This window comes from Arvicola amphibius, chromosome 10 (assembly GCF_903992535.2).
Source record: "Arvicola amphibius chromosome 10, mArvAmp1.2, whole genome shotgun sequence".
NCBI lineage: Eukaryota > Metazoa > Chordata > Mammalia > Rodentia > Cricetidae > Arvicola > Arvicola amphibius.
Genome location: NC_052056.1, coordinates 88500031 through 88644209, shown reverse-complemented (window position 1 = coordinate 88644209; position 144179 = coordinate 88500031). Strand labels below are relative to the sequence as shown.

Genomic DNA, 144179 nt, shown 5'->3' with positions numbered 1-144179 from the left:
TCTCCCCTTCCCTTCCATAACCCACTAAATAAATATCCAACCTCACTCTGCATGGTGTGCCTATCCGTCTATCTCTCACCCACCGTGACTGCAGCTCCTCATGGGACTGGCTGCCCTACCAAGGTCTCTCACCCACAATTCGGCTCCCTGCCTGGGCCTCGTTGCCCTTCATGGCAGGCCACTCGGGGAATGGCAGTGCCATTTTGCCTTTACCATTTCATATATATCAAGAGTATATCTCAAAAAATTATAACTAAAGCTGTTGCAGGATATTTGATCACACTGTGAAGATCAAGATTGCATCAATTAAATAAAATTAACCCTAAGTCAGGAGGCAGAGCAAGCAACCAGTGACTGGAATTAACCATAAAGTGTAAGGGGAAGTCTGGGAGGTCAAAGGAGAGGCACAGGAAGTAGAAGGGAAGAACATCCGGTTGGAGGAGTTGTGTTTCCAGACAGAGTAGGAGAGAGTCTCTTTCTGACAGGATGACTGAGGAAGAAGGTCATTTGGATAATTTCTCTGCCTCATGAGCTAGCAGGTTTTTACCCTAGCATCTGGCTCCTGAGTCTTTATTGGTAAAATAAAAAGATACAGACTTAGTTAAAATGACATTTGTCTCCCTACAGGGAGGCAGCTGAAGCAGCCAAGGATTTCTAGGCTGTGGGCATAGCATCGAAGCAGGTAGCGGTGGAAACACAGCAGCTGAGGCAGTGGTAGGATTGAGTGGAGCCACTGAATAGCAGAGATAAAAACAACATAAAGTTGATTCAAAAAACATTTCAGGGGCTGGAGAGATGGCTCAGGGGTTCAGAGAACTTGCTGCTCTCCCATAGGACTCAAAATTGGTTCCCTGTGCCCTTATCAAGCAACTCACAATTTCCTGTAACTCCATCTGCAGAGTATCCAACACCCTTCACAAGCACCTGAACACATGCGCCCCCCCCCCCACACACACACACATACACAAAAATAAAATCTCTTTTAGAAAGTATTTTGGCTGGGTATAGTTGTGCATACCTATAGTCTCAGCACAAAGGATGAGTTGAAGGCCAGCCTGAGCTACATAGAATGGCCCAGTCTTTAAAATAAATAAATAAAAAAACAAGCCAGGCAGTAGGGGCACATGCCTTTAACTCCAGCACTCTGGAGGCAGAAGCAGGTGAATCTCTGAGTTCAAGGCCAGTCTGGTCTACAGAGTGAGTTCCAGGACAGGCTCCAAAGTTACAGAGAGACCCTGTCTTGAAAACACCAAAACAAACAAACAAGCAAACAAACAAACAAAAAACCCTTAGCTACAGAGATTACTCAAGTTAATAAAATGAATGCTGTACATGCTGAGGACCTGAGTCTAACCCCCAGAATTTATATAAAAACAGGGCATTCTGTTGCTCGTCAGCACTGGAAAAGAAGAAAATGGAGGGACCCTGGAGCTCCCCGGCCAGCCAGCCTAGCTGAATCAATGAGCTCCAGGTTCAGTGCAAGACCCTGTGTCAAAAAGGAAGCAATCGAGGAGGACACCTGACATCAACCCTTTGCTCCCCACGCACATGAGCAAACAGAGCACACCACACACATACCCAAACAGCATTTGAAGAATATAGTTCCAAGTTTTTGAGAAGAAGAGGAGGAGGAGGAGGAGGAGGAGGAGGAGGAGGAGGAGGAGGAAGGAGGAGGAGGAGGAGGGAGGACCGGAGGAGAGAAGAAGAAGACGAAGAAGAAGAAGAGGAGGAGAAGAAGAAGAAGAAGAAGAAGAAGAAGAAGAAGAAGAAGAAGAAGAAGAAGAAGAAGAAGAAGAAGAAGAAGAAGAAGAAGAAGAAAGCCGTTAGGCTAAATACTGAGCAAGTTAGTGACCTTATAAGATATTCTAAGGCCATAACAACTGGAGTTATCATTTCTACCAACCAAAAGTTATTCCTATCTCCACCAGGGGAAAAAATATCAGGTTAACATATGAAACTCACAGTGTCTGAACTTTTCATCAGTGACAAGTAGCGAGTCTAAGACAGGTACATTCCTTTATTAGTATCCTTGGCAGGGGGCAAGGCTTCTTAAACAGCATCCATTCCATGTGATGCTAGAGAATGCCTTCCTTTGCCACATTCTTGTAGCTTGGATTTTATTTCCTTTAACTCCGTGAATTGGTTGAGAAGCCAAGAACTACAAAAAATGCCTCTAAGACATGGATCTGCAGTGTTTAACATCCTGAAGCCATACCTCACCACTTCCTGTAGGGATAGTGCCCACCTATGGGGAAAAAGTTTAAATGCTACATAAGGGGTTGGTTGTGTAGACCATCTGGAGGGTGATGGCCGACCATGCAGGAAGCCCTGGGTTCAGTCCCCTCCACTACTAACAGGCGTGCATGGTGGCATCTCAGTGTTCCGGAGACTGAGGCAGGAAGATCAGAATTTCAAAGTCGTCATTGGCTACGTAGTGAGTTCAAGGCCAGTCTGAACTATAGGAGAGCCTGTCTCCAAAGGAAGAGGGTCAGTGAGTTGTTGAGCATCTTTCCAGCCCATCTCCTGACACATCTGCAAATGTGTATGGCATTCTGACCTGAAAAGTTTGATGGTGGCATTTTCTTTCTTCTAATTTTTTTTATTGTTTTTAAATGAGCTATACATTTTCCCTACTCCCCTTCCTTCCTCCCCTCTCCCCTTCCACCCTCCCCACTGTCCCCCACACTCACAATTTACTCAAGAGGTCTTGTCTTTTTCTCCTTCCTGGGCGGATTCATGTTTGTGTCTCTTAGGGTCTTCTTTGTTGTCTAGGTTCTCTGGGGTTGGAAACTGTTATTCTTTGCTTTATGTCTAAAAGTCACTTATGAGTGAGTACATACTATATTTGTCTTTCTGGGTCTGGGTTACCTCTCTCAGTATGACAATTTGTCTGCAAATTTCAAGATGTCATTATTTTTTACTGCCTAGTAATACTCCATTGTGTAAATGTACCACATTTTCTTTATCCATTCTTCATTTGAAGTGCATCTAGATTGTTTCCAGGTTTTGCTATTCTGAATAATGTTACTATGAGCATAGTTGAGCAAATGTCTTCAATGCAATACCCATCGAAATCCCAGCAAAATTCTTCATGGACTTCAAAAGAACAATACTCAACTACATATGGAAAAACAAAAAACCCAGGATAGCCAAAACAATTTTGTACAATAAAGGAACTTCTGAAGGTATCACCATCTCTGACTTTAAACCCTATTATAGAGCTACAGTTATGAAAACAGCTTGGTATTGACATAAAAATAGACAAGAGCAATGAAATTGAGTCAAAGACCGGATATCAATCCATACACCTATGAACACCTGATTTTTGACAAAGAAGCTTAAATTATAAAATGGAAAAAAGAAAGCATCTTCAGCCGGGCGATGGTGGCACACGCCTTTAGTCCCAGCACTCAGGAGGCAGAGGCAGGCGGATCTCTGTGAGTTCGAGACCAGCCTGGTCTACAAGAGCTAGTTCCAGGACAGGCTCCAAAGCTACAGAGAAACCCTGTCTCGAAAAACCAAAAAAAAAAAAAAAAAAAAAAAAAAAGAAAGCATCTTCAACAAATGGTGCTGGCACAACTAAATATTAATATGTAGAAGGATGCAAAAAGATCCATATCTATCGCCATGTACAAAACTCAAATCCAAATGGATCAAAGACTTCAACACAAAACCAACCACACTGAACCTCACAGACGAGAAAGTGGGAAGTACACTTGAATGCATTGGCACAGGAGACCACTTCCTAAATATAACTCCAGTATCTCAGACACTGAGAGCAACAATTAATAAATGAGACCTCCTGAAGCTGAGAAGCCTCTATAAAGTAAAAAAGCACAGTCAATAAGACAAAACAGTAGCCTACCGAATGGGAAAAGATCTTCACCCCACATCTTACAGAGAACTGATCTCTAAAATACACAAAGAACTCAAGAAACTAGACATCAAAAGAACAAATATTCCAATAAAAAATGGGGTACAGACATAAACAGAGAACTCTCAACAGAAGAATCTCAAATGGCCAAAAGACATTTAAGGAAATACTCAACATCCTTAGCCATCAGAAAAATGCAAATCGAACAGTTCTGAGATTCCATCTTACATCTGCCAGAATGGCTAAGATCAAAAACACCAATGATAACTTATGCTGGAGAGGATGTGGAGTAAAGAGAGCACTCCCCCATTGATGGTGGGAGTTCAAATTTGTACAGCGCTTTGGAAATCAACATGGTAATTTCTCAGAAAATTAGGAATCAATCTATCTGAAAACCCAGCGATACTACTCTTGGGCATATACCCAAAGGATGCTCAGTCATACCACAAGGACATTTGATTATGGTACTTTCTTACTGGGTTTTAGAAGTTCTTTATAGAGGGTAGACAGATGACCCACTAGATAAAGACAGTTGCTGCTTTTGCAAAGGGCCCAAGTTCAGTTCTTAGGACCCAATGGTTCACGACTGTTATTTCAACTCCAAGGGATCTGATGCCTCCTTCTGGTCTCCATGGGTCCCTGCATACACACATGTAAAAATTCACACATGTACTTGTACCTTCAAAACTCTTAAAATTCCTTTATATTCTGAATGAGAAGGCTTTGTTACTGTTATTTGTTTTGTTGACAGTCTTATGTAGCCCAGCTTGGCTTTTAAGTTTGCTGTGTAGCCAAGAATGACCTTGAGTTCCTGATTCTCCTACCCCCACCTCCAGAGTGTTGGGGTGTTGGGCGTGTGCCACTGTACCTGACAGAATATAAAAGTTCTATAGCATATGCTTTGTGAATATTTTCTCCGACAAATGACATTCCCATACCTTGGCTTTTTCTGCTCTCGGGTATTTTGTAGCGAGATGAATTTTCATCCGGGTGTATTCTGATTTATTTGTTTACCCTCTATGTTCCTCTACCCTAGAGTGCTTTCTTTTCACGGTGCTCTGCACCAGTTTTGATAGATTCCTTGAGCAAATGCACTTTATGGCACATGCCCCCTTGTCCAAAGTATCCAAGACCCACTGAACTCAGATAAGCCTGCTTCCCATGGCAAGACATCAAGGATGCTGTAACAGAGCAATTATGAGTAGGTGATTGACAGCTTCTAGAAACTCTGGGGTGACTTCGTAAGACAAATCACAGTCTATGGGCCAGGTACAGTGGTGTGAGGCACATCTTTGTTGAGGCCTCTTGTGGTTTTTAGAGACAGTGAATGACCACATCACACCTCAGCCTGAATCTGCTACCATCCCAGGGCCGCACCTGTCCAAACATCCCAGCTCTCAGTTGGTATCCGACTACAGGATCCCACAGCAGCTTCCCAGGCTGCCCTTCTCATTTCTGTTTGTTTTAGTTACTTTGTTTATTACTGTGACAAAGTAACTGAGCAGAGCAACTTAAGGGAGGGTTTATTGAGGCCCAGAGACCCAGAGCACAGTCCACCGTGGTGGGGAAGGCACAGTGGCAGGAATGTCAAGACTCTGGTCACATTGTATCCACAGTCAGGAAGCAGAAAGATGGACGCTGGTGCTCAGCCCGCTTTCTCTTTTTCATCCAATTTTATGCTGACCACATTTATGGTGGATCTTGCCACCTGAATTGCCATAATTTAAAAAAAACTTCAGAAATTTGTCTCCAGGGTGAATCTACATTCTGTCAAGTTGATGATGAACAGGAACCAAACCACTTATTCCACATAAGAGTACTAATAAACTCCTGCCATATGCCAGGAACTGTCTAAGATGCTGGAGGCAGAGGGCTAGCAAAAAAGAAAGTGGCTTCTGGCAATTGTTATACTCTACAGGGGCAAGAGAGCAAACTACAAGTGTGTGCATAACTGTGAGGTTATAGTTGGGAGCTGGAGGAAGGGCTCAGCAGGTAGAAGTGCTTACAGCACAAGCCCAAAGACCCGAGTTCAAGTCCCGGAGATCATAGTGAAAGAAGAGAACCAATTCTACAAAGTCGTCTTCTGACCATCACCATGGCAGACGCCTGACTGCCCACACACATGTTCACACACATGCAGCCACAAATACACACACATGAACACATGCATGCTGAGAGTGAGCAAGAGAAAAGAGTTGGGATAAATGTAATAGGGGAAGTTGATGGTCGGGTGTGGCGGCACACACTTGTAATTACAGTGTAGCTGGCTTTCCTGGACCACCAGCCCCCAAATTATGACACAAAGATTTGTTATTAATAATGAATGCTCAGCCTTGGCTTAGCTTGTTGCTAGCTAGCTTTTTTAAAACTTAAATCAACCCATTCCTATTCTTCTATGTGCTCTCCTGAGGCTCATTTACCTCATCTGCATACTGTCCATCCTGCTTCCCTGCCTCCTCCACGTCTGGTTGACTGGCCCGTGGCTGGCTCACCTCTGGCAGGTTGGCTGACTGGCTCCCCCTTGCCCTCTGCCTGCCAACCCCCACTATCCCTCTTCTGCCTAGCTATTGGCCACTCAGCTTTTTATTAGAACAATCAGGTGCCTTAGGCAGGCAAGGTAAAAGAGCAGCACATCCCTACAGAGTTGAACACATGCAGCATAAGCAAATGCAACACGCCTTTACATAGTTAAACAAATATTCTATTCCACAACATCATAGCACTTGAAGGACGGCAGTCAGAGGACTGGATGGGCAAATCCACCCTGGCTACAGGAGAACCTGTCTCAAAAAACTAAAAGAACAAAAGCATGGGAGGACGTGGCCTGAGAGTGCATGTAAAAAGGTTCTGCTAGCTGGGCTGAGAGTGGTGGAGTTACCACGGGGACAAAGAACACGTCAGGCTGAAGCCACCAGATCGTAGAACAAGGGCGGCCAACTGCTGTCCCCGGAGGTCACAGTTTTCTCCTTCTCATTGTATTTCCCCAACTCTCCTTCCCTACTCTCTTTTTGTTTTGAGACAGAGTCTCACTGCTGCCCGAGTTGGCCTTGAGCTCACATTTGGCTGAAGGTGACCTTGAACTCCTGCCCCTGCCCCTCCAGAGTGAGGGGGTGACAGGGCGCCACACTTGGCCCATACTCTGCCTTTTTATCCCTTTAAATGTTTCTTATGGAAAGATAAAGTTTTTGTTTTGATGACTGTCAATGAAATAGAATAAAAAAAACCAGAAACACGTACCACATTTATATAGACAATTACATTTCAGGGAAGAAAAAAAAAAATCTATGGATGAAAGTGAGGCTGGGCTTTTCAATAAATAACACATTATCTTAATTACCGTAGCTTGATAGTAAGTCTGGGAAGAAATAATTTTCCAACTTCAGTTTTTCATTTCCAATATGGATGTCTTTTATTTCTTTTTATTATCTTATTACATGGACCAGAACTTCGGGTAAAATATTGAACAAGAGGGCTGGAGAGAAGGCTCGGCATTTAAGAGGGCTTGCTGCTCTTGTAGAGGGCTTGAATCCAGTTTTCAGCACCCGTAACTCTAGTTCCAGGGGATCTGGTGCCGCCTTTGACACCCACACACGCGACAGACACACATATATAAGGAACGAATTACACATTCGTGAAAGTAAAATGTAAAACAAAATTTTGAAGTGTACACTTTCTTCTTGTTCTAATTTTTGTTGGACGCATGGATGCATCTCCCAGGTTAAAGACCTTACCTTTGATTCCTAGCTTTTAGAGAGTATTTTTTAGGAATGACAGGAGCAGTGAATGAAAACTTCTGAGATACTTTTATTAAGATTAAGGGCTGGGAAGATGGCTCGGTGTCAGTAGCACCCATGGTAAGCCGGGAGCAGCAACATGTGTCTATAATAACCCTAGTGTCCTACAGCAAGATGGAAGGTAGAGACAAGAGACCCTCCAGATGCCCCTGTGGAGTGGGCAACAATCAGCACAAGAACCCTGTCTCAAACAAGGAGGAAGTCAGGGACCAACACCTGAGGCTGTCCTTGGATCTCCACATCCATACCACAGAGCACACACACATGCAATATATTCACCATGAGCATGTGGACACTCACATTACACACTTAAGAAAGCTTAGTTGGGTCTAGATTCCCTGATTCCCTTTAGCAAGGCAAGAAAGATGCTACTGTATTTCAGATTGAAGCTGGTGTCTTGACCACTTGGTTTTTGATGCTCTTTGCATGTGCACCTGTGTGCATGTGGTAGCCAGAGGTCAGTCTTGGGTGTCGTTCTTCAAGAGCACCCCACCTTGTTTCTGAGACAGGATCTCTTGCTGGCCACGAGCTCGTCGATTAGGCTAAGCTGATTGACCTGTGAGTCCTAGGCATCCACCCATCTCCACCCTCTCAGTAGGACTACAGGTATGCACCACCACATTGGCTTTTACATGAATTTCACAGGGACTGAGTTATTGCCTTAGCCTCATGGTGCTGCTTTGAAAGCTGTAAAGCCCATCAGAGCTGGGACTTCACTGGCAGAAGTGCATCTCTGAAGGTGGGCCACCTGGCTCCTCTCCTCTGCTTCTTAGTCAGCCATGATGGGAATACCTTCTGCCTCATGCTGCCACCACATGGAGGCACTTCCACAGCCATGCCTTTCTGTAATGCATGTATATTGATAAATTGCCATTGTCCCTTTAAGAGACAAGCCCCACCCACTCCCCCAATCCACTGAGGCAAGCAGACTTCCTTTTGCTTCCAGCCTGCAAGTCTTTCCTTTCCATCTTTCTCCCAAAGAGGTAGCTGCTGCTGCTGCTGTGGCTCCTCTCGCCCTCCTCTCTCTCTCTCTCTCTCTCTCTCTCTCTCTCTCTCTCTCTCTCTCTCTCTCTCTCTCTCTCTCTCTCTCTCTCTCTCTCTCTCTCTCTCTCTCTCTCTCTCTCTCTGCTTCTCTGCTCTTCTCCCTTATCCCCTTCCCCTTCCCCCTCCATACCCACCACGTGGCTCTCTGCCCGGGACCAGCTGCCTTCAGAAACCTGCAGCATGATCTCATGGCATGCCTATCCGTCTCAGTCTCTCACCCACCATGCATCTCCCTGCCTAGGCTCCCTGCCTGGGACTGGCTGCCTTCGTGGCCTTCCGTGGTCTCCAGAAACACTGCAGCCACTCAGGGAACAACGTCTTTTTACTTAAACCATTACATTGATGCTCGTGACTTGGACAGGCTCTTTCCACATTCGCTCTGGGGAAACGTGGAACCCTGGGCTCTGGAACCAGGTTTCTTTACAATAGCTCTACATTGTATCTGCCTCACCAGTGACCTCTACACACACCGGAAGCCTTGGTGGTGAGTTTTCCCCTTCCAGCCCCCAACCACAGCCTTCATGGCTACCGTTGAGCCCTTCACTAACAATTCATCTCTGGTTGCTGTCCGTAGCCAAAAACGTGACCAGACGACCCAGGGTCAGTCCTCCTGTGTTAGCACTGCACATGCTGTGCTGAGCATTTGATGTGGGGGCCCAGGGTCCCTCGGATTTTTCTCTCTCCTTGAGGGCTCCCTGCCTGGGACTCGTTACCTTCATGGCCAGCCCTGGTCTTGGGACCTGCTGCCTGCTGCAACCAGTCAGGGCACCTCGCTCTTTTACTTAAACTGTTACAGCCATGTGTTGTTTGAATTCTGAGAAGCTGACCTTGGAAATGGGACTTCACACACACACACACACACACACCACACACATCCTGCCATTCCAGACCCAAGCATGTTTGTCTCAAAGTGTCCTCCAAGGTCTGGGACTAAGCTGGCCTCCCAAATTCCATGACAAGGAAGAGAACAGCAACCCTACGCCCACCCCAAGAGTAAAAACACTGTATCCCTGAGAACAACTGGGATAGAGCCATTTCCAACGGAGGTCACTAGTGTTCACCCCACAACATCTAAAAGTGCCTGCAGTGGGAAAGAGAGAAGTTGGATGCCCAGCCATGGGGAGTCCCACATAGATACACACACACATTCCAGGGTGAATACATGCGTGCACACAAGTAAATAATTTACAATTGAAAAAGCAAGTGTGATCTTGCACACCTGTAATCCCAGCACTCCAGGAAATGACATTAGGAAGATCAGAAGTTCAAGGTCATTCTCAGCTATGTAAAAAATTCAAGCCCTAAACCGGGCAGTGTTGGCACACACCTTCAATCCCAGAACTCAGGAGGCAGAGGCAGGTGGATCTCTATGAGTTCAAGGCCAGCCTGGTTTACAAGAGTTAGTTCCAGGACAGGCTCAGAAAAGAAAGAGAGAGAAAGAAAGAAAGAAAGAAAGAAAGAAAGAAAGAAAGAAAGAAAGAAAGAAAGAAAGAAAGGAAGGAAGGAAGGAAGGAAGGAAGGAAGGAAGGAAGGGGAAGGGGAAGGGAAGGGAAGGGAAGGGAAAGGAAAGAAAAGAAAAAAAGAAAAGAAAGCTCAAGCCCAGCCTGGGCTACATAACACACACACACACACACACACTTAACAAGGAATAAAGCATCCCCCTTCTCTATCAAAAAGTACCATCATAGCATTTCAAATTAAAGATATACTTGCTCAGTGCCTGTAATCAAGGGTGCTATGGAATAATCCCTTTATACACTGTGAAGATTTGTCTCTGTGATGGTTTAATAAAGAATCTGACTGGCCAATAGCTGAATAGGATAAGGTTAGGTAGGAGAGCCAAATAGAGAATGCTGGGAAGAAGAAGAAGGATGGAGTCAGGAGTAGCCAGTAGACAGAGAGAAGCAAGTTGAGCATGCTGTACTGATAAAAGATACCAAGGCATGTGGGCAAGGCATAGATAAAAAATATGGGTTAATTAAAATCTAATAGCTAGTACAAAGCCTGAGCTATTGGTGGAGCATTTATAATTAATATTAAGCCTTTCTGTGTTTATTTGGGAGCTGCTGGTGAGACAGAAACTTCTGCCTACACAGGGGTCTCCTAACACAAATGCAGCTGTAAATACACTCAGAAGTAAGAGAGCAGAGTGCAGAGCTTCCTATTTTTTCTTCATGTCTTCTTTATGAGATTTTTCCCAGAGCTTAAGTCTGATCCCTTTGAGGCATGAGGGATTAGTCCGGGACAGTCAAATCTCTGAGAAGAGTCGACCTTGCTCAAATCCACTGAGCCCCTTGGTGCTGACTCACCTGCTGCTGCAGGTGCAGGACTGACTGCTGCTTCCTAGTCTCCTAAAAAACACCCTTTTCTGATGTATATAAAACTGGAGGGCGCAGGGAATGGTGCATTTGGTAAAGTGCTCACCTTGCAAGTGTGAGTATCTGAGTTCAATCCCCCAAACCCACAAGAATATCCAGAGCATGGACTGGTGGGGTGGCTCAGCAGGTGAGGGTGCTTCCTGCTACGTCTGATGACCTGACATTGTGGAAGGAGAAAACAGACCTCTACAAGCATGCTGTGGCATGCACACACATGCACTCACATACATACACACATTCACACACACATGCATATACACACACTCATGCACACATACATGCATGCATGCACACACGCATGCATGTGTGCTAACTAAGTAAATGTGATTTTTAAAAAGCAGAATACAGTGATGCATATGATTTCAGTGCTGACAAGACAGAGACCGGCAGATACCTGGAGCTCATGGGCAGCCAGCCTATTTAGTGAGTTTCAGGTCCCACTGAGAGGAACTCTGAAAAAAAAATAATAATAATGATAAAATTAAAAGGTGGGCAGCACCTGAAGCTGATCTCTGACTTCTACATGCATATACACATATACCTATAACACATGCAACTGCACACACACAAACATACCACACACACATGCTATGTGTGTGCGCTCACAAAAAAAGGCAAGAAGAAAGGTTGCGAGGGAAGGAAATGTTCAATGCATGTTCCAGAACCAGCCTTCACATGCACAAGAATGGAAAAGAAGGCATTATTATGTTTTGGGGTGCTGGATCCACTGTAACCCCATTCCATAGCCCTATAACATGGCCATAGCTGGTTACATGCAAAATTCTTCACGGTGGAATCTGAACCCAGAGCCTTGTTTAGCGGTCCTCCCTTCAGGGGCTGCTGGCTGTTTAGATGCTAATCTCCTCGAGGTCTGGCGAGTCCACACACAAGGCGACCTAGCTCTCTGCTTACCAATGGACACCGCCCCGATAAGGTTTCCTCTCTTAAGGGAGGATAAAAGAAGGCCACAGATCTAGAGTTGGAGTTACGAGAAGTTATGACAAAAAGCGACGTGAGAGAGGGCGGTTTATTGTGGTTCACAGTCTGTCTACAACACAGCGGCAGGAGCAGGAAGCAGCTGGCCACACTGCGTGCAGTCAAGGACAAAAGAAGAATGCTGGTCCTGAGCTAACTATTTTAATCCAGAGCAGGACTCCAGCCCATGAGATGGTGCTGCCCATATTCAGAATGGGTCTTCCTACCTCAACAAAGCCAATCTAGAAACTTCCTCACAGACATGCCCAGAGATGCATTCCCACGGTGATTCTAAACACAATCAAGTTGACCTGTGGCAGTCTGAATGGGAATGGCCCCCATAGGCTCACGCATTTGAGTGCTTGGCCCATAGGGAGTGGCACTATTAGGAGGTATGGCCGCGTTGGAGTAGGTGCTTGAGGAAGTGTGCCACTGTGAAGGCAAACTTTGAGGTCTCCTATGCTCAAGCTACACTCAGTGTGGCAGTCTCCTGCTGCCTGCAGATCAAGATGCAGAATTCTCAGCTCCTTCTTCAGCACCACGTCTGCCTGCACGACACCATGTCCTGCTGTGATGATAATGGACCAAATTGTAAGGCAACCCCAGCTGAATGTTTTTCATTTATAGGAGTTGCCATGGTCATGGTGTCTATTCACAGCAATAGAAACCCTAAGACATTGGCAATGGAGACTGGTCATCATTTTTGTTTTCTAATATCTTCTTTCTTTCTAGGCAAAGAAGTTGCATACAGAGTAGTAAAGAATTTTGACTTGTGGAGTATGATAGTGGATGCCTACAACCTCAGCACTCTGAAGGCCGAACCAGGAGGATCATGAGTTCAAGGCCTACGCAAGCTACAAGCAAGATCCCATCTCAAATAACCAAGTTAATAATCTCAAATAACCAAATTAATAACAAATAATAATAATAAATAATAATAATAAAAGAAAGAGAGACAAAGGCAGAAGACTGAACAGAGGCCATGCCTTCTCCTAGGAAAATAAAGATCTCTCATACTGAGTTGTTGGGGCAGCTGGCCCAATCCCTGCGTTCAGGGGCGTGGCTGCCCCAGCGGAGTAGGATACCCCTTAAATAGGATCGGGGCGCCGGAAGGAGCCCCGTTTGCTATCCCCCGCGTTACCTTCTACTCCGCTGGACCCTTGGTTCTGTAAGTTCCCTTATTTCCCCTTTTATTAAAACTGATTTATTATAAAAGGACTATCTTGGTTATTTCCTAACCCCTCCGACCGCCGGTACCGCCGGTACACGCCGGTACACTGAGTAAAATGGAATCTTTCAGCAATGGTTTTGTCTATGTGTGGATCCTGCATAAACCACAACAGGAAACCCCGAAGACTTGGGATTCTGATGGGTAGAAGACCTCCAGGAAACAGTCATTGGTACAGTGTGGTCTCTACTAGGAAAGGATGGAACAAGGAGTGGGGAGATGGCTCCACTGGCAAGAGTATTTCCTGGTCTTCTAGACCTGAGTTCAATACCAGCATCCATACTGAGTGATTCAGAACAGCCTGTTACTCCAGCTACCAGGGGACCCAGTGCCTCTGGCCTCCATGGGCACTGCACTTATTCACACACACACACACATACACACACACACACACACACACACTTGCACACAATTTAAAATATAAATAATTTTTTAAAAAATAAAACTATAAATACTTTCAAAGAAAGAATAAAACAATAATGCAGTCAGCCCTGGAAGTGCATATCTGTAATCTTAGCACTTGGAGTTTGATGTCAGCCTGGGCTACACAAAAAGACTATCTCAAAAATAGCAAAGCACTAAAAACAAGGAAGGAAAACAAATAATTAGCTGGGAGAACAACCACAAAGTGCGAACAAATGTTAACCAAAACTGGTCCTGTAGTGCAACATCTCGAGTTGGGGAGATCTGACTTTACCTTTTCTCTGTTGCGTTTCCCTGAACACGTCGTCCAACTTCTCTGAACCTGGAATCCCCTCTGCATTAAGAAATGATGACGTCTAACTTACAGTATTATTCTAAAGGTGATGCCAGAACCTCCGCCCACCTCCAAGAGCTATCTCGTTTAAAACAGAATGGTAAGACGGCTCAGTCAGCAAGCTGTTTGCTACAGGAGCATAAGGTGCTGAGTTGAATACTAGCACCCACGTAAAACACTGGGCATGGTCTTCAGTATGTGTAAGCCCAGTGCTGGGGAAACAGAGGCAGCGTGAAGCCCTGGGCTCAGGGGCCAGCCAGCCAAGCCCACTTGGTGAGTTTCAGGTCAGTGAGAGATTCTGCCTCAAAGCAAAAATGAAGGCAGACGTCCCATGAGGAGGTTGACCTCTGCCCTCTAAATGTACGTGCACACACATGTGCACACAAATGAACAGACCCACCCACCACACACCCTCCCCCACACCAAAAGAATGGGTGTCTTAGAGAACCCAGAGGAATCCTGGAAGCTATGCAGTAACCAAACTGCCAAGGACGGGAGTGAGCTTTCTAAGAATTGTGCCCATGGATTCTGAACTGGGTCCATTAGCGTTTCCAATTATTTTAGTAAACATTAGAATTGTTTTTTAATCACTAACTACTGCTTCTTTGTCAGTACTCAAGACCTTAAGATTTATTTGAGTTCCACACTCGTGAATAATTTAAATTTATTTTTATACTGTGCAATTAGAAGTTGTATAGCCTTAGGATAGGAAGGTCAGAATGTTGTATCTTCTGGGGTGGGTGGGATGGCTCAGCAGTTATAAGTGTTTGCCGCTCCCAAAGAAGACCCAAGTTCCAGTCCCAATGCCCACATTGGGCAATTCACAACCACTTGCACTACAATTCAGGGGGGTCTGAGGCCTTTTTCTGGCCTCCAAGGGCATTATACTCAATGTACACAAATCCACATACATATCTAAATGAAATAAAAATATTATATGTAAACTTATGCAATCACTACATAAATCAGTATGGAGGTTTCTTTTTTTAAAAAAAAAAAAACAACTAAAATTAGAACTACATATATGACCTAGCTACACCACTTCTGGGAACATACTGGAAGGACCCGGAGTCAGCAGACCACAGAGACATCTGCACATTATGTCCACTGCTGCCGTATTCAGGATAGCCAGAGATGGTAGCAGCCTAGACGCCATCAGGAGACAGAAGGTCATTGTGGTGGGTGCGTGTACACAGTGGAGTTTATTCAGCCAGGGAGAACTGAAACCACATTTGCAATGAAGTGGATGGAACTGGAAATGACTATGTCAAGTGAAGTAAGCCAGGCTCAGAGACGAACAGCAAGAGTTCTCTGGGCTGTAGAGCCCAGATTTTATAATGTATGAGGATTTTAGGTTTGCTTTTGGTTTGGGGTTTCTTTTTGGGGGGTCCTCTGTGGCATTGGAGCCCATCCTGGAACTAGCTCTAGTAGACCAGGCTGGCCTCGAACTCACAGAGATCTGCCTGCCTCTGCCTCCTGAGTGCTGGGATTAAAGGTGTGGGCCACTATGCCCAGCTTTACGTGTGTGTGTTTTAAATGAATATTACATTCTCTTTGGTGTACTGTTTACGAGGGTATTTTTTTCACTTACATACAATGTGATTGAAGTGATGGATTTAGAATCTTCGGAAAATCTTAGGACTAAAACCTGGACAGAGGATCGGGAAGACGGCCCGAACTTGATCCCAAGATCCACATGGCAGAAGGAGAGAACTGATTTCCACAAGCTGTCCTATGATCTCCACATGTACATCATGGCATGCTCATGCACACACAAACATATGATATAAACATTTAAATTAATAATATATAATATGATTTATTAAATGACCAGACATTTTGATCGATTTGTTTATTTCTTCTTTTGTAAGTACTGGGGGTAGAACCCAGGAGCCTGTATATGCTAGGCAAGAGCTCTCTCACTGGCCCACGCCTCCAGACAACGCTGTATCTGTTAGACAATGACACACTTCCCAACCCTTCTATGCACACACATATAAACATGCATGCTATATCCACACAGATGCCACACTCTACTGACAATTATGCACATATTTTTTAAATTCAAGATAAAAGTAAGGTGACAATCCAAATCCCTCCCCGCAGGGCTCAGGGCACCCTGTGGAAGATTGTGAGAGCCAGAGCGGATGGAAGGCACCAAGGAAACGCGGCCTTCGAAACACAACAGGACCAATGCACCTACGAATGCACAGAGACTGTGGCCTCATGCACGGGGCCTGCACAGCTCAGCTCCAGGTGGGTCCATGGAAGTGGACACAAGCCCCATCCCCCAACCCAGCAGCTATCTCTGATCGATAACCACTCAGAAAGGAAAAAATTGGTTTTCTCTAACTTCGTCTCACTGAGGATAAGAATCACTCTTCATCACAGACCCAGCGTCCAGCGTAGATGCCAACACAAAATGAACCCGAGGGCATCCTTGGAGGTTCTTTGTCTCAGAAGGCTTTGTTGGGGCCTTTTCCCCCCATATATACTATGCTTCAGGTTGTGTGTTTTTTATGCGATTTCTATGTGTGTGAACATATGTATCTCTGTCTCTTTGTGTTCCTTGTGCTTTTTCTTTGACTCTTTTTCTTCTGTTTGTTTGTTTTGTCCTAGTCCAGTTAGTTTGTTTTTGTTTGTATGTAGAAGGAGCGGTGGGCTGCGTTCCCGCCCAGCGACCCTCCTACATCAGTTTGTAGCTCATTTTATTTAATCTTCTTATTATTTTTAGGTTCCTGTTTGTTTTTTAATGACAGAGCAAAAGAAAGAAGGGGTGTGGACTTGGATAGAAGGGGAGGTGGAGAGAATCTGGGAAGAGTTGGGGGGGAACTGTAATCAGTGAATAGTGTATGAACAATATAATTTCAATAGAAGAAAACTAAGAAAAGGGCAGGGCGATGAGACGGCTCAGCAGGTAAAAGCATTTGTCATGAGCTCCTAGCAACCTGAGCTCAATCCCTGGAATCCACATAAAAAGCAGTAAAAACCCAGATACAGTCGTGGGCTTCTGGAAAGCTGGCTCTCTACGATGAGAGGAAGGTGGAGATGGGAGACTCTCGGGGAAGCTTGAAGTTGCTCCATGGCAGAGGCGAGCAAGACTCTTCCTCAACATGGAAGGAGAGAACCAACTCCAGGGGTTGTCTCTGACCTTCACACATGCGCCTGAACACAAACACTCACTTCACACACACACACGCACACACACACACACACGAACACAACAATAATACATCTTTTAAAACTTTCAAAATAAAATAAGAATAGAAATCTTAAAGTCAATACCCCCACTGCACCGGCTTCTAGCTGTGTGTCAGGTGTTTCTTTTCATACTACACAATGTCATATTTTTTCTTGAGAATGGGCTCCATGTAGCTCAGGATGGCCTCACATTCCTTATGTAGCCAAGGATGGCCCTGAACTCCTGATCCCCCTGCCTCTATCTCCCAAGTGCTAGGATTACTAGCAAGCACCACTATGCCTGATTTATGTGGTACAGGCTTCACGCGTGCTCTGTGAGCACTCTGCTAGCTGAGACCCACACCCAGCCCCACAGTCTGTTTCCTGATGCTTCTGATATTTGTTTCTGATATCAGTTACTGACCTCTTAGGCCATCAAATGACAATTAGCACTCACACTATTTCCTTCATCCTAATTTTATCATTTTTGACTGAAGCAACATTTATTAAGTTCCCATGTCAATATTATTTTGTTTTTGTTTTTGGGTTTTTTTTTGGTTTTGGTTTTTGGAGGCAGGGTTTCGCTGTAGTTTTAGAGCCTGTCCTGGAACTCACTCTGTAGACCAGGCTGGCCTCGAACTCACAGAGATCCGCCTGCCTTTGCCTCCCGAGTGCTGGGATTAAAGGCGTGTGTCACCACCTCCCGGCTTCCGTGTCAATATTATTCACAGATTATTGGTGTTACAGAAATTCCCCTCATTTCTGTCACCTTGGGGTCATAATTGACTCATTATCTCATTTGCCTGTTTTCTATACTTATCCACACTTGTATGTAATTATATAACCTGCTGGGAGCTGTTCTAATGTCAAGTAGAGGTCAGAGACTGGAAAGCAGGGATCTCTCAATTTGTTCACTTTTACCCAAACTTCCTCTTTTCACTAAGGGACCCTGACCCCCAGCTGTATCCAGTGTCCCTAAATTCAGATTCTACTCAGGCCAATCTTTCCAAAAAGGACCCAGTCAGCATTCTGCTCGGGTGGCCCATCCCGGTGACTGTGGGGCTGGAGAAGGAACATGGAAACCCAACTTCTCTTCTTTTTTAAAGATACATTTTATTTTTAACTGTATGTAAACATGGGGGTGGGGACCCAAAGAGAGCATCAGATCCCCTTAGAGCTGGAATTACGCGGAACTGTGAGCCATCCAGTGTGGATGCTGGGAACCAACGCAAACCAGAGGACCTCGGTTCGGTTTTCATCACCCACCACACAGGGTGGCTCACGACCACTTGGCTGCGCATGCCAATCCTCCAAGCCAAACAACCACTACTTGGGGGAGTTCAGAGAAGACCACTTGCAAAAGACCATCCCAGCCGACCTTCTTGACTGTTTATACCCCTCGGAGAAGAGAGGGGAGGGTGACCAGACCCTCACCTGAGCATCCAGCCTCTCCTTACCCCCTGCTGTATGCAACTCTGCCCTATCATGGCCTTGGAGAAGGCAAAGATTAGGGGATCCAAGCTCCATCTAGGTAGCTTCAGGAAGGTCATCATCCCTTTTGGTATACCCTTGATGGGATGCACCTACACTCAGGTAAGTAACCCTTCTATGCTCTATGGAAGCCCAAGAAACTCTTTGGTTCCCCAAAAGGGACTTTGTGGAATCGTGCCTCAGTTTGGGACCTTAGGAGAACATGTAGACATTGCTTACATCAACCCCTGGGAAGGAATCTTAGCAACACTTAAATCTTAGCTTTAACTTCAGCTCCTAGGGATCGGACACCCTCTTCTGGCCTCCTCAAGTACTTGCATGCACCTGCACACCCACCCACAGACACACAAATACACATAACTAAAAATGAATCCTTTTTAGTGCCATAGTGATGTTTAATACTTTGTATACTAATTTAGTAAATTAAAAATATATTCTCACAATATTCAAAGGCAAATCTGGAACTGGGTGCATGTCTATCATCCCAACTATCGAGGAGGCTGGGGAAAGAGGGTGAAAAGTTCAAGACCAGCCCTGGCAACTGAGCAAGATTCTAAAGATGAAAAATAAAGATAGGTCAGGGACTTCAGCCCAGTGGTAGGGCACCTGCCTAGTAAATGCAAGGCCCTGGGTTCTATCCCTGGTATACAAAAAACCTGTGACTTCTCTGCCTGGCTGGATAGGTCATAAATCCCATGCCACTTATCCTTCTTCCTGCTCTCTCTATGCTGAAACTATCATCATAATTGAATATCTCACAGGCCCAAATGGATGATGGATAATTGAATTTATGAGACTAGCTCTTCAAACTGGATTGAAACACAGAGGCTTCAAAACGGATGACATCTAAGACTCTCTTTTCCTTCTCCGCCCCCTCCCCGCCAACAGGGTCTCACTATGTGTAACCTTAGCTGTCCTGTAGATCTTCCCTATGTAGACCAGGCTGGCCTCGAACTCACAGAGATCCACCTGCCTACACCTCATGCGTGCTGGGATTAAAGGTGTGCACCACCACGCCCATCCCTGACTCCCCTTTTAAGCAAGATTGGCAGCCCAATGTCTTTCCATGAGCACAGATTGTCTTTTAATCCTTCATATTCCTTTACCTGTCTGTCTGTAACTCCCTGGGTCCTTCCAGAGCAGCTGACAGCCATCAGCCTTATTCCACCACCCCCCTCTGACACACACAGAGTGTTTGGTGGTTTGAATGAGAACTGTTCTCCACAGGCCCATGCAGCTGAGCACTTGGCTCCCAGTAGGTGGCGCTGTTTGGGAAATTATGGAATCTTCAGTAGCTACAACATTGTAGAAGGAAGTATGTCACTAGGGGCGGACTTTGAAAGTTGATAGCCTGGTTCCATTTCCTGTTCTTCCTCTTTCCCTCTCTCCCTCTCTGCTTCCTGTGTATGGATCAAAATCAGACCAACCAGCTTCCTGCTCCTGTTGCCATGCCATGCCTTCCCAGCCATGATGGACTGACAATAAACCCAAAGAGACCCTTTCTTCCTGAAGCTGCTTTCATCAAGGTATCCTGTCCCAATGATGATAAGTAGCCAACATGGCGGGGGCCAAGCCCCACAGCTCTGAGGTCACGGAAACCGCGACGTGAGGTGATGGTTATTACCAAAAGATACCTGGAGAAAGACAAAGACGGAGATTGTGCAAATGAGAAGTATGTAAGGCCAATGCCTTAGGTCTTTGGTTTTCTCGGGGGGAATTCAAAGTCAGTTTGGGGTGAGGCTGGAGAGCTGGCTCAGCAGATAGGAATGCTTGCTACACACAGTCGTGAGTACTGCGGTTTGGATCTCAGCAGCCATGTAGAGCCAGTGAGATGCCTCAGGCTGTAAGACACTCGCTGGATAAACCCGACCTGAGTTCAGAACCCATGTCAAGGTGGAAGGAGACACTGACTCCCCCAGAACCCACATGCACTCAGACATAAATAAATAAAATATTTGAAGCTAAAGATGTCACTTACTTAGCAGCCATAAGGCCCTGGGTTCCATCTGAGCACCACATCGGGCTTAGGAGTACCCAGCTCTAATCTTAGTGCTTGGGAGCTGGAGGCAAGAGGATGAAAAGTTCAAGATCATCCTGGGATACATAGGGAATTCAAGGTCAGTTTGGGTTTCATGAACCCCTATCTCAAAAACCAGAAACCGGGCTGGGAAGATGGCTCGGTGGATAAAGCTGCTGGGTGAGCCTGGGGGCCCGAATTCAGATCCTGGGAACCCATGCAGTGGCCCGTGCACCTATCATCCCAGCCCTGCTGCAGGGACATGGGAGACTGTGGGAGCTTGTGGACCAGACATCCTGAGGTACACACTGGTGAATGGCAAGAGGGCCTGCTTTATGATGGAAAGTGGGACCAACACCTGAGACTACCCTCACGCCTCCTCACACACACCATGGTGCACACACACACACACACACACACACACACACATCAAATGAAATAGAAGTTTTTATAACTGACTGGCTTGTCGGGACTGTGGAGGGTGAAGAAGTGGGTCACTGGGTATCATCCCCTGAGATCCTCCTCTTGACATCCACTTCCTGGCTGCTCTGAGCTGAGGCACTCTGGTTCACTGTGATGTTCTCCTACACTGCAAGCCCAGAAACATGAAGCCTAAACATGAAGATAGGGGCTCTATCTTGCCCTGGTTCCTTCCCCCGAAGACTCTGCTGTGCTTCCTGGCTGCCAGGAAGCAGAGAGCCTTCCATCCATTTCCCCCTGCTGTGCAGTTCCACCTCACTAGGATTCAGCCACAACCCAGCCAAGGACTGTGAAGTGGCCTCTGAAAGCCTGAGCCAGGTAACATGAACCCACCCTCCCCTTAAGTCGCTTCTCTGTGCATCTGATCTCAGGGATGCAATGCTATGTATCACAGGTGCATTAAAAGGCAGCCCATGAAGCATCTGAAGGCATGGCTCAAAAGCTGAAAAGGCTTTTGTGAGTGTGTGTGTGTGTGTGTGTGTGTGTGTGTGCAGATGCACACTTCCAAGAATTCTCTGGGATATTTATATGAGCTCACATACCATTAGCCACAATGAGCCAAACAGGGAGAGGGACCGGAAGAAGGTGTGCAGGTCCCAATGGGAGAAGCAGGGCGGATGCTCTAGCAATTGGCCAGAGCAGGCGCTGTGGTATTAGAGACCAGTAATATAAAGTACTGACATGATCACGCCAAAGGGGGACTGATCTGCTGACCCCACATATCAGGAGAGAAATATAAAAGTGGGCTGGAGAGACAAGTCAGCAACGTGCTCACCTTGCACTCCTGAGGACCAGAGTTCAATTCCCAGAACCCGTGTGAAGAGAAAAATGAAAGTCCGGCATGGTGGCGTGTGCTTATGACCCCAGTGAAGGAAGGCTGAGATGGGTGGCTCCCGGGGCTCCCTGGGCGGTCAGCTTTGCCTTCTCAGTGAGTTCCAGACTGGTGGGAGAGCGCCTCTCAAAAAATAAAGAAAAAGGAGAAAGTGATGAGTAGGGTCAGTGGGTAAAGGCATCAGCCACCAATCCTGACGATCTGAGTTCAATTCCCAGAAACAGCATGGGAGAAAGAAAGAACTGACTCTTCCCAGTTGTCCTCTAATTATCACATGTGCACCACAGCTCGTGCACAATTCCACACGTGTGAGTGCACATACGCACATGCACACACATACACACACAGAGTAAATCTAGTGCAATATTTTTAAAGATTTGGTTATTTTTTACTTTATGTGCTTGGATATTTTGCCTGCACCACATGTGTGCACTGCCCAAGGAGGCCAGAAGAGGGCGTCATTTCCCCTGGAACTGGAGTTATAGATGCTTGTGAGCTACCAAGGGGGAGCTGGGAACCAAGCCTGGGTCCTCTGTAAGAGCAGCCAGTGTTCTTGACTACTGAGTCACTGCTCTGGCTTGTGTGTGTGTGTGTGTGTGTGTGTGTGTGTGTGCATATATATGTATATAGTTAGATGGAACCTGACAAAAGACACCAAAAGTTGTCCTCTAGACTCTACAAGCACTCATATACATAAACACATGTACCTGTACACACAAACACACCTGCCCACACCCCCACACACCCCTACACACATACACAGAGGGAGGTGTGACCCACTGACCCCACAGAGAGAGGTATGACCCACTGACCTCACAGAGGGAGGTGTGACCCATTGACCCTACAGAGAGAGAGAGAGAGAGGTATGACCCACTGACCTCACAGAGGGAGATGTGACCCACTGACCCCATAGAGGGAGGTGTGACCCACTGACCCACATATCAGAAGAAAAATATCAAAACGCAGAAATGTTTTGAATTGTCTGGAAGCAAACTGTGATGAAGTGTTCTGACTCACTCAGAAATGCTCTCCCTGTAGAATTAATATATCTTAAAAGAATAAATTGGTCTTGATCAAACTCGAAAAACCACTTAGAGCCTTTCAGAACCAAAAGAGATGCCGAGGCATTTTGATAAGGGCCATCAGTAATCGACAAAGCAAGTTACCTCTAACTTATTTTTTAAGGGGTGTTTTTTTATAAATGAATCCATTACCAAGTGCTCATGAAATTATTAGAGCCCTGATAAGTGGTTCCCTGATAAGGGAAAGGAAGCTAATTAAGACAGGAATCTGTTATTTTGTGAGCTTGCCAAAGAACTGATTCCTTCATTCATCCTTCCGTACATAGCTCATAAGGTGTCTGCATGAGACCCACCCTTGATGGGGTCCAAAAGAAGCTGATGAAGATGCCATCCTCGACTCATAATCTCCCATCTGGGGTTGGGAGAGAGGTGCTACAGGCCGGATCTTCAATGCCCTCTGTTAGGTGTGAAAATGAATACCCACATGGGTTCATCGCTTACTCACTCCTTCCCCAGCAGGTGGCGCTATTTCAGGAGGTGGTGGGGCTCAGCTGGGGAAGGGAAGGGGATCTTGGAAGATAATATCAAGTCCCTGTTTCCTGACCCTCTCTCCCCTTCCTGGCCCATTGAGACATGAACAGCTCCCACCACAGGCTGAGTTGCTTTGCCATGCCTTCCCGGCCATTGAGGGACTGATATCCCTGAAACCAACATCCTTCATTTATTTCTGTGTTTCACCCACAACAATTCAAAAATTATACCATGTCCCCCAAATCTTAATCCTTAAAGTGGCACTATGGAAGGTGGTAGAAACTCGAAGAGGTGAGGCCCAGAGAAAAACCTTTAGGTCGTTGGAGATTATATTCTTAAGAGGATAGTGGTGCCCCATCTTCTTTTTTCCTCTTTGCTCCCTGCTCATCTCTAGGGTCTGGTTTTGCTGCATCCCGCCCTTCTGCCATGATGCCCTGCATCCTCACAGATCCTAAACAATGGGGCTAACATTAACTGATCACGGACCAAGACCTCCAAAACTGTGAGCTCACATAAACCTTTCTTCCTTATAAACTAATTGTATTGGGTTATTTGTTACAGTAACAGAACACTGACTAATGCAGGAAGCAAATCTTTTAAGCCAGTAAAATGCAACACCACATGCTATGTCCAGTGTGCAAGGTTCTAGGTTCCAACCATCGTAGCCCCCCCCCCCCAAAAAAAAACAAAGTCAAAAAATGAGTTTCCTTTCTTTAAAAGGGATATTTCCAGTTTTTATGGAAGTTATCTAAGCATGTGGGAAACAGCAATAGGGGTCATGGAGAATCTGCAAGCTTTTTTCCCTGTAGAAGCAGGGTGGTGGAGGAACTGGTGACCCCAGGGATGCAGAGGTTTGCCTCTGTCCCTAGCTGTTGGGCACAAGACTACCTATACCCCCTGCTCTTCCCCATCCCGGAGATCACAAACTGGCTGCTGGGTTTTTATTAGGCTGGGGAAGTGGCCCATTAATGGGATAAAGTGTAAACACATCCTTTATTTTGTGTTTAGATGTGTCTGAGTGATGTGGGAACGGGGAAGGTATTTTCTTATTTTCACCGCTGAATTAAATAAACACATTAGCTCAGGTTAACAGAGCCCAGTGAAATGAGCACCCTGGAAGGTATAAAGACGTTTCAGCTCCTGCAGACAACCTTGGCACCCCAATTTCCAGGGCAATATCAGTAATAGAAGCCATTACGTCAGCATTTCCTGTCCCCTGGGAACAACAGGCTGACTCTATTGGAGGGGATGCCGAGCAGATGGGACAGGATGTGGTGGCCAAAGGGATGGTCAGTTTGTGACTCTGAGTCATGAATTGTCATAATCAGGAGGCAGACAGAGTGTGAGGCTGTAACTGCTGCTCTGCCTCCCTAAAAGGGTTGGAAATTAAAATAATAGGCTTTTACAGGAGCCACCAAGGACTCTGTCTAATGGCCACACTCTGCATTAGCCACAGACAGACCCAGACAGGCCGGTGACAAAAACAAAATGTCACCTGCACCCCCCTCCCCCCAGGAGAAAGAGACCGAGAAATGGGAAACAGGGTTGAGTCACTGGATCAGGTTGAGAAAGGGGTCCCAGGAGCGCTGCTCACAAGATCAGGGAGTGGGGATGATCTGCTGGAAATGTCTTTTTTCCATTACAAATCAAATCACAGAGCTGGGTTGTGGCTCAGTCGGTGGGAGAGCAATTACCCAGAATCCCCCAGTCAGGTCTAGGTGTGGCTCAATGATAGAGGGCTTGCATAGAATCCCCCAGTCAGGTTCTAGGTGTGGCTCAATGATAGAGGGCTTGCATAGAATCCCCCAGTCAGGTCTAGGTGTGGCTCAATGAAACAGCAGCTGAGGTTGTCTCCCTAGTCTCCACACGCTCACACACTCATGTGTCCTCACAGAATTCACTTCCCATGGACAGATGCCCCCGTAGCTGAGCTCCAGTGCCTACAGAGTATGTCCCTCTGACCTTCCCTGGTAACCCCACTTCCTACGGGGCCTGGTACTTCTGCTCTAGTGTTAGACTCTCTGCTTAAGGGAGCTCAGCCTGCCTCTTATTTTTTTAGTATTTATTTTTATTTTATATATGTGTGTGTGTGTGTGTGTGTGTGTGTGTGTGTGTGTGTTTGCGCGCGCGCACGCATCTGAGTGCAGTTACCCATGGAGTCAAGAGGACCTCGGGTTCTTGAACTGGAGTTCCAGGGTGCAATTATCTGTCTTGTCCCTTTAAGAGACAAGCCCCACTAAGCCATTACACAGGGGATTAGGAACTACCAGAAGCGGGTCCTCCCTCTCCAAGAGCAGTTTGGACTCTAAACGCTGAGCCAACTCCCCAGGCCCATTCCCTAGGTTTTGATGGTAACTCCCAACGTGATGACTGGTACATTTCTGTGTCCCCCTAGGTTCTCTCTATACTTGAGTGTCCACTTGACCTTTGCCCTCAAGAGTCCCTACCATCATCCATCCTAGTCTCAGGCCAGGGCATGGTGAGCCAGCACTGACCTTTGAACTCTCTCCCCACCCCATCTGGCCAGTCTGCAGCTGTGTGCATTAAGCATTACCTCACAGACCTCTCTCAAGTCCATCCGCAGCTCTCCAACCCAGCTGTGCAAAACCGTCACCCCAAACACAGACACAAAGGCACACCCCAGGGGCCTTCTAGACTGTTCTATGAAAAATGCTTACCAACAGTGTCTTTCCCTTTTGGCCCCTCCAAGCCATTTGAAAACCAGCAGCTCTGGTGAGCTTATTAAAATGCAAATCAGTTCAAGTTGTTCCTTTGAATAATTGTTCCTAGGGCCCAGGCCTGAGTCATGGACCATTATGGCCTTTAGGCTTGGCTGCCCCCACCCCCAGGGTGTGTGTGTGTGTGTGTGTGTGTGTGTGTGTGTGTTTGTGTGGGGTACCCACACTTGTGTGTGCAGAGGTCAGAGGACTGGGTGTCCCGTTCAATCATCCCCACCTTATTCCCTTGAGACAGTGTCCCTCACTAAACCTTCAGCAAGCATTCAAGTAAGAGATGTCCCCATGGTCTTGGGCCTTTAAACACTTACTCCCCAGTTGGTACAGCTGTTTGGGAAGGTTGGTCTGCTTGTTTGTGCTGTGTAAGGTGGTACCAGTAGTGCAGCCTTGCTGGAGGAAGTTTGCCGCTGGGGACAAGCTCTGTGATGAAAAGCCTCAGGACGTTTCCAGCTCATTCTCTCGACTTTGTTCCTGTGGTTCAGTGTGAGCTCTCAGCTTCCTGCTCCAGCCGCCATGCCTGCTTGATGCCATGCTTATCCGCCATGGCGGACTCTTAGCTCCCCTGAACGGTAAACCTAAATAAACGCTTCCTTTTGTAAGTTGCCTTGGCTGGAGTGTTTTATCAGAGCAATAGACAAGCAATTAATACAGCTAGGCTGACAGTTATCAAGCTCCAACTATCCTCTGGTACTGGCCTCCCATAGTATTGGGGTACACAACCCCAAAGGTGAGTGCACAGCCGTACCCAGCTTTTTTATGTAAGCGTTGGGAACTGAACTCAGGTCTTCTACTTGCAAGGCAAGCTGTCTTACCCACTGAGCCATCTTCCCCGGCCCCCTTTCCTGCCTGTTCTACATCACCTTTCAGCTCCAGGTACTGGGGTGGACTCTCGCCCTTCCCCCCCCACACCCCTCTCTCCTCTAGAGCAGGATTCTTCCCTGAGATGATGGCTATATCACAGCACACGTCTCAACCCACGGGTTGAGAACCACTGGTCTAGGCTACATAGGAAGCAAAAGGCCAGCCTGTACATCTTAACAAGGCCTTGCCTCAACAGGAGGGGAGGGGAGGACAAGGGAGCTGAGGATTATACTCAGGTCCTACTTGGTACTATACTCAGGCACCTCCACCCCAAGCCTTTTCTATACAGACTGCAGCTTTGCTGTAAGCCACTTGAGTGGGTGGTGGGAACTGAACTTGGTCCCCTCCAAGAGCACCAAGCACTCTTGGCTGCTGACGTGTCTCTCCTGTTTCCTTATTAAGTCTACCTTGTGCTTTTATTTTTTAAAGTAGCTTGACTGAATGCAAAGTGTGGTAGCTCATACCAGTATCCCCAGCCCTCAGGAGGCGGAGGCAGAAGGATTGCCGTAGATTAAGGGCCAGCCTGGGCTATACAGCACAGCCTGAACTGCTTGTAAGCCCTTGTATCAACAGAGAAACAACCAAAGATAGGGGTTGGGAAGGTAGCTCGATGGTGAGAGCACTTGCTATGAGGCGTGTGGATATAAGCTTGAACGCCCAGCACCCACGTAAGCTGGGAGTAGACGGTAACCCCAATGCTGGGGATGAGGGTGAAGGCGGGCATCCCCGATGCTTGCTGAACACCAGGCTACCTCAAGGCACAGTCAGGGATCCTGAAAGTGACAAAGCGGTCCTGTCCTCCTCTGGGCTCTGCGCATGTGTGCAGGTGAGCACAAGTGCATACCCATGTGCATATACACTACACTACACATACTCACACACCCCCAAATGGGATGCGTTAGTGAGCGGATGCTGCCTGAGGCTAGCATGCAGATGACAGAGATGCTGCAGACAGCTTGACCCCAGCTGGAGGCATGAGGGAAGTCTGGACGGGATGTGCTGCACACTGAAAATCCTCTGGGCTCTCCCCAGCCACTGAAGAACCATTGACTGACCTTAACGTTTGTCTCTTATCTAATGTTCTCCTGAGGGAAAAACCTTCTCAGAACGTATCCAGGTTAGGGCATGCCTGCCTCCTACCACCCTAACGTGTGAAGTCTGGAGAAGACATCCCACTCTGGTGTCACCAGCCTAACCTGCTGTCCCCTCCGGTGCAATTCCCGTTGAATGCACTGATGTACGTTGCTTTTGTTCCAGCTATAAAATGCACACATGTAACCTGTTCCTGCCCCAGCAGTCAATTATACGTGCCTCTGAATGCACGATCTACTTCCTTCCTTCATTTAGTAACTCAGGCTTTTAAATTTCGTGGTTTATTTGTGTGTTTGTGCATGTGTGTGAGTGTGTGTGCGTGTGTGCTGCACTGGAAGAACGAGGTCGGAAGACAGCTTACAGAAAGCCAGTCCTCTCCTTCCATCATGGAGAGGGTCCAACTCAGGTCATCAAGCTTGAAGCACTTGAAGCAGCAGAGCCATCTTTGTCTGTCCTTAATATTTTAAAGATTTATCTATGTGTACTTGTCTGTGTGTGTGTGTGTGTGTGTGTGTGTGTGTGCCTGCATGAGTTTATACGTACTCCATGCATGTAGGACCTCCAGAGGCCAGAGGGTGGGGTCAGACCCCCCAGAGCTGGAGTGACAAGTGTTTGTGAGTCACTTGATATGGGTTCTAGGCACCAAGCCCAGGTCTTCTGCAAGAGCAGTACACACTCTTAACTACTTAACCATCTTTCCAATACACCTACCTTTTTTCTTTTTAATTTTTGTGAGCAGGTGTACATGTGCATATGTTCATGTGTGTGACTGAAGTTCCTGTGTGTTACCTGTGACACAGTGTGTGAAGGTCGGAGGAAAACCTTGGCTCTAGTCCCCCTCTTCCATCTTGAGACAGGCTTTCTCATCTGTCATATGGAAACCCAGGCTGGCTGGCCCTGGAGCTTCTGAGGAAGGGGTCTCACGGGACTAAAACTCAAAGAGCAAAAGGAGCTTTAATCTGCGGACGTAAAAGAATGCTTGTGCCCTGGGTCTTTAGGAAAGATTATTGTATTTTAGATAAAAGAATTTTAAAGTAACTTCAATTACTTAAGAAAAAAATTGACTACAACTACTTAAGAAAACAAAATGTTTCTGGCTAGAAAAACTTGAAACTGGGCACAGCAATGCACACTTATAATGCCAGCACTCAGGAGGCAGGGGCAGGAAAGTCAGAAGTTCAAGGCCATCCTCAGCTACAATGTGAATTTGGGGACAGCCTGGGATATATGAGATCCTGTCCCAAGACATCTCGGGGAAAAAGGAACAGAAAACTTAGGTCTTAAAGGACAGATTGATTGTGCATAGCAATGAGGGCAGAGGTAGAAACAGAGAAACATGGAGAAGAGACAGAAACGTGCGCGCACACAAGAAGTCTCAACAGTGACTTTGAACAGAAAGACAAGGAGAAACCCTGTCCCCCACGTCGGCTGCACTGATGACAACACACTGAGAGGCAACATTTCTTCCAGAAGGGACTTGGACTCCCATCTAGGCCCATGTCACCTGCCGTGGTAACCTGGCTGGGACAGAATGAAACACAGGCTGGTCTAAGTTTTAAAACATCCCCCAAAAGCTGTGAACATGTAAAAGTTTAAAGTGATTGATTTAATATCTTAAAATATTTGGAAGAATAAATACATTTGGAACTGGAGAGACGGTCTAGTGTTAAGAGCACCGCTGCTCTTCCAGAGGACCTGAGTCTAGTTCCCAGCATCCACATTGGCCATGCAAAGGAGTGCTGTGTTCGTGGAGGCCAGGATAGGGTGTCAGATCCCTGGAGCTGGACTTACAGGTGGCTGTGAGCCGGCCAACATGGATGCTGGGAACACACACACCTTTGAGAATTGGGAACAATCATTTTCAGGAGGTGTGACTCTGTAAGACTGAGAAAAGAAATGGAGCCCTTACCTTGAAAGGGGCAGAAAGATTTGGCTCAGTCACTATAAGCTAAATATATTGGTGCTCATTCCGGAAAGAGCCAATAGCTAAGAGAGCGCAGCCGGTGCCACCACCCAGTAATCCCAGCTCTCAGCAGACTGAGGCAGGAGCATTGCCGTGAGTGGATGCCAGCCTGTGCTACCTAACCAGAACTGATGTAAAGAAAAGAAAGAAGGTCGGGGGAAAAAGCCAATAGCTCGGAAGGAAAAGGCAGAAATATTTATTCCCTGTGTAACACCCAGGAATAGCACTTAGGAAAATTACTAAAATAAAATTCAAAACTATTAAAAATCCAAAGGTGACTGTCGCCTTCACTGTCTCAAAAATCAGCTCGGAGAAGGAGAGAAGGGCCTGCGCTAAGGTGAGAAGCACTGGGCCGAGTGTCCCACCCTGACGTGCAGGTGCTGCGTCTGTAGCCCAGCTGCCCGGTGGTGTCACTCTGGAACACAGCTGCCAAGTTCTGCCCTTGACACGGTGACGAGGACTGAGAATCTTCTGGAGCCGGGCGGCTTTGTCTTTGGAGATCCTTAATTCAGATAAGCTCAGCATCCAGAAATGTCCTTTGCTTTGTTCTTCCTCTGGTATCTCGTGTCCTTGGGATCAAAGCCTCTCTCCCTGGCCCCGAACAGTGCCCACTGTGGGGTTCTGGCCATGTAGTCCCTCGCACTGAATGTCTTTGCGCCTCCGCTCTCCTCATACTGCAGCACGAGCTCTCGGAAGCGGCTGTAGTCGATCCACGTCCACCACTCCCCACTGACCTTAAACTGCAAAGAAAAGTTGTCAGAAGCAAAGCTGTAAGGAAAAGAGTTCCAGTCCCACATGGATCACTGTAGTGGGTAGCTGTGCTGCCTACGCTTATGACAGTCTGACACAAACTTTCACAAACTCTTCATTTTGGAAGAGAGAACCTCAACTGAGAAAAATGCACCCATCAGAGTGGCCTCCGGTGCATTTTCTTAATCGATGAGTGATGTAGATGTCCTAGTTCACCATGGGTGGTAGCATCCCTGGGCAGCTGGTCCTGGGTGCTGTAAGAAAGCAGGCTGAGCAAGCCATGGGGAGCAAGCCAGTAAGCAGCGCCCCTCCATTGTCTCTGCATCAGCTCCTGCCTTCAGGTTCCTGCCCTTACTTCCTACTGACTACAAGCAATACACTGAAACAAACCCTCTCCTCCCCAAGTTGCTTTTGGTCATGGTGCTGATCTAAGCAATAGAAACGCTAACTGAGACAAACAGCGTTAGTTTAAACTGGAAAGATGGCGCAGGCTCAGCGGTCAAGAGTATTGTTCTCCCAGAAGACTAGAGTTTGTGCCAGCACCCATGATGGGCAGCTTACATCTTCCAATAACTCCAGATCCAGGAGATCCAATGCCCTCTTCTGACCTCCATGGCAACCTCCCCCCACCCCATACACACCAGCATACAAAAATAAAAATAAATGTTTTTTTTTAAAAGATCAAAGAAATGTCAAAAAGTTCCAAGTAAGAGAGCCAAGAATGTGTCTCTGTTGGTAGAGTGCTCTCCAAACATGTATGAAGCCTTGGCTTTCATCCCCAGCACTGCACAAGCTGGACATGGTGGTACACGCCAGAAACCCCAGCATTCAGGAGATGGACGAGGATGATCAGAAGTTCAAGGCTAGCCTGAGCTATATGTGACCCTTGCCCAAAACAATGTTTTAAACTGCTAATCGGCCTGGTTCTCCTCTGGTCTCACGGTCTCACATGTTTTCGGGATGCTTGTGTCCCTGAAGCCCACTCCGCCTGAGGCACAGACGGCCCGACTGTTGATAAGGAATACTTCCTGAATGGGGGTACAGTGGCCCAGACCCTGGGAGACTGAGGCAGAAGGACCACAAGACAGAGGCCAGGGCAGGTTGTATTTAGAAATACACATACATGTACATCATATACAGACAGCCATGTAACAACAATTTGTGAAGAGGTCAGAAGTTGAAAGAGTGTAAGGAAGGGCAACGGGGGGGGGGGGTAGAGGAAAAGTGGAGGGGTAGGATGCTAACTGTACTATAATCTCAAAAATAAAAGAAGAAAAAACACAAAGCCTTAAAAAACAGAGAACTTATATAAACGGGGGGAGGTGGTCAGAGACCAACCAGGCCTACAGAGTGAGTTTCCCTGGAGCAGGGTGACTGCAGAGACCACAGAGAGCTAAGCATTGGTGTCACACTGGTTCTGACTCTCCCTGCTGTGGCTGCTTTTATCTGGTATGTTTTCACCCTTCCGTTAGCAGAATGTGTGGAGGGCTTCTTATTGCTAAACTTTGCTTGAGTAAAGCCTTAATCAATGGCTTCTAATTCCTAGCTGCTAAATGACTCAAGCTAGCCTTTGCATCCTAACACGCATACAATATCTCATTAGCAGAAAGCCTCGTTAAGAATTTCAATTCAATAATGGGGAATAATCCAATTTGTACTCTCTTAAGTAAATTGCTTCTCGAAAGTCATTGTGGCATAATGGCTGTGAATGAAGAGAACGGAGAGGCGACAGAGGAGGGGCCAAGGAGACTCCTTCTGTGGTGAAGCCTTTTCATCCAGAGCCTCTGCCTGGCATTCACGTGTCGAGTTACTGCTGACTGGTAACCTGTAAATAGCCAAGTATTTCTGTCCCAGCTAGGAAGACTGAGGCAGGAAGAACAAGTGGGCAAGGGCACCAGGGCCACACAGTGAGAGTCTGTCTCAGAACAGGAGCAGCCTGGAGACGCGGCTCGGTGGTTAAGGGCATGCACTGCTCATGCAGAGGACAGACCCTGCTGCGGTCCCGGCACCCATGTTGGGTGGCTCACAACCACCTGTAACTCCAGGTCTCGGGCACCCAACACCCTCTTCTGGTCTCTGAGGTCACGTGTGTGTGTGTGTGTGTGTATGTACGTGTGCGCACACACAAAAACCCTTTCAAATAAATCTTGGAAAAACGACAATAAAAGCCTAATTAATTCTATGAACCAACTGAAGGAACAGTTTCCAGTTACAGCTGAGAAAAAAGTATTGAAAATGAAAAACAGCTTCTTGGAGTTAGGATACTTATTGAATTTAAATGGTTTGTGGTTTATATCAGTTAAGAGCTTTCTAGTAGACAGGGCCAAATGTATGTAAAAGCTTAATTAGTCTGTTGACGAATTATGAGCCCAGTCTTTGAAATGCCACCCCAAGGCTTCCTACATCCTACAGCCCAAGGCCTGAACTCCCATCTTCACTTTCCCTCCCAAGACACTCGCCACAAGTGCTCTCCAGTCCTGCAACAGAGCTCTCCAGCCAGGCACGTGGTGCACGGTGCACGTGTATAACCCTGCAACTCAGGCGGTAGGGGCAGGAAGAGGAGTTCAAGGTCATCCTCACGGCGCAGTCTCCAAAAAGAAAAAGGAAGGAGGGGTGCGGCTGGGGAGATGGCGCAGTAGTTAAAAGCACTTGCTTCTCTTGCAGAGGACCCATGTTTGGTTGCCAGCACCCACACTGGGCAGCTCATAGCCACTTGTAACTCCAGCTCCGAGGGACCTGATGCCTCGTCTCCACTGGCACCTGCATGCACACACACATACCCTCCACACCCCCACAAATATATTTAAAAATAAATCATTAGCAAAAAAAAAATAAGAACTAAGGGATTCCTTGTCATGGATAGGCTCAGAGAGACTACAGATCTGTTTAGACTGGAGCAGCGATTCTCAGCCCATGGGAACACAACCCCTTTGGCGGTAGAGCGAACTTTTCACAGATATCAGATCCTGCCTATCAGATATTTACACTGCAAAATGACAGTTATGACATAGCAAAGAAAATAATGTTATGGCTGGAGGGGGTCACTACAACATGAGGAACTGCATTAAAGGGTCGCGGCATTAGGGAGGTTGAGAAAAACCGAATTAGAACTACAACCCCATTCTTTTAGCCAGGTGACATTAAATATATATATTAGAGTTGGGTCTCTGCTCTTTCTTTCTCACCAAACACAAGAAGCTATCTGCAATGCATCTCATCTGCAATCCCAGAGGCGGTTTGCAAACGCAGGCACCGGAAGCCATGCTAACCGTCCTCTAGAACTGTGCTCTGGTTCAGACTGAAGAAACCACCTGCACAGAAAGAGTGATTAGAAGCTAAAAGTGACGGGTGACAACTCCAACTCCCAGTCTCTAAGGACACAACCGGAGGACCAAGCTGATGTGACACAGTGTGGATCACCATGACAAGGCACCTCAGACCGGGCAGCTCAGCGACAGAAATGTTTTGGAGGCGGAAGCCCATGGTCAGGTCCCCGTGAGTCCAGTCTCTGGGGAGGGCTGTCTTCCCGGCTGGCAAACGATGCCTTCTCACCGCATCGATACAGGCTTTCTCCCTGTGTGCAGGCCGATCAGTACCCTCTTCTACGACTTCATCCAACCCTTAGAAGCCCCATCTTTAATACCATGTTTAATAACATGGGTGCCGGGACCGCAGCAGGGTCTGTCCTCTGCATGAGCAGTGCATGCCCTTAACCACCGAGCCGCGTCTCCAGGCTGCTCCTGTTCTGAGACAGACTCTCACTGTGTGGCCCTGGTGCCCTTGCCCACTTGTTCTTCCTGCCTCAGTCTTCCTAGCTGGGACAGAAATACTTGACTATTTACAGGTTACCAGTCACACGGGGGGCTTAGAAGCTCAACACAAATGAATTTGGGGAGTAGGAGACATAAAATTCCACCCAGAGTATGGGTGACTCTAGAATAATGCTGAGCCACCAGGCCTCAAGGAGCAAACTGAATCTCCGCACTCCTCAGGACATGCTGAGGGAAAAGGAGCTCAGAAGTTCAACTGTCTCATGCAAAAAAGGCAGCATTTAGCATGATTGACACAAACTGCCGGAAGACAGCTGTGCCAACAGGGGAACAAAGCCCCAACTCTTAGGATGTGAGGGGAAGTGTCCTAAGACATGGGGTCACCCAACTTCAGGGACCCCACAAGCCCCACACTGAAGAGAAGAGGTAAATCTATGCAGGTGATCCCGTGACAGTGTGAGGAGTACGGTCCGGACTGAACAGTCAGGCCGCTTTAGACGAGACCAGCAGGGAGGCTGACGCACGGGCATGAGCACAACCTCATCTAGCTATTACCTGACCCCCACAGAGGGAAAATCCCCTAAATGACACGACAGCGTGAGATCCCTTTCTTATTATAAACACTCCACAGCCATCTACATAAGATGGCCGATCAGCTATAGGCTAAGCCTGGATCCCAACACCTGGGCTGGGAGCATATTTCTCTTATTTTGATTAATGTTAGAGTATTTTAAAATATCTACTACATTTATTTATTGGGGAGAAGGGGTGCTTGTGTGTGGAGGTCAGAGGACAACTTGAAGCAGGCGGTTCTCTCCATCCACCCCGCGGGTCCCAAGAGTCAGGTCATCAAGCCCAGTGACAAGTGCCTTTACCCACTGAGCCATTTCTCGGCCCCAGATTAATTTGTGTTTGATGTCTCTGACCTTGCTGGCTTAAGGTGATGTATCCAGTTGTGAGCCCAGAGGGAGACAAGTATCAAAAGAGACTGCTTCACAGAAAGCGGGCCCCCATTTCTACCTCCTCCACCACACACTGGAGTGCATTGTGGAGAGAGGAGACCAGTGCATAAGACCCGCCCCACCAACCTGGAGTAGGAAACACACCAGGAGATACGGAGCCAGAAATAATATGGCCTGGGATTTAATCCCACTCCGTGTGAGCTTCTAGACTTTTCTTCACAGGCATGGATACCATGTATCAGAAGAGAACTCAGTGGAACACCACAGTAAGCTGTTTTGGAGGGAGGCCCTGGTGTTGGATGTCCGCTGGACTGAGAGCTCACAGTCCTTTTACTTGTATCATAACAGATGGGGCTGTGAGGCTTCCTCCCAGGGCATGGGAATAGCTGTGGGTGGGGTTTCCTCTGCTGTGCATCTAAACACAATCAACCTGTCAATCGCTATCTCTCTACCCTTACCCTGTCCTCCCTCTCTGTTTTTGAGCCGGGGTCTCTCCACACAGCCCTGGCTGGCTGGAACTTGCTATATAGACGAGGCTGGCTTCAAACTCATGGAGATCCTCCTGCCTCTGCCTCCCAAGAGTGCACCACCATGGTCAGCTTCAAGTACAGCCTCTCTGAATGTGCTGCCTGAAGCCTTTCTGGAATTTCTTTCTGGTGTCCAACCAGGTCTTTTCCCATGGGTCCTCCGGCACATAAATAAAGAACAAACACTAAAATAGCCCAGTGAAGGATCCCATCAGCTACTGAGAAGCCCGGAGAGCAGGTAGATGATGCACGCCGGGAGCTGAACCACCTACCCCACGTAAACAGCTCATTCGCTACTGTGCCAGGCCAGCTGCCCACAGCCTGGCTCTTGAACTTCTACCAGCGCTGCACTGTCTCACAACTCAGGACATTCCCATGGTGCTTCTAGAGCACAGGTCTATTCTGCGCGGGATGTACTTGGTGGTATGTGTGCAGGTGTGTGTGTGTGTGTGTGTATGGAGGGAGACAGCAACGTTGAGTGTCCGCGCTCCACCTTATCCTCTGACAGTCTCGTACTGAAAGTACTGAACCTGGAGCTCACAAGCTGGCTAGGCTGGTCGGCCAAGGGGTTTTAGGACCTACCTGCCTCTGCCTCCCCAGCACTGGGATTACACGTACATGCCCACCATGCCCAGCGTTTCCACACGGGCTCTGAGGATGGAACTCGGGGCCTCATCTTTGCACAGCAAGCACCTTCATGACTGAAGCTTCCCCTCAGCCTCCCCATCCCTGCAGGATGAATACTAGGACTGCATTCAAGTCTGTCTCCATCTGGTCCATCTCAGTGCTCCCCCCCCAACCCCACCCCCGTAGTGCCCTCCTGACTTCCAGCCCCCTCCCCCCCAAATCCTGTCTCACAAGTCTCCCCAGGCCTCTGCTCAGACTGTTTGCTGCCTAATTCTTCCTTCCTTGGCCATTTTAGGACCAGTTAGAACAGCAACTCCCCTGCAGCGGCCCCTCTGTGCTCTGTCCTATTCTGTTAGCATGGTCCTTTAACATCTTTAACATTTTCCCCCTTTAATATCTGCCTTGGACTGGGGGCTTGACACACACGGCAGAAAGGAAGAAATGGATCCCCCAAGCTGTCTTCTGAGCGCTGTGATGTGTGCATGCGTGTGCACATGTTCAGTCTCTCTCCCCTCCCCCTTGTCTCTCTCTATCACACACACCTTTTAAAAGCAATGCAATAAATAGCTGTCTTTTTCTGCTGAAGCACCTTGAAGGCAGGGGCCCTCTTTCACCCCCTCCATATTAATTTTGTTGTTTGTAAATGCCCACACGAATGCCTGTACGCTCAGGACAGAATCTGGGGTCTGGTCCCTTGGACTGGAACTACAGGCAGCTGTGATGTGCAGGGATTGACGTGGGGTGCTCTGAAAGAGCGGCGCTCTCGGCCACCAAGTCACTCCATCCCCTCCTTCCTAGTCACACAGCTGTTCCCCCCCCCCCCCACACACACAAAAGCACTTGACAATCAGGAAGGCAGGACAGGCCACCTGAGGCTCTGTCCTCTTAGTCTTTAGGACTGACCTTGGCAATTCCTTGGAGCTAAGGGCAGACTGTTTTTTGTATCTTTGACCCTTTATTCTCCCAGGATACATTCTTTTCTAAATGGCCAAGTCTGTGACAGACCAAGGTCACAGGTTCACAATCTAACTGCAGTCAAAACACAGGGGCCCGTCAATCTCAGGATTGAGACTGGAGTGGGTGAAATTTTTACTGGGGGCTCTATGTGTCATTAAGGGCTGGAAAGATAGCTCGGCAGTTAAGAGCACTGCCTGCTCTTCCAAAGGTCCCGAGTTCAATTCCCTGCAACCACATGGTGGCTCACAACTGTCTTTAATGCGATCTGGTGCCCTCTGAGAGACCTGGTCAGTTGTCCTCATCATCTTAGACCATGAAACCCAATATGGACGAGTTCAACAGAACCGCCATACACGGGCAGCCCACACAGCTTCAGCATTGCCAGGGCATACATTTCATTTCATTTTCATTTGTTTGTGTCATTAAGCTGAGCAGCTGTTCAGAGCCACTGAGGCCAGGGAGCAGGGAATCAATACATAGGGAGCCAGAGAGATGACTCAGAGGTTAAGAACACAGCTGATCTCACAGGAGGCCTGGGTCCTGTTCCCAGCATCCATGTGGTGGCTCACAACCATCTGTAACTCCAGTTCCAGGAACCCAGCTCCCTCTTCTGGCCTCCGAGGGTACCAGGCAGACATGCCACAAACACTCATACACATGAAAAAAAATCTAAACAAATAAATAGAAACCTTGAGAGAATCTATGGGAAAGAGGTATTCTACACTTGGTTGTTACCACTTTTCTGGTAAAAGGCCTGCTCTTATTACATGATAATTTTGTTTTGGTTTTGGTTTTTCAAGACAGGGCTTCTCTGTAGCTCTTGCTGTCCTGGAACCTGCTCTTGTAGACCAGGCTGGTCTCAAACTCACAGAGATCCGCCTGCCTCTGCCTCTTGAGTGCTGGGATTAAAAGCGTGTGCTACCATCGCCCAACATTACATGATGATTTAATCATAGAATTCAGTGGTTTTTAATGCAGTGACAAAGTTGAGTGACCACACAATTCCAGAAAGCTCGCATCACCCCAAAAGAAGCCCCAAAACCTGACCAATCCATTCTTTCTTCAGCCTCTGGCAACCATTTATCCATTTCCTATCTCTGTGGGCTTTGCCTATTCTGTGCATTTCCTGTAAAAGGGACCATACTGTGCTACAAGTGGTCTCGTGTCTGGCGTGGTTCCCTTAGATTTGGTCCCATTCAAGGTTCAGCTACCACCAGAACCAATAAGCTCTACTATGGAGCTACACCCTCAGCTCTACATCCATTTGTTTTTTTAAGTTTAGTTTTTCAGGTTTTTTTTTTTTTTTTTTTTTAATGTAGCCCTACCTGTCCTAGAACTTGCTCTGTAGACCAGGCTGGCCTCAAACTCATAAAAGGTCCACCTGCCTCTGTCTCCCCGAATGCTCGGATTAAAGGTGTGCACTGTCACCACCCAGCCCGTTTTTTTTAAAGGGGGGATATTTTGGGTAGTGAATATAGGTGTGTGTGTGTGTGTGTGTGTGTGTGTGTGTGTGTGTGTGTGTGTACACATATAAGCCAGAGGACAATCTCAAATGGTTTTGTTCAGGCACCATCCATCCTGCTTGTTGAGTTCACTAAGTAGTCAAGCTCGCTGGCTAGCAAGCACCATTCAGCTGGCTCCACCTCCCCAGCAACGGGATTACAAGTGTGTGCCACCACTCTAAGCTGTTTTTACTGGGTGCTGGGATCAAACAGAGGGCCTCAGGCCTTAACCACCTGAGCCATCTCTGAGGTCCAAAACAGGCTTTCTTTAATGAAGAATTTGAACAATGCCTTCGGCAGGGTGGCACCATGGGCCTCCAGATTCACCTCAATCCTCCCACTCACACACCCAGGACTTCACATCACTGAGTTGAATCCCAGATTATTTCTTTGTAAATATTTCAGGAAAGACATAGTCGTCATGACAGTTCCTTACACTGGGGGTTTAAGGAAGACTTTCTTCCAGTGTTAGAAGTGTACCTACCACAAAATGGAATCTTCCATTTGGATAGGATTATATTTTTTATTTAAAAAGACATCAGAGACTGGAGAGGTGGTTCAGCATTTAAGAGCGTGTACTGCTCCTACAGGGAAGCCAAGTTAGGCGGCTCACGAAAGGATCTAGTTCCCAGAACCCATGATGAGGGCAAGAGACTCACAACCACTGGATATGACGCCCTCCTCAGGCCTCCGAGAGCACTACACTCATGTGTACATATCAGACACATACACATACATAATTAAAAATAAAAGTAAACCTTTAAAACAAGAACTTAGGGACTCCCACCATGGAATGGTGCTCTCTGTTTTGTTCAGGGCATTCTTAATGTGTGCATTAGGAAAGACAGCGGACAAGTGAACATCCACTGTGATCAAGGGAGGGCGAGCCAGAAAGAGAACAGAAGGAAGGGGAAGAGCAGTGGGGGCAGACACACACACGCTTGCATCCTCTTACCTTTTTGTGTCCGATCAGGAGGCAATTGGAGTGCTCATGTTCACAAGCAATTTCATAGTCAGGAAGCAGAGCCACCAGCTCCTGGACAAACCGGACCACTTCCTCATGCCAAGGCACGTTGGCCATGGTGAGGCTGCTGGCTGCGCTCTCGCCACAGTAGGTCACACCCTGCGGAAGGACAGCAGTTACCAACCTTTCCACAGTGGCGGCTTGAGGTGGTCACATTTCATTCTCACTGGATACTCTACGAGAACGTCTCCAGGAAAGGTCACTGAGGTGGGACTCACACTGAATGTGGGCAGCACCATTCCCTAGGCTGGGGTCCTGGACCCCATAAAAAGGGGTCAGCATTCATCTCTCTCTGCTTCCTGCCTGCAGACGCCACGTGACCGGTGGTCTCACAGTGCTGCCATCATAACTTCCACACCGTGATGTGATCTTTCCTTTCTTAAATGACTTTTGTAAGGTATTTCCCACAGCTATAAAACAAGTAACTGATACAGATCCCACTGAAATTCTCTAAGGAGATAGCTAATTTTTCTGACAGTCTGCCTATGTGGCCAAGGGTGGCCTAGAATTTGTATAGTAATCCTCCTGCCTCTGAAAAGGTACTGGGATTACAGGTGTGTATCACCATACCAAACTTGTGTTTTGTTTTGAGTATGATTTTTTAAAATGATTTATTTATATCTCATGCATGTATTTGCCTGCATGTATTTATGTACTCCACATGCATGCCTGGTGCTTGTGGAGTCCAGAAAAGGATGCTGGGTTCCCTGGAGCTGGAGCTACAGGCAGCCATGAACCATCAACATAAGTAGTGGGAACTGAATTTAGGTCCTTGGCAAGGGCAACAAGAGCTCTTAACTGCTGAGCCACCTCTCCAGCCCCACTGAGTGTGAATTTATAAAAATAAGGTATAAGTTATATATAGGTTAAATAATATATATAAAACCTACATATATATATATAATGTTTATATATTATATAACCTATATAATAATTACCTATATTATATTATACAGTAATAACCTATATATAATTACATATAGCATGCATTATAAAGAAAAAACAAAAATATAACACAAAAAACATGTATTATATATCTACATAATGATATATATTTACATAATAACCTACATATAGGTTATATTTAAGATATAAAATCTATATCTATATATTTTATATTCATATAACAACAATTAATGAAAAAAGAGGCCATGAATTTGAAAGTGAGCAAGAAAGTATATGTGAGAGCTTATGGGGGAAAAAAGGAAGGGGGAATCACGTAGTTATATTATAACCTCAAAAATAAAAGAATTAAAAATAAAATCACACCAAAGAAGAAGCATTTGTGGATTTACCACAAGCCTTACTTATTTTACCAACATGGAAATTCCTATTAAATACAACTGTAGTAAGGTTCTTGACCCCTCCCTGTGAACCCAGATGTAACCTCCAAGTCTCCTCAGTTCCCTACTTGGCAAACTACGGAGTGGGAAATGATTCTGTCTCTACTAAGAAGGTCTATCCTCAGACAGCTCCAGATCAGACCTCTGTTTTGCTCTTGAGATGCTCGTGTAGCCTCAATTCTGCAGCCTGAGGAGCCTGTGCTCCTGAGTGCTGGGATTCCAGCCATGGCTACCATGCCCAGTTCAGAGCTGGACTTTCTCAAGAGCTAGCTTCCATAGTCTAGACACAAGCAGCAACGGACACAGAAGGGCATGCGCACTACCGACGCCCCCTCCTACCCCTTAGGCCAGCGAAGGCCCAGTCTTTAAACTTTAATCCCAGCACACAGGAGGCAGAGGCCAGCCTGGTCTACAAAGTGGGGTCCAGGACAGTCAGGGCTGTTACACACAGAGAAACCTTGTCTTAAAAAAAAAAAAAACAAAAAACAAAAAACAAAAACCAAAACAAACAAACAAACAAGCCCCTGTCCCTACACACACACACACACACACAGATTCAAACACAGACACATATGCCACACATACACCATGCACACAGAAACAACTATGCACTAATATAGAGACACACATCACATATACACAGGCATCGCAGATATATAGAGACATTGCATAGTAAGACACTGTGTACACACACACACACACATATACTGTGTGAGAGGCACAACTACAACACATTATAAAGAAAAGCTGATCCTACAGATGAGCCTTAGGTAATCCACCCCTACAGATGGCAGAACTGGGACTTGGCCTGAGACAGAGGAGCACTGCAGACCCTCGCTGCAGATGGCGGTTCACAGGTACTGCGGACACTGCACCCAAATGCCCGCCACTGAGTGTTAGCTACACACAGCCCTGCTTCCTTAGACTAAATGGGGAAATGGCCTTTGTTTGCTCAGGGATTTAGAGAACTCATTAGGCTGAGCTTCAGTGATTTTCAAAAGCAGTGGTAAGAGTTCAAGACATCATTAGAAAAATCAAGTTGGGAAAGTGTGCTACTAACCAGAACGCACACAAGGCGGTGAGAGGGCTCACATGCAGGTCATCAGATTCAGCACTGCCTATGAGAGGCGAGGTATGCGATTGTGGGGAAAAGCCATCACAAAGCAACTTTTCGTTAATATTTAAAAGTTCCCCGAAGCACAGAGCTCTCAGACACACTCTTATATTCATAACTATAATCGAGGAAGATATTTTAATATTTTATTATGCAGCAATAACAAATCACGAGCTGCTGGGGGACTCAGTGTGAAGATGGACTGTATGCTGCTGCTCATTGAAACCTTGTGTCTCGTGTAGCCCAGGCTGGCCTACATTCCACTGTAGCCAAAGATGACCCTAAACCCCCACTCCTCCCTCCCACAGGCTTGGCTCACAGGCAGCACCACTGATCCCGGCGCAGGCAGTCCTGGGGACGGACAGGGCTTCGTGTCTGCTAGGCAAGCTCTCCACTGGCAAGTAAACCCTCCGGAGTTAAGCATTTACCTCAACTTGGCTGGACTCACAACCACCTCCAAGACTGACCCCGAGGTGTGTCTGTGAAGGTGCTACCAAAATGTTTAACTGAATGGGAGGGAGTGCCCGTGGGTGTCAATGTAGAGGGTACCTTCCCGTGAGCTGAGAACCCAAACTAAATGAAAAAGAAAAGCGAAGGCCGCCAAGATGGCTCAGGGACAAGTGCTCTGTCACCATGTCCAAAGACGGGAGCTGATCCCCAAGTCACACAGGGCAGGAGCATGCTGACTCCCCCAACAGTCTCTGCTGTCAGAACACAGCCCAAGAATGGAGTCAGGCGAGGGGAGTTGAGTGCTCGTGAGAAAACTCCAAGAAAACAAGACACCTGTCTTGTGACCTCAGTTTCTTCAAAAACTCAGAACTGTTCTTGGAATGGGTTTTTGCGCCCCTCCCAGGTGAAGCTGATAGGCGTGAGTTTACTTCAGGTCACCCGGGACAACTGGCATGGTTGTCTGTTTATATGCCTCTACGGAAGAACATGTTTTGTCATGTACAGCTTGTCCTGGTGATTACATGCAGCTTGAACTCACGTGACTTTCCTTACTCCTCAGAGTATACATAAACTGTCTGATGCTCTGAATAAAGTTGGCTATTGCACGTGACTTCAGTCTGCCTCACTGTTTGGCTCTATTCTCCCAGGTTCTACTGCCTAAACACTCAGGCTTTCAAATGAGTCTCTCTCTTTTTCTCTCTCTCTCCCCCTCCCTCCCTTCTTCCCCTCCCTCCCTTCTTCCCCACCTCTCCCCCCCCTCTCTCTCTCGCACACACACACACACACACACACACACACACACCATAATCTTTTTAATTAAGAAAAAATGGTTGAGAGTGGTAGCCCACACCTTTAATTTCAGACTCCAAAGGCAGAGACGGGCTCTGTGAGTGTAGAACTAGCCCTGTCTACACAGTGCATTCCAAGCCAGCCAGCGCTACACATAAGACCCTTTCTCCAGAAAGGGATGAATAAATGAATGAATAAAGATTAAACTGTGATTAAATTAAAAAGGAACAAAGGAGAACACCATCAGAATGCTAGAGCTCATCTTTCTGCTTACTGATCCAACCAGATGAAAATAGGCTTCCCCTCACACCATTAGCATCCCCCTCCACCGCAAAAAAATCCCTGCCCTCCTGTAAATGGGCTCTTATGGAGGATTTGGATGCAGCAACAAGAAAAACAATGGATACAGCACTGCAGGCACGAGTAACTGGAACCTCCTGACCCTGACCCTGTGTGGACAGTGAGGGAAAGACTCACCCACTTGCTGGGTCTGGGAGCAGTTTTAGTGCTAACAGAAGGTGGCTTTGAAAACATCCCCGGACAACAGTAATTACCATCCCTTCCTGGGCCCCGCAGAGAGCGCAAACTCAGGACTTCCTACAAACGGGCTCTGTAATCCAAGTTTTCAATGCAGCAGATGTTTATACCGTGAAGCACATTTTTACGAACAAGCAGACAGATAATGAGGGCTGAGAATCTCGGGCTCACAAATGAAGGCCCCATTCAAGCCTAATGAGGCTAAAATACACGTTAATTTACAGGGAATATAAAAGAAAAAAATATTTTACCAGACTGGCAATGAAAGGAAAGAGAAAAATCAATATAATGAAGAGACAGCATCTACTGATTTATTTTATATACAGCGCCTAATGGAAGGCAGTTTCAACATTTACTGGATCCTGGCACAGATTATCCCATTGAATTCTCAAACAAACAAACAAACCTCCTGAAGGATTACTACCTTTGGGCAGGTGGCCTGGGGGTGGTGCACACCTACAATCCCAGCACTCCAGGAACTGAGACAAGAGAGCCTGGGCTCCGCGGCCAGACACCTGCCTCAGAGAACAGGTGCCACTGCCACTCTAAGATCAGGACGACAGCCGAGCCTGAAAGGCTACACTGGCTATGCTGACTGTGTGTACGGAAATGCCCGCAGGACGACTCAGCGAGCAAGGGTGCTTCCTGTCAAGCCTGAGCACCTGAGCTGGATCCCTGAAACCCACACAGTGGAAGATGAAAACCGGCTCCTGCCAGTTATGGACTGACCTCTGCATGCACCCGTGGTTAGGATGGGAACACACACACATACATATGTACATTAAAAACAAAACCTGTGACGCATGCCCCACTCAGCATCATAAAGAAGGAAAAGACAGAGGAGGGAGGAAAAGACAGACAAAATATCTCTTAATGTGGTTCAGGCAGCACAACAAGACGTGTACTAAGAAGAAGTTTTGATTAGGAACCATGTTGGCGAGCGGTCGATAGAATTAACCAGGCTAGCTCTATTATAAAATATTCTTTAATAAAGAAAAGAAGGAAAACTTAGAAAAGCCAACGTTCCAGGGAAGAGCACAGGAAAAAACAAAGAGGAAGCGGGAAGCACACCTGCAAGTTTTATAAGAAAATCTTAGCCTCAGGGGAACACACCCCACAAACAAGGTGATTGGCTGAGGTTCCCCTTCAGAACCCTGCTAGAAACACATCTGAAAACACACATGCTTCTACTCTTCGGTATTTGTGTGGTCACTGGATATGCATAGGTAGAGGTCAGAGGACAAGTTGCCAGAGTTGGCTCTCCTTCCACCCAGGATTCAGGCTCAGGTCACCAGGCTTGGTGGCAAGCAATGCTACCTGCTGAGCCATCTTGCTAGCCTCTGTTTTTACTTTTGCTTTTTGTGAGACATGTAGTCTAGTTTTGCCTGGAATCATGGTAGCAGAAGGTGACCCTTACGTGTTGACCCATTTGCCTGCATTTCCCAGATGCTGGGATTCCAGTGTGCACCATCATGCCCAGCTCGCTTCCACCTTAGATTCCTAGAAAGGAATATTAAGAAAACAAGCAGATTGACTGAACTATGGGTGACAGGCAGGGGCAGCAGGGCATAGGCCTTGGGCATGGCAAGGTCTGGCCCCAACTTGGGTGCATGTGCGAAGTCTGATGGACTGTTACACTTGAACCAAACCTCCCCTGGGCTCAAAGGGAGACTTTGCCCTTTTGCAAAGAAAGGGTGGACGTGACTCAAGGCTTCTGGGTGCTAGGCTCAGCCCGTGGAAAAGTGCTCCTTCGGTACACCGCCCTGCGGTGAAAGGCTCTGTCTCCTGTGCTTTAGGATGGGTCCCTCCTGAAGCAATGGAGTATGATGCACGCCTGCTCATCCTCAGGCCCTGAGGGTGCCACTTACAGACCTGACATTAAGGCTTCTCATCTAACAGATGAGGGGGATAAGGGCTATCACAGCCTGTCACACTAGTTCTCAACAAAGGAGTTTTAGAGAGCCTTCTTTCTCCTCCCCCTCCCTTTTCTTAATGTCTCTTAGCCTCTAAAGGCTTTCCTTCGTGTGCCGGCTGCCAGCGGTCGGAGGGGTTACGAAATAACCACGATAGTCCTTTTATAATTACTCAATTTTAATACAAGGGGAGATAAGGGAACTTACAGAACCAAGGGTCCAGCGGAGCAGAAGGTGCGCGGGGGAGAGCAAAGAACGGGGCTCCTTCCGGCGCCCCGATCCTATTTAAGGGGAATGCTACCCCGCTGGAGCAGCCACGCCCCTGAACGCAGGGATTGGGCCAGCTGCCCCAACACCTTCGAAGATTTTATCTTTAATGATGTAAATGTGTACCCGTGTGTACCTGAGTTTAGTACCTACAGATGCCAAAAGATGGTGTCAGATCCCTGGAGCTGGAATTAACAGTGGGCTGCCAGGTGCTGGTGCTGGGAACTGAACCCAGGTCCTCTGAGAGAGCTGCGCGCACTCTTAGCCACTGAGCCATCTCTCCAGGCTCTTTCCCTGGTTTTGTTTTTGACACTGAATCACCCTGCAGCCCAGAATGACCCTCGAACTCTGCCTGGGCCCCCCAAGTACTGGGATTACAGGCGTGAGGCCACCACCACAGCAAACAGATTGCCTTGCAGACATAACTATTTGAGTCTCCTGAACAAAGAAGCTTACCGTCTCACTCACTAACGTATTTTTAATTGGTTGCTGTCTGTGCACTTGAAGTGCTGGGGACAGAACCCAGGGCCTCATAGATCCCAGGCAAGCACTCTGCCACCACGCCACATCCTCAGTCCCGTTTCAGTTTGAGTCTCCAGTGGCGGGATGAGCTGGTGCACACCTGCAACCCCAGCCCAGGGGAGGCGGAGGCAGAGCACTAGTAAACGGGGTTAACCTGGGCTACAGAGCGAGCGAGGCCAAGGGCAGACTTGGCAACTTTAGCAAAACTCTGCTTCAAAATAAACAGCGAGAGAAGGACTGGGGACAGTTCAGTGATACTAATCTCTAACTGGTCTCCGTTTGTCTTTCGGGGAGAGCATGTTTGCGGCCAGCCTGTTCCTCGCAGAACCCCAGGAAGAGCCCCAGGTCTCCACAGAGACAGCCACATGTCCACGCCTACTGCGGCAGTATTCACAACAGCCAGCATGTGCAAGCAGCTCAGCTGTCCATCAACAGATGAACAGGGAGGGAAATGTGGCATAAGGGGAGGGGCTGGCGGCATGGTTCAGTGGGTAGAGGTGATTGCTACCAAGTCTGACAGCCTGAACTTGATCCTCAAATCCACATGGCAGAAGGAGAAACCCGACTCCTGGAAAGCGTCCTCTGCCCTCCACTGCTGCTAGACGACAGACTTCTCTAAGAATTTTACACGGTCACCTCATTTACTGTTATGGCCTTCAGTACAACACCCCGTGCCTCCAATGCCCTCTATCGGTTGTCTCAGTGAGTGTTTTAGTGAGGCTGGCACAAGCCGCACTGGAAATACTGGCAAGTACGGGGATAAAACAACCAAGTAGGAAGTCATCTGAAAGAAGCCATGAGCTTGTAACACAGCTTTCTATTTTCCGAGTCAAGTGAACAGGTGTCAGACACGCAAAGCTCCCAGCAGGGGAAGTCACTGTCCAACAAGCTGTCATCTGTATTTAAAACACAGCAGTTACTACTATCAGTAAATGATGACTGACCGACCACCAATACCGTGGCGCCCATAATCCCAGCACCAGGGATTCAAGGTCATCCTTGGCTGCACAACATAACATCTATAGAAGATCCTGTTTAAAGGAAAATTATAGTAATATGTGCCAGGTTTTTCTTCCAAATTGTAAAATGTTCATCATAGGAAACATGACAAGAAAGGGCGAGTGAGCGGAGGGAAGGAAGCGGGAGGGGGAAGAAGGGAGAGAAGAGATGCCCATTATCCAGCCAAGCACAATAAAAACAAAGATTTTACTACCATATAATTTGTAGCAACATTTTTAATAGTTAAGCCATAAATTAAAATGCCACTAATCTCTGCAGTTGGCAAGCTGTCCCTGAACCGGACATATATTCTCAGACAGTTGGTGTTTGTGCGTCATTAAAACTCCTGCCAAGAGAAACCTTTTGAACTCAAGAGCAATTTCAAAATCAAAGAGTGTCTGCGGCCTGACCAGAGATAAACTGATAATGGCTCAGAGAGCAGGAGCCCTGAGTGTCCCCCTTCCCACCCCTCCTTCAGAGAGCTGAGCAGGAGCCCTGGGTATTCCCCTCCCCACCCCTCCTTCAGAGAGCTGAGCAGGAGCTCTGTGTCCCCACCTCTACCCTACCCCTCCTCCAGAGTGCCTACCTCCAGGGGAGCAGGGAAACGCTACAAACAACTTCCCCCCTTGGGACTCAGGTAATACTCAGTCTCAATACTGCACACCAAGAAGGCAAGAGCTGGCCTCCAGAGTGGGGATGTCCTCCTAGCACTCGGTCCTCTCCTGGATGTTCTCTGGCCTCCAGAGAGCTACTCTATGCTCTACCTCAAAGGCAGGGCTCCAACTGTCACTTCCAGTCCTGCCTTAACCCCCAAAACCATTGAGTTCTTCAAACTCATGCTTGAATATTTAAAAGATACCCTAAATTTAATATGGCAAAAGGGAACTCAGAAAATGTCTCCCCTAATTTCCCCGGTTTTCTCTACCTCAGTAAACCATTCCCACCTTCCATATAACCAGTTAGCCAGGCTTCAGTGCAATACACACACACACACACACACACACACACACACACACAGTTTTTTTGAGACAGTGTCTTATGTAGCCTACACTTAAGTCAAACTCATGTACAGCCAAGGATGAGTCTGAACTTATGACCCTGGGTGCTGGCATTACATGCTTATGACATTATGCACGACCACTGGTACTATTTTTTTTCACTCTTTATTGCTTGTGTAAGAGGATGTCAGTCCCTTGCCCTTGCTTTCCACCTTGCTTGAGAAAGGATCTCATTATTGGCCTCTTGTGTATGCCAGGCTAGCTGGCCCACAGGTCTGGGCTACATAGTACATCCCAGGCTAGGCTGAACTACAGAATGAGACCCTATCTCAAAAAACCAACAAAAAAAATAAGTAAATTAATGAATGAAATGGAGAACTTCTCCTTTAACTTGCACAACTTAGGGGAAAATAAGCAGGGATAAGAGCAGGAAAGGGGTAGCAGTTGAGCTGAAATTAGACTAGCCCCAGACTGGTCTCCTGCTGGAGGTGACAAGTGGGCAGGGCTCATTAGACTATCACAAACATCTGGAATAGGATTGAAAGATCTCACAGTAAGAGATTACTAATTACTCACTCCAGCACAATTTCCTTAGCTCGGCTCATGTTATCTACCTCCCATCAGAGGAGAAGCTCTCAACGATTTTTTTAACCCAATACCAAATATCTAAACTGTCAGTATAAACCAACCACATTGTATGCAACATTGATATACTGTAAAAATAAATTGGTGAAATGGTTGATTTTTATGAACTGGCCAGTTCCATAATTAACTTATTTTCCACTCTAAAGAAAGAAAGATTTAAAAAGTGTGGGGTGTGTGTGTGTGTGTGTGTGTGCGCGCGTGCATGCACGCGTGTGTGGGTGTGGGTGTGTGTGTACAGTGCCCTCAAAGCACTGGATCCCCCTGAGCTGGAGTTACAGATGGTTGTGAGCTGTCCAATAACTGGGAACCAAACTTGGGTCCTTGGGAAATCAGCAAGTGCTCTTAAACATGGAACCATCTCTCCGGCCCCCGAAGGAGATGCTTTTGAAGACCAACAGCTTGGTCTCCTTCACTGCCGCTGTCCGATGACCAGGACAGAGACGGCTTCTCAGTGAGGCTATGGACCAAATGACCAGGAGTTCCGAAAGCTTGTCCCCAGGCCGCGGCCAGTCATCCCTAAGTCCCGGCATGCCCACCACCAGCCAGCAGAGCTCACCTTGACCTCGATGAAGTCGGGGTTCCCCAAGGACACCAGCTCCGCATAGGCCTGGAGTTCATCCACGTTCCAACACTTGACAAGCGTCAGTCTGTAGACTGTTCGCTGTTGCTGAAACAGGGAAAACAAAATGTTTAAAACTGAGCCAAAGTCACAGACTGGCTGACACTTGATTCCCAGAGAATGCAGGTCAGGAGAAGCCCCCGTGGAAGTTTACAGACTGAAGTTACTTTGAAAAGAAGACGGTTGCTCAGCTAGCTCAACTGGTCGAGCACAAGGCTCTTCAAAAGATTCCCTTTTTCATTAATTGTGTGCATATGGCTGAGTCTGTGTGTGGGTTTGTGTACAGTGTAATTCCTTCTGAGGTCAGTAGAGGGCATCACACCCTCCCCTGCAACACAGGTGCCGAGAATAGAACCTGGGTCCTCTGGAAGAGCAGGAAATGCCTTATCCACTGAGTCATCTCTCCTCTCCAGCCCCTGAAACTACATTGTGCAGACAGATGGGAAGTATCAGTGTAGAAAGATTGCCATACACCTTTCAGAAGGCACAAACTGCTAGCACATGTTTTCCCCACACCCTCACCCCTATTCCCAGTATCTACAACCATGTTAGTCACCAAGCGGCTGCAGGACGCACAGAGCAAGGGCAGTGGGGTGACTCAGTGAGTAAAGGCGCCTGCTGCCGACCACCACAGCCTGAGGTCGATCTGGGACCCACATGGTGGCCAGTGAGAACCAGTTCCAAACCAGTTGTCTTCCTCACTCACATGTGCTTGCAAGCACACACACACAGACACACACACATACACACACTAAACAAAATGACTATTGAAGAAACAGCAAGATCCCCACTAGTGCAAGCACTGATAAGTCACCAGCCATGTTCCTGTAAATAAATAACCCCTCTCCCGGTGCTAACAGAAGAAATCATAAAGTCATAGTGAGCTGGAGAGTCGGCTCAGTGGTTAGAGCACCGGCTGCCCTCACAGAGGACCTGAGTTCAGTTCCCAGCACCCACATGGCGGCTTCCAACCATCTGTAACTCTAGCTCCAGGGATATGACTTTGTCTTTCTGATCTCCATGGTCGTGTGTGTGTGTGTGTGTGTGTGTGTGTGTGTAAAAACCTTCTGGGTCATAAAAAAGGGGACATTAAAATAAAAGGGAGATTTGCTAGGAAGATGAAGAGGATTATGAGGGGATGAGGAGGAGGACGGAGGGCAGTGGAGGGTGAAATTATCTGAACGCACATGGGTGAAAATAACAAAAGGAAACCCATTATTAAGTAAATTGATACACGCTAATAAAAATTTTAAAAAGTAAGCAATAAGTTGATTAAATCACTTTAGGAGAAGAGAAATTAACTCAAATAACCTTTGTGTGCTCAGACAACAATCCTGTGAACTGTAGATGAATCATGGTTCTTTTCTTCCCAGTTTTCTTGTTAGTTATAATCTTTGGCATTTCTTGTTCCAGGAAGTCACGCTCATGGGTAATCACTAACATCTACCACAAACCCAAACTGGTGCAGGCTTTTCAAAAAGCATTAAGATTGTAGTCACTAAAGGCTATGAAAGGCATACAACCCGAGACCCGGCTACCTTCCGGCCCAAAATAAACAAGTAAGATTCAAGGACATGCTGGAAACCCTCAAAAGACCATTGCTGATAGCCTGAAGTCCAACGCTGAGCCCTTGAGAGGAGCCGGACCTGGGGGGACCTGGGGGACCTGGGGGACCTGGGGACAACATATGGCAGGTTCCCAGGTATCCTAAAGAGCTGGGCTCAAATAATTGAGAGAAAAGAAAGAACTCCAAACTATCTACCTCTATGTTTGGGAGGGAAAAGCATAATTCACAGAAAGAAGAGACATTTGAGAGCATTTTGTAATTTTTTGAGGTAAGTCTCCTGCAGCCCAGGCTAGCCTTGAACTGACTCTGTAGCCAAGCATGACCTTGGACTTCTGATTCTCCTGCCTCTACTTCCTGGGTGCTGGGATGAAGGCTGCTCTACAGCGCCCTGCAAGCTTGAGATCTTTCACAGTGCAGGCTTAGAGATGAATAGTAAAGGGCATTCGTCAGGTACATCAAGGGCATCTCATTCCTGTCTACTTAGTTCTTTATAAAGGATTTTACCAGGGAAAAAAAGACAGGAAACTTCTAAACTCCCTTTAAATAGCTACCAGGCTCCCACCACCAAACCGAAGCCATCTGGAGCCGGGCACTGCAAAAGTTAAAAGGACACTCTGCTCCTGCAGAGGACACGAGTTCAGGTCCCAGCACCTATGTTGATCAGCTCACACCACCTAGAATTCCAGCGCCAGGGGATCTGACGCCCTCTTCTGGCCTCCGTGGACACCTGCACTCTCACGCATAGACACACACACACACACACACACACACACACACAATTTAAAGAATAAAAGGGATATTCCTAGTTAGACTCACAGAAGACTGCCTATCCTGTTTTAAAGTTTTCCTGAAAGCTATGATCAAATCAAGGCAGCCAGGGCAAAAATGACTGACGCACACACAAAAGCAGTAAACTATAAAAAGCTACCAATTAAAAAAACAAATGCAAAGAAAGTGGCTAGTCAGCAAGCAGTACTCACCATCTCTCCTAGCCTAGAGCACCAGTGGGCTGAAAGAAACTCGAGGTAGGATGGGATCCAGAGCACACATGCTTCCTTGGTATGGTCAATTCTGTCTTTGTAAAATAGGCTTTGTGCAGGCTTAGCAATGTTAACCCAGCAAGCCCAGCACTTTGAAGGCCATGGCAAGAACTCAGCAAGTTTAAAGCCTGTCTACACAGTAAATTATCAGGCCAGCCTGGCCTACACAGTGAGTGCTGGGCCAGTCTGGGTCACACAGTGCAACTCTGTTTCCAAACAAAAATGTGGGGTTGGTTTGTTTCTTTTTGTAGGACTTAGCATTCCACTCCATAGCACTTAGAACCAAGTCTTGTAGAAATAAATCATGTCAAATACCAGGGATCCGTTTAAAAAAACCCAATGACAGGCTGGGCCATGTTAGCGCAAGCCTTTAATCCCAGCACTTAGGAGGTAGAGGCAGGTGGATCTCTGGGAGTTCAAGGCCAGCCTGGTCTACAGAGGGAGTTCCAGGACGGTAGAGCTGTTACACAGAGAAACCCTGTCTCAAAAAACAAAACAAAACAAAACAAAACAGTATTAAAAAAAAAAAAAAGCCCACAGAAACCCACCCAATGACAGAGCTGAGAGGCTCAGTGTTGAGACTGCATGGGATACAAGCCCGAGAACCTAAGTTCTGATCCCAGGGCTCAAATAAAAAGCCAGGCATGGCCACGTACACCTGCAACTCTAGGGCTGGGGAGCTGCTGGGTATGGAGACAAGAGGGTCACTGGCTGGCAGCCTCACTCCAGGATCAGCGTGAGAACACATCACAAGGCAGTAAAGCAGAGAGGGACGCGGCAGGACATCCGCTCTCCTCCTCTGGCCTCCACACGCAGCATAGGCACCTGCGCCTCTCCCACACGCTCACAAAAATACATCACACATGCAGACACCATACACTTCCACACCGAAACCAGCCCTAAGAGAGGAATGGTTCTACGCCAGCAAAGACCATGTACAGAATAGAAGGCAGAGAATATTCCATTTCAACATCTCTATTAAAAACCCAATGATTCATTTATGAAATTACATGTAAAAAAAGTAAAAATAAATAAGTAAGTAAAATATGTTTCTGGGAGACCTAAACAGAACTCTGCCTCCACAGACAAGGGCTCCACAAATCCTCTGAACAAAGAACACTGCAAGGAAGCTAGCAAGAGAAATGAAGCAAAGTGAGGCAGCCCTTGCCAGGTGCCAGATCAGTCGTCCCAAGTGTTTTGTTTGTTTTCAAGATTCTTGGATCTGTCTAAACTTCAGAAAGAATCTTACCAGATTCGTGTGACTACGATCTCCATTTGACCACTATGAAATCTGGGCCCTGAGAAAACAGGGTAAGTAAACTGCCAAAAGCCACACGGTGGCCAAGCAGGTGATCCGAGATGGGATCCCCAGCAACACGACCCTAGTAACTGGGTTTACATGTACGCTTGCTCTGTCTCTCTCTGTTTCTGCCTTTATCTGCTGAACCCTGAAAAACAGATAAAACCCACAAAGAAATAAGACTTAGGGTGTGACTTGGTGGGCAGAGTGCCTGCTTACCCTGCAGTGACGCTCTGGTGTCCACCCCCAGCACCATAAAACCAAGCACGGCGGCTCATATCTGCCGTCCCAGCATTGAGGAGACGGAGGCAGGCTGATGAGGAGAGTTCAAGGTCATCCTGAGACACTTAGCAAGTTTGAGGCAAGCCTGAAGTATGTGAGACCCTGTCTCATGACAAGGTGTGATGGCACAAGAGAATGGCTCAGTGGTCAAGGGTGCTCACCATTCCCACAGAGGACCTGAGTTTTGTGCTGCATACCCAAACTGGCCGTTTTAGAATGTGTAACTAAACTCATATCCATATTGATCTTCCATTGTAATAAATATAATAAAACCTGCATCTAGACCTGAGGGTCTCCCGCTGGCTCTCACAGCTTTTCCAGTTTGTTCTGCTGACCCACTCCCAGCTTACACTGCTAACACTGTTTCAGTGACAGAGTCTGCTATCCTGTAGACATGGTGGCTTTCAACCAGGGGCAGCTCGGCAACCCTGGGACTATTCTGTTCCAACTTTGAAACTTCCTTCCACAGGGTGACACCTTGAGAGCCCTTTCCTGATTCCCCAAGTGGGGGTGTTACTGACATCTAGTGGGCAGAGGCCAGAGCTGCTGCTGAGCACGGTAAAAATCACAATTATTCATTGAAAGGGCAAAGGATTCAAAGCCCATGTCCATTAATGGAGTCCTGGCTGTTCTTGGCCATTTGCTTAGTGTCTATGTTTAGGATCCAACTATCGCCTTCCAGAAATATACAACACCCCTTTGTGAACTTAAACATAATAAAAATCTATTCATTTAAGTGTGTACATGCACATGCCACAGCGTGCTGCAGATGTACTACCATGCCCAGCAAAGTCGCTGCTGATTGCTAGAAGTGATTGTGGACGACAAAACCTGAGCTGGAGAGAGCTTGGACTTCTTCCTGGAGAAGCTGGGTAGAGCTGGTGTTGGTTCTTCCTGGAACTAAACTCACTGCTGAGTCACCCATGAAGCCATCTGGGCCCGCAGCTCTCTTTGGGCAGGTTTTTAAATGATAAAACCAGAAGACTAGAGAGGAGAGACGGCTCAGTGAGTGGTTAAGAGCATGCACTGCTCTTCAGGAAGACCGGGCAGGTGGATCACAACTATCTGCAACCCCAGCTGGGGGGGGGGTGTTCTCCAAGGGCACTGCACTCCATGTACGTGTACACACACACACACACACACACACAGACACACACACGGAAATTAAAATAGGCAGGGTGTAGTGGTGCGCACCTTTAATCCCAGCACTTGGGAGGAAGAGGCAAGAAGTGGATTTCTGTGACTTTGAAGCCAATCTGGTCTACATAGTGAGTTCCAGGCCAAGCAGGGCAACAGAGTTGAGACCCTGTCTCAGTAAGTAATAAATAATGAAAGAAAATCATTTATAAACTCCGTTATAGTTGCTTTCTACTACTGTGATAAAACATCAAGACCAAAAGCACCGTGGGGAAGAAAGGATTTACTTGGCTTACAGATTACAGTCCGTCACTGGAGATCAAGCAGGAATGCAAGACAGGGACTGAGGCAGAGACCATGGAGGGATATTGCTTACTGACTTGCTAACCTGCTATCTTATACAACCCAGGGCCAGGTGGCACCACCCACAGGGCGCTGGGCCCATCCCCAGCAATTCATTATCCAAGAAAACACAAGCCGAGAGGCCAATATAATGGGGCATTTTCTCAATTCAGGTTTCCTCTTCCAGAGAAACCCCATCTGTGTCAACGCTGGCAGAAATCCGGCCATTACAGACTCAAGCACCCTAGTTTTTTCTTGTGCTAAGTTTTTCTAGCTTGTGCTAAGTTTTTCTAGCTTTGCTTCCTAAGAATCTGTACATTTCGTCTAATTAGCACAGAGTCATTCAAAATCTTATTTTTCATTCTTTTATACATATGCATATATGATGTATATGTATATAAATTTGTGAGCATGCATGAAGGCAGTCATACACATGCCACAATACATGTGTGGATGTCAGAGGCCACTGAGACTGACCGTCTTCACCTGCTATCTTTTCTGTGATGGATTTCCTTGGTTGGTCACAGCTCCTCAGGTAGCTGACCCATCTCAGCTTGATGGGGCACTGAGACTGAAGGTGAGCACTGCTCAGTCTGGCTTTACATGAGCTCTAGGGATTTGAATTCAAGAGCCTCAGCTTTGTGTGTGGCAAGTACTGGCCCACTGAGCCATGTCCTTAGCCTCCCTAGAGTTTTGCAAACTCTCGTGGTGTCCAGTGTGGTGTCTGAGTGAGAACGGCCCCCACAGGCTCACGTATTTGCATGCTGGAACTGCTTGAGGTCTTGTTGGAGGAGGCGCGTCACTGTGGAATGGGCTCTGAGGTTTCAAAAGCCCACACCAGGCCCAGACCCTCGCTCTCTGCCTCCGCTCTGTAGGTGAGAGGTAAGCTCTCACTACTGCCCCGGCACCATGTCTGCCTGCAGTATTGCCCCTGCCATGACGGTCATGGACTCACACTCTGAAACTCTAAACAAGACCAGATTAAATTCTTTCTTCCAGAAGCTGTCTCGGTCATGGAGTCTCTTCGCTGCAGCTCCCTTTCATCCCCAATACTGCACATTCGTCTTCTCTTGCTTCACTGGCTGATTTTGCAGTCTTGTAGGCTTTCTGTACAGAGCCAGCTTTGGTTTTTATAATCATCTCTATTCTGGGGATGTTCTTCTGTCTCATTAACCTCCTTATTCCCTCCCGAGTGCTTACTCTGTAGGTAATTTGCGGTTCATTTCTAACTTCTTAATATGTATTGATCTTAAGTCTTTCTTTACTAAAATAGGGACTTTGTCTCTGCAAAAACATTTGTTTCTTGTCATGGGGAAGAAAGCTCTAGACTGATAACCTAGAGAGATGGCTCAGAGGATAAGAGCACCCAGCTTTGACTTCCAGCACCCACATGACAGACAGCTCCCAAACACCTGTAACTCCGGTTCCGGAGGATCTGACACCCTTTTCTGGCCTCCATGAGCACCAGGTAATAGTGCAGAGACCCACACTCAGGAAAAACACCCACACACATAAAAAATAGTAAAATAATTTATCTGCACACCGCTTCCATCTTACCAAGTCTGGCATGGAGTCCCAAGTAGGCTTGGCCTCCCTCAGTATCCCAAAGGCAGAAGAAATGGCAACAGAAGACCCTCGCCAGAAACAGAGCAGGAAGCAACATATAGACTTTTATTTATTTATTTATTTAATTTATTTTGAAGGAGCATCTCATGTTCCCTGCGTTGGTTAATGCCAGCTTGACAGAATCTAGAATCATATGGGAGGTGGGCCTCTGAGAATGCATTTGAGAGATTATCTTAATTACATTAACTGATGTGGGAGAAGACCCTAGCTGTGAGGAGGACAATCCCTTGGCTGGGATCCTGACCTGCAGCACAGAGAGGATGCTAAGCAGCAGCACGTATTCACTGCTCTGTCCCTGATTCTGGAAGCCATGTGGCCAGCTGCTTCAAGCTCTTGCTTCCTTGATTTCCCTGTCCCCTGCTGCACTGTGCCTTCAACTGTGAGCCACAATAGGTCCCTTTCCCTGCCACTTACCACATTATCCTGACAACTTGCACTCTATCTACAGAACCCACATAAGAAGCCAGATGTGGAGGCTCACATCTGTAACCACAGCACTCTTATTGAGAGATGGGAGACAGAGACAGGAGGATCAGCTGGGACCCAGGGGTCAGCTATCCTGGTGTATGCCACCCACCAGCAGAAATATGGCAGACACTTCGCAACAATGTGAAGAGAACCCACTCCAGAAAGTTGCTCTGACTTCACCACATGCACCATGGTATGCGTACACATGCATACACACACGCACGCGCACACACGCACACACACACACGCACACCCCCAGCAAAATAAACAAATGTATATAAATAGTAGCATAGACACTGGGGAAAAAAAAACTCAGAACGGTGAGATGGAGAGGAAACTGTCAGAAAATACAACTCAGCAACAGTCAGGAGTCAGTCACAGGGAAGCTGAGGAAGTGGCCAGGCAGTCAGTGAGGGAGGCTAGTGGCACTTGCTGCCAGTCTGACAACCTGAGTTCAATTCCCCCAGACTCACACGGTGGAAGAGGAGAACCGATTCCTCCCACAAGGTGTCCTCTGCAGAGAGAGAGAGAGAGAGAGAGAGAGAGAGAGAGAGAGAGAGAGAGAGAGAGAGAGAGAGAGAGAGAGAGAGAGCGCGCAAATGTACAGCTTTTTAAAACTGAGTAACATTTAAAAAAATAACTGGAGAGAGTAACAGGAAAATATGCTGTTGTAGACGGAACAAATGAGGAAAAAACAACATGGAGACCGGGGGACAGAAGGGGACAGCAGAGCATCATGGGATGATTACTATCGGTTTACTGGAGTACTTGAGAGCCAGTTTACTAAAACGAGTCAAGGGAAGAGAAGACGAGAATGGAGTCAACAGCAGCATCCTACCCCTCCAGCGCATGGGGAGCACCTTGCGCTTAAGAGGTCACCGTAACGCTCTTAGCAAAGACAAAGTTGATAGACGAAAACTACAGCTCAGTTCATTTGAACAGCCCTAATTAAACCCAGATGGGTCAAAAAAAAAAAAAAACATGAAAGTTGAGGGGGGGAGCCCACATGGACATGAACAGAATTGCTGGGAAAGAGGGCTTCAGTGGGAGGGGGAGGGAACTAAGAGATGAGTAGGGGAATATGATCAAACTACATTATATACATGTGTGAAATTGGGAATGAATAAATTTTTAAAATGATTTCTAATGGACTGAAGAGATGGCTTCTGCTGTTGAGAGTGCTGGCTGCTCTTCCAGAGGACATAAGTTTGATTCCAGCAACCACATGGCAGCTCACAGTTGTAAACTCATTCTAGGGCATCCAAAGCTCTCTTCCGGTCTCCTTGGGCACGAGGTGCATGTATGGTGCACACTTGTATGCAGGAGAAGACTCATGTGCATTTTTGTAAAAAAAAGGAATAATATAATTTTATAATTAAAAAAAAGATAAGGAAGGAAATCGGGATTAGAAAGATGGCTCAGAGGTTGCTTGCTATTCTTAAAGAGGACCTGCTTCAGGTCCCACTGAACCATTCACAAGCACCTGTACCTGCAGCTCCTCGGGAAGACTCTTCTGGTCACCAAGGGCAACAACATAACGCAGAGAGACATAACACATAGATAAAAATAAAATAAATCTTTTCAAAAAAAGAAAAAGAAAATTATAGTTTGGCATCTCTCTGGAACACAGAAACAGCTTTTAAATATTAATACGCAGAATAGCCCAATAACACAAGATAGATATACAGTGACAGGCTTAGTCAGAAGTGGAATGTGGCTTGGTATTTGAAAAATCAGTGCTATTCACCATATTAGCAGAAGAAAAGAACAGAATCTCCTCAACAGAATGAGAAGGAGCATGTGAACTCAACAGTTACTCATAATTTAAAAGAATCATAAGGCGCTGGGAACAAAAGGAGCTGTCTCCAGTATTTGAAAAGTCGACAGGAAAACTCATCGGTGAGACGCCAAATGCTCCTCTGGAGGAGGAGATGACGGGGAGGCAGGGCGAGGACTCTCCCAGAACCTGCGCCAGACAGCAAAACTGAAGCTACACACGCAACCAAGGGGACCCCAGGCTGGCGAGGCGGCACCGTGCGAAGAAGTGCTTGCCGCCGAGCCTGGCAACCTGAGTCTGAGCCTGGGACCCACATGATGAAGGGGAGACCCCACACCCGCAAGCCATCCACCTCCACATGTGTGCTGTAGCCCATAAACTATGGTGTGTGTACCAGCGCACACACACACACCCACACACACACAGAGATCTTTTAAACATTCCATATGACTTGAAAAACAAAGAATTAATCATTTTAGAAGTATTTGTAATACAAAGTAAGTATCCAAAAATCTAATTCCTGAATATGTATAATAATTTTTGAAACTAAAAAAAAAAAAAATTAACTAATCATTTACCAATAGTATCCAACACTATATATTTGTGAATAAATCTTACAAAACAAAGGAATGACCTCTACAGAGAAACTGTAAAATGCCACTTAAAATAAAAAATTGAAAGATCCCCATACTTGGAAGACTGGAGAAAGAAGATCTCAAATTCAAACCCGGCCTGGGCTACAGGGTCAGCTCAAGGCCAGTCTGGGTTAGAGGAGACCCTGTCTCACAAGACAAACTGTGCCGACACTCTAATCGATCAGTTCTGGCCCACAGGCTGAAATGTGGTCTTCCACTTGTTCTCCTTTGGCCTTGACCTAAATATGGATTTTGTGTCTGAACAATTACAGTCTCATAACTGAGAACAGAAACCGTGAAGTCCAATTAAGCAAAGCACACCACACCTCAACAGATGTCAAGGCATGGGCCCTTCAGCAGAAGCCACTGGACACTGTGTTCAGTCTTCACTGCTGTGGTCTAGACCTGTCAGGTGTAAGTTTATACAGCTCTGACTTCTCCCAGCCGACAGCATGCCCTGCACACAATCCCTACACTGATTCGATGCTCTCTTTTGACCTCCATGGGTACCAAGCAGGCACGTAGGGAACAGACATACAGAGGCAAAACACTCATGCACATAAAATGAAACAAATAGATCTCAGAGTATGGCCTTGAGTTTCTGCAGGCCCTGAGGCTGAAGTCCAGAAATGGAACACCTGGTGTGCACATGAGGCCACCAGACCACCAAAAACAAAAAAAAAAAACAAAACAAAAAACAAGTTTTCACACTGAAAAACAGAACTGTACTGCCCTCTCTCTCAAGAATCTAATTCCTGGACACCTACAATGATTTTTGAAAATTAAAAATCCAATGCACAGAAATGCAAACGTCTACTTTGGCCAGTAACACAGCAGCTGACAAGACGAGTGGCAGCCCGGGTAGGACACGACTTCCATACACAGCCTGCTGTGAGAGCGCAGTCACACGTGGCTCAGAAATGAGCTGCTGCAGGGGGATGGCTCGAATTAGAATCCTCCAGGGAGGGGCTGGGGTGTGGCTCAGTGGTGGACTCCTCCCGTGGTTTGGGAAGCATAGGCCCTAGGTTCTTTCCACAGCACCACAGACAGACAGACAGACATAATTTACCCACTACAGGTGAACGAACCCACAACAAGTACACACCGTTCCTACAGCCAGTGTTAACAAGCATGTATGCACACCCAGAGATATGTATCAGAATACTGTGACAGCTATTCGCAATAGCAAAAATCATCAGGATCGTGAATATTTGTCAATAATAGAATGGGCAGGCTACAGCATATTCAGACACTGAGATATGGTAATGAAAATATAGTTCCACACATCCAATAGATACACATAAAGGAAAAGTGTAGGAATAGTCCTTAAACGAAGTGAACGGCCCTGGTTCCATTTTCAAAAAGTTCAAAACGAGGCAAAGCTCCTGGTGTTGGTTGGTTTCTGCCAACCTGACACAAAACTAGCCATGCCTGGGAAGAGACGCTCCTAGCTGAGGAGATGCCTCCACATTAACACTGACCTGCGGGCAACTCTGTAAGGCACCTTGCTTCATGGTTGATCTGAGGGGCCGAGCTCACCCTGCATGATATAAGAAAGCAGTTGAAGAGCCAGTCCGCAGCGTTCCTCCATAGCTTTGGCCCCAGTTGCTGCGCTGGTTTTCCGCAGTGGTGACCGCGAGTGGAAGTGTAAACGCGACAGAGTGGATTATCAAATTGGCACAGGTTATTTCTTTTAAATAGCAGTACTCAACGCTTCCTAGACAGGAATATCATTCCCTGATGGTGGGACTGTGATTCCACACACACATTTTGGAAGTAACATGGAAATGTGATTAAGGAATCTAGAAAGTATCAAACTCTGTTGACCTGGAAATTGCACTTCTAAAAATTTAGGTTATGGGAATGATAAAGCTTACAGCCAAATACTGAGGTGCAAGACTATTCAGCAAAGCCTCTCTATCATGCTAAGATACAGAGCCACAAGATGTTCAATGCCAAGCAACAGTCCACGCATATAGTGTGGTCATTCAGTCAGCACCTTTGGTGACATTTCAGGTGACATCTGTGAACTCTAGAACGGCTGAGGAAGATATTCCTGATGAGAGCAGGGCTCGGCGTAGACAGGTGGGCTAGTTGCTTGTCCTATGGCTGTGATAAAAACGCCCTCACCAAGGCAGCTTTAGGGAGGAAAGGTGCCTTGGCTCAGTTCACGGATGCAGTCCATCGTGGTGGGGAAATCAAGGCAGAGGCAGCCAGTCATATTGCATCCACAGTTAAAAGAAGAGAGCAATGCACGCTCACATGCTCATGCTCAGCTAACTTACTCCTTTATATGCATTCCAAACCAAGCCCAACGATGGCGCATCCCTCCTGTAGAGTGGGGCGCCCACCTCAGTTAACCTAGTAAAGAGAACGCCCCCGCCCAAGGCTTGTCTCCTCGGTCCTGCCAAATCAGCATTCAACATTAGCCATCATGGAGGGATTCTCAAAAAGGGAGGGTGAGCAAAGGCTGAGTGAGTTTGTTTTCTTAGACCTTCGTTCCCACCAAAGCCTTGGAAAAACCTGTTCTAGAAGAATGCTCATGCCAGGCAGATTTTCATCTTGAATTTGGAAGAAGCTGCAGTAACAGGTGGGTGTGGAGACAGACACTTGCAATCCTAGCACTCACGACTGAAGATCGCTGCCAACAGGTGGAAGAGTGGGTCCACAAAGAGTACTATAAAGAGCAGAGACCAGTGTCACCAAAATCAGTAAGTGGCTGCTCATGGTGCGGCCCTGCCCAGATGCCGCATCAGCTCCCATGACTTACATCTGCACACTGACTTGTATGTCTGAAGATATGGACAGAGAAGCAAAGCCCCTGGCAGTATTTCCGGAAACACAGCCCATCCATCATTCCTGCGGTAAACTCACATGAACAGAAGTGGCTGATCCCAAGGCACATGGAACACAGGGTATGGGAAAAACACCCAACACAGGCATCATCGGTCTCCCCAAACTACCACAACAGTGGTCAGTTTGACAAGAATGCTGGGTGACTGGTAACCACACGTCCTCAGATCAAGCTGATAAACTCAATAGCAGACTGACTTTCCAGAAATGCTGCGTAAGCCAACCCAAGTCTGCGTCCCAAATAGTAAGAAAATAACCTCCCCCTTCCGGGACTTGGTTGTTTAAACGCAAGACTTTGGAGGTCAGGAATGTTTAGATTCTTTAATAAAACCAAAAAGAAATAAAAAAGACCGATTACAGGTGACCTGGCCCTTAACTGAAGCTGATCACGTTCCCTCTCTGGAACACTAATTAGTGACATGTGCCTGTGGGGACAGAACTCACGTCTGTTGTTCTAAAGTAAAATCAGAAATGACAGCAAGTCGGACCTGCCAGAAGAGGCAGGGCCAGGGAGACAGGATGGCAGCTAAACACACTTGTACAAGTCTGGAGATCTGACTTCCATCCCTAGACCTGGAGGGGGAAGCAAAGAACCAACTCTACAAGGTGTCCTGTGGCACTCAAACACACACACACACACACACACACACACACACACACACCATACCCCACAGTGATAGACTAATTTTTTTTTAAAAGAGGGGGCTGGATTGATGGCTCAGCAATTTTAAAAAAAATGTACTACTCTGGCAGAGGACCCAAATTCAACTCCTAGTGTCCACAGCAGGTAGCTCACAACCATTTGCAATTCTAGCTCCAGGGGATCTAATGTCTTCTTCAGGCCTCTTCAGGCATTACACACACACACACACACACACACACACACACACACACCCGACACGAGTACACACACAGAACCTATCAGGCCAGGCTGCAGCTCAAGCGACACACAGAGGGAGCAGTATGCTTGCCTGGCATGCACAAAGCCCCTGGCTTCCATCCCCAGCCCCACATACACTCCAGGGATTGTTCTTTATGAGAAACTGAACATTTCTGACTGGTTCCAGGTGCAGTTCATTTTCCCTAGTGTATGGCTGGATTTAGGAACACAACAAGTAGCTGGATATAAATGGTATTTATTCTAACCCAATACCTCAAGGACCAATTGAGTAATTCTTCTGTTCCTCTGAAGGCAAAGGAGTCTTTCCCACACGTAGGGCCTTCTTGCAGGCCCTCATCAGAGCTATAAGTTATCTTTAAATCGTCATAAATCAAACAGACCCCAAATGATCTCTAGCATCTTTATTTCCCCAAAAGTGCTAAGAAAGATTTTTCAGATGTCAATTTGAGAAAGTGGTTCCTTCCCCCTGGCTTCACTAGTCAAAGACATTAGCTCCTGATCATTCTTTCTAATTCCCCTTTCCACTTAAACTCTGCTTTTAATAAATCAAATACGATGATTCTCATAAAAGATTTCGTTTCTAATCTCCAAAATGGGGATGGCTAGGCTCGAAATTTAAAACAGACCTAGAGATGAGCAGCCTTGAAGGATCCCACTGGCAAAGAAACTAAGTTATGAAGAGAGCTCACCAGTGTGGGGCAGAGGCCCTCCACTCAAGTCAGCAAGACAGTCTCAGGGGTAAAAGGGGCTTGCAGGCAAGCCTCACGATTTGAGTTCAATCCCCAGAACCCTCCATATGGTGGAAGGAGAGAGCCAACTCCCAAAAGATGTCCTCTAACCTCCAAACAAGTGTATACACACAACACACACACACACAGAGAGAGAGAGAGAGAGAGAGAGAGAGAGAGAGAGAGAGAGAGAGAGAGAGAGAGAATAAATGTTAAAAAAAAATTAATGGCCACTTTAGTGGTAAAGGGCCAAAACCTTGTTACCAGCATTGCTGAGACTATGAAAAGCCTCCCCAAAGGTGCAGCCCATGCCCCTTACCCCAGGGTAATGCACTCCCTGATGCCCAGGCACACAGAGACTGTCACAGTGCAGACCTCCAAATGCACGAGCTTTCCTGTGTCCACCACACATTCAGTACCTTCTCCACTGACACCCCACACCAGGTTCCTGTCTACTGCATACATTCGGTACCTTCTCCACTGACACCCCACACCGGGTTCCTGTGTCCACCGCACATTTGGTACCTTCTCCACTGACACCCCACACCAGGTTCCCGTGTCCACCGCACATTCGGTACCTTCTCCACTGACACCCCACACTGGGCATTAGGTTCTGCGCTCTGAAGGAGAATAGTAAGATGAGAGATGACGGCTGCCTTTGTTCAGCTACACAGACACCATGGCTCCCACTGTAGAGGGCACGCCTTTCTTACTTCCCAGCTATCTCCTGGGCTGATCTGAACCAAGCAGCATCACAGCTTGGGGTCCTGCTCTAGCTTTCCCTCTTTGGTAAGATAAATACTCTGACCAAAAGCAACTCAGAGTAGGAAAAGATTTGGCTTAATTCCCAGGTCACAGTCCATCACTGAAGGACATCGGGGCAGAAACTAGAAGCAGAGGAAGGAGAGTCAGAAATTCAAGGTCACTCATGGTTACAGAGCAAGTTTGAGGCCAGACTGAGCTACATGAGGACCTGCCTTAAAAGAAAAACCAACCAAACAAACAAACAAATTTTAAAAACCCAAAAAATGTTAGGTAGCACATATTTTTAATTCCAGGACTTGGGAGGCAGAGACAGGGGATCTCCAAAGAGTTTGAGGCCAGCCTATTCTATAAGCCAATTTCAAGCCAACCAGGGTTGCATGGTGAGACTATGTCTCGATAGATGGATGGATGGATGGATGGATGGATGGATGGATGGATGGATGGATGGGTAGTGGGTTGATGGGTGGACAGATGGACAGATGAATGGACGGATGGACCGATAAATGGTTGGGTGGGTGGGTGGGTGGATGGATGTGTGGGTGGGTGGGTGGATGGATGGATGGATGGATAGATGGATGACAGATGGATGGACAGATAAATAAGAACACACATGTAGGACAATCATTAAAAAGTACTTCATCCTGGAAGCAGAAAGTGACATACCTCTACAGAGAATCATCCATCAATCAACCATCATACAAAAGCACATGTCTGTCTTGGTTACTTTCTCACTGTTGACAGTTACAAGAAAAAAATAACTTAAAGGGGTGGGGCTGGAGAGATGGCTTAGCAGTTTGCTGCTCTTGCAAGAAGACTCAGGTTCGATTCCCAGCAGCCACCGGGAGGGTCACAACAGTCTGTAACTTTTGTTAAAAATGACTTGTCGCCCTCTCTTTGGGCACTGTATGCACATGGTACACAGGCATACAAATAAAACACTCATGCATATAAAATAAAAATAAGTAATTTTTTTAATTTCATGACTACACTCTGTCTACCATCTCCAATAAACCACTGAGATGGTTTCAGTAAAAACCTTGTATATTTCCAATGCTTACGTGTCTACTTTTCCCCCCTTAAATGAGTTGATTCCCTCTTTCCTTTTGATTATTTCTTTTGTGGGTACACATATTTATACATATACACATATGTGCACTCATCTGCATGGAGCCTGGGGTAGCCTTGCGTGTTGTTTCTCAGGTGCTATCTACCTTTGGTCGGGAGAGACTTGTTCAGATGAGGGCAGTGCCCACGAAGGCACTGCCAGAAGAGAGCGCAGAACTGCTTGGAGCTATGAGCCACCTGATGTAGATGCTGAGCTGGGACCTACTGGGGTCCCCTGGAAGAGCAGCAAGTGATCAAGTAAGTGCTCAGCCATCTCTCCAACTTACACTGCATTTGTATTTTTGCTGTCTGTTTGTTTGTTTTGAGACAGCGCAGCTGGCCGGTCACTGAGCGCAGGGATCCACCAATATCTGTTGCCCAGTGCTGGGATCCCAAGAACATGCCACTATGCCTAGCTTTTTATATAGTGCTGGGATCTGAACTCAGGCCCTCACCCTTGCTCTAAGGGCACTTTACCGACGCCACTGGCCACCCTTCTCTATTACCTCTCCTTCTTCCTGACCTCCCTGGGGTCCTTGCCCTTTGCTCTTAGGGCTGTTTGTGCACTGATTCCCTGATGGTAGATGGCAAACCACCTTCAATCCCAAGCATGCTTCCTCCTCCTAAGCAGTCTGCTTGAGATACTCGGCTTTATGTAACAAGCCATCCAGAAAAAAGAGCACATTTTCCATGCTTCCTTGAGCAGAGTGTGGCTAAGGAACTAAGTTTGGCAAACAAGATACCAATGAAAGAGTTATATAAATCACCCAAAGGGATGGAAAGATGGCTCAGCAATTAAAAGTGTACACTGCTTTTGCAGAAGACGCAAGTTCAGTTCCCAGCATCCACGTCAGGCAGCTCACAACCTGTCTGGTCTGTACAGACTCACATGCACATACCAGTATATAGACAGACAGACACACACACACACACACACACACACACACACAATAAAAAAGAATAAAAATCAATCTTTAAAATTTGTTGAACGTTGCATGCCAAGGGAGAAAAGAAGGAACTGGAGACTGCATTTGAAGCCCTTGCTCACCTACCCCAGGTATCGATCTCACGCATCTCAGTCTCTGTGGAATTTGCGCTGTGCAGCTGATCTGGATCCAAACGCCACCCTTAGGCTTGAACCTGGCTCTCCATGCAGCATGCTTACTTTCACTATTTCACAAGTATCTCTGCAGGGTGCGCGTGTGCGTGTGTGTGCGTGTGTACATGTGTGTGTGTGGGGGTGGGTGGGTGCTTGATTTTTTTGTTTGTTTTTGTTTTTCAAGACAGGGTTTCTTTGTGTAACTCTGGGCTGTCCTGGAACTCACTTTGTAGACCAGGCTGGCCTCAAACTCGGAGATCCACCTGCTTCTGCCTCCCTTTAATCTGTTGGGATTAGCACTCGGGAGGCAGAGGCAGGTGGATCTCTGAGTTCGAGGCCAGCCTGGTCTACAAGAGCTAGTTCCAGGACAGGCTCTAAAGCTTTAGAGAAACCCTGTCTCAAAAAAAAAAAAAAATGTGATAATCTGCTGGAATTAAAGGCGTAAACTACAAATATCTGTAATGGTAGCTTCGGGACCTTTAGCCTTATCCGTGGTTAAGAGTTCTTGATGTTTTTCCAGAGAACCAGAGTTTGATTCCCAGCATACACATACGGCAGCTCTCAACTGCCTGCAACTCCAGCTCCAGGGAACCCAAAGCCCTCTTCTGGCCTCATCAGACACCTGCACTCATAATGGTATACATTCACACAAAAACAAAGACACACACATACACACACAAATAATAAGAAAAAAATTAAGCTAGGTTTCTGAAATCCCAGGCCTGAGCTTTCTTTCCTGGTACTCTTCTTGGTCTTGTCAGTAAGAAGCCATGCTGGGCAGTAAACTCCCTACAAATGCCTTTCTCCTTCTATCCTGAAGAGAGCAGGGGCCTCCACTGCCTTGTGTATCCCTGCCCTGTGGCTAGGATTACTTGTTGGACATTAGCATCTGTTTACGGACAGGAGTGCAGAGCTGCACACACCTCCAACAGGGACCATCTTTAAATGCAAGGGACGGGGCTGGGGAGGTAGCCCAGTGGCAGTGTGTGCTTAGCACGGGTGAAGCCCTGAGCTCAACCTCCGTCATCAAAAAAAAAACAAAAACAAAAACAAAAACAAAAAACCACAAACACACTGAGAACCCGTCTCGGAAAACTGAACAAACAAACAAAAAATACAAGGGAAAGGAAGATCTATAAGTGTGAGAAGAAGGCAATCCATTTTTACCCAAATCTACTATGACACGATTCTAGCATAAGAAAAACAATTGATTATAAAGAGTTACACACACACACACACACACACACACACACACACACACACACACACACACACAGAGTATGATTACAACAACATATGCACCCAAAACCCAAGCTTATGTGAGGGTCAGTATGTGGCAAGTTCAAAGCCAGCCTTAACTACGAGACCCTGAGAATCAACTGGAAAAATTAAAATGGGTTATATATCAATTAAAATACTCTAAAGAATTTCTTAAAACTAAGAGATAAGATTACTATACATGAAAAAACAATTGCATAGATCTATACAACAACATGTAAACAACACTTCCAAGCCTAACATCAAAAATAAAGGTCAGCCGGGCGGTGGTGGCGCACGCCTTTAATCCCAGCACTCCGGAGGCAGAGGCAGGTGGATCTCTGTGAGTTCGAGGCCAGCCTGGTCTACAAGAGCTAGTTCCAGGACAGGCTCTAAAGCTTTAGAGAAACCCTGTCTCAAAAAGACAAATAAAAGTGTGGAGAGATGGTGCAGCAGGTAAGAGCACTGGCTGCTCTTCCAGAGGACCCAGGTTCAATTCCCAGCATCCACATGGCAGCTCACAACTGTCTGTAAATCCAGTTCCAGGGAAATCTGACACCTTCACACCAAAGCACATAAAGTTTAATAAATTTTTAAGAATAAATAAAATAAAATAAAGGTCAGTAGCAGCTGCTGGGCATAGGGTCGTTGTGCCAGCACCAACCAGGAAGTCCCTGTCTTGGTGACATCTAGTAATCTGGCCACTCCAGAGTCAACTGACTCCAGCAGTCTATCAACTGTATCTACAATGCACACAGTTCGCAGAAAAGAAACATAAATTTTGCCCCGCAAACATCCATTTAAAACACTGTGTTGAAAGATCTGTATGCAAAGTCAAATTTGGATATTAAATTTCTGTTCTGCTGGAAAACCAACAACCTCCAGGCAGAAGATCTGCAGGGAGCTGCCTGGATTTGGGAGGCATTTGGAAGATATATGGATGCTAATATTCTTTATATGGTATGTGAGCCAAAAGTCAAAGAAAGTACATATAAAACTCTATTATTTTATGGACAGACAGAGCTTGAAGACTATTTGTCATTTTTAGACAGTAGCCACTGCTGCTCAAGCCCCAATCTTCTCGGAGCTGACCTCAATATACAACTAGCTGGGAGAAAAAGACGGTTTACCGAACCAAAAAAACAAGTATTGTTTCCTGAAAGTCACCCTCTGTTCTGTGTATTTATAGTCAGCTAGCTCATCAAGATGTAGAAATTTCTGGAATCAATTTTCCAGTGCTACAAAACAACCACCATCATTTCAGCAAACTTCCAAAGATAAGTAACAATTACAAAATATGGTTATTTTGTGTTTGGGACTTCAGTAGGGAGGTGGCTTTGTTTTGAGATACAGTCTCCAGAAATAGCGGGGTGGGGGGGGGGGGTGTTTGCAGAAGTGTGAATGGGGAAGGTGACCTCAAAACTGACAGGGAGAAGAGGGAGAGAGAGAGGGAGGGAGGGAGGGAGGGAGGGAGGGAGGGAGGGAGGGAGGGAGAGAGAGAGAGAGAGAGAGAGAGAGAGAGAGAGAGAGAGAGAGAGAGAGAATGTACACACACAGAAAAGGTTAGGCAAGACACAGTCCCTAGAACACATGCCCTATGACCTAGTTCCTCCAAGCAGGCTCTGCCTCCTACCTGCCACCACCACCAATGTCATCAGCACAGGATGCATCTCTACATTAGGTCAGAGCCCTGGGGACCCAGCTGTTCCTGATCTGTCCTCACTGACCCAGTCAGAGGTTACATTTTATTCTCCACCAGTTTCTCCTGGCAGTCTCTCAATCCAACCAAACTGCCAATCAGGACTAACCATCAATAGCTGAAGAGATGGGCTCAGTAGTTAAGAGCACTTGCAGAGGACCTTAGTTCAGGTCTCAGCACCATGTCAAGCAGCTCACAACCAACTGCCTGCAATTCCAGTTCCAGAAGATCTGACATCCTCTTCTGGTCTTTGCAGTCAACCCCACATGTGTGACATCAGACACACACACACACACACGCACACGCACACACACACACACACACACACACACACACACCTTTAAAATGAAAGTTAATGAAAGTTACAGCCGGACAGTGGTGGCGCACGCCTTTAGTCCCAGCATTCAGGAGGCAGAGGCAGGCGGATCTCTGAGTAGGAGACCAGCCTGGTCTCCAAAGCAAGTTCCTGGATAGTCAGGGCTACACAGAGAAACTTTTGTCTCAAAAAAGAAAAAAATAAAGATCACATCACATTTCTTTACTCGCCTCTTTATAGCTCTCTTTATCAGCCCTCAGTTTCAACATTCAGCCTATAACATTTTCACCGTCAGAGATGAGCAGGGCGGCTATTAAACGTTCACCTGTGTGAATTGTGGCCTCGTGCAAAGACTGGTTAGTTTAAGCAGTAGGCGCGGGGTTGGAAAGACGCCTAAAGTCTGTAAAATGCTTGCTGCACATGCAGAGGACCTGAGCTTGACCCCAGAACACACAAAAGAACTAGATGTGGTGATGTGTGCCTGGAACCCTAATGCTACAGAAACTCTCTGACCACTGTAGGGTCTCGGGTCAATGAAAGACTGCCTCAAAATTACCTGGGGAGCAGCCTCTGAGATTGACCTCTGGCCTGCATACAGACACATCTACCTGAACACACGTAAGCACAAATATTAACTCGTATAGAACACTCCCTTAACGAGTATGTGATATAACTCCAGGACACCTGGACCTGGAGTTCCCCAAGCTAATGTTTGGTTTGGGGGTTTTATTTTTTGTTTTGTTTTGAGGGGAACAAGGTCTCACTATGTCTCCCTTGCTGGCCTTGAATTCACAGAGAGCTAAATACCTGGGGCATAAAATTCAGTGACAAAGGACTTGCTTCAAACTCGGCTTCAATTCACAGCACAATGAGAAAGGAAAAAAAGAAGAGGACACAGAAGGGTCAACTATTTCCAAGACATTAAAACTTTTTTAAAGATTTGTCCTGTTATTTATTTACATGTATGTTTGTATGACTCTGTGTGTGTGTGTGTGTGTGTGTGTGTGTGTGTGTGTGTGTGCGCGCGTGTGCACACAGGAACCAGAAGAGGGCATCAGATCTCCTGGAACTAGAGATGCAGGTAGCTGGGAACTGCTGGGAACTGACCTCACTTCCTCTGCAAAAGCAATGCAGGTTTTAACCACTGAGACATCTCCCCAGCCCCAAGACATTAAATTCAGATGCTCTGACTTCAAATTACTCAGGAGCTCACACTGACACTCGGTTACTTAGGAACTCACACCAACACTCGGTTACTCAGGCGCTCACATACTCAATTCCAAAAGTGTCTGGAAATCAGCTTTATACTTAAACAAAGACTGTCTGCTGACATCCCAAGTAGGCATGCTGAATGCTGCTACCCCGCAGACTGCACTATGAACCTTGTGGAGATGTTATTCTTTTTAAATGGGTGACAGAAAGAAGACATCAAATGGACATAAAGTCAACACACTAAAGAGAAACCTGGTAAGAGTAATCACATGGGAAATGCCCCTTAAGCCTCAAAAAATCTGAAGATTTTCTGAGCCAGAAAGTACGCCAGAAAACCAGTAAGAAAGCTCAGTGGGTAAAACTGAGAAATCCTTCCTCAACGAAGTGGAAGGAGAGAACCAACTCCCAAATGCTATCTTCATGCATATCACATGGTATGCGCCCATACATGCAGCATATCACACCCTCCCACCCACCCAATTATAATAAATAAATTCTTAAAAACTGAAGGTGTAGGAGTGGAGAGGGCTCAGCAGTCAGCAGCACTCGCTGCTCCTGCACAAGACCCACGTTTGCCATCCAGCATCCACATGGGGGTTCATAACCGCCTGCTGCCCTCTCCTGGCCTCTGGAAAGATGGCTCTGTGCTTCGGAGCACTAGTTGCTCTCGCAGAAGCCCAGATTCAGTCCCCGAAACCCACACAGCCAGGGGTCTAACGCCCTCTTCTCAGCTCGATGTACAAGGCATGCACACAGTACACACGCAGGCGAAACACTCACTCACATAAATCTTAAAAAAAAATATATAAAGAAAAATCCAAAAGAAAAGCAAGTATTTTAATCTTTCCGTATTTTAAGTAAACGCAACTCCGTTCATTTCCCCTCCTTATTTACTCATTTTCAGGAAGACATCAGAACTCTTACCTTTGCAGCCAAAGCTTTCAAACTGTCTAGGAACCGTTGCCAGAAATCTTTGAAGAGCGGGCGGTCGATCTTCTTCAGGCTGTCTTTGGTGCTGGCGTCCACGCTCACGTACAGCTGGGTAACTGGTGTGAGGTTCCTTGGTAATGAAAACGGAAACAAAAGAGAAAATACTGCCTACATCAGATCCCATGACATAAAATCTATTGTCTGGAAGAGACAACTCAACCCTGCTCTGGTCTGGAAGGGTCCATTTGGACCACGTGTCCAGAGCACCTATTTTGTTTCCTTTCTGGCAGAGCTAGGAATGGAAGCCAAGGCCACGTGCAGCTAGGGAAGACTCCACCCCTGAGCTATAACCCAGCCACAGTAACTTCAGAATGCGACACAACAGGAAGTCTAATAAGCTGAAACATCACATTAATTATTGGAACCTGGTCCATCTTTGAACAACTAGGTTTCAATGGGAAGATGAAATGAAGCCTAGTCTGAGACTTGCAGCCACAGCGTAGCAGTTGGACAGAGTCTCCTCATGAGTTCTGCCACGCGCTCGTGCAGGTGGAAACTCCTAACTGTGTCGTGTCTGGATTAACGGGTCACCTCATCCTCAGGTCACTGGAAGAATCTCCAAAGGACAGGAAATGCACCCAGCCCACACACCTTATGTGAAGAGCACAGAGCCACCACACCCACGCTCAGAAGAAGAAATGGGTGCCTCTAGCCTCACCTAGGCTTGAGACGCCAGGCAGCTCACCTGATTTCCTCGGGGAACTGTGCATTGGTGACAAGGAAGCTGGAGATCCCGCGCTGGTGGAGCAGCTTCAAAAGCCGGTTGATCTCTGGGTACATTATGGGCTCCCCCACAAGTGACAACGCACAGTGCTTGACCTCCATCCCCTCTTCAAAACGCTCTGCTTTGAGCCCTGGCACACCTGAGAACACAGGGAAGAACCCAGTCAGAGCAAGGCCCAGACACAACGTGCCACTTCCACCGCCAATGGCGCTGTGACTTTAGCGGAAACTCCTTCCCTATTTTTTAAAACGGGAGCTCACGTGACCCAGGCTGGAGAGCGGAATGTTCCTTAATACTCCTGCCTCAGCCTCCCCAGAGCTGCAACTACAGGAGCAAGCCACCACACCCACCTTAAAACTCAATTCTCACCAGGCAGTAGTAAGAACAGGCCTATAATCCCAGCACCCAGGAGGCAGAGGCAGGTGGATCTCAGTTGAGTTTGAAGCCAGCCTGGTCTACCGAGCACATCCTAGGACAGCCAGGACTACATAGTGAGACTCCATCTCAAGAAAACAAAACAGGGTGCTACCTCCTCAGGCAACACTGGGGATGCAGAGACAGGAGAGTGCCTGGCTCAGTGCCAGCCAGCCTCACCTACTTGGTAAGTTTCAGGTCCCTGTCTCAAACAAAACAAAACAAAACAGGATGAGCAGAGCCTGCAGAAAGGCAACTGCTTGTGAGCGCGCGCGCACACACACGCGCACACACACACACACACACACACACACACACAATCAGTGAGCAATGTCACTATCATCCCAACAATAACCAAGAACAGAAAATGTACCTGGAAATAAAAACACGAAGGTCCGCGCCCCCACCCCCACCTGGGATCTAACCACCGCAACGCAGGTCAAAAAGCTAAGAAGTGACAGATGGCATCTGTGTGCCCGACACTCTGCATGTGCATTTCCTGTCAGGATTTCTGAGTGAGAGTTTTTCTTGCATTATCGCAATCTAAGATTTAACTCAAATAAATCCACATTTTAAATAAAACTTGATCCTTAAACTCAGTCTGTGTTGCCAAGACAACCTAGCGCTGAGCCTAACGAGCCTGGTTAACTTTAAACTCCCCATGAGCAGCCGAAGAGAAGGTGGATCAGCCTCCGACTCCGCATGGGGAACAAGGAAGTGCTGGCTAGGCCTTGCGGGGCTAGGCAGAGGCACCTGGCTCAAATCTGACTCTCACGGAGGCCAGTCCGGTACCCTGGGGCAGGGCTCTGGCCTTCTCTTCCCCAGCCAGTGCTTAACATGGAGACTGGAGAGAGAGAACAAGAATGAAATAAGGGGCAGCAGATGCGGCTCAGTTGGCCAAGTGTTTGCCCATCGGGCACTGGGGTGCCCACCTGTAACCCTAGCATTTGGGAGGAGGAGGCCAAAGGACCACAATTTCAATGTTAGCCTCAGCAACATGGTGAGTGCGAGGCCAACCTGGGCTACATGAGAGTTGAAGGCGCGCGCACACACACACACACACACACACACAAAACAAAAATAAATAAGCAAAAATGAAGGCTTGCTGGTGACACGGAGCAAGATGGTGAGAGTTGAGGGACCAGGAACGTGGCTAGTGTGGTGTGAGCTGAGTCTATGTGGAAGGTACCACCAGCACGGGTTCTGCTGGCCGGACATGTGCAGGAGAGAATACAGTGGCCCAGGGCACAGTTTAGTGTGTGTGGGCAGAGCAACAGAACCCTGGCTAGAGACAAAAGCAGCAACCAAGCCAACAAGGTAACCAGAAACCCAAGTGACATAGAGAGGGGAAGTATGCAGAGTGTTCAAAGTCAGACATGAAGCTGAACCGTCTGTCAGACAGCTGAGCGTATACGCAGTGTGCAAACGTGGGCTCTAAAAGACTCTAAAAGAGAGGATGGTTTCCAGAAACAGCACGCGTGCGAACACACACACACACACACACACACACACACACACACACTGCAATTTACAAAGTCTTAACCCTTCCAAGTTTTCCTGGTTTGGTTGTTGCTAAGCAACTTCTGCACCACTCCCTCATCCCGGGCAGCTTCCACATCCTGAATCGTCACCAGAACGGTCATCAGATGATCCAAGGAGCAAACTGAAGCAGGGCTTCAGGGTTCACCTGATGTTAGAACGGGCCACACGAACACGCATGGCACGACACACTGCTCCCAACACAATATTCTTATTTCTTCTTTGTTACTTGGGACAGGGTCTTACTGTGAAACCCAAGCTGGCTTCAAACTATGCAGCCCAAGGTGTTCTGGAACCTGCTATCCTCCTGCCTCAACCTCCTGAGGACCAAGTGAGTACATCACAATGCCTGGCTCAAGTATCTCCATATCTGAAGTCGGGGCTAATAGGAAATGAAACATTCTCTTCTTTATTCTCACAATGATAGAGGTCCTGGCTAAACGTCTAGCTGAGAGTGACAGCCGTGACAAACATTTGATGGAGACTTCACAATGTCAGGTGTGCATACGTGTTTGCATTGGTGCACATGTATGCTCAGTGTAAAGATCAGAGGGCAACATCCTCATTCCTCAGGCACCGGCCCTCGTATAGAAATGGGGTCTCTCACAGCCTGTAGATCCCCAAGGAAGCAAAACTGGCAGTCAGGGAACCCCAAAGATCCATCTGCCTCTGTCTCCCCAGCACTGGGATGACATGCACATGCCACCGTGCCCAGATTTCTTTTGTGGTTTGTGGGGATTGAACTCAGGGCGTCAGCTTGTACAACAAGCATTGAACTATCTCCTCAGCCCCTATAACGTCAGACCTTTGTGTTCTGCCGCTCTCCACCCCTTTTGTGAATCACTTCCAGAAGACAGGGACTGGAGAGAGCTTCAGAGGTTCAGAGTACTCGCTGCTCCTGCCACGGACCTGGGTTTGGTCTGAGCACTCACATGGCAGCTCAAAACCCTCAGCAACTCCAGTTCTGGGCAGTCAGGATTTTCTATCATAAAGGACAGAAAAAGAAAGCAAGCTGCATGCACTCTCTGCACCTCCCGTGCCACTGTCCGATGTGGCCTTCAGCAAGCCTTTTGTGTGTCTGTTCTAAGTACAAACAGGAACACTAGCAACAAGTGTCTATTTCATCTGCATCCTAACCCAGGACCCAGGATGTTCTCAACAGTGCAGTCGCCCACTTGGTGGCCCAGGGCTCACTCCCCAAGACTGTGCATGCCCATCAGGCTGGTGTTCAGCATGGTCAGGGTATAATGTGAGCACAGGCTGAGCTGCATTGAAGTCCTGACCCACTTTTGATCAACATGCGGTTAATTGTGCTTGTGTATAAAGATGCCAACAAGGGGCGTGAGAAGAAAGCTAGCTTAATGAATGGGTGGAGGAGCTAAATAAAGAGACAATGATTGCCCACCCAACCCAGAGCATAGAAGGGAAGTATTTGAAGAAGAAGAAAAAAAGCACAAAACAGCTCTAGGCTGGTCAGTGTGCTAATGTTAGAAAACCAGAGACAATGGGCAACAAGACCCACGACCTCAAAAGCAAAATCATGAGCCCTACTGGAAGGAGTGGGTGCCTTCCCAGCAGAGTCGGGAGCTGCTCTAGAAAACAAAGAATCCCAAGCCAGGATAAAAGACATTCTTTCTGCTGTTGTTGGGGTATTGTTTCTTTGTTTCTGAGACATGGCCACATCTAGCCCAGACAGGCCTTGGATGGCTTTGAACTCTTGATCCTACTGCCTCCGATACCCTAGTGCTGGGATTACAAGCGTACACCACCACACCCGGTCTAGGGCTGGAGCCCAGGGCTTCTTACGCATGCCAGGCAAGCCCTCCCCTGGGTGAGCCACACCTCCAGGCTGACAGGCTCATCTAAGAGTGTAGCTGTAGAGCTAGGCTGGAGTGGAAGAGGCCCGAGAGCTGATAAGAGGAGAAAGGAGGACCTCGAGAATGGATATGCATGGCAGGTAGGGTAAAGAGGAGGAGAATGAAGCAGAAGAAGAAAAACTATTTCTAAGAATTTCTGGTTACAACATACACATGCCATATTAATCTGCAGAGCCCAAATGACATTAATCTGCTCCCTCTCTTCCCTTCTCTGTCTCTGTCCCCTCCCACCCACCTCTTTTTTTAGTTTTTTGAGGCAAGTCTCAGACTCACCACCCTTCTGCCTCAACCTCCTGCAGGGAGACAGCGGGGCAGACACACACGCAGGCAACAACCCTATTCTGATGTCCCCCCAATCAACTTCTCCTATTGTTGACTTAGGAAAGGGCGTAGTTCTAACAAGGAGGTGAACACAAGGTCTCCTTTCGGTGCGGCACTGCAGTGTCTGGAGCCGTGGGTGCTGTGGGGCAGGGAGAGGAGCAACGACACCTGAGGGGCCTGTGCAATGACTACACCTCAGGAAATGAGCTCCCCCCAGGCCAGTCTCCAGGGACAGTGCAGACCCAGCGAACCCAGAGCACAGACCCCTCCTGGGCTCAAAATGAGACCCAGAGCTTCGTCTTTAGAATTTAAGGACAAGCTGTGAACCCGGGTGCACGTCTGGAATCCCAGCATTTGGCGGGAAGCTGAGGCAGGAGGATAGAGTTCAACAGCAGCCTAGCCTACATGGTGAGAATTTATCAAATAAATAAGCAAAGCAAGCTGGCACAAACTTTAGTCTCAACACTCAGAAGGTAGAGGCAGGCAGATCCCTGAGTTCAAGGCCAGTCTGGTCTACAAAGTGAGTTCCAGTCAGCCAGAGCTGCATAAGACCTTGTTTCACAATGACAACTAGGGTCAGCAAGATGGCTCGGCAGGTAACAAGCCTGGCAACCTGCATTTAAACCACAACCCATGTAAAGGTAGGGGAACTGTCTCCATGAGTTAGCCTCTGATTTCCACATGTATGCCTCGACACGGGTACACACACACTCACACAGCTACATATAAACAGACACGCAAACACAAACATAATTTTTTTTCTTTTTATCGAGACAGGGTTTCGCTGTAGTTTTAGAGCCCGGCCTGTAAATAATTTTTAAAAATTTTGCTGGACAGTGGTGGCACACGCCTTTAATCCCAGCACTTGGCGGCAGAGGCAGGCGGATCTCTGAATTTAAGGCCAGCCTGGTCTACAAGAGCTAGTTCCAGGACAGGCACCAAAGCTACAGAGAAATCCTGTCTCAAAAAACCAAAAAAAAAAAAAAAAATTATTTACAGGACTGGAGAGATGACTCAGCAGTTAGAAGCACTTATTGCTCTTGCAGAATCTGGCTTTGGTTCCCAGTACCCTAACTATAGCTATCAAGAGTGTGTAATTCCAATTCCATGTTGTCTGACACCCTCTTCTGGCCTCCGTAGGTATTGCATGCCCATAGTGAACAGACACAAATGCAAATAAACACCCATACACATAAAACAAAAACAAATCATTTTTTAAAGTTCATTGAATAAAAGAGACACCTGAGAAAACCCAAAGGAGAAACAAATCCCCTGATTTTCAGGAAAACAGTGACTAGGACTTATAAAGATTTGTTTTCATTTTGTTTGAAACAGGATCTTACTACATAGCCTTGGCTGGCCTGAAACTCACTACATAGACCAGGCTGGTCTCGAACTCAGAGTCTACATGTGCTGGGATCAAAGGCACATACCACACACCTGGCCTATGAAGATACTCATATAACACAAGAACTTTTATTCAATTTTTTGTTTTGGTTTTTTTTCTGTTATTGCTGCTACATATGAGAAGAAACTGAAGACCTTGGTGCTGGAGGAGTCAAGACCACAAAGATTTAACAAATGTCAATCACTGTCATTCACTATTCTATACAGTTCAGAGGATGAGCTACGCTAACGGCTGCACCTACAGCTCTAAGTGAGTCTGTTAGGTAGATAGCAAGCCATAGTAAAAGCATACATAGCAAGATACGAACGGATGATGGGATAGGGGCTCACAGTGTCGAGCAGAAACTGAGCAGAAGTCAAAGCAGTCAGCTGGATTCCAGACAGCGCATTCTCTCCATGGCTAGGAGTCCAGCTTCTCTTCCCGCCCCCCCCCCTCAATGCAGGCATGTTTATGTTGTGGGTGAACACTAGTGACCTCTGTTGGAAATGGGTCACCTTCCAGTTGTCCTCAAGGAAACAGTGTTCCACTCTTGAGCTGTTCTGCTGTTCCCTTCCCTCCTGGTCACATATCTGCATGGGGATGGATGGGGGCCTGCCCATGCACAGACAGGGGGCCTTGGAGGACACGTCACACAAAGCCATCGAGCTGCAAGACCACCCATCTGCCCACAGCAGGCTCTCAATCCTGCACCCAAGTTCAACAGCACAGACTCCTGGAATCCTGTGAGAAGCACACAGGTGCTGGCCACAGTGACCCCCATCTGCCGTTCCAGTACTCAGGAGGCTCAGTTCAAGGCCAGCCTGAGCTACACAGCAAGACCCTCGTCTCAAAAATAGAAGAGCAGAGAAAGCGAACAAGAAGAGAAAGAATTGTACATTCACAGGCTGCGGCTCGCTAGACTTCCTCTCTGGAAGGAGCAGCCATCAGCGTGTGAGCAGCCCCAGATGGCTCTGACTCACAGGAGGGTCTGGAGCCAACGCTCACCAGTGGAGCCAAATATATTTAAGTATTCGGCAGAATCGAGCTGGGAAGCTAGAAAATGAAGGGCAGAGCTTCTGCCACCTCACTGTGGGAAATGCGGAAGGCACTTTATTAAGAGTGCCCACTTCTCACGGGGCATTCACTCGGAAACCCTTTCCCAGACAACCCCACCCCACTGACCATATCTTTGGTTTTTTTTTTAATGTGATTACTATTTTTTTTTCTCAGACTCACTATGTAACAAGGCCTAGAACTCCCTATGTAGACCAGCCTGGCCTTTAAATTAAGAGACCCATCTGCCTCCGCCTCCTGAGTGCTGGGATTAAAGGTATGTACTACCACATCTACCTTATTTTTATTTTTGAGGATGGGTGTATGTCTGGGGGAGAAGAGGTATGTGCACATGAGTATAGTTACTACCTGCAGAGGCCAAAAGAGGGCGCCTGATCCCAGAACTGGAACAGGAGGGGGCTGTAAACCACCTGAAGCAGGTGATGGGAACACACCTCAGCAGCACACACTAAACCGCTGAGCCCCTCTCTCTAGCCCCACAAGAACTGTCCACAGACCAAAGTATAAGGTCAGTTCATACAGCCACCTCGTGATCACCACGAAGCAAGAGCAAAGGCTTCAAGGAATGAAGGCAAGTTCTCTCCAAGAGAAACTTCCAGACACAGGCACCTCACAAGGGGCTAAGCTATGCCTGGAATTGTTTAATTCTTCCAACTAACGGAAATAAAAAAGTTACAAGAGCCAAAATATATTCGTTGAATACTTCTATCATGGTTTGGCCTCCACAAAGACTTAACAGTAGAGCAGGAGGCATGTGGATCCTTGTGTTCACAGATAAGCATAGGGGAAACAGGAATGTCAAACACACAGGGTTGTATCTTCAAAGGATGAGATATTAACCTATTTACAACCAGAAGGCTAGGAACAGAGGCGGTGAATAGCCTGGTGACCATTTGTGTTGTCTTGTGGCCAGGCCACACCAAATCCTCCCCCAGACTCTGTCGTGAGCTTGTTTATCTTGAGCCTGCTTCCTCAGTGACTCTATGGGACCCACCTTTAAGGAAGAAGTCACTGTATGTTACTACTGTTCCCATATAGTCATGTTTTAAGCTTTGCTGTGCACATTATCACCAGAAAACTTCTTTCCAAATTGTGCTGTGCTCAATATGACTAAAATAAACTACTCAGGGTCAGACTCTCGAAGTCTGAAACACCACTTACTGAGTCATGCTGAACTGAACTGCCTTATCTGTCACCGATCCACTCTGCAAGCCTTGGTGTTTGCAAAGACCCTGTTTGGCAAAGACAAAAATCCCACTGGAAGAGGAAAAGAGGCCACTCTTCTGTGTCACGTGGATCCAGGCGGTGCTGATGGCATTAGCATTCCTTATCAGAGAGGATGTGGCTCGGCTGGTAGAATGCTTGACTAGTGATCTGAGGCCCTGGCTTCCATCCTCAGCAAGGATAAAACCAGCTGTGGTGATATATACCTGTGATCCCAGCACTCTGGAGACAGAGGCAGGAGGATCAGAAAGCCAAGGTCACACTCCACCACAAAGAAAGTTCAAGGCCAGCCTGAGATGAATAAGACCCTGTCTCAGAAAAAGAAATAAACAAACAAGCAGGCAAATACCTTTGAACTGTTTAATCATGTTCTGATGGTTCTCGATGGCTTCCTTCAAAATCAGTTCTGGCTGGTCCATCTTCCACCGCCATTCAGTGCCCACAGGATTGGTGTGGTGCCTGTTAACACAATGTGGAGTGCTGAGGCCTCCTGCTGTAACATCACAGCCCAACCAACAGAAAGCCAGAGTTGGTGGTCTGATAAAAGCCCCTCTGTTCAAAAGATTCTCCCTTCTTTGGGTCAGGGTACATGGCAGAGATGAGCGGAGAGAGGTCCTAGAGGTCCCTTAGCAACCTGCTTAGCTCTCGGCTCAGAGTCAATGTCAGGTATAGGTAGACCAAACACACTAACCTGATTCTGATTACGTATTTATAGGTATGTCTGTGGGTGTATGTGCACCTATGTTGAGGTGTCCAAGGAGCCCGGAACAGGATATCAGATCCCCTGTGAATGGCCCAACATGGGTGCAGAAAACCAAACTCTGGTCCTCTGAAAAGGGAATAAATGCTTCTAACTGGTGAGCCACCTCCAACTCCTCTTTTCTGCTATTAATCATGCTAACTGAATACTGACACCAGCATGAGGTGACCTGTGGCCTGTGGCCAACACGTTCGCAGTGTGGACTGACCATTCCTAAACCACATGAGGAGAGCAGAGGTGCTCATGGTTTAGAAGGGACAACCTACATCAAACACTGAGTTTCTCAGGAAGAGTGGGCATGGCCTCTAGTTCTGTACTCCAGACTTTTATTTTGAGACAGACTGCCATGTAGCCCAGGCTGGCCTCAACTTCCCTACGGAATTGAGGATAGCCTCGAGTTCGGATCCTCCAGCCCCATATCCCCAGTGCTGGAATTACGGTGTGGGACCACCACGTGTGGTTTATGCAGTGTTGGGAATGGAACCCAGAGCTTCATGCACGAGAGACAAACAGGCTACCAACTGGGCCACATCCACAGCACTTCTTACTCTTCAGCAAGTTCTTTTTTCTTCACTGTTTCTTAGAATAGGCAAAACATATGGGCCTCATTTCTTCCAGTTATGATGTTTCTCTGTGTATATCTATGTGTAGTTACATAAATGTACAGATGACCTCCCAAGGCCAGAAGAGAGCATCCTATCTCCCTAAAGCTGGAGCTCTAGGCCAGTGTGAACTGCCTGATAAGACAGCTGGGAGCTAAACTCGGTCCTATCTCCGAGCAGAAAGTGTTCTTGTCCACTAGGTCATTCTCCAGCCCCTAGCTGTAATGTTTAAATATGAATTCGGTTAACACCTTCACCACAGGACTACATGGGCTGACATGCCTCTGAGGAATTTCCTGGAGACCGCGCCACAGCACAGGGGCTGAGCCTGGCTCACCCAGGGCAGTGCGCTGCATCTGGTCACCACCCTGTGCGTCCCCACTTACCGCCAACAGAAGACACACTTATTTGCACATGCCAAACTGGGGGTGGCCTCCATGCAGCGATGGCTCTCGATGCCGTAGAATGTGTGCTTGTAGCAACCTCCTCTGCCCCGCAGCATTGACTGTGACAAGCGGGAAACGCGCCATCATTTGAGTGAACGGACAGAAACACAACAGCGAGGCGCGGCTTCTTTGCGTGCGCGCGCTTTAGTTTTCTCACTTGTCATTACCGTGTGTGTCAGACGTGGGAGAGCAGGCTCAGGCAGACCGTGACACGCAAAGGTCCAAAGACAGCTTCGAGGAACTGACTCTTCCTCCTCCATGTGGGCCCCAGAGATCGAACTCAGGTCACCAGGCAAGACCTTTACCCTCTGAGCTGTCTCGTCAGCCCAAAGACATCATCTTAAGATGACACCGTTGGGTGAGATGGCTCTGTGGGTAAAAACACTCGATGACCTGAGTTTGCTCCCCGTGACCCAGATGGTGGAAGGTGAACCAACACCTCTAGATTGTCCTCTGACCTCCACGTGTGCCGTGGCATGCTCGCCCACACACATACCAAGTTAGTAAGCTCTGCTTGTGCTTTTCCCAGCGTGTGTCCCCACTGTCAGCATACGTGACCTGGCTCCTTCAGCTCCACTCTCTCATCTTCGTTCTGACCCTCCAATGGCACAGATGTTGATTGAGTAGCTCATTAGTCCACAAATCCCCAAGGCTCCACTTCCCGTTTTGCTTGCTTCATGTTTAATCTACTTTGATCTCTGTGGTCCAGACTTAGGTAAATCCTATTGACTAGTCCTGGGTGCAAATGGTCCCATCGATCTGCTGAGGTCAGAGCACACAGCCCGCCACCCCGCCTGACTGCTGAGCCCTCGGGAAGCCATTTAATTCGTCTTTCTGCTTTCCTGTGGTATTGGGCCTTCCCCGTTGTTTTTCTAGCCTTGCTCTTTGCTGGTCTATTTTATTCGTTGGTTTGTTTGAAGACCACTGATGGCTGATTGCTGTAGCTGCCTCAGCCTGGCCCATGCATTGACTCCACTGCTGCCAACAGCAGCTGATTATCTTTCGTCATGACTGTCTCTGTCCTGGCTGTGACAGGTGATTTTGCGCCCTGGGCATTCTGTCAGTGAGGAGACTCTAAACCAGTGGACTCAACCTGCGGGTCTCAACCCCTTGTAGGGGATCAAATGACCCTTTCACAGGGGTCGCCTATCAGACATCCTGCATATCAGATATTTACATCACGATTCATAACAGCAGCAAAATTACAGTTATAAAGAAGCAATGGAATAATCTTACGGTTAGGGTCACCACAACATGAACTGTGTTAAAGGGTCCCAGCCACTAGGAAGGCTGAGATCCACTGTTCTGGAGCCCTTCCCTCTCTCACTTTCCACAGACTCAACTTCCGACTCAACTTCCCTAACCTTTACAGAGTATGTTAAGTGATCTTGAGGAAGCCCTGGCCCCTGCTGGTCCCTGCTGGTCCCTGCTGCTGAGGGAGCAGGGTATCCCCACCCCCCACCACCACCCTGTTGGCTCACTGGAAGACAGGAGTTTCAGGCCAACAGGCCTCTCAGCCTGGGCTCTTCTGCGGCAGGGCTTCCTCTGTGAACACTCTGCAAAAAGACTCTCGGCCTTCCAAGGACATAGAGGCTGCCCTGACTGGACACTCAGATGGCATCACCTTCTAAGAGACACCTAGTTACCATGGCACTGCTATGGTACCATGGGGGAAGAAAGTGTCAGGCCAGCAGGGAAGGAAGCAGCTCTTCGGCTAGGTACTTTGTGGAGAATGGTCTCTTCTCTCTGCGACCTGACTGACTGGTATCTCCAGACAGCATGGGGACTCCGGGCCCAGCTGGACAGAAGAGCACATGCCTTATTTGTTGCTAGTGGGAATCCCAGCGCCCTTTGTCAGGAGACCTGGGCTTCCTAACTCAGCTGGAGCAATTCGCCTTCATGCCAGAAAGGAGCTGAGCCTGACGAGGCTCACTGTGAGGCTGAGGCGGCAAGCACTGGCCTCTACGGCCTTCTCCTTTCAGGTGGAGGACAAGAGACTTCCTGCTTCTGTGACGTCCCCCAGTTCTGGCGCCCCAACCCAGACAGCTGCCCTCCTTTTTCCACCCCTTTCCCCAGCATACCCGAGAGCCACGCTTCTCTGGCTAAAGAGCCCTGAACTGCCCTGGACATAGGCCCAAGCCCCACTGGCATGCTCTGAGACCCGGCCAGGCTCCTAATCTCTTGGGCTAACAACCCTCGACTCAGAACTCCAGAAGACGGCAGATCAGTTGCTTCTCTCCATCCCTCTCCACAGCCCGACCGCTGCTTTGGGTCAGGGCTTCTCCGCCCCACAGATAACTCACATTTTCCAAATGAGCAGCAACCCATGGCCCTGCAGCACAACTAACTAGTGCCACCCAGGTCAGGCCTGGTGACTTAATATAACGCTGAGGCTAAATTACAGACTGGGGTCACTCACTCAGTCACACACTGCGACCAGGAGAACTAAGCTATGGCCACTCATGGAAAACCTCGCTCGGGTTTGTGACAGCTGCTGGTGGCTGGCCCTCACATCATCCTTCTTTACCTGCTGTCCTCCAGGAGGTCAACAAAGCAGCTTCGTTCGCTTGTTTGTTTGTTTGTTTGTTTGAGACGGGGTCTCACATGCAACAGCATAGTCCCACACTCTCTATGTAGCCAAGGATGGTCCTGAACATGTCACCTTCTGAGAATACTGGGGTTGCCAGGGTACACCATCATGCCGGTTTACCCAGTGCTGGAGATGGAGGAACCCAAGACTTCACACACGCTAGGCAAGCACTCTTCTAACTGAGCCACACCCACAGCCCCAGGGACTTATTTATTTGTGGCTTCCCTGCTCAGTTAAATGATAAAATGTTGTATTGGAAAATCATCAGCATAGTCTTATAAACCTGGTTCTCTCCTTCCACCACATGGCTCAAGGTTCCTGACTCAACCAGTCAGACGTGGCAGCAAGCAGCCTCACACTGCCAGGCCCTGGGAATATCTGTTCACAAACAGGATGAGAAAGATAAAGAGAGGGGTGGTGGCTCCCGTGGTCGTTGTCCTCAGCAACTGATCGCTAATTGGAGAGGAGGATGGCAAAGCTGGGAGAAGAACGAGCCACTGAAGGGCAGGGAGAGGCCAGCACAGATCCACACTGCTGGGCGGGAAACTGCCAGTTTCTGAGTCCCGGGGCAGCTTCAGGCAAAATGGCTCACGTGGAGCTGGGCTGCAAGGTTAACCTGGCGAGGTGTGGGGGTGTGCACCTATAATCCCAGGACTCAGGAAGTTCAAGGCCAGGCTGGGCTATGTAGTAAGACCCTGTATCCAAAAATGTCAAGAAATAAAATGGAAAAAAAAAACTGCCAGTAGAATTCTCATCAATGTAATTGCTCTAAAAATTACTGCTGATATATCATAAATTGTTAATAATTTCCATGAATAAAATGAATGAATGAATGAATGAATGAATGAGTAAAAATTAGCCTGTAATACTCGTGTGATAAAGCTGTTGTAGGGTCGCCTATCCACTTCCTCTGAAGCTGTCACCACAGGTCTGCCTTCCACCCTACATCAGCCCTTTTAGGGCTAATTATTCCTGTTCTCAATATCACCTATTCTGGGAGGAAGAGCTTAAAGAAGACCATCTTCAAAGTCTTATTACAAATTAGACACAGGGCTAGAGAGATAGCTCAGCAGTTAAGACCACTCGGTCCTCTTGCAGAAGTGCCAAGTTCAGTTCCCAGCACCCGCATCAGGCAACTCACAATCACCTGCAACCCCAACCCCTGAGGACTTGATGTCCTCTTCTGGCCACTGGGGGCACTACACTCATGTGAACATATACAGACGCACACACAAACACACTCTATAAAATTAAAATAAATAAATTAGAAACAAAATATGGGCCTTAACAAGTCATGGGGCTTCAAAGCAAAAGTTCTATTTTCTGTGGCATTCCATCCCAAGCCCTGACCAAGTGGCATCATGGGACTTGACACACCAATTCCAATTTATAAAGAAGGCCTGAGTCCCTGTTAGTACAGACTCCTTTCTCACCTTCCCCACCGGGACAGAATCCCTAGGACTCTCGGCCCTACTTGAGGAAGTAAGGGCTGCTTCTGTCTTTGTCTCATTATATACAAATAAGCCTGGCTTTTTCACTGCTGCCCCTGCAGAGTAACTTCAAATCTTTCTCAATTTAAATGTGTCCATTTAAGTGGAAGGGCTGTGAACGTGATAAAATGCTTGCCTAGCACATGCAAGGCCCTTGGTTTGATGCTCAACACCACACACAGAAGGAGGAGGAGCAGGAAGAAGAGCAAAAGGAGAAACAGCAAGGGACAGAGAAAGAGGAGGGGAGGAAAAGGGAGGGAAGAGGAGGAGTGCAAGAGGAAGAGGAGAAGGAGAAGCAACGGATGCAGATTCAGCAGCTGGCCCCCCACCAAGCCATGCGCTGGAGCATCACAGCGTTTTTGCACGGAAATACATATTTAACATAAAGTGCTTCCTCTTTCATTTCATTACAGACTGGATGAAACGCCAATTTTCAAAATTATGCTTGTGGTCTACTATCTGAAAATTGAATTTAGCAGTGGCAAGAGGGGCGCTGCACATTGCTGGCCGTGCACAGAAGGCACCGAGTCTGACATGACCGAAAATCACTGGACTGGAAAAACGAAAAGTGGGGAACGCAACATGTGGGACTCATTAACTAATGCGCGGGCCTGAGCACGCCGTCACCAAAGGTAGTGGAAAACCAGAAAGGATCAGAGGAAAAATCTCACAGAATATTTGTACCTTAAGGAAGAAGGAAAAGGAAAAAAAATAGTCTCTTCAGGGTGTGGATCAGCGGGTAGAATGCTTACTCAGCATTTACCCAGTGCTTAGGAGGCCCTGGGTTCGAGCCCTAGCACGAGACAAACCAGGTATGTACTTCCAGTATTTGGGTGGTAGAGGAAGGAGAATCAGGAGTTCAAGGCCATTCTCAGCTACATAAAGAGTTTGAGGTCAGCCTGGGCTACATATGACCCTGTCTCAAAAGTAAATAAATAAATCAATAGGCTGAGGCAAGAGAATCATGAATTTGAGACCAGCCTGGGTTACAGAGACAGACCCTGAGAAAGGGCTCGTGGGACTGCGGAGAGTCGTAAGGGAGAGGTCCCTCCTTACACTGCTGGTAGGAACATAAAATGGTAGAACCACTTTGAAAAATAGAAAGTTCACTGAAAGAAAAAATGTTTTAGTTACTGTGATCCAACAATGACACCTGGAAGTGTGCACACCACACAAAGTCCTGCACACGGAGCGACGCCCCCTGCAGCACACTCTCAACATCCAAAGCACACAAGTGACCTGAGTGAGTGCCCACCAGCTGCTCAATGCATAGACAGGGTGTGACACACAGTGCCCTCGGGTACTCAAGGATGGGCCACAGAAACAGCACACTGAGTGACAGAAAGCATGCACGAAGGGCCACACATACAATTCCAGTCATCTGAAATATCTAACCAGCCACTTAATGTAGAGACAAAAGGCAGATGAATGCTTCACGGGAGCTGAGGGAGACTCAAGAATAGAAACTGCTGGAGGGTGCGACCTTTCCTTCAGAAGTAAGAACACCCTACAGTTAGACTGTGGTGAGGGTGATGGATGTGGTGCGCTAGGATACCCTGTGGATACACTAGAATGAGGGAGTTAGACTGTGGTGAGGGCGATGGGTATCGTACGCTAGGATACCCTGTGGATACGCTAGAATGAGGGAGTTATGCTGCAGGTAAAGCACAGCTCATCAACGCTGCTGACAGGGCACGGGGAGTCAGTGACTCGGTTCAGAGAGTAGAGGCCCTGCTGCCAAAGCTCACGACCTGAGTCCAGTCCCAGAGCCTACAGGGTGAAGGGGAGAACCAGCTCCTGTAAGATGCACTCTGATCCGATGTGTGCACATACATATGCACAAAATAAATAGAAATAAAAAATAAGTTGCAGAAAATAGCAGTGATATTGTAATAAAACCAATAAATACCTTTGTCCATCTGCAAAGCTTCACACCAGAGTGGCTGCCAATCAACTGGTACCCTACATGGAATCCAGGAACAGAAAGAGAAGTGAACACAGAGTCTCACGACAAGAGGTGACTTTTCTTTACAGCAGTCAACAGCGCTGCTGCAGAAAGCAGTTTCATTTGCCGAGGTGAGAGTGCTTTCTTTTGTTGGTTCCTACAGTCTGACTTGTGACCAGGTCTCACTGAGTAGCCCCAGCCCTCCGTAAAGTGTCGAGGTGGTGGGCTGTGAGCCACCAGCCTGACTACCATGAGAAACGGCTAAAATCTCCCCACGGTGAGCACGACTGTAGTCAGCATCCGGCAAGGAGTTCAAGGTCATCCTCAAGTTTGAGTCCAACCCAATCTGGGCAATGACTTTCTTCTTAGGTGACTTTAGGTGGTATCAAGTTGACAGTTAAAGCTGACTAGGGCCTGCCCAAGAACATACTGGTCTCAACAACTACAGAGAACACGTGGCAGTTTGAATGAGAAATGTCCCCCAAAGGCTCACATAAATGACTTTGTATATCCATATAAAATGTAAAGTCCACACATACGAGAGGAAAATGTCGCTGTCTTTCTGAGCCCCGCTTACTATAATGATCTCAACTGTCAACTTTTCTACAGACATTACAGACATATAATTTCATTCTTCTTTAAGAGTCAACAATATATATGAACAATTTCTTTCCCTGTTCATCCGCTGACCCCTAGTCAGGCTCCATCCACGTCTCAGCTAGCTGGCAACTGCAGCCCTTTGGCGACAGGACTATAGTAATCATGCTTGTGCAGGGATCTCTGTGGTACTGACTCAGGAGTCCTTTGGGTGAGGCCGGCAAGACGGCTCAGTAGATAAAGGCATTTGCTGCCAAGCCTGAGTTCTCTCCCTGAAACCCAGACAGTGGAGAAACCTGACAGGGGTGTAGCTCTTTCCTGTTTCCAAACGATCTACTTCCTGCTCTGAGGTCTCTCCCAGGCAGTCCTGCTTCCCCGAGGCTCTATCTCATACAGACCCAGAAACACAGACCACATGAACACGGGTCCCATGAGCAATGACCAGATGAGCACAGGTCCCATGAGCAATGACCAGATGAGCACAGGTCCCATGAGCAATGACCAGATGAGCACAGGTCCCATGAGCAATGACCAGATGAGCACAGGTCCCATGAACACAGTCACTTGAACCCGGGCCACATGAGCACGAACCAGATGAACAGAGTCGCATGAACACGGGCCACACAGACTAAGCATCTGAAACTTAGTTTCCTCCGTTATTGTTTTTCTCAATTCCCAGAGCCCTAAGATCCAAATTACACAGGCTGTGACCCAACTGACACACTAACCAGCAAGAGACTTTCTCTTTGTCCCCTTAACAACCCTGGCCCATGCTTCCTGTCCTGGGTACCGGAGAGCAGTAAGGTCCCAGTCCCGGCAGATGGTCACCTTGCTTAGTCAGGGCCTCTCTGAGGGCAGGCGTTATCATGGCTCTTCCTTCGCTGTCTTCATTCCTCTCTGAGCTCCTCCTGACGCCAGCTTTCTCCTCCTGGGGGGTCTTTTCTCTCTGTGTTGAATTGAGAAAGGAAAATCCAGAACTGGCAACAATCAAAGCTCCTTAGCAACACCAAGGCTAAGGCCAGCCTGGGCTACATCTGACTCTCTCAAAGAAACAGTAACAACAACAACAAAAAGGCAAAAAGAAGGGATGTGTTCAGGCTGCAATTCAATATCACAGTACAACATACACAGGAGCCCCCAACCCACAGCAACACAATAAATTAAATATAAACATGTAAACACACACACATATGAAGAAAAAATGGTGACTTATTTTCAGGTCTTACTAAAGATGAAAAACACACACAGACCCCCCCCCATCTGATGATTTTTATGAGAAAGCTAAAATACTATACACTGACAGCTTCAGGGGCCAACAGCATTAAGTTTTCAGTCCTACATTCTCTGGCGACCTCTACTGGCCACTAGGTGAAAAGCAAAGAAGTGTGTCATCCTAACCTCATAGGCAAAGCTTTAAAGAAGGCTTAGTCAGGTAGAAATTTCAGGATTCTATCTAAATCTGCAGCTTCATTTTTCTATTTTAAGGCTGTTTCAATAAATAAAATCAAATTTTTAGTCAAATGCCAAAAATTACCTCCACTGTACACAGTTTGACTGATTTGGGGAAAAGACCGAAAGAACAAATGTCAGAAAGAGGCTGGGGTAGGACTCAGGAAGCCCTGGGTCCTGCTTAAGTACCCCAAAATCACACAAGACAGGAGATCAAAGTCATCCTCAGCTGCATGGAGAGTTTGAGGCCACCTGAGTTACAGAAGACCCTGGGACTCAGGACCAGAGAGGACTCAAGAGGCTGTGATGACATGCACGCAGCACTGAGTCTGCTCCATCTGAAATCTTAGCGATAAAGAATCCTCCCAGTCGGGCAGTGGTGGCGCACACTTTGATCCCAGCACTTGGGAGGCAGAGGAAGGTGGATCTTAGTGAGTTTGAGTCCAGCATGGTCTACAAAGCGAGTTCCAGGACAGCCAGGGCTGTTGCTACCCAGAGAAACCTTGTCTTGAAAAACCAAAGAAAAGAAAAGAAAGAATCCTTGAGGATGGTCAGCCTCCACAGCCCTGAATGCCATCCTGAACCAGCTGCCCTCTAGCTAGGGCATGTGTGCCCCAATACACATGTAACACACAAAACACATACATACATACACACACACACACACACACACACACACACACACACACACACGAAATAAATGCTATTTTTAATGTTCAAAGTTCATCCCCTGCAAACCAGAACGGGTCTGTGACAGAACCTGAGAGGCAACTGGACCACAGGGTCCAACTGCAGCTCCCCCAAGCAGTACCTTTTCCTTCTTCATGGGGCTCACGATGTTGCCCAGGTCCTCGACATCAACCACGGAATTGAGGCTCTGATAGTCCTGGATCCCCGACTCCTCCTCACTGCTGCTCTCACAGGGCTCCTCCTCCTGCAAGGCAAGAGCTTCAGAACCCCACACGAAGCCGATCCCTCACTTCTTCTTCCACAGGGGCCCTGACTGTTTTATTGTATTTGGATGACTTTGTGTTGCAGGGTATGCTGGATGCACACCCCGGCCTTTCACAATACTGAGCAGGTGCTCTGCCACTGAACCACACCGAAAGTCATCTTTACTGTGTTTTGTATGACTTTTATTTCCTGTTTCTTTTTACATTATTTTGTGTGTGTGTGTGTGTGTGTGTGTGTGTGTGTGTGTGTGTGCGCGCGCGCGCATGCGCACACACACAAGTACCATGGTATGCTAGTGAAATCCATTCTTTCTTTCCTCTATATGGGTTCAGGGATGGAACTCTGGTCATCAAGTTTGCTGGCAAGTGCCTTTACCTGCTGAGGCATCTTGTTGGCTCCCCCTTTACAATATTAATTTTTAAAAGTATAAACCACCCTAGATCTTTGGCCTCAGGGTCATCCCTGTGAAAAGGCATGACAGAGTGAGTCTGAAGAGATGGCTCAGTGGTTAAGGGCACTGACTGCTTTGCAGAGGACCCAGGCTCAGTTACCAGCACCCACATGGTGGCTCACAACTGTCTCTTTCGTTGGTTCTAGGATACCTGATGCCCTCTTCTGGCCTCCATGGACACTGCATCCACATGGTGCACATACCTACTTGCAGGCACCCATCAACAAAAATAAGCCTTGAAAAAACTCAGAGTGACAAAAGCTGAGAGCTCAGCAAACCTCCCATGTGAAAACAGAAGGGATGATGCTCAAGGAAGACACCTCCAGGGAGAAGGTGGGAGCAGGGGCTGTGGGGTACATCAATATGACAGCCCTTCACGTAGGACTTGAGGCCAGGTCACTGTCAGCACTGAGAGCAGAGAAGATGGGGCCACAGGATGGCATAGTGACTGAGGGTGCCTGCCACAAAGCCGGAGAGCCTGGGCGGAGAAAACACACTTCTACCAGGTATCATCCGACTTCCACACACGTGTTTCGGCATGTGTGCATACGTGTAGGAGCACACATGTAGCATGCACACACACACACAAAGAAATATTTTGGGGAGGGGGGCGTAGAGACTTGTTTGCTTCTAGATGACAAAATGTGTCACAAAAAAATGTCATCCAGGGGGGCTAGTGAGATGGCTCAGTGGTTAACTGCTCCTCCAGAGGACCTGGGTTCAATTCCCAGCACCCACATGGCAGCTTGCAGCTGTCTGTAGCTCCAATTCAAGAGAATCTGACATCATTATACCAATGCGGATGAAATAAAGTTAAATAAAGTTTTAAAAAAATGTCATTCAACAACAGGCCATGTATATTTATACATACACACACACACACACACACATACATATATGGCAGTGGCCCCAGGAGTCAATATTGCCCGTAAGATCACAGCCCTCTCCGTTCCTTTTAGTGTATGTGGTGAAGTTCACCAACACCGGAACAGCCTGGAAATCCCACGGCTCAGAAAGTATCTTGTGACGTGCGATGTGCCCGTGACTTGCCTCTGCAGCCAATACAGAGGAGTAACTTAATTTCCTGCTGTGGAAGGGCCAAGAGCGAATATTTCCAGCACGAAAAGCAACCCCAGCCTCAGCTATATCTGCCACTCCCCTGCATCAACACAGAGGGAACGAGCACAGCTGTAACCCTCAAACCCTGCAAGAAAAGTCTGGTGATGTGGACAGACCGATAGAGTGTTTGCCCAGCATGTACAAAGTCCTGAGCTCCATCCCCAGCACCACACAAATCCGGCATGGGGATGCACACCTATCATCCCAGCGCGCTGAAGGTGGAGGCAGAAGGCTCAGACGTTCAAGGTCACCCACACTAGGTATCAGTCAATCAATGCCACCTGAACTACCTGAGACCCTGTCTCAAAAGTAATCGATTTAATTACAGTTTGAAAATGGGCAGCAGGTGGCATTTAGCTCATGAGACCGTCCTGGGCTCCTCTGTAACTTACACTCAGAACCACATCTCTGACAGAAATGAATTCACTGCCTCTCAGAGAACCTCATTTCATTGCCACATAAAAACTAATCAAAACTGCCATTAAATTAGTTCTGTGACCTTCAGAAAGTCTAAAACCTGTCTTCAAAAAGAGATGAATGCAGAGGACTCGAGAGATTGCTCGGCCGTGAAAAGCACTAGCTGCTCTTGAAGAGAACCTAGGTTTGGTTCCCAGCACCTACACAGTAGCTAACAATGGTCTGGAACTCTACTTCTCGGGGATCCCACGCCCCCTTCAGCTCCCCACAGGCACTGCACGCATGTGTAGCACAGACATTCTGGCAGGCAAAAGACCCATACACATAACATTTTTAAAAATAAATGAACTTTAAAAAAGAACAAAAAAAAGTTAAATGCAATTCATGGAAGCCACTAGGGTTATACAATTAATGTGAAACACCCCCTTCCTCTCCAGAAAGGTTCCAGTCCAATTATAGCAACATAGTGGAGCAGGTCTATACAGTGCTCACGCTGTGGCTAAAGCTTTTGGAATAAGTAGCCACAGGAGGCTGCCTCCATCATGGGACAAGTGACCAAACATTAGGAAAGTACAGCTGTAAGGGTGGAGGGGGAAAGTCACCTGAGTTGATAGGAGGTGGACACAGCAACAAGAAGCCACTGGAAATAACCAGCAGATTGGGAAGCCAGGTGTGGGGTGGGGAAGAGATGCGGGCAGATGGCATCCTGGAGGCGAAGTGGCTGAAAGAGGCGCGGGAAACCCTTCAGTGGTTCAAATCCCTGCTGTGCAAATGTGAGAACCAGAGTTCGGATCCCTAGAACCTACGTAAATCGTGGGTGAGCACTGACTGTCCCTGTATTCCAGCCTGGCAGGAGGAATGCAGAGCAGGCTGTCTAGAGAGACCAGGCTTATCTCTCTGAGCTCTGGGTTTGATTGAGATACCCTGCCTCAGTAAATATGACACAAGAGTGATGAAGGCTGGTTCCCAACACCAACTTCCGGCATCCACATGTGCATCCATCCACACATGTATGTATACCCAAACACATATATATGCCCACAGGCATGCAAACACAGCATACACGCACATGCACACCACACACATATATGAAAATGTGGGGAAAAAAAACCAAATTCTGAAAATATTGCCTGAAAGGAAAGCACGCTAGCTCATGTTTACCTGGACCACAAGAAACCTGAGTAGACAGACTGCAGACAGAAGCAGTACAGGGAAGAAGGATGCTGGCCCAACCCAGGGGACAAGAGAGCGGGTGCCTGGCGCTCACACTCACCTGTCACTCGACACCTATGCTCAGCACCAAGGACACTAGTGTAGCAACAGCCTGGTAATGAAGAAACATTAGAGCGGGATCGAGATGGAGAAACGGAGGGGTAACCAGGTGCTGAGGTCAGTCAGGTGAAGGAGTGAGGTTTCAACTCAACAGTACTGGGAGAGTGTGGGGCACACCTCTGACCCCAGCGCTCGGAGGCAGAGGCAGGTGGAGCGCTGTGAGTTCCAAGCCACCCTGGTCTACACAGTTAGTTCCAGAACATCAAGGGCCACATAGTGAGATCATATCTTTTCTTTCTTTTTTCTTTTTTTGGTTTGTTTTTCTGAGACAGGGTTTATCTGTGTAGCCCTGGCTATCCTGTAACTTGCTCTGTAGACTAGACTGGCCTCAAACTCACAGAGATCCTCCTGCCTCTACCTCCAGAGTGCTTGAATTAAAGGTGTGCATCACTATGCCTGACCCTGAGATACTGTCTTAAAAAAATTATTCTTTGCCAGGTATGGTGGTGTATCACTGTAATCTCAGCAGTTGGGGAAGAGATGACAAGGTCTAGGCTAACCTGGGCTACACACTCAGTTCCAAGGCAACTGGGAGCACAGGGCAAGGCCCCGTCTTTAAAGGAAAAACAAAACCAAACCCTAACGGCAGACACCTGTAATCCCCACTATTCACGAAACTAAAACAGGAAATAATCAACCTGGGCTGAAGAGTGAATTCAAGGCTAGCCTGGGCAACTTGATGAGACCCTATCACCCCTCCCCCAAAAAAGGAAAAAGAAATCAGGATGGATCCCCACATGATCCCAGCTCACTAGGCAGGAATGCTTTCCTTGGCTATGAGTCAGGTTCAAGGCCAGCTGTGTAAGACCCAGTCTAAAACATGTAAGGAATGGCATGCTGGAGACACACTGGCGAGACCTGCAATCCTGGTTCAATCCCCAGTACCACACACTGGGAGAAAACAAACGCCTCTGGCCATGAGTGGCTGCCCCTGGGAGGCTGAGACAAGGGGACTGTGTGTTTGAGGCAAGTCTCAGAAGGAGATTGCATCCAAAAATCAAAAAGAAAACCCTGCACCACCCTGATGGAGGGAAATGAACACAGCAGCATCGCTGGGGGTGTGAGGGCTGGAGCAGTCGGCTAGGCCGACCATTTACTCGGACACTTAAGCCTCGCCTAACGACTGGAACAAAAGTGGGAAAAGATACTGTGGGCCAGCACTCAAAGTTGAGCCTGACAGATGTGGCCAGGAGGACAGTCAGAAGGTCCCAGCTGTGACGACAGCCACTGGACAGCCTGAAGGCAATTCTAAGGAAGTGGACACCTAAAGAATCATCAAAGTAAAGTTTAGAGGCTAAGGGGGTGGGGTAGACAAGGGAACCCAGCTGGCCTGTTGCTCCAGTAAGAGTGAGTGACGGTCATTGGGGTCAGGAAGGATGTGACCCGGGGAGGTACATGCTCAGACTAAGACATACGTCACTCCTCTTAGCTTCCATTTTGTGACCTGAGGAAGATGTTAAAAATCTGCCTGACTCAGCAACGCAACAATGAAAGGGACAAGAATGAGTGTCGTGCCCTGAGCTTCGAGTCCAGTGCTTGGAAACTGAGGTTAGCTTCAGCTAGGTGATAAGTTTCAGGCCAGCCTGGGCTACAAAGCCAGACCCTGTCAAACAAAGATGAAGGGAAACACGGTAAGGGAGAAATGGGGAAGGAGGAAGGAAAGAAGGGAAGGAGGGGGACAGGAATGGGGTGAAGAAGATGAAGAAAAGGAAGAAGAGGAAGAAGAGGAAGAAGAGGAAGAAGAGGAGGGGAGCAGGAGAAGAAGAGGAAAAGCAGAAGGGAAAGAAGGAGAAGGGGAAGAGGTTGAGGGGGAGGAGGGGAAGAAGGAAAAGGGGGAGGAAGGGAAGGAGGAGAAGAAGGGGAAGAGGGGGAGGAGTACATATCTAGTCCATGGCTAGCACACGGTGAAAGTTACGAGCTGCTCTCTCTGAAACAGCTGCACCTGAGCTTCAGATTGTCTAATTAGGGCAGAGGTAAAGCCAGGTATCTTCACACAATCACACAAGGGACATACAGAGAACAAACACAAATGCTCGTTCTCTCTCTCTCTGTTTCTCTGTCTGTCTCTCTCTCTGTCTCTGTCTCTCTCTGTCTCTCTCTGTCTCTCTGTCTCTCTCTCTCTCTCTCTCTCTCTCTCTCTCTCTCTCTCTCTCTCTCTCTCTCACACACACACACACACACACACACACTCACGAGTAAGAAAGGAACATAGGCACACACCTCAGCGTCCCTGGGATGCAGGTCGCCTTGCAGGTGTGGGCGCATCTCTCCTGAGCCAGGCTGGGAGGATTCGCACTTCCCTCTCTTGCAGTCTCCACTACAGGCCGTTTTCTCCCCGCTCTGCAGGGCCTGCAACCGGGAGATGAACTTGGTCTTCCAGGCAGTGAAGTCAGCCTCGATGCTGCCATGTTTGCTCTGAACTGCGTTGCGGTCTCCCTCCCCTCGGGTGAGCACCCGTTTGGCGCCGAGCATCCAAAGCCACTTGTCAACATTCGTGCCGACCTTCAGGGAAGAGAGAGACTGAAAAAGCCGCAACCCACAAACACACAGACTGAAAATCCCAGACTGCACTACAGAAACCCAGTGACTCAGGGCCCTGCCTAGGAACTTCTGCTGAGGGGCACAGCACAGGTCCACAAAACGATCCTCAAGTTCCAGGCTGGGCCTAGTGGCACGGGCCTGTCATCCTAGCTAATTAGGAGTCAGAGGTGGGGGAATCACAGGTTCGAGACTCTGTCCCAAAATAAAAAGGCCGGGGATACACCTCAGTGAAAGAGCTCTTGCCTAGGACACAGGGGACCCAGGAGTCACTCCTCAGCACTGCACAAACCAGGTGTGGTGGCACACACATCTGTATTCTCAGAACTGAGGATGTGAAGGCAGGAGGACTGGAAGTTCCCAATCATCCTGGCTGGGAACAGAACTAAGTGCCCAAGCACCTGCCTAGAATCCCCCAGTGAGGGGCTGGGGTGTGGCTGAGTGGTAGAGCACCTACCTAGAATCCCCCAGTGAGGGGCTGGGGTGTGGCTGAGTGGTAGAGCACCTACCTAGAATCCCCCAGTGAGGGGCTGGGGTGTGGCTGAGTGGTAGAGCACCTGCCTAGAATCTCCCAGTGAGGGGCTGAGGCCGTGGCTCAGTGGTAGAGCACCATGGTGAGGGACTGGGAACATGATTCAAACAGGGTGCTTGTTTAGCATGCTCAAGGCCCTAGGTTCCATCACCATAAAAGAATAATATTAATGTAATAATTCATAGCCAGGCAGTGGTGGCGCACGCCTTTAATCCCAGCACTCAGGAGGCAGAGGCAGGCGATCTCTGTGAGTTCGAGGCCAGCTTGGTCTACAAGAGCTAGTTCTAGGACAGGCTCCAAAGCTACAGAGAAACCTTGTCTTGAAAAAACAAAAAACAAAAAACAAAAAAAAAATATTATTGGGGCTGGAAAGACTGGTTACTCTTCCAGAGGACCCACATTCGATTCCCAGCACCCACATGGCAGCTCCCATCTGTCTGTCATTCTGGCTCCATGCTATCCAATGCTTTCAGTACTACACAGATACCCAGACAGACAAACACCCATACACATAAAGTAAAATCGAAAAAATAACGATTTAAGCAGCAAAGTTTGTAGCATGGGTGAGGCCTTGTCTGTCTGCTCGTCTTTTCGTTAAGGAAGGGCCTGGTCCTATAGCTCACCGTGCACCCACCTTGTTGAAGTGGCTCTGGTAGGCAGAGTCTCCCAAGCCAAACACTGCGTATCTCAGACCCTTCAGGTAAGTCTTGCCGAAGCGGAAGTCATTAGCCGCTTCCTCCAACCACTTGCAGAACCACTCGGCACTCTCAGTAGGGCGGCCGTCTGTGTACGTAGCAACCAGGAAGGCGCAGACAGTTTTACTAGTGATCTAAATAAAACAGTATTTACGTCAGAAGGATATAGAACTAAGAATGATTACAAGAATATTCAAGACACAATGGAAATGGCTTAGTGGTTAAGAGCACCTGCTGCTCTTACAAGGTCCCAAGTTCTACTCCCAAAACCCACATGGGGGAACAAAACCAGCTATAACTTCAGTTCGAGGGTGATGTGGGATGTCCTTCTGTATATGTGTTGCTTTTATTGGTTATGAATAAAGCTGTTTTGGCCAATGGCTTAGCAGAATAAAGCCAGACGGGAAATCTTAACAGAGAGTGTGTCAGAGCAGTCAAGCAGACACCAGCCAGCCAGCAGCCAAGGAAATAAACCGGGTAGAAAATGAGGTAATGCCACGGGCATGTAGCAATACATAGACTAATAGAAGTGGGTTAATTTAAGATGTAAGAGCTAGTTAAAAATATGCCTGAGCCATTGGCCAGTGTAATAATTAATATAATTTCTGTGTGATTATTCAGGTCTGGGAGGCCGGGAAACAAAAGTGCAGTCTCTGTCTACATAGGGGATTCAACAATGCCCTCTTCTGGCCTCCATGGGCACCGGTTAAGTACATGGTTCACTTACAAACACTAATATTCAAAAAAAAAAAAATAATAAGCTAGGTGGTGGTGGCACACACCTTTAATCCCAGCACTCAGGATGCAGAGGGGGCAGATCTCTGTGAGCTGGAGGCCAGCCTGGTCTACAGAGAAAGTTCCAGGATAGGTTCCAAAGCTACAGAGAAACCCTGTCTCAAAAACAAACAAACAAACAAACATACATACATACATACATATATATATATATATATATATAATAAACCTGTAAAAATAATTATATACAAGGTACCAATTACCTAAGTGAAGTTCATTTCTTTTTTTTAAGGTTCTTTTTTTATATAATTTATTTAACTTTATTTCATTATTATTGGTGTGAAGGTGTCAGATTTCCTGGGACTGGAGTTACAGACAGTTGTGAGCTGCCATGTGGGTGCTGGGAATTGAACCCGGATCCTCTGAAAGAGGAGCCAGTGCTCTTAACCTCTGAGCCATCTCTCCAACCCCTAAAGTTCATTTCTTAAACGCTGGTATTGGAGCTGAGCATAGCGGCACACCAGGAATCCCAGCACTCTCGGGCAGCAGAGGCAACAGGACTGCCTCGGTCTGAGGTCAAGCCAGGGCTACAGGGCAAGAGCTTGACTCAAAACCAAATAAATCAAAGTTTCTGAGTCATAGCGGGAAAGCTTCCAGTTGAAATGGCTCAGCACGAAAATTCAATTTATTCTGGAGAGTCTAATAACCCCCACGAGACAAGTGATCAATTAGATTTGGATTTTCAAGTTTCATTTTAGTTGTGTGAATGTGTGAGGGCCTGTGCACATACATGCTGTGTCTGAAGAGCCTAGAAGACGGCATCACATTCCCTAGATCTGGAATGATGGGCAGCTGTGAGCCACCCAAGGTGGGTGCTGGGAAACAAACTGGATCCTCTTCAAGAGCCACACGAGTTCTTAACTGCTAAGCCATCTCTGCAGCCCCAATGTGGGGGTTTTAATTGAAGAAAAAACACAAAGGCAGATACCAACCTCCCCTATCAGATTGTCGTCTGGATCGTATCCCTTCAAATTAATAATGGCCACAGGCAGGTCCAGAGAGGTAACTGCTTTGGCAAGAGTCACTGCAAATCCCTAAAAAGAGAAAAAAATGAAAAATAATTCTTCGGTGTGCCAAATAAGGAAAACTGTTGCTTATTGTTGTCAAGGGAGTACGGTGCTCCTCGTGGTGGATGCTTCTCCAGCAACTTTGTCCTCAGTGTTCATCACCAGGAACAGGGTATTCTCACAGAAATGAGGCACTAAGTCATAGTCTCAACCCATAAAGGTGTGTGTGCAGAGAGCTAAACCCATACTGACTTCAGTTCTTTGCCAACAGGAGTAGAAAAATTGCAAAGAGAGTGGAAATAGAGAAGCTGGACGCTGGTGAGAAGGCTCCGTGCATAAAGGAAGACACCTGCCTCCAAGTTTGATGGCCGAGGTTGGATCCCAGGGACAAACATGGTAGAAAGATAAAACCACCTCCAACAAGTTGTTCTGACCTCCACACACATTCATGCAAGTACGTACACACATACACACACACTCTCTAAATAAAAGCAAGAAAACTGTTATCTTAATAAAAGAAGCTAGACTGGGGTGATAGCTCATAGGGTAAGGGGCTTGCTACGTAAGCATGAGGACCTGAGTTCAGGTCCCTAGGACCCACGTAAAGGCAGACACAAGAGCACACGCTGGAATGCTAGTACTCCTACAACACGACAGGACTTGGAGACAGGAGAATCCCAGAAGCTAGTAGGTTAGCCGGGGTCCACAGCCTTCAGCAACACGGACCCAGTCTCAAGGTGGAAGATAAGGACAAACACCCAAGTTTGTCTTCTGACCTCCCTTTGTCCATTACGGCACGTGTACACACACGCGTGTACACACACACAAACACATACACAAATAAATAAATAATGTTCAGATGAGAAAAAGAAGAAAAAAAACAGGCATGATGGTATATATTTATAATCCCAGCATCCAGGAGTCAGACACCGGTGGCTCCCTGGACAGTCAATTTGGAGATTCCCAAGCCAGCAGGAGGCCCTTCTGCCTCTGAAGAACAACATCCAGAGTTTTTCCTTGGGGGCTGGTGGGGAGGGGCTGCAAACACCAGGGCCGGCAGGGTCAATCCGAGTGAGGAAAGAAGTTCAGCTCCGCACACTCAGGAGCCAGTTTGGTTTCAAACTAGGAGTTTGACCCCAGGCAGTTTATTTTAGCCATATTTAAGCAGAGCACAATTTGGGAAAATAACTTTCCTGATGATAACTAACTCAATGCCATGTGTATGACAAAGCCCAAAGACATTGACACTCTTTTCAAAGGGCCTATGACTTCTTCCATAAAGACGAGATGCACTGACTGAGAAGCAATGGTCAGGACGAAGCCTAGGAAGGAAGAGTCTGGCATAAACATAATTGTCTGGGGGAGTCGGGTCGGGCCTGGCCCACAGACAGCAGAGGTCACGGGGCTATCAACCACATCCATTCCCAGCCTGCCGGGTGGTAAACAGGTTATACGTTTATTCCTCGAAGAGATAACGCTACGTGTTTAACATTCCCAACTCCCTGGTGCTCATCTGTGAGCACAGGAACCTCGTGTGTGGTAGAATAGAATATTTGTTTAACTATGTAAAGATGTGTTAGTGTTCTTCCTCGCCTGCCTAAGGCACCTGATTGGTCTAATAAAAAGCCGGCCAATAGCTAGACCGTGTCAGCCACAATCTGGGCACCATTACACGGAAGCCAACAAGAAGGACAGAGCCCTGGTCCTGAAGAAGCGTCTGGCTTACTGGATGACTACACAAGAGTCAGTAAAACCAACCAGACGGAGATGAAGAAAACACACTCAGAAGAGTGGGCAGAATCCGGGCTGGGCAAGGAGTAGTACAAGTGTCCTGCATATGCACACTTGCACAAGTCGACACAAGGAGGGGGCTACACAAGTGCACTGCACATGCACACTTGCACAAGTCGACACAAGCACGTACGTGAGAAAATAAGCAGTCCATCCTTGTGACTAAGCACAAAGTCTCTAAAACCCCTGAATTCACTATCTTGCCAATGATAAGACTCACCAGAGAGCCCTTAGATGGCTTTAGGACAGAGGCTGGCGGCCAGAAAAACCAACCATGTGACTAGAACTTAATTGCCAATGACCAGCAATTAAAAGGAGTCATTATGTGACTAATATGTCGAGATAATGCCTAAGAATTACTCAACAAAGGTCATTTTCTGGTACAAAGAGAATTTGAGGTCAGCCTGGCATAAAGGAAAACTTGTCTGGAAAAAAAAGTTAAGGTTCTGAGTGGAGCCAGCGAGATGGGCGACTCAGGGGGGAAAGGCACTCACTGCCACAGCTCATAGCCTGAGTTAAAGTCCCATCTGCAGCCCACATGGTAGAAGGAGAACTGACTCCTGCAAGATGGCCCTCTGGCGTCCACCTGTGTCCACATACATGCTCATACACACACTAAAATAAATAGTTTTAAATGAAATAATAGTATTACTCTGAACAGGCCACCTGAGACTGTCTCAAAACAAAACAGCTCTTCTGCATAACACCCACAAGAGGGCAGCAGAACCCTGTTCTGCAGCACACAAAATAACAGCCCTTGGTTTTTTTTGCTTTATCGGGTTTGTTTTTTTGAATTTATTCTCATGGCAGCCTTACTCGGTCTTTTCCTGGAAAGCACTCAACAGCTGTGAACCCTCATTCCAGGGAGGCCAGGGACAGTGAAGCCAAGAAGAGAAGCCAACAGACTCTGGTCCACACATCTCCAGCTGGAGTCTACAACCTTCCTGGGCTTTGGTACACTGATTGTACTAAATAGATGTGTGAACTTGCAGAGATGGGACCCGTCCCTAACAACATCACCGTGATTCACTTTTCTTGAGTAGACACCCCAAGGAAGCTATAAATGCAGTCCTCAAAAAAAAAAAAAAAGACTTCCTTCATTACCAGTGTTCCGCAACTTTTTCCACCTCGTTATGAGGTTCTCACATAGGAGATTACAAAATCATGTCACAACATCACAGGGTTGGATGTGCCTGAAGTCCACATCCTGTCCCCACAGGCACAACCTCCAACCTCCAAAGAACAAACGGGCTTCGGGGCCCTTCAAGCCCAGGACGCACCGACGCTGGGCCCAACAGAAGGAAGCCACCAGCCATATTCCAGGAAGGAAGAGAGGCTAGAAGGACTGGAAGACTGACAACTCACTGCTAAGGGGGGGAGGGTTCTAGAATCTTCTTTAAATGCTGTGAAACCAAAGGAGAGGCGTTGTGCACAGCCCTCACCTTGGCAGTGCCGGTCTGTGACCCGTAGAAAATCTTCACGCCAGATACGTGGGTCTGCTTCTGCTGAGGGGAGGGGGAGCCGTCGGGGGCACCTGGGACGCTTCTCTCCTGGGAGTGAACGACCTAGAAGATAAACAAGGGAAGGGAATCCATCAAGATCCTCCCTCACTCTGGGAGACATGAAAACGAGCACAGACTCTTGAGTCTGATTCTCCCTCACTCTGGGAGACATGAAAACGAGCACAGACTCTTGAGTCTGATTCTCTTCATCCTTCCGGTGTACCCCTCAACTCATCCTCTTGATCTAACTAGGTCCATACAGGACCCACCTTTTTTATATGAAGGAAGCTGTAACCTACCTGATTATGGAAACCTAGTTCCAGGACAGACAGACACACACAGCGGCAGGACCGCTTCCCTTAGGGAGATGCACACCATGTCCACCCCTCCGAAGAGGACTTCAACAACAAACCATTCCACAGAATCCTACCCTGGGGACCTCAGAGCCGCCATAGCACCTGAGAATGGAGGATGACTTCCCTACAGCTGCATGGATGGAGCCCTCTGCTCGGGGAACATCACAGAATCCATAGACTCCAGCACCGTCCAAGACCACAAGGCTACGCGCAATCAGACCAATATTACAACTGGCCAAGGGGAATGCGGTTGGGGGAGGCAACAGAATCTCCTCTGGGTCATAAGCTGCCCCTCTACCTGTGATCCGTCACCAAGTCTGATCTCCAGAGGTCTCTTGCAAGAAGTTATAGGCGCTGATGAAGACAACTGTTACACCCAGAGGATGGCACATGTGTGTATACACACACACATACACCACCACCACCACCACCACCACCACCAATATTCAAGTCATTTTCTTTTGCTTTTTGTTTTTCTTGGGGCTGTGGATTTTGTTATTTTGAGACACAGTCTACCTGTGTAGCCCAAAGTGGCCTCAAACTAATCATTCTCCTGCCTCAGCCTGCAATGTGCTGAGATTACAAGTGTGCTCAAGTCCCTCATATAACATGGCCTAGAATTTACATAGAACCTACACACATCCTCCCAGAGGCTTTAAACCATCTGTAGACACTTATGTTTGATCTAATGAAAATGGTATACAGTTTTTACACCATTAGGGTTTTGAGAATGGTACTGTCAACTCTTTTCTCCAAACTAAAACCTCCCTTCTAGCAGAGAGGCTTGAGAGGGGCATGAAACTCACCAAAAACTTAGAAGACTCGAGAAGCCCCCACAGCAGGGCGGTGGTGTAACACACCTTTAATCCCAGCACTGAGGAGGCAGAGCAGATGGATCTCTGTGAGTTCGAGGTCAGCCTAGTCTACAGAGTGAGTGCCAAAACAGCCACAGCTACACAGAGAAACCCTGTCTGGGGTGGGGTGGGGGGGGGGGACAAAAACAAAAACACCCAAAGCTCCCACTCGGTTGTGTAGGCAGTAAGGACTGCTAGGGAGACGCCCCCTGCAGAGCAGCCTGCGAGAAATGCAGCAGCCTTCAAAGATACCCAGTCATGGGCCATGCTGGAACAGGACTTCCAGGTGGCACAGCTTCCCAATGGGCACTCACGCTGCTGGGAATAGCCCCAACACACTGACTGGCTCACAAAGAGGGCTGGGATGGACCATTTCTTCAGTCTGACCCCCTTCTCTCCTGGAGAGGACAGAACTAGTAGCTGAGGAAAAGTCACATGACAGATAGGGAGAGGCGTTTGGTTGGTCACGTGACACGAGTGCTGGGCATGGAGCTCGGGCCCTCTGCAAGAGCAGCGCATGCTCTTAGCTGCAGAGCCGTCTCTCAGGCCCACATCCGCCTTTTTATATGGGTTCTGGGACCTGAACACAGGTTGTCACGTTTGCACGGCCAATGCTTTAACCAGCTGAGCCGTCTCCCCAGCCCATTTGCCAAATATTTTCTATTCTTTGGCTTAACCTGAAGACCACCAGGATATGGAGGGCAAACTGCACGTTCTTAAGGTCTAATCTTTTTTTTGTTTGTTTGTTTTCTGGGTTTTTTTTTTTTTTTTTTTTTTTTTTTGAGACAGGGTTTCTCTGTGGCTTTGGAGCCTATCCTGGAACTAGCTCTTGTAGACCAGGCTGGCCTCGAACTCTGAGATCTACCTGCCTCTGCCTCCTGGGTGCTAGGATTAAAGGTGTACGCCACCACACCCGGCTAGTTCTCTTTGTAGGTCAAAATTCCATTATAAAATCTTCTTGAGAGCCGGGCGGTGGTGGCGCACACCTTTAATCCCAGCACTCGGGAGGCAGAGGTAGGCGGATCTCTGAGTTCGGGGCCAGCCTGGTCTACAACAGCTAGTTCCAGGACAGGCTCTAGAAACTACAGGGAAACCCTGTATCGAAAAACCAAAAAAAAAAAAAAAAAAAAAAAATCTTCTTGATTCTTAGTTCATTGTAACATAGTCTCTAAAATCTTAAGAGAAAAAAATTAAGGAATCAACATAAACCATAGACAGTCGGGGGGGAAGGGAAGGGAGGAAAGGAGGAGGAGGAGAAACTGTAGTCAGAATATAAAATAAATAAATTAATTCAATTTTTAAAAAATCTAGACAAACAAAAATGTGATTTAATGTAGGACGGGTAATGCTTGCTGGTAATCTTAGCATTCAGGAGGTAAGGCAGGAGGACTGACTGCCCAGACGCCAAGACTAGTTGGCTACATAATGTGTAGCAGGCCAGCCAGGAATACATAACAGGACTCTCTCTCACAAGCTAAATGGGTAGGTGAGCAAAGGCCCTGCGGCCATGCCTGATAACTAGAGATCAATCCTAGAACCTACACGATAGAAGGAACCAAGTCCTGCAAGCATGTACTCCTCTTGCAGAGGACCCCAGATTGGTTCCCAGCACCTGTAACTCCTACTCCAGAAGATCCAACGCCCTCTTCTGGCCTCCACAGGCACTGCACTCATGTGCATATGCCCACACATATGCACCTAATTTAAAAAAAATTAAAAAAATTAAAAGTTTTGGGCCTGGAGAACTGGCTCAGAGGTTAAGAGCACTGGCTGCTCTTCCAGAGGTCCTGAGTTCAGTTCCCACAGCCATCCATAATGAAATCTGGTGCCTTCTTCTGGCCCGCAGGCAGAATACAAGCAGAACACTGTAGACATAACAAATTTTTTAAAAAAATGTTTTAAAGGGAGAGGTAGAGAGAGAAAAATTACCCCAATTACCTGTTTCTTGACGACAACCTGGACACAGATCCAAAGGGTGACTCCCAGAGCACAGCCCAGGTAGATGTAGAACCTATTCATCCACAGCAACAGTAAAGGCGACGAAAAGTCCCACACATCGAGAAGAGGCCCTGCGTTCAAAACAACACATAGCTGTAACAATGCATGCAGCCACAAAGATGCCCACTGATGGTTTAAGAACTAAAAGCAGCCTGGTGGTGGTGGCGGCACGTGACTTTAATCACAGCACTTGGGAGGCAGAGGCAGGTAAATCTCTAGAGTTTGAGACCACCCTGGCCTACAGAGTGAGTGTCTGCACAGCCAAGGCTACACAGAGAAACAATGTTTCGAAAAATAAAGAAGGAAAGAATTGAAATCAAACTTCATATTCAACAATCTAAGAAATTTCAATGGCTGATTTATTTTTGTTGAAACAAGATTTAATTATGGAGACCAGGCCACCCTCAAACTTACAATAATCCTCCTGTCTCACTATCCAAACAGCATTATGTCTGCCTTTTTCGGCTTGCTTGTTTGTCTTATGAGACAGGATCTCTCTAGCTCTGGCTATCCTGGAACTCATTTATGAAGACCAGGTCAGCCTCAAACTTACAAAAATCCACCTGCTTCTGCCTTCTAAGTATTGGGACAAAAGGCCTGTGTCACAATAACCACCCCTGATTTTTTTGAATTTATTATTTTTATTTTTAGTTATATATAGGCCGGTGTATCTGCATATGTTCATGTGCACACGTGCATACGTACAATAAGCCCTGCAGGCCAGAGGCACTCGATCCCTTGAAGCTGGATTTACAGATATCTGTGGATGCTAAGAACTGAACCCCAGTCCTCTGGAAAAGTGGCAAGTGTTCTTGACCACTGAGACATCTCTCCAGCCCACACCTGAGTTGTTTGTTTCTTTGTTTGTTTGAATTTGAGGCTTGCCTTAAACCCCGAAGCTGAAAGAAATTTCAAGGGACTTGAAACCTGGAATTTAGGTTTACAGGTGCTATTCAATACACACAGAAGTCTCGAAACATGTGTTTAAGGAGGGAGCCATTTTTTTCTTCGAGGTTAGGCCAGTTTCCTTCCAAACATATCCCTTAGTCCCAGAAAGGCGAAAAACTAGATAGGAGAACGATCGGTCCTCCCTGTTCCCAGCAGTAACAGCCTCCTGCTACTATGTGCATTCAGTTGGCTGAGGCAGGAGGAACACTGTAAATCTGGAGGCTAGTTTGGGCTACATGCCGAGTTTCAGGCCAGCTTAGGCTACATGGCAATTTCCTAATCCCCCTGGGCAGTAAATTCCAAGTCACCCTCAACTACATTCTGAGCGCCAAGCCGGTGGCTAGAGATGAGTTCAGACCTAGGCTACATGGTGAGTCTCATTCTCCTGGGTTACACGGTAAGTTCTAGCTCAACCTGGGATACAAAACAAGGAAAAATATAATGAAACGCCAAAGGGAAAAATAAAATACAATAAAAACAGAAAGTAAAAGATCGAATGCAACACCTACGCCCCCTGCGCGGGAAGAAAAGCTGTTTCCTCCTACCCGCCCGAGACCCTGGCCAGCCCGGCCTCACCCATCCTCCGCGGAGCCCTAGCCCCGCAGGTCACAGCAAAGTCAGAGTGCGCCGGCCTGCGAGCACAAGGATCGGGGTCACAAAACTAAGGTACCATGCCGCCTGCAGGCCCGCACGCATTGGCCACAGAGGACAGAGGCGGGCCCAGGGGGAAGACGGAGCTAGCGGAAGTTCAAAGGCTGCTCTCTGATTGGCTTAAGTGAGGAGGGGGCGGAACCAGAGAGAAACCCTGCTCGTAACGCTGGGACAGATGCTGGAGCGTTTCCTGTACGTCTCGGATTGGCTCAGAGTAGGAAGGGGCGGGCCTGAGGGGAGCTCCGCGCAGAAGAGAGCAGGCTTCGGGCTCCACTCGGTTCTGCTAAAATGCGAAAGGGCGGGACGGAGGAAAGTGCTGTCAAGAAATGAATGACAGCCTAGCCTGGTGGTGCAGACCGTTATTAATCCTAGCACTCAGGAGACAGAGGCAGACGATCTCTGTAAATTCATAGTTCGAGGCCAGCTTGGTCTACGTACTGAGTTCCAGGACATACGTAGGCCAGGGCTATGTAGAGAGACCCTGTCTCAAAATATATAAGTAAACGAATGAAAGAAATGACTGACAGCTCAGTGACACAGGCCTGTAATATCCAGCGCTTTTGAGGCTGAGGCAGGAGAATCACGAGATTTGGGATAGTTACTCTTTGGAATAAGAATCTCACGTGTATCCCTGACTGGCTTGTAACTTGCTTCGAATTAACAAAGCTTGCCTCCTGAGAGCATAGGCCACTACCCCGGGCCAAAATGAATATTAAATGAGAGGAAAAGAAAGAAATTTTAGGAGAAAAAAATTCAGACTGAAGGCTGCCGGCATAGGAGCGCATTCTTCTAATTCCAATATTCGGAGTTTTGTTTGCTTGGTTGGTTGGTTGGTTGGTTGGTTGGTTTTTGTTTTTGTTTTTGTTTTTAGACACGGTTTCTCTGTGTAACAGGGCCAACTGTCCTGTAACTCACAGAGATCCACCTGCCTCTGCCTCTGGAGTGCTAGGATTAAAGGCATCCGCCACCACCCGCCTAATCTCAATATTTGAGAGACTGAGGCAGGAGGATCGGCCATGAGTTAAGAGACTATCCTGGACTACATAGTGAAACTTCGTTTTGAAATAATAATAATAATAATAATAATAATAATAATAATAATAATAATAATTGACAATAGTATGCAGTCCAGGTGTGTGAACTCATTTGCATCTTAACTGTAAGGTGTAGAAAGTAGACTATGGAGTGACTCAATATCAGATAATATTTAGGTTTTCGAGTAACTGTACCTGGAAGTATCTGCTAAGAGTATATACTTAAGTATTTAAGGCTAAAACCATACGGTGATATGATTTGAGATGTGTGATAGACAGGGTCTCAAGGAAACCCAGGCTGCCCTCAAACTCTCTGTGTAGGCGATGATGACCTTGAACTCCTGATATCTTGTCTATACCTGCAAAATTCTAGGATTATAGGTGAGGACCATCATATAGGGTGATTAGCTTTAACATAATAGAATAAAAGAGAGAGGATAGGCCGGGCAGTGGTGGCGCATGCCTTTAATCCCAGCACTCGGGAGGCAGAGGCAGGCAGATCTCTGTGAGTTCGAGGCCAGCCTGCTCTACAGAGTGAGTTCCAGGACAGGCTCCAGTCTCAAAAAAACCATAAATAAATAAGTAAATAGGGAGGATATAATTATTGAAGCAGGATGATGGAAGCTTGTTACACCTTTTTCTCCTCTTCAAATGGTTAAAATGAATGCAGCTCCTGAATTCTGCAAAACTGGTCAACTAGAACACCGTGTTTCCACCGGGCCAAAAAACATTACTCACCAGCCAATAGGAGTTGCGGGCGCGTGTAATGACGTCATCAAACTGCGCCTTTTTTTCTAAGGATGGTGATTGGTGACATAAGAGTCACACCGCGCAGGCGTAGTTGCTTTCTTTTCCTTTTCCCCGGCTAGTGCACCGCCTGACGCAGGCGCAGTAGGGCAGTCGGGTGCGCAGTGACTGCTGCCCAAGCGTAGGTTAAGGAAAAGCCTAGCAGTTCTGGGGTTCGCGCGCCGCCGGGTCGTTACAGCCGAGCACTTGGAGAACCCGCGGTCTGGGAGCAGCCGCCATGTCGATCTTCACCCCCACCAACCAGATCCGACTGACCAATGTGGCGGTGGTGCGGATGAAGCGGGCAGGGAAGCGCTTCGAAATCGCCTGCTATAAAAACAAGGTCGTCGGCTGGCGGAGTGGCGTGTGAGTGAGTGATCCTGTGCCCAGAGTCTAGCGAACCGGCCATCCCGAGGCTGGCCTCCCTAACCGCGGCCCCTGAGAGCCATGGGTACCTGTCGGACTGGTTTGCTGGATTAGGACTGGCTCTGGTTTGGGATTTTGTTAGTATCAAAAACTGACAACCAGAAACTCCGTCATAGCTGGGCCTGGTGGCCTAGACCTGTAATCCCAGCGCTCAGGAGACGGAGGCAGGAGGATTGCTGCGAGTTCCAGGCCAGTGTGTGAGACTGTTTCGTTAAACAAAACAAAGCTGACGCCAAAGAAACTCCGAAATTAGGTTTGGGGGCTGGGGGCTTCTTGGATAAAGGATTAAGACGGGAATCCGAGAGTTCAAATACTGTCACGAAGAAAAGAAATTTCCTCTGATCATTTTGCTGGAATACTAATCGGGAAAGTAATGTGTCACACACCCCTCAGAATGCCCAGTTTTATCAAAGTGCGTAGTGTCTTCACTACTGCCATCTAGGGACAGATATTCCAGGGTGGAAGCTTCAGCACCACACCCAGAGTTTCCTTATGTAAAACAATGACGTGTTTGGGTTTCCTCCCCGCCCCCCCCCCTTCTTGATTAACTGATAGAATACAGATACTGTCCTGAGTTTGAAATTGTTCCTGACAGAAGTCACCTGGGAGAGAGGTGAGGGGCGCATGTGTGTTCAGTTTCTCGTTTTTTAGTTTTGGTTTTATGAGACAAGGTTTCAAGTAGCATAGAACCCCACTAGATAGCCGAGGCTACCCTTGAACTCCCAATGTCTGCCTCCCTCTCCTACGTGGCCCGGATTACAGATGAGCACGTCACTCCCGGCTTGCAGCACTTGCCATCTCTCTTGTATGTAACTGTGACTGCCTTCCTGGCTGTGCAGTGGATTCACAGAGGCCTCTCTCTCCCGCCCTTTCAAGGGAAAAAGACCTCGATGAAGTTCTGCAGACCCACTCAGTGTTTGTAAATGTTTCCAAAGGTCAGGTTGCCAAGAAGGAAGACCTCATCAGTGCCTTTGGGACGGATGACCAGACTGAAATCTGCAAGCAGGTAGGTTCTGCCGGTCGCAGCGCAGTGCATTGCCATGTTCGCAGGCAACATCAGGACCTCTGTTCTTCTTGGTCAGGTTTTGTTTGTTGTTTTAGCATTTTTTTTCTCAGTTCATGCTGGAAGATTTGGGAGGTTCATACAGTGGGACATCAAACTCAACTGGATAGCCATACTGACATGGAACTTCTGATCCTCCTGCATCACGCCACCTTACTCAGCTCCAATATAACATTGGGGGTTGGGAGGGGAGACGTATATTACTCTGTAGCTCTGGCTGACCTAGAACTCATTATGTAGACCAAACTGACCTCAAACTCACAGTAATCCACCTGGCTTTGCCTCCTGAGTGCTAGAATTAAAGATGTGCACCGCTGTGCCCAGGTGGTCTGGGGTTTTTGTTTGTTTGCTTGCTTAACCAGTATCAACAAATGAGTGTGCACATTTGTGCAAGGTGCCTGTGGAGACCAGAAGACAGCATTGGAGCCCCTGGACCTGGAGTTACAAGTGTTTGTGAGCCCCTGGTGTGGGTGCTGGGAAGTGAACTCTAATCCTCAAGAGGAGCAGCAAGCTCTCCGCTGTGCCTTCTCTCTAGCCCCTCCAGTATCACTTCTAATTGCTTTAATTCCAAGAAATACCAATGACAGTATTAGTAGGAGTCTACTTTCTGTGCATACACAGCTTTATTAAAACAACATAAACAAGCTGGGCGATGGTGGCGCACGCCTTCAATCCCAGCATTTGGGAGGCAGAGGCAGGCAGATTTCTGTGAGTTCGAGGTCAGCCTGGTCTACGAGAGCGAGTTCCAAGATAGCCAGGGCTACACAGAGAAATTTTGTAACAAAACAGGTGACAGTTCAACATCCAGGTTGGAGAAAATGCTGGGAGGAGACAGCAGTGGAACATCTTGCCATGGTAGAAAGGGCCTCCTCATAGGCAGGGGGGATTCATGTGCTGCAGCCTCTCAAGTCCTCTTGCCTTGTTCAGAATAGTGAGGGTTACCCCATTCAAGAGGAAGAGTGCAGTCGGGGTATCTTCAGGCAGGTGAAAGCGCTCAGGATGCAGAGCATGGAAGGAAAAGAACTTTGCATTTCTGCATAGGCGCGCTCGGATGCAGGAGCAGTGCCTGGTGCCTCTCAGTCTTCTTGATCTTTTCACAGTGAAAGTTGGCTGTGTTGTTTGAGGGGTCTCTTAGTCTTCAGGCTTCCCCGTAACTGCTGAATGTTCTCAGAGCATCTCTGGCAGGTTTAGGCAAGGCTGCCGGGGCACTGAAACTTGCAATTTCCATCTTAAGGCCTTGACACTGGACCCCAGCTTCAGCATTTCCTTAAGAGCACATGACTGCCGGGTTTTCCATCTTAACAAAGCCAACTAGCCATCCCGGAATCCTCCAAACTCCTAGGTTTCTTTTTGTTTTTGGAGACAAAGGGAACCACCAGGTCCTGCTTCTAGGTTTTTTTTTTTGTTTGTTTTTTTTTTTTTCCTGGATATTTAAAATCAAACTTTAGAAATTAACTTTTCTAATAAATCACCTCTTTTACCTCACTGTGCTTCCTATTCCCCACCCCAGAGTTACTATGCAGCATTGCATTCACGCTTAAATACAGTCCCTCGCGTTGTGGTGACCCCAACCATAAAACTATTTCATTCCTACTCCACAACTGTAATTTTGCTACTGTTAAGAATCATAATGTGAGCCTGGTGGTGGTGGCTCTCGCCTTTAATCCCAGCTCTCAGGAGGCAGGTGGATCTCTGTGAGTTCCGGGTAAGCCTGGTCTACAAAGCAAGTTCCAGAATAGCCAGGACTAGGAAGAGAAACCCTGTATCAAAAAAAAAAAAACCATGATGTAACTATCTGATATACAAGATATCTTATATGGGGTCACGACCCACAGATTGAGAACTGCTGCTCTAGATGGATTTTTCTCCCCTTTGTCTTCCTGGCCCAGAAGCAGGATCTTGGAGCTGCTCATAACCCAGTGCTGGGTTTAGGCAGCACTTGGTTCTGCATGAGCAGCTGCAGAGAACAAAACTTCATTTCCTCCCTGCTCACTAATTCTGTGCAGTAGAAAAAGACAGCTAAAACTGATGGAGACTTTCTGTATGTTCTGCCGCTTTAGATTCTAACTAAAGGAGAAGTGCAAGTGTCAGATAAAGAACGGCACACACAGCTGGAGCAGATGTTTCGGGATATTGCAACCATTGTGGCAGACAAGTGTGTGAACCCAGAAACAAAAAGACCCTACACGGTTATCCTCATCGAGAGAGCCATGAAGGACATCCACTACTCCGTCAAGCCCAACAAGAGCACAAAGCAGCAGGTAGCGAGCACTCTTTGATGTCCCAGCCATTGACCGTGCTTTCTTCCAAAGCAAAGAACTACTTTATTTCCATTTCACAAAATGAGACATCTCATTTCTCTCCATCTTCCTAGGATTGCTTGTGTGGCCACGAAGCCATTAGCATAATGCAGCTATATGCAAACCACTTTGTTGATATCCGACATAGGAGTTAGTGCATATATTAAATAACAAGCACTCCCCATTATGTCTTGAAAGGCTTTGGAAGTGATAAAGCAGTTAAAAGAGAAGATAAAGATTGAGCGTGCCCACATGCGATTGCGCTTCATCCTGCCAGTGAACGAAGGAAAAAAGCTGAAGGAGAAACTGAAGCCGCTGATGAAGGTCGTGGAGAGTGAGGACTACAGCCAGCAGCTGGAGATAGTAAGATGATGGCGGTGGGGAGCCAGCGGTGCAGCCTGGGCCACAAGATTATAGTTAACACACTTTTGGCTTCATTCTACCAGAATAACTGATCATTAATACTGCATTTCTTTCTTACTCTTGCATAGTTGTGACCCAAATGCTTGAGAGAACAGAATAAGGTTTATTTCAGCTCAGTCTGAGAGAGTTCGGTCTATGACTGCTTGGCCTCGTGTAGTTGGGCAGAGCAGGAAGGAGAGGGAATGGGGAAATGGTGGAAGCTGGAGATATGGCTCAGTGGTTAAGAGCACTGCCTGCTTTTCCAAAGGTCGTGAGTTCAGTTTCCTAGCAAACACATGGTGGCTCGCAACCATCTATAATGAGGAAAAATAAGACCAGGTGTACCCTACAGGGAGAGGCCCCAGAGATCTACTTCCTTCATAGAGATCTTACCTCCTCAAGTTTCCAGACTTGGCAAATTAGTACCACCAACTGGGTATAAAGCTTTGAACACATGAGCCTGTTGGGGACATTTCATACTCAAACCATGACAATATTAAGAAGTTGTAGGCTAGGCTAGCATGTAGATTGTAAATAGAACACTGCAGTTAAACACAAGATTTTACTTGCTTCTTAGTCAAGTTATTGACAATAGATTTGTTTTGGTTGTATTCATTTTCTTTGAAATAATATATTTTTCACTGAGTCTTCTATTATGGGACAGCTAATAATAGAAGTGGAGCCACGTGGTACACATCTGTCACCCTTGCACTCTGGAGGTAGGGGCAGGAGAATTGTGAGTTCAAGATCATCCTCAGCTACAACGTAAATTTGAGACTTTAAGTTACGGTCTTTCCTTTTAACCAGAACATGTTTTAAGCATTAGCAATGAGAGGATTTGTTCCTGGGTCGTGGGCGGTTCCTCTAGAGAGAAACAGTTGTACCAGCACTGCGAACATCTGCACTTTTCAGAACCCACCATGGCTTCTCAGTATGTCCCAAGGGTCTACTTCACAGGTGGAGGTGACTGCCACTGACCTATAAGGGTCTAATGCAGTGGTTCTCAACCTTCTTAATGCTGCGACCCTTTAATACAGCTCCTCACGTTGTGGTGACCCTCCCCCAACCATAACATTATTTTTATTGCTACTTTGCTACTGTTATGCATCATAATGTAAATATCTGTTTTCCAATCGTCTCAGATGACCTGTTATGCATCATAATGGGAAAAAAAAATCTGTTTTCCGATGGTCTTAGGTGACTGAAGGGGTCATGACCCACAGGTTGAGATCTGCTGTTCTAATTCTAGATTTCAGCCTGGAGACCATAGTCTGTTACAGCCCCTTTAGTTTACAGCTGGGGAATCTGGGTATGTTTTTAAGAGGAGTGAGGTGGAGCCGGGCGGTGGTGGCGCACGCCTTTAATCCCAGCACTCGGGAGGCAGAGGCAGGCGGATCTCTGTGAGTTCGAGACCAGCCTGGTCTACAAGAGCTAGTTCCAGGACAGGCTCCAAAGCCACAGAGAAACCCTGTCTCGAAAAACCCAAAAAAAAATTAAAAAAAAAAAAAAGAGGAGTGAGGTGCTAGGGATTGAACCCAAGATCTGAATGCTAGGCTAACGCTGGCTCTCACTGTGAGCTGCAGCACCAGCAAGGTAAGTGAATGCCTTTCCCAAAGGCCAATAACAAATGTTTAGCATCAAGACTGAACACCAGGCCCAGCCTGCTGCCCTGGTCTCCACTGTGTTAGTAATACCTAGAACGCAGTCTGATCCGCCCTGAGCATTAAGACTGAGTTTAATCTGTGCTGTCTTCAGGCCTCCCTTGGTAAACAGCTACATAATCATTACAGGTGTGTCTCATCGACCCAGGCTGCTTCAGAGAAATCGATGAGCTAATAAAAAAGGAAACCAAAGGCAAAGGTTCTCTGGAAGTGCTCAGCCTGAAAGACGTGGAGGAAGGAGATGAGAAATTGGAATGACCCTCTCCAAGTCCTCAGCTGGAACAAGACAGAGGACATTTGTCCCTTGCAGCAGCTTGTTTCTGTGACCTGCCAAAAGCCCTGCTCAAGCAACGTGCCACTTTCCAATCTTGTGTTAAACATTTACCTAGGTACTGGGTGTTTTTGTTAAATTGGGGTTTCCAACAAAAATGACAAACACAAAATACAGCGTCCAGAACAGCTTGCTGTCTATGCCTTTCTAGTTCCACAGGAAAGATCAGACGTGGATAAGGTAGAGTTAGGATGTGATACATCATTGGAGAGAGGTCTGTATAACAAAAAGGAGTGTTTGCTGGGATGAAGATGTGGTACTTTTGCATAATGAAGTCCAGGTCTGGGGTGTGAGCTGGTTCCCTAAATTTAGATATATAATGACTAGGGAAAATTTGAATTTTTAATTTTCAACAAACATGGAACCACACAACTGACTTAGATTATTCTTGGTAAAATATATAAAGTCATTTAATACTAATTCTTAAAAGTTTATATGTTAGTATAGCTAAAATTATACATAATCAATAAAACTTATTTTTATTAAGCTCTGGCTTGCATTTCTAGACAGCTTCCCTTTTGTTCTGGTTTGTATCAGGGACTTCCCTCACTGATGGGATGCCTGGAAAAGCATGTTAAGGAAGGAAAGGTTTTACCGTAGCTCAGTTTGAGGAGTCCCGGCCTATCTAGCAGAGAAGGCATGGTGGCAGAATCATGAGGTCATACTGCGTCTGCAGTCAGGAAGCAGAGAAAGATGGATTTGGATGCCCAACATAGAAACTCTCACAGATGTGACCAGAGGTTTGTTCCCCTACTAATTCTAGATCCTGTCAATTTGACAATATTAACCTCACAATTGGGGGTGGGGTGTCTTTGTGTTTTGAGTGTCTTAGTCAAAGGCCTTTCTTTACTCCCAGCACTGGGGTGGACAGAGGCAGGTGGATCTGAGTTCAAGGCCAGCCTGGTTTACAGAATGAGCTCCAGGACAGCCAGTGCTACACAGGGAAACCTCATCTCAACAAAATGGGGCTGGAGAGATATGGGTTCAGTTCCCAGCACCCACATGGCAGCTCACCAGTAACTCCAGTTCCAGGGCTACCCTCATACAGACAACAGGCAGGAAAAACACCAATGAACATTAAATAAAAATAAAGATCCAAGAGCATAATATACTTTCATAGTTTTGGGGGTTTGCCTTCAATTATTTCTTCTTATTTGGAGTCAACCCTCCTGCCTCACCCTCCTCAGTTTTAGACCCATTTTTAAGAGTTCATCCATCTGCAACTAACATAGCATAAGAAACTTAGTTTTTAGAGGGAAAAAGGCCAGCTATCGTAAATGAGGTTATCTCTTTCTGGGTTTTGTTTAGATAGATTCTCAGGCCAGCAAGATGGATACTAAAGGCCCTTACCCCAAGTCTAATGACCTATCCCCAGGACCCACACAGTAGAAGAAAGCAGCTGACTTTTACAAGTTCTTACCTTCCTCTGTTCATGAACCATGGCACTCACGAACCCATATACATACACACAATTAAAATAAATGTAACCGGGGGTGGGGGGCACACAGTGGCACATGGCTTTAATGCCAGCACTGATCTACATAAGAGTTCAGGTCAGCTAGGGCTACATAGTGAGACCTGTCTCCAAAATAAATTCTTTTTGAAAAGACAGGGACTATAGCCCAGCCTCACCTTGAACTCTTGATACTTCCTGCCTCACTACCCGCATTACTAAGACCACAAAGTGTACATCACCACAGCTGCCCTATGCACACAGTGAGCTTGCCCACTGCATAGTGGTCGTCTCTTTCCTGAGTGTGAGGGAACCTAACGCATAATACCACCACTCAGTCAGTTCTAAGGATCTCCTTGTAATACAGAAGGGAGACATGTTTGCTCTCCAAGGTATGCCCATCGATGTATTCTCTCCCAATGGAGATGAACAGAGCATTCTAACCATGAGGTTCCAACAAAAGGTAGGAGGAAGTGGAGGGAAAGACAAGAGCCTAATGCCCATGCTTGCATCAGACCTTATCTGCACAGCAGTGAACTGGGTTTTTTTTTTCTCCCCCCAAAAATTGTGCACACAGACTAAAAGAGACATATAATCCCTGGAGCCAGAGTCACAATTACATGAGTGCTAGAAACTGAACTCAGGTCCTCTAAGAACTGAAGCACGAGCCCTGTCTCCAGCCTGTAGCCTGTTTTTTGTTTTGAAGACAGGGTTTTCTGTGTAATAATCCTAGAGTCTAGCTGTCCTAGAACTGGCGCTTGTAGACCAGGCTGGCCTCAAACTCAGAGATCTGCCTGCCTCTGCCTCCCAAGTACTGGGGTTAAGGGCATGTGTCACCACTGCCTGGCTAGCTGAGGGCACACTAAGGATTTAGGTAATTGGCCAGGGTATCTTGGTTGAACCTATATTGGTTCAATGATTGTGCATCCTGTGTATTAAGAACAGAACCCAGAAACCTACTGCTTAGCCATGCCCTCAGCCCCTTACTGGTGTGTTCTAGGCAAGAGCTCTACCACTGAGCCACAGCCCTGGCTCTTACTAATGTCTTCGAGTTTGGGCCAGGTCAGTGAGCACTTGTTGGTCTCATACAGTACAAGGTTTTACACTGTTTGGACAAAGACTCATGGATTTGTTGAGGTCACCTTAGTAGTAAATACCAGCTTCATTCTCATGGCACGTGGTACTTCAAAAATCAGCCTACAAAACCCTGTAAGTGTTCTTGCCTACAAAATCGCTATCAGGCTGGAAGAAAGAAGACAAACCAAGTAAACCCAGATGCTTTATTCTGTAAAGCACATATGCACATACTTCAAACACAGAAAATCAATGAGGGAGGGACGCCATCACAGATCAGCTAATGACCATCATGCAGCAAGGGACGGGAGATGGATCTGCTGCCCTCGAGTCCCACAGTGCCTGCAGGAGGGTCAAAACACAGGAGGCTGGGTTCCTATGCACTGCCAAGAACACAACAGAAACACCAGGTTCCAAATGATGAGAACTTACAAATAGAATCAAAACTGATTCAAGTCACACTGTATGGTGAAAGGACAAAAGGAAAGAGATCAATATGATCTGAAACAACCATTCACAGGAAGTCACTGACTTCTGACTGCAGCCCCAGTCTAGGACACCTGAGGATAAGCCGGCGCTGCTGGGGTCGGAGTCTCCAGTGGCCCAGCCTGATACTCCAATCCTGAGGTTTACTAGCAAGGAGCAGCTGAGAACCAGGCCTTGTGTGGAAGTGCCCCACAGTAACAGGTTCTGCAGATGTGTCTCCAGGCCCCTAAACACAGCCACACACCCTCCTCCCCCACCCATCTTCCACCTGTCCACCAGCTACGGTGAATACTGAGTTATGTATCTGGCCTCAGGATGGGTGACGTTCCAAGCACTTTGGCACGTCCTCTCTGCAGGCCTTGTGTTCCTCCCTCCCACCCCAACAGATCCCAGCCACTGCCTGTCACTAACAAGGGTGAATAAGAGGAACACAGCTGAGCTGAGCAGACCAGTGGAAGTGACTCCTCTCATTTGTCTTGCTCTACTTCTCTGGGTTTTATTATTCAGCAGCTTAACTTGGAACTTGATGGTCCCGATGACAGATCTGTATCAGCCAAATCACGTGGCTTTTTCTTCATCCTGCCTGACAAGGATCTCACTTAAAGAGAAGACTAAATTAAATTCACACATTAGCCAACTTATAAGCAACTCACCACTGGTTTAAAGAAACAAAAATAATGTATCATATAACTACAGTGATTAACAATCTTCAATTTAGAAACAAAAAACAACTATTGTTTTCCATGTAGAATGCCTGGAAAAATCTCTAGGCCAGTAAGGTTCAAAATCAATCAAGTAAACTCAACTGAGACAGACTACAGACCTACAGTTACAGAACTAAAGTGCTGATGGACAATTTTTTTTTAGAAATGGAGATGTGTTTTCTTTTTTAAAAAAAAATTTTTGCATTCATTTTTGTACAACACACATCTCCAGAAAGAAAAATGACTGCTTTGAGAGACAGAGGATCAGTATGGAGCCCAGACTGGTGTGAGCTCGAGAGTCTTCTGCCTCAGCCTCCAAAGTGCTGGGCACACATGCATGCATCCCCACACCCAGCAAGGCTGGAACACTGCATTGGAGCTGTTAAGGCAAAGCACTGATAGAAAAACTAAAAATACAAACAAAACTGGGAGTGGAAGAGATGATGGCTTTTTAAATGGAAACGGGCAAAGGGATAGAGAAACCACATGATCAAAATTTCCTATGAAAAATGCTTCCGGGGCTGCTCGGTCAACAGCCATCAGCACCTCACGCCTTCTTTCAGACCTCTCCACCAGCACCATTTCCACATTACACAGCTCACAACAGCCATTTCCTTCTGGAGATGTGTGCTGTACAAAAAAGGAGTGCAAAAAAGAATTTAAAAAGAAAACACATCTTTTCTTAAAAAAAAAAAAAAAGAAAAAAGAAAAGAAAAAAGAAAGGAAGCCCTCCTGTTTGTGACTGTTAGACCAAACCTTCATTCTCTGAGTGCTATGCCCTGCACTGTGAAAGTCAGCCCCATGTGCCTCTACTACACAGCTACTTCTCCGCCAGGAGCAGACAACAGCAGAGCACTCAAATTCCTAGCCACTGGTGTGCAAAATGAAACTTTCATCTTCACTACGTAAGTGACTTTTAGATGCATAACCTTTTACCTAGGATAAACAAACACGTCTCCCCTAAACAGAGGAATAGTAAAATGTGACTATTTTCTCTTAAAAAAAAAAAAAAGCTTCCTTGCAAGCAAACAGAAAACAAAGGTATTGCTGCTGTCATTATGATCATTAAGCCACGGACATGAAAGAGCCACAGCAGGGAATGGTGGCTTCTGAAATGCAGTATCCTAACTGCATTTAGGTGCAAACCACTTCCAATACTGAACACATCAGGCTGAAACAAGATCCACAGCAAACATCAGCCCACTGGCACTGGAACATGACCTGCTCAGCTCGGGCAAGACCCCCACATGCCCCAGCACTACACAGAAGGACCTCCTTTCCCCAGTGAGGGTGACGGGTTCAGGCTGCATCCAGGGCAAAGCACGTGCATCACAGGACCAATTTCCAGATCAATGTTTATAAATATGTACAAATCAGTTACAGGCACTTGAAATGTCTTTGGCTGGAATAACCCAACATTGCAAGATCGTGTATTCACAGAGTGGCCAGGCCAGGCCCTGGCCGGTTCAGCAGGCAATGATCATGGTTCTTAGTCTCTCAGAAAATGGAGAGCTGTAGGATTAGGCATCAGCCAAAGCCACCTAGAAGACAGTAAGCAGACAAGTCAATAGGGAGCTGCTGGCACCTAGCCCAATACCACAAGGTCATGCTGACTGAACATGTATTATCTTTTGGCAAGGGAATTAAGAGACCATCTCACCTCAAGGAGGCAAGAAAGAAAACCTCAGTTTGTAAGCAGTGGCCAACCTTTAAAACCACTTGTGCTACGATGGGAAAGTTAACCTTTTATTTATTATTTATTTATTCATTCATTTTAATGTCAGGGTCTCACTATAGAACTCTTGCTGGCTTGGAACACTCTATGTAGACCAGGCTGGCTGTAAATTCACTGATTGCTTTGCCTTTGCTCTGCCTCCTGAGAAATTTAAGATGTGTGGACCACCTTGTATTTGTTTTTTGAGACAAGGATTCATGTAGCCTCAGCTGACCAAAAACTCACTATGGATGACTTTGAACTCATGATCCTCCCGCCTCAACCTCCCAAGTCCCGGGAATGCAGGCATGCACCACATCTGGTTTATTTGGTGCTGAAGACTAAACCTATGGCTTCATGCACGTGAGGCCAGCATTCTACTAACCAAGCCACATCCCTAGTAACCGCCCCTGACAGGCACTCTGCTGCATGACTCCTATGCTGGAGGAAGGATTGGAGGTAGAGAGGCACCCAGGAACTCTCCAACAGAGATTTCAGAACAGCTATCTGATGCCAGGACCCCCCTTTTTTTTTTCTTGTGAAAGGCCTGTCACCAGGAGCCAGACAGACCCACCCACTGCTCACCTTCTCAGGACAAAATTCAGGATTGTTCTGACGCAATTTGCTGGGTCTGCCTTTGATAACTGCGTAGCAAAACATCGTTATCACCATCACGAAAAGAAAGTAACTGGTGTGCATGAGATGCAGGTTTATTAATGAACGGTCGTCCTAATGAACAAAAGGAAAGAAACCAGACACACACAGTCCATTAATAACAACTTTTCAAACATCAGCCTCTGTGCTTGCTGCAACTTCTTTTGTAGTGTTCAGAACTGAACCCAAGGCCTCACACACACTAGACAAATGCTCTACCACTGAGCTACATCTCCAGCCCCCCAATATTAATTCTTAAGCTTGAACAGGCAGTCTCTCCATTTCTCTCCAAAACCAAACTAGGTTTCACTGGTTAGACTTGGAGCTTCTGTGCAGCCTTGGTTAAGGAGCAACAACTGCTTCTTCTACTGTGGCTTCTGCACCCCACACTGCCAGAGCCCCACCAGCCTATCTTCTATGGGGAGGGCTGCTCTTCTCTGGACATGGTCCTTGTGATCCCACAAAACAGCTTGTCTGCTATCCTCACCTTGTGCATATCCTCAGATGGACAGCTGGCACATCCCACCAGACAGCATCCCTTCTCCTTCTGTTTTTACTAAGTCCCTGGCTCGAAAGGATCAGGCTGGCCTCATTTCTGAGACTGACAGGCAACCACAGGAGGAGGAGTGCATGAGAAACCCTAGCTACCTCCCGTGCTTACAGCCTCACAGCAGAGAGCAGGTAAGTCTTTATTTTAGAGACAGCCTCATTCTTGAGTACAGCTTGACCTAGAACTCACTATGTAGCACGCAGTGGCCTGGAACTCATCTTGTTTCAGCTTCCCAAGTGCCCAGATCTCAGGAATATATACCAGACAAAACAGGTTTTTTCCCCTTAGGATTTTGTTTTTACTTATGTGTGTATGTGCCATGTGTGTATAGGGGCCTATGGAAAGTACATGGGGGTCCTTTGGAGCTGGAGTTACAGGTGTTGTGAACTGCCTGATATGGGTGAACTCCGGTCCCCCGCAAGAGCAAGTGCTCCCAGCTGCTGAGCCATCTCCCTAGCCCCAGTCTTAAGGGACTGCTTTACAGTGGCCTGACACAGGTAGTGAGGGCCCTCCCTACTGGAGGAGACAGATGAATGCTATATGGCAAGGAAGGCTCTGGAATCTGAGCTGCTCATCATGCAGCCTTCCCCTCCACCCCACACCTGAGCTTCCAGGCAACCAACTTCTGTAAGTGGATAGGGAAAAATAAGAAATCCATGCAGCATACTCAGGAAGGAAAGCAAGGGTACAAATCACTGGTGTGGCAGACTGTAACTGCTGACAGCAGAATTAACTGCTTCCTCTTTCCTCCGAAGTTAAATTCTATGCAGGCCCCACTATCAAGTCATATACACATCCTGGACCAGGCATAGTGGCAAGGCTTGTAGTCCTAGCATGCAAGAGGCTGAAGCACTCAAGAGGATCACAATTTCGAGGCCTGCCTGAGCTACATAGTGTACACTGTCTAAGACAAAACAAAGATTGCCTCTTCCTATAAACTGCCTCCTCCTTTTTGCATCCTACTGGCAGATACTCTGCATGTAAGACCACACAGGAATAGTGACCGCAACGGGTTACAAATGCAACAGACCTCAACATATCCTGCTGAAAAACACACAAAACTAAGGATCAAGGCTTTTCTTAACCACAAAGGTACCATGATTTTCACAGCTCTACTGTCTAGTCTACCAAACCAGGTAGAAACCTTAACTGGCCAGGACTGAGCAACCCAAGATGTAAACATTCATACACTCATAGTTCCAGGATGCATGTGCACACGTTTCCCCCCCCCCCTCAAACAAACACACACACACACACAGAGTCACAGTCACACAAACAGAACTTGTTTCACTTACATCTGGAACAATCACGGTGAGTTTGGGATTTAAAGCATGGTAGACTTTTCCGATGGCGCCCTTATAACACCAGAAAGGATTGTAGTCTTGAGCATATTTTGTGTTGGCATCCCTGGCAGTTGTGAAGATCTTGTACCAGAGTGTGGCATTGCTGTATGTGTCGGGGACACAGTGAGGTGGCTGACTGCAGGGGAGAGAAAGAAGCCAGCTCAGTGACTTGAAACTTTACTTGAGCTCCCTCTACACCCAGCGCCTGGCAACACTGAACAGAGCAACATAACGAAAGGAGAAATAAGACGTTTTCAACAATTACCATAGCTCTCTGGGGTGAGTGCCATTTTGTTTTGATGGTCTGTTGTTATTCATATTTTGAGACAGGATATCAATATAAGCAGAGGCTGGCCTACGAATGCTTGAATTGCAGGTGTGCATCAATACATCCAAATGTTTTGTTTTTTGAATAAACACAAAAGGAACCAAGCATAGAGTTGCACACCAATAATCCCAGAATTCCATAGACTGAGACAAGAAGATCAGTTTCTTGCCAGGTGATGGTGGCACACACCTTTAATCCCAGCACTCCAGAGGCAAAGACAGGTGGATCTCTGGGTTCCGGGCCAGTCTGGTCTACAGAGTGAATTCCGGGACAAACTCAAAAGCTACTGAGAAACCCTGTCTCAGTTAAGAGCATTGGCTGCTCCTCCAGAGGTCCTGAGTTCAATTCCCAGCAACCACATGGTGGCTCACAACCATCTACGTGAGATCTGATACCCTCTTCTGGCCTGAAGAAACTATATAAATAAATCTTTAAGAAAAAAAAAACTAAAACAAAAATTAATTTCTGAGTCACAGATGAACAGAACCTTTCCCTTTAGGCAGCTTTAATCCCAGGTCACTCTGGAGGGGCCTGGCTCCTTCCTTTACAGTACGACTCTCAGTAGGAAAGGCAGCTGGAGAGCGGCCGCAGCATCATGTTTACTGCCTCACTGAATCACTAGCTCTGGCACGGGGCTTCTTTTTGTTTTATTGAGAGAGGAGCTCATGTACCCCAGGATAGTCCTGACCTCACCGTGGAGAAGATGCCTTGACCTTCTGATCCTCCCACCCAACCCTTCCAGTGCTGGGACTATGGGTGTACTCCACCATGCCCATTTATTCTGTGTGAGAAATGGATCCCAGGACTTCATGAATGCTAAGCAAACAACCCCAGGCCAGCACATCTGTATATGTAGAAGTTAGGATTTCAAATTAAACTTAACAGCCCTGGAAGCCAACATGATGGCTCAAAAGGTAAAGGTGCTTGCCAACAAGTCTAACAACTTGAGGTCAATCCCTGGAGCCCATACAGCAGGAGAGAACTGACTCCTGCAGGTTGTCCTCCTGGTCTCCACTTACACAGTGACAGGGAAGACTCCAGAGGCAGCTGTGAGGGTCATGCAGGCTGTGAACACCACCTGCTCACAGTGGCCATGGAGGGCACAGTCATCAGCGTTCCAGGCAGCAGGCAGGGTGAAGGTGATGTTGATCTCTTCGTGTGCTTCCCTGCCTGCAGAAGAATTAGTGGCTTATTGGTGGGCACGAGCAGAAATTCAGACTGTTCTCTGGTACCCCAATGCGTCTAAAGTCAAACTCAACAGTCACCCATTGGCCTGCATACCTGCCCTATGGGATTTCTGGAAGCCACAGTCCTGATCTGAACAGAGACCTGATTGACTAGTACAGCTCATAAAGGCTACTGTGTGTTTCAGTCACGACAGAGCCATTCCAGAGCCCAGGCAGGAACAGAGTTGAACAACCTGAGTGCAGTAATTTTCTGTACTAATGTAGTACTTCATTCAAAACCTACCATGCCATGAATGTGACCCAAGCATTGCTGTACATGTACACACATGCACAGAGAGAGAGAAAGAGAGAGAGAGAGAGAGAGAGAGAGAGAGAGAGAGAGAGAGAGAGAGAGAGAGAGAGAGAGAGAGAGCGCAGAAGCAGAGGGTCTAATAGACTTAGGGAAGGCCTTGGGACCAGAAAGTGAAGTCTGCACTGAATCAAGATGTTCTAAGGTCATAAGGAGGAAAGGGTATGTTCCTGGAACAAACAGGCGTGGTTTATACCCTTACTATCATGGCATCAACTTTCCACTCTTAATAGCCAAAGGCAACAGGCAAGACCTCACCAGCAGCTTGTGGACATTACAAGGGACCAAAGGTTTTCCTTCCAAGGCCCAGCCTGCCCTTAGGATGAACAAAGCCTTTCCAGCGTCTTCCAGCTTCCCCATAGGCTCAAATGTTGAACACTGGTCCATATTTGGTATGAGTATTTGGGAAGGATTATGAGGCACAGGAATAGGATTTAAAGCTTAAAAGCCTCCTCTTTCCCAGTGTGCTCTCTGCCCCCTGCTTGTGGATCACGATGTGAGCTCTCAGTTGCTGCTCCAGTCCCTGCAGTCCTACCTGTTCTACCATCATAAAGTCATCATAAAGTCAAACCTCTAGAACCTTAAGCCCAATTAAGCTTTCCTTTATAAGTTGCTCTGATCATGGTATTTCATCACAGGAATAGGAAAGTAACATACATTTAACAAATCCCTAGATAGCATTTCCTGTGTGCCAGCAATTATTTTAAGCACCTTTTAAGTGTTAATTCATAGTGAACTGTCTTAGTTAGCCTTCTATTGCTGTGATAAGACTATGAACAAAAGCAATTTGGGAAGGAAAGGGTTTGTTTGTTTATATCTTTCAGGTTGCACTCCATTGCATAGCAAAGTCAGGGCAGGACCTCAAACAGGGCAGGAACCTGGAGGTAGGAGCTGATGCAGAGACCATAGAGTAGAACTGACTACTGGCTTGCTCCTCTTGGCTTATTCAGCCTGCTTTCTTAATAGGACCCAGGTGTGCTAGTCCAGGATGCCCTCACACATAAATCATCAATTAAAATTAACCCACAGGCTTACCCACAGATCAATCTAGTGGGAACATTTTCTCAATTGAGGTTTCCTCTTCCCAGATGACTCTAGCTTATAACAAGCTGACATAAATTAGGCAGTATATAGCCGGGTGGTGGTGGCACATGCCTTTAATCCCAGCACTCGGGAGGCAGAGGCAGGCGGATCTCTGTGAGTTTGAGACCAGCCTGGTCTACAAGAGCTAGTTCCAGGACAGGCACAAAAGCTACAGAGAAACCTTGTCTCAAGAAAAAAAAAAAAAAAAAAAACAACAAAACTAGGCAGTATATAGACTTTGGCTGCTGTTTGGTTTATCTTTTACAGTACTGGCAACTGAACCCAGGAACTCAGACATGCTAGACAAGCCCTTAACAACCCAATTCCTGTTATTTTTGCCTCTTGTATGATTCCCAAATTCCAAGGGTCTGAGGTTTTTTTCTAGTTCTTCCTGAAAGTTAGCACATTGCTAAATAAATGGTGGGCATTTAAAACTGTGCAGACCTGGGGCAGGAGAGATGCTCGGTGGTTAAGAGTACCTTAGACTAAATTTACAGAACTCATGGCAGCACACAACTGTCTGTGACACCAGTCCCAAGGGAATCCTGTTTCCCTGGCCTCCATGATACCGGGCAATACATCCACACACGTAATTTATTTTTTTTCCTCAAAGACAGGGTTTCTCTGTGTAACCGCCCTGGCTATCCTGGAACTCACTCTGTAGTCCAGGCTGGTCTCAAACACAGAGAGATCCATCTACCTGCCTCTGCCTCCTGAGGGCTGGGATTAAAAGTGTGCAACACCACCACCACCAGGCTTAATTAATTAATTGGAAATTTTAAGTTAAGAAAGGGCCTAAAAGAGCACTTTTTTCACATCCACGAAGCCTTGGTTCAAATTTCAGCATCACAAGCAATATTAAAATAACCAGCATGACAGTGCAGTGGGCCAAGAGCAAAGAATTCCTAAGGTGACGGAAGAATAATCCTAGGAAGCTACGTACAGAAAACCAACTACGGGGACGACCTCAGACCTTACATGTTCACTGTACATACACACAAAGTAAATAAAAATGGCAATGTATTACAAACCCCAGAAGAACACACCTATTCATAGATGTTTGTAAACACACGTGTCTTGAGCAACATGGTATTCAGGTGCTGGCTCCCACATAGTTCAAAAACTGAGCAGAACTCCTGACTCCCCAGACTTTACTAATTTTGCCTGAAGCTGACTGATAACATCGATAGTCAATTAGCACATAAATATTCATTATCATAAACAAGGAGAAATACACAACAGCAAACCCACTGACTGCTGTGTGCCACTGACACTGACTGGACGGATGAACTGCGCACAGTGGTGACTTAGCAAACTAAGATGTTTGAAGTGGACACTCATGACCCTACTGCAATCAGAAGCTGGCTACAAAGCTATCACAGAAAGACTGTAGAATATAGTTCATTTTGAGCTTCTACAATGTTTTTGTGTTTTTATGTGTCGCACAGACTGGCCTCAAACTCAATACTGATAACCTTGAACTTACGATCCTCCTGCTTCTACCAAATGCCACCATGTCTTTTTCTTTTAATCCCCTAGGGGTTTTTTTGTTTTGTTTTGTTCTGTTTTGAGACAAGGTCTCAGTATACAGCCCAGTTGTTCCGGACTTGCTATAGACTAGATGGCCTCAAACTTGCATAGCTCCGCCTGCCTGTCTTTTGAGTGCTGAGACTAAAGGTATGTGCCACTGGCTTTTTTGTTTCTGAGGCAGAGCCTGAAACTCAAATTCTATTGCTTCACTCTCCACAGCTGGGCTATCAGTGTGCACCAGCACGCCTGGCCCAAGGCCTTCATGACCTAATACAGCATCTTCACATTTGCTTAGACGTCTCTTGGTTTCAAATAGAGAGCTGGAGAGATGGCTCCACAGATAAGAGCACTGGATGCTCTTGCAGAGGCTCACAATCTTCTGTAACTCCAGTTCCAGAGGATCTAATGCCCTCTTCAGCCATCTGTAGACAACAGGAACATACATGGATGTACATACATCCATACAACATTTATACACACAAAAGTTTTCTTTTTCTTTTTTCTTTTTTTTTTTGGTTTTTCAAGACAGGGTTTCTCTGTAGCTTCGGAGCCTGTCCTGGAGATCCACCTGCCTCTGCCTCTCGAGTGCTGGGATTAAAGGTGTGCGCCACCACCGCCCAGTTTCACACAAAAGTTTTCAATAATAAAAAAAATTAAAGTATAACTGGACCTGTGCGAGTAAAACCTATGCTGGTCAAAGGTCAATTATACTGAGGTCAGAAACAGACCTTGCACCTTGAAATTCTCTCTCCTTTTCCTCCCCACTCCCTCTCCCAGTGCTATAGAGGAAGCCAGGGCCTCACACACAAGCCCAGTGCTCTAAGACTGAGCTATGCCTCTGGACCCATCAGTGCTGACTCTGAGAAGCTTTTGTTTATTTTAAATTTATGTGCAGTGGTGTGAAGGTATTAGATCCCCTGGAAGTGGAGTTACAGACAGTTGTGAGCTACCATGTGGGAGCTAGGAATTAAACCCAGGTCCTCTAGAAGAACAGCCAGTGCTCCTGACCACTTAGCCATCTCTCCAGCTCCTCTGATTGTGTATGGCCAGGTGATGGTGGTGCATACCTTTAAGCTCAGTACTCAAAGGCAGAGGTAGGCAAATCTCTATGTTTGAGGCCAGCCTGGTCTACAGAGTAAGTTCCAGGCCAGCCAGGACTACAAAGACAAACCCTGTTTCAAATTTGTTTCAACAAACAAGAGATATGTGTATGATACTTTACAACCCACCTGAGTGAGGCGCACAGAGACCACTCCTGGACTTCAGTAAGCCCAAGTCTCAAGAGGAGAACCACTCGCAAACAAAACAGAACCCTGAGCCTATCTCAGCTGCTGCCTGAAAGCTCTGAAAGGGAAGAAGCTGACACACCTGAGAGTCCAATCTGATGTCCAAGGATGGTGGAGTACAGGTGTGTGACGTTTCGAGAGTACCCTCCAAAGGGCTTGAGAGGGTCCAGGGTCAAGGTAATGGCAACTGAGATATTGATGGGGCCTGACTCCTCCAGGGCCTGGGGCGGCTGAGTGGATGATCTGGCCTGCCCAATGGTCATGGTGCTCTCAGGGGTGGTGGTGTCATTGGAGAGATGCTTCAGTGTCTCGTTTTCTGATACACACAAGTCCAAATCATTAAAGCGCAGCAGAAAAGTGTTCCAATCCTTCGGCAAAGTAAAACAGAGACAGATATGAGGCCCCCAGCATCTCCAATGCAGGAATAACAATGATCCTTAACTGCTACCACAGGACAAGAGGAAAAAAAATGACTTGACAGTGACTGTCCCAAGTCATAATACACCACCATCCTGCACTGCACAACAGGGTGATACAATCATGTTAGCCCTGGAAACCTGAACTGAACACTCTACACATTATCTGAGAATCCAGCAGATTATAGGGAAAAGAAAACCAACTAGCCTCAAGATCAAACTCAAAAAGGATCTCGATGGGCTGGAGAAATGGCTCTGTGGATAAGACGGCCCTGCCAGATTCCCAGCCCCACAGGGCTGCTAGCACTCACTCTAACTCTAGTTCCAAGGGACCTGATGCCCTCTCTTGGCACTGCACACACATGGTACAGACATAAATGTAGGCAAAACATCCATACACATAAAAAAAAGTAAATAAAGGAAAAACAAAATAGGTTGTGAGAGCTGTCGAGAACTCGGTGGTAAGAACACTGGCTGCTCTTACAGAGGAACCAAGTTCGGTTCCCAGCACCCACACGGTGGCTCACAACAATGTGTACCTCCTGTGCCAGAGCATCTGATATCCCTTTGTTCTCCTTGGGCACATGATACACATATTTACATGCAGGCTGACACTCATACACATAAACTAAAATAAGTATTTTTTAAAAAAAGGTGGATCTCTGAGTTCCAGGACAGCCATGGCTACACAGAGAAAACCTGTCTAGACAAAAATAAAATCCAAAACAAAAACAAAGAAAAGGGAATCTTGAACAAAAGTGGTTGAAACATTAAAATCACTAATTCAAACTCATTTAAAAGCTTTTTGTTTTGTTTTTGTTTAAGATTTATGTATTTATGTCTGTGTGGTGGTGGCTCATGCCTTTAATCCCAGCACTCAGACTCACAAGATCTGCCTGCCTCTGCTTCCCAAGTGTGGGGATTAAAGGCGTGTGCAACCACCACCCGGGGTTATGGGTTCAGCACAGCATCTCCACACACGTTTCACTATACACTGCTTCCACTCATTCCTTCTCTACATCCTCTGACCACTTCTAGATGGTGCCCTCGTCAATAGGACCCCTTATCTAATAAAAATACCATCTGTACAAACGAGAAAGCCAGAAGGTGGCTCTGCGTCCTTAAATGTCCCAGTCACAACTTCAAAACAATGTAACATGACTATCAGAAGAAGTGGATTCCCTAGCTCAAGCACTCTCTCTCTCTTCTTTTAAAACAAGGTTTTACTACATGGCCCAGGATAGCCCTAACCTCACATGTCTTCTGCCTCAGTCTCCTGTTGTTGTATCATAGAAGTACGCCACCATTTCCAGCCCTCTTTTGACTCAGGTTTTTGTTTTATAAATACACTCTCCCAAATGCATCTATTGAAATAGTCTACATGAACCGAAAGTACTATTTAAAACAACTATTTGGGGGCTGGAGAGATGGCTCAATGGTTAAGAGCACTGACTACTCTTCCAGAGGTCCTGAGTTCAATTCCCAGCAACCACATGGTGGCTCACAACCACCTATAAATGAGATCTGGTGCCCTCTTCTGGCCTACAGGCAGGATACTGTATAAATAAATAAATAAATCTTTAAAAAAAAAAAACCAACTATGTTAAGTATACCCTAACAAAACATTCACAAGGAAAAAGACAGGAAATTCTGTATAAATACCTATCTTTTGCTGGATGGATCTACGCATTTAAGAGGCAAAGGCAAGAGAATCTGGAGTTTAAGGTCAGTATATGCTACATGAGACCCTGCCTCAAAACAAACAAACACAGTAACAAAAAAAAACCCTCTAGGTGTGGTAATACACAACACATAATATTATCCCAATATTCATAAAGCTGAGGGAGGAAGACCACTTCAAATTCTAGACCAACAAATACATAGTATGTTGCAGAATGGCCTTCGCTTCACTAGAGTGAGACCTCAAACATAAAAAAGAGCTGCCCCCACTTAATACAAGGTCCATCCAGCACAAGTGGAAATTAGGAGTCTACTGTACCTCGGCCATTTCTGGAGACTTAATTTCCTTGATCTTGAAGAAATAGCCCAGGGTGAGAAAGGCGATGGCCATGGCGCTGACACTGATCATGAAAACCACCAAGGGCGGCCGGCTGCTGATGTAGAGCTTCAGGTTCTCCAGGGGGTTAATGCCGAACATGCTTCTCATCAGCTGCGACCTGGAACAGACAGCACATGAGCGGTGGCCTGCCTGCACAGGGAGCTGTAGCTCTCACACCAGTTTCATGTAACAGTACTGTGGGGCAAAGGCTGAGTCTGAGTCTCAGTGAATCCATTCAGAAGACTAGAAGGAGCCAGGCATGGTGGTGCACACCTATGGCCCCAGGAAGTAGAGGATCAGGAGTCAAAATGTATCCACAGCTAATAGCAAAGCCAGCCTGAAATATATGAGACACTGTGCTTTAAAAAAACAAAAACAAAAACTGGTGTGGGACAATTGTCTGTATTCTGTCAATTATATTTTAAATAAACGCTGATTGGTCAGTAGCCAGGCAGGAAGTATAGGCAGACAACTAGACAGGAAGTAGAGGCGGGTCAATGAGAACAGGAAAATTCTGGGAAGAGAAAAGCTTGGTCTGCAGTCCTGATCCAGCCACACAAGAAGCAAGATGTGACTGCCTCACTGAATAAGGTACCGAGTCACGTGGCTAACATAAACAAGAATAATTGGCTAATATAAGTTATAAGAGTTAATAAGAAGCCTGAGCTAATGGGCCAATCAGTTTACAACTAATGTAGACCTCTGTGTGATTTCTTTGGGACTTAACGACTGCGGGGGACCAGATGGGACAGAAAACTCTGTCAACAAAAACCAAAAAGGTCAAAGGAGAGGGTGGAGCTGTTAGCTCAGTTGGTAGAGTGCTCACCTGGCATGCACAAAGCCCCGGGTCCCCAAACCAGCACTACAAAAAACAGGTGTGGTGGCACACACCTTAAGACCAGCACTTGAGAGAGGCAAAAGAATCATGAGTTCAAGTTTATCCTTGGCAACACAGAACCAAGCTCGGCTACAGGGCACTCTCTTACCTACACGGTACATCAGTATTATTAGACTTTTACCCAGCGATCTGCCTTATAGAGGTAAGCAAGTGCTCTACCACTGAGCTACAGCCCTGGCCTCCAATGTTCTGGACACTTTGCTCACATATTTTAAATTCTAACTAAGCTGTCTGGGACCTCTCTTTGGTGTCATAGAGTTAGTTACACTGTTGAAGAACAAGTGCATTAGTAGTATTTCTTCCTTCTAAATCCTTTTATCTTTTTTTTTACTTAAATGAAATAGCAATAGCAGTAGCTGTAATAAAATTCTTGCCTCACTTAAACTTTAGCAAAAATGCTTTGTAATGATTCAAATCATTACTATTAAATCTGGAACACAACATAGGCTTCTGATGGGAGCTGTGCTGGCTAGTTTTATGTCAACTTGCCACAAGCTAAAGTCCTTTAAAGGGAGCCCTGACAGAGAAAATGTCCCCCATTAGACTGGCCAGAGGGCAAACCTGTGGTGCATTTTCTTGACTGAGAATTGATGTGGGAGGATCCAGCTTACTATGGGCGGTACCATCCCTGGGCTGGTGGTCCTGAGCTCTATAAGAAAGCAGGTAGATCAAGCTATGAAGAGTAATCCAATACGTAGCACTCCTCCATGGCCTCTGCATCAGCTCCTGCTTCCAGGTTCCTGCCCTGACTTCCCCAAGTGATGGAGTGTGCCCTGAGAGGAATAAATAAACTCTCATCCCCAAGTTGCCTTTCATGATGGTGTTTTATCACAGCAACAGGAGCCATAACTACAACGAAGACTTCTCTAGGGTAAGGAAGTCTTACTCATAAGTTTACAAAAAGATTTTCACTATGTTATTTCTTTTTTATGGGGAAAGGGCTGAGACAGGGTCTCCTGTCTTCCAAACTGGCCTTGAACCCTGAGCTTCCTGCCTCTACCTCCCAAGTGCTGGGATTACAGACATACGCTACCATGCCTGGCTTTCTTTCTTTCTCCCCTCTTGGTTCTAGGTATTTAACCCATTAGGTATTTAACCCAAGATCTCTTGCTTGTATGTATCTACTGATTTCAGTCAAATACTACATTTCAATGGAAACCACGTGTGCAATGTCCAAACCATCAGTTTTTGCCTTTTAATCTGTTGACATAAATAATCTGATTAATCTTTATCATGCTGATTTCACTGTTTGAATAATTTTGGTATGACTGAAGACTGAAGAGCTTTGTTTTGGTGTTTGGGGATGAACACAGCCTTACAACAGCTAAACACATGCCAGGTCACAGCTATACCGTAGTCCCAGATCTGGATTTTTAAAAACTACTCTGCTTTCAGTTTTTCTATGTATTCATAAATGAGATTTTAAAAAAGCTTACCATTCTACATGATTATATTTTTATTTTATTATTACTATTACTATTGTTATTATTGAAATAAGGTCTTCCTGTGTAGCCTGGATGGCCTGAAACTTGCTATACATATCAGGCAGGCTCCAGAGTCACAAAAATCCACCTGCCTCTGTTTCCCAAGTACTTGGTTACAGGCCTGTGCTAACAGGAATAAGACGCACTTCTACTTCTTAGGAATTTGATTGACTTTAGCCAGAAAACCATTTGAGTCAGCCAAGTATCTAGAACTCAAACTCCTTTCTACCATTCACAAACATTTTCTTTTTTTTTTTTTTTATTTTTTTTTTTTTTTTACAAACATTTTCAAATAGGAAATTAAAGGCTCTAATTAATGTATTCTTCAGCAAAGAAATGCAAGGTTTCTGAGTCAGGCACCGTGGCACACACTTTAATCCTAGCACTCAGGAGGCAGAGGCAGGCCAAACTACGGACAGTTGGAGCAAAAGGCAACTAACTGTGGGGACGTCACCTGAAAGGACAGGGGACAGCTGTGTGGCACTCACCAGAATGAACTGTAGCACACTTCTGTGTCTGCAACTCTAGTTCCAAAATCTTTTTTTTTTTTTTTTTTTTTTTTTGGTTTTTCGAGACAGGGTTTCTCTGTGGCTTTGGAGCCTGTCCTGGAACTAGCTCTTGTAGACCAGGCTGGTCTCGAACTCACAGAGATCCGCCTGCCTCTGCCTCCCGAGTGCTGGGATTAAAGGCGTGCGCCACCACTGCCCGGCTTAGTTCCAAAATCTTAACCATGGATGAAAAAAAAAAAAAAAAAGTCTAACTGCTTGCCTAAGAGTGTTTAAAATAGTAAAATATTAAATTAAAAACAGCCTGCTAAGACCACTCAGCGGATAAAGGTGTTGCCTTGCAAGTGTAGTGGCTGAGTTTGACCCCTGGAGCCTACATGAATGTGGGAAGGGAGAACTAACCCCACAGAGTTGCCCTTTCACCTCCGTATGCACACCATGGCATGCACATACGCAAATACAAACTAAGTAATGTGACCAAAAATGAAGAGAAATGAAAATTAAAGATGTCAGTAACACAATGTAAGAAACTCTCAAAAGTAATAGAGGCAAAACCAGATTACAACAGGGTAAGGAGAAAATAACTACTTACTACATGCCAATGAGCTGAGCATGTAACTGCTTAGTATACACTGGATGGGTATTCTAATCCTACCAACACTGCTAGGTGAGGATTAATATCCCTATCTTTCTTTTTGTCTGTTGGGGTTGGGGGAGGAGGTTTCAAGACGGGGTTTTTTGTGCAGCTTTGGAGCCTGTCCTGGAACTTGCTCTGTAGACCAGGCTGACCTCAAACTCACAGAGATTCGCCTACCTCTGCCTCCTGAGTGTTGGGATTAAAGGCGTACACCACCACCACTAGGCAGTATCCCTATCTTACAGAAGAGGAACCCAGTCAAAATAGATTAGGTAATTTACAAGGAGGCATGCGGGCATATAAGTGGCAGAGACTGATTCTCACTTGACCCACTGTGTTATCACACAATACCAGGCCAGTATGAGGGCTTCACTGCTATGAACACACCTACTACACCATTATGAACAATAACTTGAATAAACACACAATTGGGCCGGGTGTGTGTGTGTGTGTGTGTGTGTGTGTGTGTGTGTGTGTATGAGGGCTTCACTGCTATGAACACACCTACTACACCATTATGAACAATAACTTGAATAAACACACAATTGGGCCGGGTGTGTGTGTGTGTGTGTGTGTGTGCGCGCGTGCGCGCGCGCACCTTTAATCCCAGCACTCGGGAGGCAGAGGCAGGTGAATCTCTGTAAGTTTGAGGCCAGCCTGGTTTACAGAGCAAGTTCCAGGACAGTCAGGTTACATAGAGAAGAAACCCTGTCTCAAAAATCAAAAAAATAAATAAACAAGAACAAGTTTTGTGGTGCTAGAAAGAAGGCTCAGCTGCTCTTCCCCCGGGTCAGGATCCCAGCACCCCAGTGGCAGTTCACAAGTGTCTAAGATTACAGGCATGTGCCATAGGCCTGGGCCATAATTGGGATTCTACAGATTTTCCACACCATCAAAAACCACCCTGTAGGTCCACCATCCCTACACTATGCTCTACTGCTCCCTCTTCAGGACCATGTCTCCTCAGCTGTGTGTTCAAGAGAAGGGGAGCACTAACGACCAGACGGAAGAAGCATGAAGTAGTAAGTCGATGCTCTCCTGAACATGTCTGCACAAAAGCAAAGATGGAACCAGCGTCGGCCTGGGAAAAATCACAGCTCCAGAGCGGTGATGTGCCTTCAGTTTAATTTCCTGAATGTTAAACCCACACCTGGATCCAGAGACTTGGAGCTGAATGCCTTAGTTATGTGAAAATCATGAACATCATCCCTTGGTTTGCTGTGTCAAACTATGACGGCAGATAAGAACTGACCTCATTCCCTAGCCTTGCCACGCAGGCTACCACTACTGGGTTTCTGCACAGGGCCTGGTGGCACATACCTATCACCCCAACTATGAGGCTGAGACAGGAGGATCACAACCAAGCCATACTGAGAGTTAGGGGCTAGCCTGGACTACACAGTGAGACTGTCTCAACAGCAAAGAAAACACTTTTTTTTTTTTAAAGCCAGGCTTAACTGACGTGGTGGCACACACCTACTATCCCAGAACTAGGGCATCTGAGACAAGAAAATCAGGAATCTAAGGTCAGCATCAGTGAGCCTGAGCTGTCCGGGGTTTCATGACACCCACCCCCATCTCCAGTACTCCGAAGATTAAAACCAAAAACAATACCGTTATCACCCTGTCAAGCGTGGCAGGGTGGCACACACCTGTATCTCAGAACGAGCGAATCTAAGCCAGGAAGATCAGTAGTTGAAGGTGAGCCTTGGCTGCGTAGGGAATTCCAAGCCAACCTATCTGGAAGATATCTAAGATGACGGCGCACAGAATTTCACTGCTTTGTGTTGGGCTTGTGGGGATGGGTGGCTCCCTCCCACCTTCTCTCCAGCTAGAGAATGTCACCAACAACCAAAGTCAAAAAAAACTATAAAACTGATCTCTCTCTCTCTCTCTCTCTCACACACACACACACACACACACACACACACACACACAAATGGAGAGTGGAGAGATGGTCGCGAGGGTTAAGAAGACCTGCTACCCCAGGGGGCCGGAGTCAGGTTCTCAACACCCACATCATCAAGCAGCTAACAATGGCCTCTACCTCCAGTTCTAGGAACACAACGCCCTCTTCTGGATTCTGAAGGTACTTACACTCACGTGCACAAACAGACACAAACGCAACGTTTCTAAATTTTCCAAAACCGAATCTTTTTTTTTCTTTCCTAAAAATTGCAAAGCACGTCCACTCGGCCGTATCCAGACGATCACAAGCCTTGGCTCCGGGAGCCGGGACTCTGCAGGCCTCAGGCCTCGGGAGGATGGAGCGGGCCGGGGAGACGAGCGGAGCTGAAGCGGGCGGAGGAGCCCGCGCACCGCCGCGCACCGACCGCCCGGGGTCCGGGCCCCCGCGCCCGCTATGCCGACCCCGACCGTGTCCCCTACTCACCGCCCCACACAGCGGCGGCTCCGCGGACGCCCGCGGCCTGGCTCCGGTCACTCGCGGCGGCGCGCGGCGGGTCCCGGGCTGCCCCGCACCATCCTCCCCGCCGCTCCGGAGACAGCGAGCGGCTCCCCGGGGCCAACGGGACGAGCCGGAGACAGGCCAGAGCGCGCCGAGGAGACGCCGGCTCCGCGCGCCCGCCGCGAACGCCGGCCTTTCCGGGTGAGAGCAGAAAACCACGTCACCACAAACGCCGCCGTGACCTGTGACCCCCGCGCGCGCGCGACGGCAGCGCGGCAGGGACAGAATTGCTCGCGCGCGGGGGCGTGGCGTGCGGGGAGGAGGCGTGTCTTCAGTTGGTCACCAGGCCGGGAAAGGTTTGGGACCTTGGGGCTGCCTGAAGGGTTTCGCTCACGTTCGCGGATCGCGGTGAGCTTGTTCGGTTCCGTCCGGGAGTGCATCTGCGTGTGCAGTGCATGGTGTGTACGGGGTGAGAGAGTAAGGAGGGCACAATTTTCGTTCATTTCTGTTGGAGTTCTGGGTTGATTGCCCGGCTTCGCAATTTCTAAGGAACCCAACGTAGGTTCCAACTACGTTGCCTAGTCTGACTCCAAGTAATTGATGGAAAAAAAAAATAATCTCAAAACTGGGTGTGGTAGCGCCCAACTTTCATCCCAGAGCTCGGAAGCTCAGGCAGGCGGGTCTCTGAGTTGTAGAAGAATAAGGAGAAGAGAAGAAGGAGAGGAGAAGAGGAGGAGGAGCAGAAGGAGGAAGAGAAGAAAATGAGGAGGAGGAGCAGGAGGAGGAAATAGATCTCTCTCTCTCTCTCTCTCTGTCTCTCTCTCTGTCTCTCTCTCTCTCTCTCTCTCTCTCTCTCACACACACACACACACACACACAAACCCACATAAACAAAATGAAAGTATTCCCACAAGGCAATACGTTTTCGTAAAAGGGGTGAACCCTGACCCAACCCAAGCTAACAAGCACACCAAAGCAGATGGGCTGAGCTCTCAGCCTGCTGCTCAAGCCATCGTGCCAATTGCTCCACGCTCCCCGGATATCATGGACTCTAACCACCAGGAACCGTAAACCAAAATCAGCTTTCTTCCATCAATTGCTTTGGCCATGGTGTCTTCTCGCAGCTACAGGAAGGCAGCTAACACAGCCCTCCTGTAGACACGACTGGTTTAGAACCTACTGCATGGGGGTCTCTATTGCCTCCCTGGAGAAAGGGACATTTCATTATTTCATGTCTCAGTCCTCTGGAACCTAGTTGACCTTTGAAGAGGCAAAATATTACTTTTTTAATCCCTCTGACCACATTAATGCAGACCTCCAAATATGATTATTGAAAACTTGTTCACTTGCCTGGTTCTTTTTTTGAGAGAGAGAGAGAGAGAGAGAGAGAGAGAGAGAGAGAGAGAGAGAGAGAGAGAGTGAGTCAGTCACTGGGCAGTGATGGTGCATGCCTTTGATCCCAGCACTCTGAGGCAGGAGGATCTCTGAATTCAGGCCAGCCTGGCCTACAGAAAGAGTGCCAGGGCAGGGCTTTCTCTGTAGAGTGCCTGCGCTGGGGCTGCACAGGAAAACCCTGTGTGTGTGGTGGTAGAGTGGGGAGATGGGAGACAAGATCTTGCTGTATAGCCATGGCTGGCCTAAAACCCAATATGTAAAACTATGTTGGTCTTAAAGATCCACCTGCCTCTGCCTCCCATGTTCTGGAATTAAAGGCATGTGCCACCACCGCCCATAGTCTTGTACTTTTAATTACTGTGTAATCTTTAGAAAATGGTTGGGCAAAACCCAAACACTTTAGACTTTGTATTGTGCACTCGTGCCCTTTAAGCCAGTCTCTGTAATTAGAAAGAGCAAACCAATAACTTCATTGATATAAGAAGAGGTTTGGTATAAAAGTATTAAACTTTAAATCTTAAAGGTTTTAATATCAGGGTTGGAAAGATGGCTCTGCCGTTAAGAACACTGGCTGTTCTTTCGGGAGACTCATGTTGGATTCCCAGTGTTTATAAGGCAGTAGCAACCATCTAGAACTCCAGTTCCAGGGAGGTGTACTGCCCTCTTCTGGCCTCTGCAGGTACTGCACACATGTGGTGCACAGACAGACATTCAGACAAAACTTCCATACACATAAATTTTAAAAGTTTTAGTATCAACCAGGCGGTGGGGGTGCATGCCTTTAATCCCAGCATCGGGAGGCAAAGGCAGGAAGTTCTATGAGTTCGAGGCCAGCCTGGTCTACAGAGTGAGTTCCAGGACAGTCCCCAAAGCTACAGAGAAACCCTGTCTCAAAAAAGACAAAAAAAAAAAAAAAAAAAAACAACCCTGAGACTGGAGTAGCTGTTAAGAGTTATTTTAGGCAGCCAGGCGGTGGTGGCGCACGCCTTTAATCCCAGCACTCGGGAGGCAGAGGCAGGCGGATCTCTGTGAGTTCGAGACCAGCCTGGTCTACAAGAGCTAGTTCCAGGACAGGCTCTAAAAAAGCTGCAGAGAAACCCTGTCTCGAAAAACCAAAAAAAAGAAAGAAAAAAAGAGTTATTTTAGGCAGGGGGATCCTCTGTATCCTCTCCATGGGCTGACTTCAAAAGTATTGTTGCTTTTTATTTAGTATCTATTACCTAGCAAATATTGTAGTGGTTTGGATGAGAATGGCCCCCATAGACCCATATGTTTGAATGCTTGGGCCCCAGTTAAAGGAAACATTTGGGAAGGACTCAGGGTGTGGCCTGGGTGGGTGTGGCCTGGTTGGGGTGGGTGTGGCCTGGGTGAGGTGGGGTGGATGTGGCCTGGGTGGGGTGGGTGTGTCACTGGGGGAAGTTTGAGATTTTAAAAGTCCACAGCAGGCCCCAGTATTGTCTCTCTCTGCCTGCTGCCTGTTGATCCAGATGTAAAAGTTCTCAGCTACTGCCCCAGTGCCATGCCTGTCTGCTCCCACCATGATCATGGACTAACCCTCAGAAACGCTAAGCAAACCCCAGTTAAATGCTTTCTTTTGAGTTTCCCCAGTGGTGTGCCTTCATATCAATAGAACAGTACCTAAGACAAATATAGAAAACAGAAAAGCAGCTAAAAAAAATGGAATGAGATGCAATCAGCCTGTTCTTTCTCTGTAGCCTGCGTGTGTCACTGTAACTGGAAATGAAAAACAAAAGCAAGGGTACTCAGGGTGCAGGGAAATCAGGAGTGGGCCACAGGAACCAGATTACAAACATAAAGCAAGAGGAGTGTTAAGGGGGAGAGAAGCTGGGGATTGTGCTGCATGCCTTTAATCCCAGCACTCGGGAGGCAGAATGGCAGCTCTGTCTCTAAAGTCAAGGCCAACCTGGTCTAGAGTGAGTTCCAGGATAGCCAGGTCTGTAACATGAGAAACCCTGTCTCGAAAAACCAAAACAGAAAAGGGGGGGGGGGGGGGAGGAAGGAACTAGTTTGGAGACTGTGGGCTGAAGGAACAAACATTAGGACCCAGCCAAGCCAAGCATGGTAGCTCATGGGAGACTCTCTACGGTTCCAGAGTGTCTCCTGGGCTGTGTTTTTATTAAGGGCAACTACATACAAAGATGCTATGGTCCTTAAGCCATGTTTATAAGGAAATCAAATGTTTTACTTGATTAATATCAGGGAGAACAAAGACGAGGAAGTACAAGAAGAAAAACATATGGGAACAGAACACACTGTCCATCTTAGGAAACAGATCGTCGAGTTGGTAATATCTGTTATAAAGATCATTTCCTCTGTTCTTAGAATGTCAAACGTCACAGCACTCTCAAACACTGGGTGAGTTTCCTTCACAGATGAGGCTATAAAACGTGTAAACAGAAAAACCTTAAGATATCGCATAGAGGTGGATCAGTGAGTTCAAGACCAGCCTAGTATGCAAAGTGGGTTCCAGGACAGACAGCTACACAAAGAAACCCTGTCTCAAAAAGCAAAAACAAAAACAAAAAATCTAGCATTTTCCAGCTTTCTTGAGCTGGAAAGCCTGTAG

At 47.1% G+C, this 144179-nt stretch overlaps 3 protein-coding genes across 3 annotated transcripts; 1 reads left to right on the top strand and 2 right to left on the bottom strand.

The window, feature by feature from the left end:
- Positions 1-30427: 30427 nt before the first annotated feature.
- LOC119825386 (S-adenosyl-L-methionine-dependent tRNA 4-demethylwyosine synthase TYW1) lies at positions 30428-110122 on the bottom strand. Its single transcript, XM_038346232.2, has 16 exons — positions 109972-110122; positions 108388-108518; positions 105180-105302; positions 101872-101973; positions 100084-100278; positions 98600-98881; positions 92918-93040; positions 91486-91603; positions 90025-90077; positions 83976-84094; positions 82577-82686; positions 74353-74530; positions 73602-73737; positions 50507-50617; positions 40305-40472; positions 30428-30994 (listed from the first exon to the last, which is right to left on the bottom strand). Exons 1-16 carry the CDS (start codon positions 109973-109975, stop codon positions 30773-30775), a joined length of 2175 nt encoding a protein of 724 aa, XP_038202160.1. The 5' UTR covers positions 109976-110122; the 3' UTR covers positions 30428-30772.
- Positions 110123-111942: 1820 nt separating this feature from the next.
- Sbds (SBDS ribosome maturation factor) lies at positions 111943-118535 on the top strand. The gene is made up of 5 exons (XM_038345305.1): positions 111943-112232; positions 113169-113298; positions 115416-115616; positions 115854-116018; positions 117848-118535. Exons 1-5 carry the CDS (start codon positions 112105-112107, stop codon positions 117974-117976), a joined length of 753 nt encoding a protein of 250 aa, XP_038201233.1. The 5' UTR covers positions 111943-112104; the 3' UTR covers positions 117977-118535.
- Positions 118536-120768: 2233 nt separating this feature from the next.
- On the bottom strand, positions 120769-140414 carry Tmem248 (transmembrane protein 248). Its single transcript, XM_038346052.1, has 7 exons — positions 140183-140414; positions 134206-134383; positions 131873-132158; positions 127375-127525; positions 125980-126163; positions 124066-124209; positions 120769-123307 (listed from the first exon to the last, which is right to left on the bottom strand). Exons 2-7 carry the CDS (start codon positions 134371-134373, stop codon positions 123287-123289), a joined length of 954 nt encoding a protein of 317 aa, XP_038201980.1. The 5' UTR covers positions 134374-134383; positions 140183-140414; the 3' UTR covers positions 120769-123286.
- Between the last annotated feature and the right edge of the window lie 3765 nt (positions 140415-144179).

Bases quoted from the DNA above. Each gene is read 5' to 3' on its own strand.
- LOC119825386 (XM_038346232.2), bottom strand. The intron at 100,279-101,871 runs GTTGGTATCTGC...TGTTTTATTTAG, and splicing joins ACGACAATCTGATAGGGGAG to ATCACTAGTAAAACTGTCTG. The intron at 74,531-82,576 runs GTATTTGCCTGC...CTGTGTTCTCAG, and splicing joins CATGATTAAACAGTTCAAAG to GTGTGCCAGGGCTCAAAGCA.
- Sbds (XM_038345305.1), top strand. From the start codon at position 112,105: ATGTCGATCTTCACCCCCACCAACCAGATCCGACTGACCAATGTGGCG. The intron at 112,233-113,168 runs GTGAGTGAGTGA...CGCCCTTTCAAG, and splicing joins GTCGGCTGGCGGAGTGGCGT to GGAAAAAGACCTCGATGAAG. The intron at 115,617-115,853 runs GTAGCGAGCACT...ATGTCTTGAAAG, and splicing joins ACAAGAGCACAAAGCAGCAG to GCTTTGGAAGTGATAAAGCA.
- Tmem248 (XM_038346052.1), bottom strand. From the start codon at position 134,373: ATGAGAAGCATGTTCGGCATTAACCCCCTGGAGAACCTGAAGCTCTAC. The intron at 132,159-134,205 runs GTACAGTAGACT...ACTTTGCCGAAG, and splicing joins AGTCTCCAGAAATGGCCGAG to GATTGGAACACTTTTCTGCT. The intron at 126,164-127,374 runs GTAAGTGGAGAC...TCTCCCCTGCAG, and splicing joins GGAGTCTTCCCTGTCACTGT to TCAGCCACCTCACTGTGTCC.